Source organism: Arvicanthis niloticus, chromosome 18 (assembly GCF_011762505.2).
Source record: "Arvicanthis niloticus isolate mArvNil1 chromosome 18, mArvNil1.pat.X, whole genome shotgun sequence".
In the NCBI taxonomy this organism is placed as follows: Eukaryota; Metazoa; Chordata; class Mammalia; order Rodentia; family Muridae; genus Arvicanthis; species Arvicanthis niloticus.
In genome coordinates, this window is record NC_047675.1 from 3,201,322 (window position 1) to 3,344,227 (window position 142,906).

General features: G+C 45.5%; 3 protein-coding genes and 1 long non-coding RNA gene across 9 annotated transcripts in view; 3 read left to right on the forward strand and 1 right to left on the reverse strand.

Annotated features, from left to right (window-relative positions):
- Positions 1–39,279: 39,279 nt before the first annotated feature.
- On the forward strand, positions 39,280–77,590 carry Hmgxb4 (HMG-box containing 4). Of its 4 annotated transcripts, XM_034522689.2 has the most exons (11): positions 39,311–39,413; positions 44,224–44,326; positions 44,946–45,094; positions 45,199–45,277; positions 46,039–46,973; positions 66,788–66,869; positions 68,589–68,653; positions 70,014–70,119; positions 70,803–70,972; positions 75,962–76,084; positions 76,459–77,590. In XM_034522689.2, exons 2-11 carry the CDS (start codon positions 44,296–44,298, stop codon positions 76,501–76,503), a joined length of 1,785 nt encoding a protein of 594 aa, XP_034378580.1. In that variant the 5' UTR covers positions 39,311–39,413; positions 44,224–44,295; the 3' UTR covers positions 76,504–77,590. The 4 variants fall into 4 exon arrangements, with proteins under 4 accessions (XP_034378583.1, XP_034378580.1, XP_076771540.1 ...); XM_034522692.2 differs by lacking the exon at positions 44,224–44,326 and having other exon boundaries at positions 39,280–39,413; XM_076915425.1 differs by lacking the exons at positions 39,311–39,413; positions 44,224–44,326 and adding an exon at positions 45,384–45,498 and having other exon boundaries at positions 45,034–45,094.
- Positions 69,353–80,467, reverse strand: LOC143434913 (uncharacterized). 3 transcript variants are annotated; one of them, XR_013104771.1, is made up of 3 exons: positions 80,326–80,467; positions 75,790–75,878; positions 69,353–70,957 (listed from the first exon to the last, which is right to left on the reverse strand). It is a non-coding gene; the product is annotated as an uncharacterized LOC143434913 (long non-coding RNA). The 3 variants fall into 3 exon arrangements; XR_013104769.1 differs by lacking the exon at positions 75,790–75,878 and having other exon boundaries at positions 80,326–80,431; XR_013104770.1 differs by lacking the exon at positions 80,326–80,467 and having other exon boundaries at positions 75,790–75,962.
- Positions 80,468–80,561: 94 nt separating this feature from the next.
- Tom1 (target of myb1 membrane trafficking protein) lies at positions 80,562–116,352 on the forward strand. The gene is made up of 15 exons (XM_034522725.2): positions 80,562–80,702; positions 94,731–94,815; positions 97,118–97,196; positions 98,426–98,575; positions 98,845–98,979; positions 99,071–99,217; positions 101,747–101,863; positions 104,347–104,480; positions 105,412–105,445; positions 105,694–105,787; positions 107,506–107,626; positions 110,710–110,785; positions 113,656–113,715; positions 115,332–115,371; positions 115,490–116,352. Exons 1-15 carry the CDS (start codon positions 80,651–80,653, stop codon positions 115,642–115,644), a joined length of 1,479 nt encoding a protein of 492 aa, XP_034378616.1. The 5' UTR covers positions 80,562–80,650; the 3' UTR covers positions 115,645–116,352.
- A 22,516-nt stretch (positions 116,353–138,868) lies between these two features.
- Hmox1 (heme oxygenase 1) overlaps positions 138,869–142,906 on the forward strand; it is a 6,601-nt gene continuing 2,563 nt past the window's right edge. The window contains exons 1-3 of the mRNA XM_034522346.2: positions 138,869–139,037; positions 141,013–141,133; positions 142,037–142,528. Coding sequence (XP_034378237.1) covers positions 139,015–139,037; positions 141,013–141,133; positions 142,037–142,528 — 636 coding nt within the window. The 5' untranslated portion in view covers positions 138,869–139,014. The remainder of the gene's footprint in view (positions 139,038–141,012; positions 141,134–142,036; positions 142,529–142,906) is intronic.

The following is a 142,906-nucleotide window of genomic DNA, read 5'->3' on the forward strand; positions in this document are numbered from 1 at the left end:
TACCACAGATGCCAAGGTGGCAGCGGGAGACACCTGTATCTTCATAGTCCTCTGCTGTCATCTCACAGCAAACTTCCTAAGGCCATAGTTATGTGTCCACCAGACAGATGTAGAGACTGAGGCTCAAGAGGTGGAACAACATAGCCAAGTTTATGGTGAGACAGGATATAGACATTGTCTTCCACTTAACAGTCCAGCAAGCTGCACACAGAGGTATAGATGGCAAGTTCTGCTCCTCAGTAGCCACTGACTCAGGCAAACTGCCTTAGTCGAGCTGCTAACTCAACCCTGGTGTCTTTGTTTTCACCATGGAAAGACTATAAAGGGGGCTGGGGATATAGCTCAGTGAGGAGTACAAACCCTAAATTTGATATTATCCACTGCATAAACCAGAAGCAGCTGCACAAGCCTGTAATTCCACTAATCAGGAGTTGGAGGCAGGAAGATCAGAAATGCAAGGCCAACCTTAGATAACTGGGCAATTCTAAGGCCAGACTGGGATACATAAGACCCTATCTAAATACATACATAATGCATGCATGCATACATACATACATACATACACACACACACACACACAAGTAAGCACTACCTTTGGTGTTATAAACTGCATTGCCATGTGCTGCATTAAGTTACTTCCTGTGCATTATCTCACATTACAACATTATTTGTCTTTTTGCTTTCTTGTTCGCTGCTTGTCTTCCTGGCTAGAGGGTAGCCCCCGGCAAGGACAATTTGAGCTCTACATCTATGTTCAACAAACTGACAATCATAAATGTTCAGAGGAAAAAAAAACATGTCTACATGTGATACAAAAATGGGGGAAAGGAATACCTAGGCTTAAAAGCCAAGGCAGGGATGGGGACAGGAAGATGGAAGAAAGAAGGGGGTGAGGTAGGTTAATCAAATGGGTAATGGTTCCCTCAGCATGTATAAGATACCTCCACATGAATTATCAGTCAGGGAGATCCTCAAGGGTCCCTGAAAAGAATACAATCTACTGTAGTTACACTTAGTTGCACATCACAACTTGCTGGTAAGATCCTTTTTCTGAAGCTATGACACACTTTGGTTGTAGAACATAGAGACATAAAGCTAGAACTGACCTAGAAGTTTCCTCTGTGCTAACTCGTTTTCACAGTGCCAGAAGATGCTGTGCAGGCCACAGGGGAGAAACAGCACCAGTGAACTTACCCAGCTGTAAACTGCTCATGCTAAACTCACCAACTAGGAAGGATGTGTCCACTTGTGCAATAGTGGCATGACTGTTCCAACTGCTTTCTGATTGGATCTGAGGCTGGCTCCATGAGAGAGAATTCATAGTTGATACTATAAACCTGGTCAAAAGCTCATGGCTAGGATCATAGGTCCTGGGTATCAACGAATGGCCAATGTTATTTTCCTAAATGAATGTGTTGTTAAAATACCTTCTAAATATGTGTGTACATGCCTATGCATTCATGATGCTCTCAGCTTTGATCACTGGGATTTGAGGTTGTTTGTTTGTTTGTTTGTTTTCTTCTGGTTGTTTTTGTTTTGTTTTGCTTTAATTTTTTTGCACAGTCTCATAATTGGTCAACATGCTGAGAACATGAGTGCGAGTGTTCAGCTCTAAATAGGACATTTGAGTCAACTCCTATAAGACTTGGGTATCATGGCCAATGAGAGGACATAAGAAATGTTAAAGCCAGAAGATGGAGCAGAGTACTGGGAAATGTTGTTTTCTGGCATAGTTTGGCCACTGTGTTCATAAACTCATAGCAGATATAAAGTTACTTTCACAAGATCAGGCAAACCAATAACTGAACCATGGGTACTAGATGAGTTCTTGAGGCTCCATTCCCACCTAAGAAGCTATTGGTAATTGATTGATCCTGAGAGGGTTTTACTTCATGAGTGTGGCCACTGCAAGCAGCAGTAATTAGACACCTTGGGTTACAAAATAGGAGATGTGAAGGTGGGAAGGCCATGAGTTGAGAGAGTCCATAAGGAGGGGGAGTGGGGGAATGGATATCATCAAGATATAGTGTATACACATATGAAGATGTCAATAATACATTTAATTTTTTATTTTCCATTTTAGAGTATGCATATAGAAGTCAGGGTACAATTTACAATAGCCTTTCCTATCATAAGGGTCCTGGTGATCAAACTCAGCTCCTTAGGCTTGGCAGTAAGTGCTTTTACTCACTGAGCCCTGCCTCTGGCACTAGAATAAATTTTTTAAAAATGAAGAACAAGAAGGGGAAAGAAGAAGAAGAGGAAAAGACTACAGTAGTTACATGAAGACTTCTGTATATATTTTTTATTGAAAATAATTTTTTCATACAAATAAGTCTGATCACAGCTTCTCTGTCCCCAACTCCTCTTAGGTCCTCTACACACACACACACAGCCCAGCATGAAGAATTTTCATCATTCCCAACAGTACAGGTAACAACTCCACACATAACAGCTGCAGTGCACCGGGGTGGTTTGAGGTGTGCTAGAGCACACATAGCACTGCCTGGTATGCATGAGGCACTTGCAATAACACACACACACACACACACACACACACACACACACAAAAGACATAGGTTATACACAATTACTTCATAAAGAGGCCACAAGAAGTGTCACCAGATTATGATATCTCTGGGGACCCTGGATCCAATCTCCATAAACACATAGGTGACAACAGCTCATTTGGTTGCTATCATGCTCCTTCAGTCTTGGTGCATGTTAATTGTTTCAATAATGAATACATGGAAGAATGTTTAATATACTGCCCGGGGCCTTCACTGACACTCAACAAAAACAAATCCCTTCCCTCTTTACGGCTACATTCAGATATGTTACCAGACTAGTCAAGCTGGAGGGAGCTGCCTTTCCTAACCTAAACTGGCCTAACTCATCCTGCAGAGGGTAACAAAGACAGTAAGTGCTGCTGGGTGATGGCCCAGTGGGTAACGTGCCTGCTGCACAGGCATCAGGACCAGAGTTTGATTCCCCACTGGCACCTGGAAGAGTCAGGCACAGTGCTACATATTTGCAGTCTCAGCAAGACTCCATACTCACTCACCAGCTATTCTCACATAATCAGCAAGCCCTGGGTTCCAATGAGAGACCCTGTCTCAAATAAAAAAACAAATGACAAAAGCCAAAAAGGTGAACAGTTCCTGAGGAACCACACCCCAGATTGACCTCTGGTGTGCACAGGCATATATACCCACTGTCTTAGTTAGGCTTTCTACTGCAGCAAAACATCATGATCAAAAAGCAGGTAGGGGAGGAAAGGGTTTATTTGGTTTATCACCAAAGAACTCAGGACAAGAACTCACACAGGGCAGGAACCTAGAGACAGGAGCTGATGCAGAGGCCATGGAGGGTGCTGCTTACTGGCTTGCATGGGAACATGGCTTGCTCAACTGTTGCGGCCCCAGCTACCACACTTGGGGGCCAAAATGTCTCTGACCGTTCTGTCAATGTTGGACCTGCACTGCCAAAAAGCCTTGGGGACTAACTTGTTAGCCTGCACTGCCCCAGGCTGCTCTGGTCCACTGGTTGGGGTTCAGCAAGAGAGACAGTGAGGATGGACACGAGGAATGGAGACCAGAGAGAGTGTGATTCAATCCTGTTTATTCTTCAGTCTCTCTTCCTAGTCCAAGTCCCACGTCTTGAGTTTCTAGTCCCTAGTTCCTAGTCCCTAGTGCCTCCAAGTTCCAAGTTTCTTCTTCCAAGTGCTAAGTGCCTAATGTCTAATGCCTAATTCTGTTCTTCCTCCAAGTGCCAAGTTCCTAATAACTAATAATTCTTCTTCCGAGTTCTCTAGCCCAAGTGTCTTCTTCCTCAATGCCTCATTCCTACTCCAAGTTGTACTCTAAATTGCACTCTCTAACCTAATTCCTAGTTCCAAGTTGTACTCCAAATTGTTCTCTAAGTTGTACTGAACTCTTCTGTCTGCCTCTTGCCTTTTATATGTCTCACTTCTAAGCCACACCTTTAAGTCTCACCTTTAAGTCATGCCCTTAGGCCTTGTCTCTAAATCTGATCTCTAAGTCACACCCTTAAGTCACACACCTTTAATCTCACATACCCAAGGGAAGATCCTGGGTATCTAAAGCAAGATGTTATCAGAGTGTGCTCAGCTGTTGTAGGCTGATGTAATCAAGTCTCTTGTCAGGGTATATGGATCAAGATGGCTGCAAGGATGATAGCTGCCTTCTGTCGGCTCCCCACACTCAACCTGCTTTCTTATAGAACCCAGGACCATCAGACCATGGACGGCATTACCAATAATGGGATGAACCTTCCCACATTGATCACTAATTGAGAAAATGCCTTATAACTGGATCTCATGGAGGCATTTCCTCAACTGACGCTCCTTCCTCTCTGATGATTGTAGCTTATGTCAAGTTCACACACAAAACCAGCCAGTACACCTACCACACACACACACACACACACGGTGGAGGCAAGGGAGGGGGAGAGAGAGGAAGAGAGAACAGAGAGGGGGAGAGAGAAGAAGAGGAGGAAAGAAAGGAAAGAGAGAGGGAAGGATGGGAGGTAAGGTAAGAAGGGATAGAGGACCCTCAAGAACTACTACAGAAAATGCTGAAAGGCACAGCTCTGGGGACATTTAAGCCAGGGAGGGTTCAAATACAAGAGATAGAGCAGGTTCCCCAATGTCAATTGTTTAATAAATTTATTCACACTTGATCAAATGGGGGAAAGGGAGAAAGCAACTCTAGGCCTTAGAAGCTAAATATTACTGTCTTCTCTCTTAACAAGGATGTGTCCTCCCCACTGTGATGGAGTCTCATAGGCTGAGATGGTTCTGTGGGGAAAGGCACTGCCAAGCCAGACACCAAGCTTTAATGGTGAAGAAAACAGACTCCCAAAAAATTGTTCTCTGCCCTACATGAATAGAGAGAGAGAGAGAGAGAGAGAGAGAGAGAGAGAGAGAGAGAGAGAGAATAAAGAAATGTATGCTTTAAAAAATATTTTTAAAGGCTACAGGGAGGAAAGCAAAGAGGACACTGGTTCTATTCAGGATGTTACTAGAAGTAATTTATAATGTGCCACACGACTCTTATATGGTGCCTGAACCGCTGTTTCCTTCTGCCCACCTACAATGCCACCCACCCTTTTGTCCCCTCTCCCAACTCTTGAGCTGCAGACATGCACTCTTGAAGGGAGCGGAGAATTAAGTTAGAATGGTGTTCCTCTCTTGTCTCACAGTTGGTTGTTATTGGCTCCTGGGCACTTAGGAGGCTAGGGAGAGCTACTGATCATAATTCCCTGTGCCCAGGGCCCACTGTTAAGCAAGGAGCATGTGCAACTGTTATCCTGCTATCTGACAACCTCTCTGGTAGGAACTGGTCACTGAACACTCTACCTACCATCAGTCACAGGTTGGAATGAAGTTCCTAATGCAACTGACTCCTCCTTCCACCTGTGCACTCCTCAGTTGTCCTTGCATTGCCACAGCATTTTGATGGTGGCCTCTAAGGCAGTCTCTAGAAAGGCCGGTGCTCTCTCCAAAGAGAGAGCTACCTGGGTTTGAAAGTTCCAAAGCCCATGGCATCTCAGCTAGTTCTCTGTGCCTACTGCTTGTGACTCAGATGTAATCTCAGCAACTGCTCTCAGACTGCCCTCTGATTCCTTGCTCCCTGCCATGGTGGTTATGGATGCTAAACCTCTGGAATAATGCCTCAAATTATGTGCTCTTTTAAAAATATAACTTGCCTCGGTCATGGTGTTTTGTCATGACCATACAAAGGTAACTAATACATGCACAAATAATAAACCTTTTAAAAATAATAAAACCTAAACAGAAAACACTTAGAGGGCTTGGTGCCCATCAGGACCCCAGGAAGAGGATGGTTGGGAATGATCACATAACCCAAGTTGGCTACCACCACAGTTCAACCTCAACCTCACCCTATCACCCAGACAGAAGATCACAGGACTGGGTGTAGGAAGACGGACTCTGAGGCCCTCAAGTTCCTGTGAGATTCAGTTTCTCCATGAGCAGAAGGAGAGTGAGATGGATAGCCATGGCTTCCCACCACACTCACCTGAGGAGTGCCAGGCCCTGAGGATTCCTACATTGCATAGTTGTGTAACACATAGAATCCCTAGCTAAATATGGTGGCCCTATGAGCCTCCTTAAAGTTCCATTGCAGGCCTGTCAGTGATGGCAGCAAGTCGCAGCCCAGCACTACCCTAGATCGCATGAGGAACATTCTGTCCCTCCCCACAGACCTTATAATGCATGTTATATTGGCAAATTGTCAGGTGCTGTTTGAGCGGAGAGGCTGGCTCTGGAAGCCATGTTACCCATCCCCCATTCTAGGACTAATGTTTGTTTCAGTGTCCTTTGCTAGGGATGGACTTCCCTCCCTAAATCTGTGACAGGAAGGGAAAAGAACATCAAAACAGTCTGAGAGTTAAAAAAAAACATCATGCCCTTTAGAACGGCTAGAAGAGCAACCATTTCCAACAGATGTTGCCATTGTTTATCTCATGATATAAAAGTATCTGTGGTGTGAAAGACAGCCTGGAAGCCCAGACACGAAAAGTCCAGACACAAGAAGCCCAGACCCAGGAAGCCCAGACACCAGGATCCCAGACACCAGAAGCCCAGACACCAAAACCCAAACACTGGAAGCCCAGACACCAGAATCCCATACACAAGAAGCCCAAACAAGGAAAGGAAGTTCTATCTGCCACTGTTTGTTCTTTTGGAAGCCTCGCCTGCGGAGACACTACTCTACCTGAGCCTCTCCACAGGGAGCTGCAGCTAGCTGCGAGTTTCTGCAGAATGTTTAGGGCCCTCAATTAGATGATGTTAACTTCCTGCTGTCACTTGTTCTTTTATTTGAAAGCTCCACCCAAAAGATACTCTGCTCTGGTGGGGGCTCTCTCGCTCTAGAACTCTGACTGCCTAAGCAGGACGTTCATGGTCATTTCTGCGGGAAGTTTTTGAGAATGTGATACACTCTCACATAGATACACACCACAAGCAAAACTCTCTTTCAAACTCTTGCCACTCACTTCAATGTGACCCTTTTCTTTCCTCTTCTTTCCGCTTCCAGATGTGTTCTTCAGATCAAATTCTCTCCAGTGAGCTCTCCCCACCCAACGGACCCCACCCACTTCTTCCTTCTCTTTCTCACTTGATTGGCTCTCTTATCCCCAACTCCTCATCTCATCTTAGCTCTGCTCAAGGGTCCAGAACTATATATATCTAAAAACTCACAAAGAATCCTTGGGCATAGGGAGAGGGAAGAGAGGAAATATGCTAGCTAGGAGCCGAGTTATACTTTTTTCCTATCAGGGTTCCTAAGTCAGCAGGTCCAAGAGGCTCTCACACCAGTACTGACTCTGGAAAAACTAGATGAGCAGCTGCTGGCTTCGAAGGAAGGAGGACGTGGGGGGTGGGGGGGAGCACAGGGTTTGAAGGGAAAGAAGTAGGCTTTGAGGAGAGACATGCTCTGTCTTTCTCACAATCATGGTGCCTTCTTAAGATCTCAAAAGTAGCTCCCCTGGTATTTCATCCACTCTAAGGCTGGTAAGGAAACCATTTGAATAAAAAATGAGGACACGACCACTCCTAGGATTGGTTGAGGAGAAGGACTTTTTTGTTGTTGTTGTTGTTTTTGTTTTTTTGAGACAGGGTTTCTCTGTGTAGCCCTGGCTGTCCTGGAACTCACTCTGTAGACCAGGCTGGCCTCAAACTCAGAAATCTGCCTGCCTCTGCCTCCCAAGTGCTGGGATTAAAGGCGTTCGCCACCACTGCCGGGACGAGAAGGACTTTATTGTACGTATAAGGGAGAGAACATCCAGAGGCATCTGTAAGAGTTCAGATTAAATCCTCAATGAGAAGAGAAAGAGGGTGGAGCAAGCGGACCAAGAGAGGAGCCACCAAGAGGCCAAGAGAGTGCGGGAAACCAAGAAAGAATGAACCAAGAGAATGTGTGGCCAAAGTGACTGAGGGTCTATAGGAACCAGAAGCTAGAAGGGGAGAGAAAACTAAAGGCAAGCCCCTGGGTTGGAGAAGTGTAGAGTAGGGGGCGGGACGAGAAGTGCTGGGAGCAGCCACAGGTACAGAGTGAGACTAGTCTCTGGTTTCTTTGGGACCTGACACCATTATGTAGCTGGTCTCATTTGAAATGTAATTCTCCAGCTAAGGAAACTTACTCAACCCACAAGGACCCTCTCTGAAGCTATAAAAGCAGTAAACAATTGCCAAGAAACTGAAGACTCACTCTTGCGTGAAGCTGACCAACCAACTAGCTGTAAGAAGTTGCCTGTCTCTGCCTCCCCACTACTGGGACTGCAAGCTTTTTAGGTGGAAGCTGGGGATCCAAACTCAGGTCTTCATACTTACATAGCAAGCACAGAACTGTTTCCTTGTCTCGTTTCTTTAACTGTGTCTTCTTTGCCTAACACAATGTCTGGCACAAATTGAACATTAATAGGCTTAAAGAGTAATCTAATGAATAATGAATGAATGAATGATGAATGAATGAATGAATGAATGAAATGAATGGATCAGCATTATACCAATAGCTATCTATCATAGTGACCCCAAAAGACATAGTAGCCTTAACTTCTTAACAAAGAATTCCAATGTGGGATAATAAAAGTTCCGAGCATGCGACCTCTGTCCACGCAGCTCTGCACAGTCTTGATGCCTGCCCATCCAAGCAAGCAGATAACTCACGCTGAGATTTACTTAAAAGGCATTTAACTCAGCTCACACATCTGCCAGCCGAGCCTATTACTTGGAGAAATCTGTTCCATGTATTACCATTTTGATTGCCAGCACTGAGGAACAGTGGTGGGTAAGCAGAAGCTTCTTTCTCCCCTCCTCTCACCATTTGAGTTACTGCCTGCTTTTGTGGAATAAATGGCTATAAATTGAGTTACCAGCACTCTAATGCAAGGAAATATATTCTCGGTGCTCTATGGGCAGCTGACAACATTATGGAAATACACAGTGTATACGTTGAAGTTTATGTGAATGGCGATGAGTCGTGATGGTAGAATTGGAGTGCTGGTGGTAGCCTCAGGCAAAGACACTGTGCTCACCCTTCCAGGAACTGTGATAGTCCTTCACCCCACAGAAGGGAATTTGGGGTATGGAACACTTGGTTCAGGGCAAACAGGTGGTGTTTGGAAGGTGTCTTAGTTAGGGTTTCACTGCTGTGATCAGACACCATGAGCAAGGCAAGTCTTATGAGGACAACATTTAATTGGGGCTGGCTTACAGGGTCAGCGGTTCAGTCCATTATCATCAAGGCAGGAACATGGCAGCATCCAGGCACACATGGTGCAGGAGGAGCTGAAAATTCTATATCTTCATCTGAAGGGTGCTAGCAGAATATTGGCTTCCAGGCAGCTAGGATAAGGGTATTAAAACCCACACCCGCAGTGACACACCTACTCCAACAGGGCCACACCTTCTAATAGGGCCACTCCCTGGGCGGAGCATATACAAACCACAGGAGGGATTGATTGCCAGGAGAGCCAACTTAGACTGTTCAAAAGCTCCTGGAAAGAATAAGCATTGTAGTGGGACAGTGCCTGCTCCCTGGCCCGTGTGACCACCCTGAGGCTTCTAGGTGCTCTGCTCCAAAAGGCGCAGGGAGTCTCCCTGGGTGCTGGTATTTTCTTCAGCTTCACAGTTCCAGAGTGGTCCTTGGTGTGGGAATATAAAAGAGATTTTAATGCAGATCCACAAATAAGGGATAGGGATACAGGAAGGAGAGGACACACCCAAGCGTGGGCATGGGCTCAAGGAAAGTCATGGTTCAGTGTCCTAACAGTATGTCATTCTCCTGGCTTCTAAATTACAGTCTTCAAATTTTGCTAAGGAACTTTTCTTTTTCCTGTTTTTTAGGTAAGTGAGAAGACAGGGTAATCTGAGGATGCTTTAGATAATTAAAATGTGAAATCATAGGTCAAGTAGATCACACAAGGGGAGTAAGACACATGTTATACCATAAATGGAATTTAGTCTAGCTCATTAGATTCACAAGAAATTGCAGGTTTCTAGTTTTTTAAAAAAAGCCATATTTGGTCATATATGTGTAGACATTAAGCTTGGTTCATTGCTATTTTAACATTCTTATTTGAAATCTCTCGATAAAGGGCTATTGTCTCTATTGGTTAATTGTGCTGGAATTCTTGATTCTCAGTGAGCGAGAGACTTGAATCAGAGTCCAGGATGAGAGGCTCCTTTCCTTTCCCATGAATCCTGGGTTTTCCCTGTCTTTTTGTCCTGCCTCTCATAGATGGAGGAGACAGTTTGTTTGTACAATGCTTAGTAATTCAAAGAATGAATTGCTGATGAATGTGAGACATCCAAATAGAAGGACACTGATGCAAAACACCACATTCTCTAAGAGTCTGTGGTGGTCTGAATGAGAATGGCCTCCATTGACTCATATCTGAATGCTTGGTCCCCAGGTTGTGGAACTGTCAGGATTAGGAGTTGAGATTTTGTTGGAGGAGGTGTGTCACTGGTGGTGGGATTTGAGATATCCAAAGTCCACATGTATTAATCATGGTTCTCTAGAGAATATATATATATATATATATATATATATATATGAATGAGATTCATAATTGCTTATAGGTTGTGGTCCAAGTAGTCCAACACTGACTGTCTATCAATGAAAGGTCAAGGAATTCAGTAGTGGTTCACTCCACTACTGGAGTCTCAGCTGGTCTTTAGTATACACTAGAATCCTGAAGGAGTGGGCTGTAATGTCAGTGAAGGAATGGACTTGCTTTCCTCTTTCACATCCTTTAAACAGTCTGGCAGCAGAAGATGTGGCCTCAAACAATCTGGTTTAAAGGTATGTCTTACTACCTCAGAGATTCTGACAAGAAGTGGGTCTTTACATTTCAAATGATTTAATTAAGCAAAAATACCTCACAGGTGTGCCCACCCACTTTTAAATTTTAGTTAATTTCAGATGTAGTCAAGCTGACAACCAAGAATAGCCATCACATTATACAATTCTTAGTTAGCACTCTGCTCCATGGTTATGTTGCAAGATATAGAAGTAATTTTATGGGGGGTTTCTGCCCAATTTTAGCCTGAATTGCTCCCAAATAAAAGACACAGAAACCTAGTATTTTATTTACAAGCTGTTGGCACTGTGCTGGGCAGGTCCTGTTATTTGCAGTTTGAGTCACGTCGGGTTAGCTCTGCTCCATGTGTATCCTCAGAGTGAGCATCTCTTGACCATGTCCTCATGGTCCATCCTGTCTTCTTCTTCTTCCTCTCTCCTTCCCTTGAGGTCCCTACCTGAGACACCCTACTTGATCTCAAGTCCCACCTTCCTTTCTCTCTTGTCCAGTCACAGGCTCTAGCCTTTTATTACCCAATCACAGATATTGGGGAGCATTCTTTACAGCACACTGGTCAATGCCCTTGTCCAGACTGCAACCCAAACTTGGGGCACAGAACTCACCATCTGAATACACAGGACACAAGACCAAGCCCCAAAACAAGATATGAGCCCTGTTTTGGCATGATGCCTGCATGCCTGTCTACTGCCATGCTCCCCAACCCTCTGAACTATAAGCACACTCCCAAATAAACTTTTTCTTCTATAAGTTGTGGTGGTCATGGTGTCTCTTTACAGCAATAAAAAAGGTAACTAAGACAGATTCTATTTGTATGGAATTCTAGAAAAGGTAAAACACAGTGTACAAAGGTGCATTAGTGTGGCCGGGGACCAGAGAAGAACACTGGGGTTGATGGCAACGTTCTACAGTGATTCAGAGCTGATGGCTCTTGAGGCCTACTCCCCCAGCATAGCTGTAGCCATTTTGTTCCATGCCTGACAGCTCTTTCATATTGTTGTTGTAACATGCCTGCCAGTCATTGACACAGAAAAATAACTTTCAGAGCAGGGTCATGCTGCCTGGACACCCTGTTATGTTTTGTATGTTCTGAGGTTTGTTAATCTTAAGAAATTCTACAATGGTAAGCTCCACTTAGAACCAATTACAATAAAGGTCAGTTAGAACTATTCTGTCTAGCTAACCAAAATAGCTTGAGTCAGAGCCGACCACCAGGCAGCACTTCCTGCACCTGTTCATAAGCTCGTTGTGTATTTTTCCTTTATGAGCCACCCCTGGGAAATATTTGCCATCATAGCCTCAGTCCTGAATTCTCAGCTATGACCCCGATCGATCAGTCTTAGGGTTTGTGTACAATAAACTATCCCTGACTGACTGAGATTAGTGTTTGTGTGGTTTATGGGGGCATTCCTGAACCCCAACAGTGGCAATTCTACTACCGTTGCCTGTTTAAGTTGTCAATCACATTGTACATAAATTATAGCCCCCATACACTGACCGAAATGTTGGCAGCTTTGTGTTTTTATCAGCTTTGTTACCTGTTGAGATCCTGCACTCTCGCTCAATGCTTTGCCTCAGCGCTTTTGGGGCTAAGTGCTCTGGTCAAGAGAGAGTGTGGGGCTCTTGGGGCAAGAAACTCGAAGAATAGAGACAAGACAGGGTGTGATCAAGTCTCTCCTTTTGAGGGGAATTCTGAGGTATTTATATACACAAGCAGGAGAACACAGGTGAAAACACTTTACCACATGCACCATACAGCTGAGGTCACTAAACAGCAAAACAAGCTATGTGGGATAAACAATATATTTATCAGAGTGTGCTTCAGCTGTTGTAGGCTTTTGACAACCAAGTCTTTCATCAGGGTATATGGTTCCAGATGGCTGCAAAGTTGATCTAGCCGCTTTCTACTAAAGTCGGCTCCCAACAGGTCCCCCTTTTTAAATTTTTTCAAAAGGGAAGGCTGGGAAAACTTACGGAAACCGTGCCTGTCAGAGTCCCCTACTTCCAGCCTGTAATATCGGACCTGTATGGGTTTACCAAAGCCATCAGTTTGTTGAACAGCATGAACCCGAGAGACAAGAGACTTAATATCTAAACTGTTGATATAAAAGCAACACTCTTTAAGGCAACACACAACTTCCCCTGTTGAAGTAAAAGGTCTATGCCTTGTACCCACAAATTTATACCAATGAAATCCTTGAATTTTGCATCAGCTTAGTAACAATTATACAGATAAAGACAGCCTAATATTAACCACCTCAGTCCCCAAGTCCAGGGAATTGGGGCACCGACTCTTCATTAACTTCTTCAAGCTGAACATGGGCGTTGACTTTTAGAAGAGGAATGAGGGGAAGGGTAAATTGATAAGCATCTGAAGTCTGTCTTAACTGCATCCAGCTGGAAGTCCAGGGCATCAGTGAACATGCAGGTGATAAGATTCATTCACCAAGGCTGTGTATTCTGTAATATACAAATCTCAAAACAAGTTTTAGTATCAAGATAATTATTTTGATTCTCTGAAATCTAGTGTTCTGCAGGCCTACCTCTGTCATGTCTGATCCATATAATTCTGGAAGACATAACTACTACCTTAATGACCTCATCAGAAAACACATAGAAAAACCTTTTTTCCCAAATCAGCCTTTCCTTAAGCCAGTAACCAGAAAAACCTTTACATTGAGTTTTTATCCAGAAAACTATAACTATATAACTCAGAATCACACCCATTTTGAAAGTTAAATCAATTAACATTATCATTCTGCTTAGCTCTCTGCCTAGAGCAGCCTTCTATTTATTCCTCGCATCTTTAAAACCTTTTTCATCTGTTTTTACTCACTTATTTCTTGCCCCATTTTCATTATTATAACCTTTATTTATTTATCTGTTTGGCTCTCTTGACTCAGAGCAGCCTGTAATTTACTCCTTGCATCTTTAAAACCTTTTTCATCTGTTTTTGCTTATTTTTTGCCCCATTTTTGTTACTATGCAATCACCTTTGTTTCACTTCTGAATTCAGCCAGCTCCGTCAGTCGACTGGTTCTCCAGTGCAGGGTGTCTTCCACTGTATCCCGCTTACTGGAGCCCAACGTTGGACGCCACAATGTTGCAGCCCGTGCTTTGCCTCAACGCTTTGGTTGAGCTAAGTGCTCTGGTCAAGAGAGAGTGTGGGGCTCTTGGGGCAAGAAACTCGAAGAATAGAGACAAGACAGGGTGTGATCAAGTCTCTCCTTTTGAAGGGAATTCTGAGGTATTTATATACACAAACAGGAGAACACAGGTGAAAACACTTTACCACGTGCACCATACAGCTGAGGTCACTAAACAGCAAAACAAGCTATGTGGGATAAACAATATACTTATCAGAATGTGCTTCAGCTGTTATAGGCTTTTGACAACCAAGTCTTTCATCAGGTTCCAGATGGCTGCAAAGTTGATCTAGCCGCTTTCTACTAAAGTCGGCTCCCAACAGTTACCAGAGTTGTTAGAGTCAGAATGTGAGCCCTGGCAGCCCACCTAGGCTCAGCCACCTGTCTTTGGTAGGCCAACTTAGCAGACAAGTAATATAGAATAGCAGAGAAAAGAACAGCAGAGAAAGATTTTCCAATGTGGCCATTGGATAGAGGAACAGAGAAATCCTGTGTCTCCTCCCTAGTCCATTTTCAGAGTCCTGACATGAGGTTTAGGTTTAAAAAGAAGGCAAAGGGGCAGGAGAGATGCTGACTCAGCAGTTAAGAGCACTGCTAGTCCTAAATTCAATTCCCAACACCCACATAGTACTCATGACTGCCTATAAAAGGATCTGATGCCCTCTGGTGGCATGCCGGTGTACACGCAACAGAGCTGTCATACAATAGATAGATAGATAGATAGATAGATAGATAGATAGATAGATAATAAACAGATAGATAGATATTTAAAGGTAGTTAGTTAATTAAAAGAAGGCAAGAGGCCAGGCTTTTAATCCCAGCACTCAGGAGGCAAAGGCAAGAGGATCTCTGTGAGTTCTCAGTCAGCTTAGTCTAAAGAGCAAGTTCCAGGAGCCAGAAATACACAGAAAAATCCTGTTTTAAATAAACCAAAAAGAAGAAGATGGCCAGGCAGTGGTGGCGCACGCCTTTAATCCCAGCACTTGGGAGGCAGAGGCAGGCAGATTTCTGAGTGTGAGGCCAGCCTGGTCTACAGAGTGAGTTCTAGGACAAGCCAGGACTACACAGAGAAACCCTGTCTCAAAAAACCAAAGAAGAAGAAGAAGAAGAAGAAGAGGAGGAGGAGGAGGAGGAGGAGGAGGAGGAGGAAGAAGAAGAGGAGGAGGAAGGAGGCAGGAGATGTTGATAACTGCTAGATGTGGATATGGTCCCACACATGATCTTCCCAGCAAGGCGTGATCTGCTAAGTCATCAGAAGTTTGTAACATAGAAAGCCATGAGTCTGTTACTCAGAGAAGCTCTCCCCGCCCCCCAAAAATCCAAATAAATAAATTGGATTTATTCCTAGTTTTGTCAAATAGGGCATGGGATAGGTGGGGTATCTACCAGAGAAGACTACTTAGACATGGGTTTAAGCCAATATAAAGTCTTTATTAGCTGCCCAGCAACTACACTGGGTGTTCAGGACCCACTGTAGCACTGAGCTTCCTCAGGGTGACCTTTTAGATTAAAAAACAAAACACAACAAAACAAAGCAAAAGCCAGATTCCTAGTTGACATACTTAAGGTAACAAGAACAGTTAGCCAGAAGCAGAACTACAGAAGCCAAAAAGCAAGGTTAGTCCATTTAGAAACTTTCCCAGAACTATGGACTTTGATGGATCAGGCAGGCCTTTGTTTAGTTTTGGCAGGTGTGTGCTGAGATTGACAGTGTGAATGGTAGGTACTTTCATCACAGAGTCAGTTGTGTTAAGGTCTGGGATCTACTAAGGTCTGGGGGCCTGTGAGAGTTATAAGAGCAGAATTGGGGGATTGTTGGTGTGTTTGCTTGTTTGTTTGTTTAGTATATGTGCACATGCTTGTAGCGGCCAAAGGACAACCTACAGTGTTAGCTTCAGGAGTACTACCGTCCACCTCCTTTGAAGATTGGCTAGGAGCACGCAAGTCAGTGTTAAGTTTGAAGCTCACCTCTCTGCATATCTCAAAAAAAAAAAAAAAAAAAAAAAAAAAAGACAAAACATACAAAACAGATGTTTAAAGAGAAGAGAATCTGATTTTGTGGCAGGCCAGGAATCTGTGAGAAAGAACTTCAAGAAAGGGACTTCACCTGCCACTGACCTTTGTGCAAGCCAATCAATTGAACTTCAGTCACTATGTGGAGACTGGATGTTGCAGGTGGTGAGCCTAATTACAACTTATCACCTTAAACTATCTGAGCCCACCCAAACAGCCCTTCCTTGCCCTCTGTGTCTAACCCAACATCCTGTTACTAACAGGTAAGCCTTTGAAATGTATTAACTTAAAACTCAGTTTCTGCTAACCCAAAAGGTTAGTGTCACCAGATGGTATCTGAATGTGACAGGTTTCTCTGCCTTGCATCACCACACCTAAGGCTTCTACCAATGAATCCGAATTTATAACTATAATCTTGATTTATAACTTTTTTATTCCATTAATCATAAACATATAGTGAAACTGCTTCTGCATTAGAACATGGAATTTGGGGTAACCTGAATCTGTTCCAGGACATGATCACTCATGTTTGCTTCCAGAACATATTGTCACTTATTCCCTTTGAGGTGAGATCTTTGTTTTCAAAGGCCATCAACATCCTGGTCCACAGCCGGTTGCTCTGATGTATAGGGAACTGAACCTTCTGAAGCTTTTCTTTGTGGGTCAGGTTTAAGTTCCAGATTCCTGCATTCCTGTTGATTGCATTAATTGTATTTATTTATTTATTTATTTATTTATTTATTTATTTATTGTATTTATTTATTTAGAGACAAAGTCTCACTATGTAGCTCTGGCTAACCTGGAGTTCACAAGACGTCTGACTGCCTCTGCCTCCCAAGTGCTGGGATTAAAGGCATTGAAAGATATTGAAAACTTATGAAAAATATAGAAAGTTTTATGACCCCCTAGACTTGAGCAAAAAAATGCAGGTTCACTAGTCCCAAGGAAGCGGAACTGAATGTAAGATTTCAGGCCTTCACTGCCCCGGGATACATTCCAGGAGGAGTACATTATCCCTGAGTCAGAGGACACTTGCTGGATAAACATTCCTCAAGCCTCAGGGAAGAGAACCCACCTGTGGGTGGGGAAGGCCCAAAGCAGGAAGACACATTCCTGACCACAGAGAAAGATGCAAGTCATCTGGATAGTCCCAGGAACTGGCTGACCACAAGATGAATGGTTGGGCAAGGTTACATCCTTACAAAAGATAAGTGTATAAGATGTTTTCCACATGACCTTGACTAAATTTGGGTTGGGACCTTTTAAGACTTTCTACTGTTTTTATGTTATGTTATGAACCACCCCCCCCCCCTTGGTTTGTGGTTTTCTCCTATATAAGCCCTCCTCACCCAGCCATTCTTTGTCAATTCCTCTGCCCCTGCGTGGGATACGAATTTACCATCAGTCGACTGATCCTGAAATATACCTCATACTGTGCATCAAGAATGGTGTCTTGTGAGTTTTTGGGTGGCCTCAAATTTCTGAGGCTTGAGGGAGGTCCTCCCTTGGTGGGTGGGGGGAGGTTTCCTTACAGCATGAGCCACCAATTCTGGCCCACAACATTCTACCTAACTTTGCCAAGGCTGCATGTGAAGACCCCCAAACTCGGGAGACCCTTACTCAAGTCTTGGAAAATCATGGCCACCCAAAAATTGCAAGACACCTACCTGGATGCAATCAGCAGGGGTTTATTAGGGAGAGTTGGCTGGTCAAGGTCAATTCGTTTGCTCATGCAGGACTGAATTGACAAAAGACCAGCAAGCTGTGGGGCTTTTTAAAAGGGAAAATCACAAACCAGGGGAGTAGGGAAAGGGGTGAGGGGTTGTCAAGGATACATAACATAAAAATAGCAGAGAATTCCAGAGGAATGCAACCTAAGTGAATCAGGGTCATATGGAAAACACTCTGTATACCCATTCCTCTCAAAAATGTAGTCTTGTCATGTCACTTGCCCAACTATTTCTGTCTCACCTAGATGACTTGCATCTTTCTCTGTGGTCAGGAATGTGTCTTCCTGCTTTGGGCCTTCCCCACCCACAGGTAGGTTCTCTTCCCTGAGGCTTGAGGAATGTTTATCCAGCAAATGTCCTCTGACTCAGGGATAATGTACTCCTCCTGGAATGTATCCCGGGGCAGTGAAGGCCTGAACTCTTACATTCAGTTCTGCTTTCTGGAACTAGTGAACCTGCATTCTTTTGCTCAGGTCTAGGGGTAAAGAAAAAGCCTGTATATATTTTATAAAATGATCTTTATAATTTTTCACTCTACACATGCACCTCAATAAAACTATCCTTTCCCACCAAACTCTGCCTCCTGATTTCTTCTGGTAGCAGTACTGTGTTGTTAGACCTCCAGATTCAACAGGAAGAGCCTAGAAATGAAGTCCCAACCAAAGCACCTGGGCTTTTAACTTAGAAATGAGCCTCAAAGAGGAGACAAAAGTAACTTCAATGCCCTGGTGGATCATTCACCTCGTGTTCATTTGCTGTTCATTGGCAGATGGCTGAGTTTCATGGGAAAACATTGCAGATGGCTGACCTTCACGGGAAAGACGAAAAGACTCAAGCAGGGAGGACTTCAGGCTGTCCAGGAGGAAGCTGGGGGAAGACACAGACAAACCACAGGAAATCTCACCAGACTGCTCAGACCACAAGAGGCTCAAAAGCCCCAACTTTGAGCAAGCAATATTTTACATACGGATTTGAAAGACTAGTGTTTGTTCCTGGAGATTTCTTTGTGGAAAAAATAATGCAAAATGATAAATGTAAAATTGAATGCAAAAATAAAAGGGGTCCATGCAGGGGAGAGTCTAGGGTTTTTTTGTTTTGTTTTGTTTTGTTTTGTTTTGTTTTTGTTTTGTTTTGTTTTGTTTTGTTTTAATTTTATAGCAAGCAATTCAGGATCAGGAAGCTCGCTGAATTGGGCTAGCTGTGCCCTCTAGTGGCTTCTTAGAGGAAGGACTCAAGGAAATAGAATCCCAGGAACACATTCAAACAGGCTAGTGAGAGCTTTCCAGAAATGGTCTCACTAGCTATGGGCCTGCTTGGGCAACTCCAATTGTGTCAGTTGCTGCCCCACATATCAGCATCCAGACAGTTACTGGATAGTTACTTACTGTACCCTTCCAAGCTTCCATACCTTGTCTATAAATAAACGGTATCTTGATAAATCTAAATGCATACCTACTCCAGAGGGCGCTGAAAGGATGGAGATGGTGCTTCCATGGGTGTATTATAATGTATGGAAACTTACTTGTGCTAACATCTTTTTTTTTTTCTGCTTTTGAATCAACTCTTCTGAAGGAAGAGAGGCTTGCTACTGAGAACTAAAGTTCTCAAGGAGAAAAAAAAAAAGCTGCTGGCCTGCTAGCACACACCTTTAATCCCAGCACTCCCAAGACAAGCAGATCTCTGTGACCAGCTCAGTCTACACAGAAAAGACCCTGTGTGAAAACTGAACAACCAAGAAAAGACATGTTAGAGATGCTACAAGACTGGCTGATTAGAACTCGTGACTGCAGGAGGAGGAGGTTGTAGCAGATGTATAGCCAAACGACCTCGGGCTACTTTCAGTCCCTGTAACATCCATCAGCTTTGCCCACCTCTGCATCTAACCTAACATCCTTCTGACTGTCAGGTAAAATCTTTCAGAATGCATTATGAAACTTTAAGAGACCACTAGCTTCAACCAACCTGAAGGCTAAGCATGTCATCAGATGGTGTAATAATCCACTCGGAATAGTTGTTGGCAACCAGCCTGATTAAGCTAATTAAAAGCTTTAAGTTCATTTTTATTGATAGCCAAACCAAGAGCACGCTCCAGAAAGTCTCTTGGCGCCCAAGTTTAGAAATACAGAGTTTTAAAAGCAAAACCAGGACAATACATTACAGTTAGATGAGGATCAGAGTAACCTTGAAATGTTCGTTTCTGGTACAGCATAGTAGTTGTTTTAGACATAACTTGCTAATTATTTTTGTTAATATATATGGGCATAGTCAAGACCATGGAAATCTCAAATGTGTTGCCAAGGGAGATGTGACCAGTAGGGAAAGGGGGTAGAGGGCTGAGAACTGTCTAAGCAAACACAAAATGGAGTCACAAAATGGCTTTCCTGGTCATTTCAACAGCATCTCAGACCTACTGCACAGTCTCATGTAACCTATTTGTCTGATGTTTTGACCAATATATTTGGTAAATGTTTCAATTCATGACTTCCTTTTGTTCAGTAACTTTAAAAAAGTTTATGTAATTGCTTTCACATTGGAAATTCAGTCAACCTGAATCTGTTCCTAGTCCATGGTCCCTGGTATCTGGCTCAAAATAATCTCTTCTTCGCTTTGAGGTAAGAACTTTGTTTCCATAGATACTATGTTTTTATAAAGTGTAACTGAAGCCCCAGTTACACTGTGCAGAAGGTAGAGGGCTATCTATCTCCTGCAAAGCTCCACAAGCCCTCAAAGAATAAAGAAATTTGTTTCTCCACCGGCCTTCAGTACTCCCCAGCTCATGGGCTCCAGCAAATGATGTGATAATTTTGAGTGGTCTGTAAGAGCAATGGAGCCTTTCTCAGCTCTTGAGTGGGCTTTAACTCAAGAGTTAGGCTGCCAGACACTCGTGGACACATAAAGCTTACACTGAGTTAGTGTCCATCTAATCTTGCCTCACATATTCAAAGAATAAAATTAACATATCACAAGGGGGTCAGGTTTAGTTTTTTTTTTTTTTCGGTTTGTATGTTTGGGGATATTTTTGTTTGTTTTTTAGAGATTTTATTTATTTTATGTATGTGAGTACACTGTTTCGAAGGCATCAGATTTCATTACAGATGGTTGTGAGCCACCATGTGGTTGCTGGGAATTGAACTCAGGACTTCTGGAAGAGCAGACAGTGCTCTTAACCACTGAGCCATCTTTCCAGCCCTGTTTGTTTTGATTTGATTTTTGAGACAAGGTATCTTTGTGTAGCCCTAGCTGTCTTGGAGCTGCTTTGTAGATCAGGCTGGCCCAAATTCAGAGATTCACCTACCTCTGCCTCCTAAGTGCTGAGATTAAAGGAGTGCACCAGTATGTGTGGCTACAGGTGGTAAGTTTTAAAAAGAAATACATTATAGATTCCCAGGTGGGTGCTTCAGAGAAAGAAGGCAGACTTCCTGCACAGGGAGAGCAGCTGCAGAAGTGGATGTCATTGAAGGTCACTGCTGTAGAGTCAATAAGGCATGAGAAGTGCAGTAACAATTCTGGAGTTTTGGTTCTTTTGAAAAGTAGAAATATTATAAGAATATGTTTTTGTTTAATCTCAGGTGTGGGATATGGGGCTGCTCCAGTTTGTCCACAGCAGCTGACTGTGACTTTACACACTGCAGATAGTTTCTACAAGTTGTGTGGCATTCAGAATTCTGGGGATTTTTCAGAGGGTATATAAATGCTAGAGCCCTGATAGGTGGGTTGTTGGCTGTTGGTGGGTTGTTAGTTGGTGGTGATCGCAGTTTGTTAAGAAGTCATGAGCAAAGAAGCAAGAAGAAAAATAAATTAGTAGAAAAAAAAGTCCCTGAAGTTTGGCTACAGGGGAGATGCACTGCTCAGTCCAGTTTTTATTCCTAAGGTTTCCAGATGCCCCTCTATTTCCATCAGATCCTCATAAATAGTTCCCAGGCAGGAGTAAGAATAAGGATAAAATGGGCTCCCCCATCTATGGCATCTCAGGGCTCTGACAGAGACAAAGCTGCCACTGAGGACATTTCTGGCTTTTAGTAGAGAAAAACACTACTAAACACTTCAGTTTCAGGATTCCCCACCCTAACCTGCCCATTCAGCTTCTATTTCCTGTCCTTATTACAGGCTTTAGGAAGAATCATTGCATGAATGAATGACCCAGAGCTTGAATAAATGCCCCATGTTTGAATGAATGACCCAGTGCTTCTTAGTGTTTCATCAACTTGATACAAGCTTGTGTCATCTGGGACGAGAGAACCTCAACTGAGAAAATGCCTACATTAGATTGACTTACAGGCAAGTCTGCACAGCTTTTTTTTTTTATTAATACTGAGGAGGAGGGCCCAGCTCACAGTAGGCAGGACCACCCTTAGGCAGATGGTCCTGGGTTGTATAAGGAAAAACCCTGAGCAAGGCAAAGGGAACATGCCACATGCCAGTAAGCATTGTTCCCCCATGGCCTCTACTTCAGCTCCTGCCTTCAGGTTCCTTCCCTCTGTGAGTTCCTGCTTGGGCTTTCCTCAAAGATGGACTGTGACCAGGACATGTTAATCAAACAAACCCTTTCCTTCCTGAAATGTGAGGCAGACAGGACCAAATCAACATCCTTTTAATTAGGGGGATTAAGGTCAGAGTCTATGCCCTGACAGCCTTGATAAGCCAGACTCAACACTCATCACCAAGCCTAATTTTAAAAGCCAAATTAAATACCCCTCCATCCCCACATATTAAATAAATAAATAAATAAATAAATAAATAAATATGATTTAAGAGAGAGAGAGAGAGAGAGAGAGAGAGAGAGAGAGAGAGAGAGAGAGAGAGAATCCTTTTGCCAAGCATGGTGGTACATGCCTGGAAACCCAGCACTTGAGTGGAGGCAGTAGGGTCAATGTATGTAACAAATTAAGTAGTTCAAGGTCATCCTTAGCTAGGTAACAAATTAAAGGCCAGCCCATGCTACATGAAAACTAGTCTCAAAATAAACACCTCAGGGCTGGAGGGGTATCTCAGTGGTTAAGAGTGCACACTGCTCTTGCAGAAGACAAAAATGTAGTTCCTAAAACGTATGGCAAGTGCCTCTGTCTTAGAGTTTTACTGCTGTGAACAGACACCTTGACCAAAGCAACTCTTATAAGGACAACATTTAATTGGGGCTGGCTTACAAGTTCAGAGGTTCAGTCCATTATCAAGGCAGGAGCATGGCAGACAAGCAGGCATGATGCAGGAGGAGCTGAGAGTTCCATTTCTTGTCCCAAATGCAAACAAGAGAAGACTGAGTTCCAGGCAGCTAGGGCCAATGTCTTAAAGCCACACATCCTCTAACAAGACCACACCCACTCCAACAAGGCCACACCCACTCCAACAAGGCCACACCTCCTAATAGTGTCACTCCTTGAACCAAGCATATTCAAACCACCACAGCGGCACAACCTGTAACTCTAGTTCCAGGAGATCTGTGCCCTCTTCTGGCCTCAAAGGGTATCTGCATTCACACACACACACACACACACACACACACACACACACTTTTTAAATTACTCTTAGATGACCATATTTCAATTGCCAGTAAAAACAACATAAATCCAATGCTTTTATCTACTCTTCAGATCTTATTTACATTTCACCAAGGTCCCAGTAACGTCAATTGTGCCAGAGAGTACACAGGCTCAAGCATGGCCTTCCATGGTTGGATCTTTCCTATCACTTCAGTTTTATATGAATGTATGTACACACTTCAAGACATTGACACTTTTTAAGTATGCAGGCCAGGTACATTGTAGGGTGTGTTTAGTTTGAGGATAATTTGGATTACCCACTTCTGGTAAGATGCCACAGTGGTGGTTCTTCTCACGGCATTATACCAAGAAGAATATGCTATCACTTTACCCTGTTCCTGATGATGTTAATATTGATTATTTGGATAAAGGAACATCTTTTAGGGAGACTGAAAGAATAGCCCAGTAGGTAAGAGCACTTGCTGTTCCCACAGAGAAGAGTTGAATTCAGTTTCGAGAACTAACATGAAGGCTCTAACCACCTGTAACTCCAGTTCCATAAGATACAAAGCCTTCTTCTGGCCTACACTGGTATCTGCATGCACATGATGTATAGAAACTCACACAGTCACACATAAATAAACTAAACAAATATTTTTGTTGAGGGCTGGAGAGTTGGCTCAGTAGTTAAGAGCACTAGTTTCTCTTTCAGAGGTCATGAGTTCAATTCCTAGCAACCACATGGTGGTGGCTCACAACCATCTGTAGTGGGATCTGATGCCCTCTTCTGCTGTGTCTGAAGATGCTACAGTGTACACATACACATTAAATAAATAAATCTTTAAAACAAAAAAAAAATCTTTTTGTTGATCTTCAATCCAGGTGTTATGGCTAATGCCTTTATCAAATACTAGCATTCTGCAAGTTCAGGGCCAATCTGCTCTATATGCATACATACATACATACATACATACATACATACATACATACTGAAGACCCTCAAACTCGGGGGGGGGGGTCTCAACTATTTCTCAGTTGCTGCCCTGTCATTGTGGTTACTAGTTTCTCAGCCCCACCTAGATGACTTGCATTCCTCTCTTCCAGTTCCTGCAACTGGCCAGTCTACATTTTTAGCTTGCTTCAGAGAAAATTTTCTATGTCCTTTAAAGGAAAGCCTGTATATATTATATAAAATGATTTTTATAATTTTTCACTCTACAATAACATAGAGAGTTCTAGACAGGTTAGGACTACACAGTAAAAAAACCTTTAAAAAAAAAAAAAAAAAAAAAAAACATCTTCCAGCCAGGCGGTGGTGGCGCTCGCCTTTAATCCCAGCACTTGGGAAGCAGAGGCAGGCAGATTTCTGAGTTCAAGGCCAGCCTGGTCTACAGAGTGAGTTCCAGGACAGCCAGGGCTACACAGAGAAACCCTGTCTTGAAAAACAAAACAAAACAAAAAACAAATCTTCCAATTGTCACTGTTACACTTCTTTTCTTTTTCAGTTAACATGAATCTTGTTGAGAACCAATGTAAGATTATGTAGCTATCTGTTGCTCTCCAGTGTACATACAGGCCCATTAGTGTGTTTGACCATTCCCACCTGAATATATTAGTGTGATTGACAAAGGGTGCTTGCTTAATCCCATTATTTTTCTCTATTTATTAGTTGCATTTATTCAATAATGGAGCAGTGATACAAGAATATTGGAGTGTCTCAGTTTCAAGGAGGCCTTCCTCTTCTCTAAGGAAGGCTTTAACTCAGGAGTTAGGGTAGTAGGGTTCTGGTTTCCTGAATTTGAAGAATAAAATTCTTGGGCCACAGAAGGTATCTTAGTTGTTGTTCTATTGCTGTAAAGAGGCACCTTGACCACAGCAACTCTTATAAAGGAAGCATTTCACTGGGCAGCTTGCTTACAGTTTCAGAAGACTGGTCCATTTTCGCCAGGGCAAAGAGCACGGTGGCAGGCATAGCAAGCATGGAGCTGGACAAGTAGCTGAGAGCCACATCCAGACCTGAAGTCAAAGCCTACTCCGAGTGACACACTTCCTCCAACAAGACCACACCTCCTGATCCTTTTAATCCCTTCAAATAGTGCCACCCCCTGGTAACTAAGCATTCAAATATACAAGCCTATGGGGCTATTCTTATTCACAGGTGGGCACTTAGGAGGCTGTTGGGAGCCGCAGTGAGCGTGTCAGCATTCGCCATTACAAGATGGCGCGGGCATCCTGTCCTCCCACTAGTAAACAACTGACTGCGCAGGTGCAAAAGGCAAAAAGTGCGCCAAAGTCACTGCCCATCCCGGGGCGTAATATGGGGTGATGAGTGAACAGCCAATCAGAAGTGAACACACCACTCTAGGGTACATATAGCAGTGCCTTTTCTGAGCTTAGGGTCTTTCTACTTCTGCTTATACAAGAAGTAAAACCTCGTTGTAGTAACCACCTGAACACTGCCTCACGTGTCTTTTTCTCGGGCGAAAGGGACACGGAAAGGGCACGGAACATCTGGTGCCGAAACCTGGGAATTTCAAGGCGCAGCGGAGACCCCCCAAGTTTTGGGGTGGGTTAAAAGACTACAGGATTGAGGTACGTCTCTGAGAGGTATGCTTGGGGTAGAAGCCTTCATTGCGAGCGGATATTCACCCATTGCCGGTGCTGCAGTAGTTGGCCTCTTGTTTGTGTTGTTTTCGCTTTTAGCTTATTTGTGTTGTGAGGATCCAGCCCACAGCACAACTATTAGGGCAAGTCAAGAGGTTTCAAGAGAGGTCCGCTATCAGAACCAGAGCGTGTTAGCCGGCATAAGGCCAAAGAGCCTAGGGATTAGGCCAAAGAGCCTGGAGAAAAAGATCAGGCCAAGGAGCCTGGGGATAAGGCCAAAGAGCCTGGACAAAGAAAAAAGTACTAAAAAGAAACAAGGGCTACTGCAGAGCCTGTTAAGGTTAAGGACCCTCCACCGCCTGGTGGAGAGAGAGTGGAGGACAAAAGGACCCCCCCCCCCTTTATGGCAGAATCTTTGAGGAACCAGAGCAAGCAATGCCAGTGATAGAACAGATGATCTTTGAAAATGCCACAGCTGAATGCCATGCAGCCATTGTCCCTTGTAGGAACAAGAGGCTACAAGACTGGCTGAGAGCCTGTTGTGGCCAGGGGAGGGGAGCTATTTGTGTTTATTCCACAGGTGAAGACAATCCAATTTGGGTCCCTACGCGGCTGGTGCAGATTGTGAAGAATGAAGCTAGATTGCAAAATGACGGTTCTGATTCTCCTGATACTGACGTTCGATTTGGCGATAAGTATACCACTATGGGCCATAGTTAGATCTTGGCCTGTTCCCATGCCAGTACATTCAAATTCTGCAGTGCTGCCTTTGTTTACAGCTATTGAGTGTTACTTGGTTGCCCAGTCTTCACAGCGCACCCGCCAGCAGCCTGAGTTATATAATGCTACAAGTTTCCCATTAAATTTTACACTTTGTTTTGTGGCAGCAAAACTTTATAGCATAAAGGTAATCTACTTGATGTTGATTTTAGAGAAAATAGATTGCTTACATCGTTAAAGATTGGTTTTGTTTCTCAAAAATATGGTTATAGTCTAATATTACAAAAGAGGCTTAAAAACATAGTTAAACTGCCAATATTCCATTGGCTACAGTTGGTAGTTCAACCGAGAGTTTGAAATTTTTTGATTTGCCTATGTTTATAGAGAAAAGATACAACACGTGTCTTTTAAAGTTTACTGTTTAAATTTAAGGTTTAAGGTTAAAGTTAAAGTCAAAATCACACAGTTCAGGCCTAGCCAAGCCTCAGAGAACAGGCCGGAGGTAGGTTAAGCGCATTTACATTTGAATTAAGACAATGCAGACTGAGCTCTGCAGCTCAGGTGCCAAAAGCTCCTTTTGTTCTGGGTCTTCACCACCTGGTCCTAGAAATGTGCTTACCTGAATCGTCTTTTGTGTTCATTGTTTCTTGTGAGAAGAGGAATAAATCTAAGACCCAAAGACTTTACAACAGTCTGTGGGCTAAAAGTTATGATTATGCTGGAGACATTAAAATTATGCCTACTTCCCTCCATGAGTATAACTGTACCTGCTGATAAAATATTGTTCAAATTGTTTTAATTTCTTTATATTCAAAGTTGTTAAAAATGAGATGCTTTGGATTCCTCTAATATATGTAACAATTATTAGAGAATAAGGTTGGCTTTTATCCGATATATTCATTGGACTAAAAAAGATTGGTTATTAAATTAACCCAAAATAAAGTTCAAATTTAAGATTTATACAGCCTAACTTGTCTACTCCAGCTGCCATTTCAGTAAATGCTTATAGGATTATTATAGATATAAAAGATGTTTTTATACCATCCCTTTACATTTCTGGTAAAGGTGAGAGGTTTACAGTCAGTAAATTTATTCATAAATTTTAAGAGCCCATGAAGCGATATTTGTTAGAAATAATTGCTTCAGAAAATGGTTAATTGTTTTACTATATATATATATATATATATATATATATATATATATATATTGTTGTTGCTTTAATACAAAAAATTAAGAGGTTAAATCTTTTAGTGTATATTATTCATTGTGTGATACTTTATTAGTGGATTTCTCTAAAGAAGTTTTTTCCGCAAGCCTTTGCTCCAAAAATTTTTTTGCTTTAAAAAATTTCTTGGACTACTTGTTGCTCCAGAAAGGATTCAAAGGCAGTGTCTTTTCAATATTTGAGACAAGTTGGGGCTAGAGAGATGGCTCAGCCGTTAAAGGCTAGACTTAAATTTAAAATATAAAAGCTGAACTCCCAGCAACCACATGGTGGCTCACAACCATTTGTGGTGGGGATCTAACGCCATCTTCTGTCTTGCGAGTGAACATGCAAAAAGAAAATGGTTTACTTTTAATCTTGATTTGCTCTGATTTTTAAAAGTTGTTTAGAGATATTAATTGGCTAAAACCTCATTTTAAGCTTACCATAGGAGGATTTAAACCTCTGTTTGATATTTTCAAAGGGATGCAAGTCCTAATTCCCCTTGACAATTAACTATAAAGGAGAGATAGCTTTGCTGAAAATAAAGTAAGCTGTTAGTTATCAACAGATAAATTATATAGACTATGATAAATTGTTGGCTGTTTGTGTTGTTACTACTCATATGTCCACAACAGCCCTTTGACAAAAGAAAACATTAATATGGATTTGCCTTTCTTCATTTAAAAATAAAGTTTATATGATAAAATCCTAAAAACATTTTAGATAAAAGGTTTATTCTTTATTCCACATAACAATTAAATTGCTTATTAAATTATTAAATTTGGCCTATTACATGACAAACATTTTAGACAAATTTGATAATCATATGTTACAGTTTTTCTCTATACATGCTTTTATATTTCCTAAAATTTACTATGCATGCAGACCATAGAAAAGATGTTTGCTATATTTACTATATTTACAGATGCCTCATCTATTGAGAAGACAGTATATGTAATTAAATCATATGTGTATTTTCTTCAGTTTACCCTGCTTCAACACAATTAAATTATGTGTTGTAGCCACTGTTTAAAATGTTAAAAAAGGTGTATCTGCCTTTGCCTTGTTGAATGATATATTTCATGAAGTATAAAATGTTTCAGCTACACGATCTAATATCTCTAGCCATTTGAATAACACTAAAATTAATAAGGTGTTTAGGAATGCATCTGCAAAACCGGTGTCGGTGTGTGTGGACCCCCCATTTTTCTTTATGTTATCCGACTTTCAAAATAATTCTGATAACTTGTATTGTAAGAATGTTACATGCCTTTTGGCACAATGCTGGAATGGATCATTAGACCTAGCCTTGGTTGTGCACGTGCCTACCTTGTGCCCATCCCAGAAGCTGATCGAGACTTTGGCATTACTGCAGCCATTATCACTGCTATTACCATCTCTACAGCTACAGCTGTGACAGCCGACACAGACATGGTTAATCAAGTTACAGCAGCTACTATTGTTAATCAAATCTCAGAAAAGACCTCTGAGGCTTTGACCATTCTACAGAAAGTGGATGCATACCTGACATCAGACATTCTGTTGGTCAATCAGAGAGTTGATTTGCTCCAAGCCCATGTGGAGCAGCTCACAGATGTGGTTCAAATGAGCTGTGTGTCAGCAACCCCACATCTATGTATTACACCTCTGAGATTTATGAATGATACATTTATTCAAAGCCATAATCTTTCTGCTTATTTACAAGGGAAGTGGACTAGGGAGCTGGACCAGATGCAGCAGCAATTGCAGATCCAGATTTCAAGCCTTAATGGAACACGAGTGGACCCCATTACCCCTGGCGATTTTACTTCTTGGCTTACCTCTGCTTTTTCTTTCTTTCTTAAAGGGTGGGGATAGGCCTGTTTGGTGCAGCCCTATGTTGTGGATTAGTGTTCATGTTATGATTGGACTGCAAGCTCAGAGCCCAACAAAAACGTGACAAGGCCGCTTTCGCCCAAGCACTCGTAGCTGAGCAAGGATCTTCCCCTGAAATTTGGCTATCTAGGCTAAGAAAGTAGCTGATGACTGAGACCCTCAGTCGATGCACCCCAAGGGTTCAGCCCATTGCACTGGGTTGATGAGAGGTCTAAGTCTAGCCACCCCTTGCCTGAATAACTGTGGTACCTGAATATCTAGAGGTGTTGCGAGTGGGTACTCGACAGGGAATGTTCCACGAGTGTGGATAGATTTCCTGAAAGTATGCCTGATTGCACAAAGGTTTGATGCCAAGAAATCTCCCCTGGTGGCGCCCCAGGGTGGAGGCTCCCTTTCCCCATCAAAAGGCATCAAGATGGGTATGGGAAGTAAACCCATTACAATATCTCATTTTGCACAGGGGATCAGGCCTCTGCTTTCCCTCACTGAGTTGGTGCCGTGCTTGATAGGCAATAGGCTGTTCCATCTTAAATATATAGATAGGGGGAGATGTTAGGAGCCGCAGTGAGTGTGTCAACATTCACCATTACAAGATGGCGCGGGCATCCTGTCCTCCCACTAGTAAACAACTGACTGCGCAGGTGCAAAAGGCAAAAAGCGCGCCAAAGTCACTGCCCATCCCGGGGCGTAATATGGGGTGATGAGTGAACAGCAAATCAGAAGTGAACACGCCACTCTAGGGTACATATAGCAGTGCCTTTCCCGGGCTTGGGGTCTTTCTACTTCTGCTTATACAAGAAGTAAAGCCTCACTGTAGTAACCACCTGAACACTGCCTCACGTGTCTTTTTCAAGGGAGAAGGGGACACGGAAAGGGTGTAGAACAGGAGGCTATAAGGAGAAACTCCCATAAAGCAGGAGTGGGTCCCAGGAAATGGGATACCATCAAGTACTAGCACAGGGTCTTTCTTGCACACAGAGAGCTGAGCTGGTCAGTCCAGTTGGCCAAAGCACAAGGTATGCAGGGGCCTCCCCTCCCCTCAGTTTCATTCAGATACTCAGTTCAGTCTCCAGGCAGAGGTGATCATTTATGAGAAGATTTAGCAAGAAAGCAAGTACATTCCTCCTGAGACAGCTTTGAGCTCCCAACACTACTTGGCCTGACTGTCTCCTCAGCATCTTCCTGTCTCACCATCATTGGCTTGTTTAGGAGGCTCAATCACACCCACTTAATTCAGTGCTAGTACAGTAATCCTCCTTAAACAACATTTCCATTCCTGTGGTTGCAGATACCCTGGAACACCCTTAATATGAAAATATTAAGTGGAAAAAAAAAGTATGTGTGCATGTGTGCTATATCCTCAGTCCACTAAATGATTTCATTTTGAAGATTTATTTTTATTATTTTTAATTATATGTATCTCTATCTGAGGAAGCAGGAAGCATTGGATCCCCATGGAGCTGAAGGCACGGGAGATTGTGGGCCACCTGAAGACCCCCCCAAACTCGGGAGACCCTTACTCAAGTCTCGGGAAGTCGCGGCCACCCACAAACTCCAAGACACCGTACCTGGATGCAATCAGCAGAGGTTTATTAGGGAAGAGAGTTGGCAGCCAGCGGTCAAACTGCACACTCGCGCAGGAGTAGAGTTTGACAAAGCCAGTCAGTCTGAGGAGGGTTTTTAAAGGGGTAAACCATAAACAAGGAGAGTGGGAAAGGCAGTGAGGGGTTGTCAAGGATACATAACATAAAAATAGTGGAACATTTCAGAGGAACCCACCCCAAATGATTTAGAGTCATGTGAAAATCACTCTGCACACTCATTCTTCTCAAGAATGAAGTTTCACCATGTCACTGTGCCCTACCTGTCATTACCAAGTATTTAAGGTTAACTATTTCTCACTTGCTCTGGCCATAGCCCCACCTAGATGACTTGTATCTTTTTCTGTGGTCAGAAATGTGTCTTCTTGCTTTGGGCCTTCCCCACCCTGAGGCTTGAGGAATGTTAATCCAGCAAGTGTCCTCTGATTCAGGGATAATATCCTCCACCCTGCGGCATATGTCCCGGGGCAGTGAAGGCCTGAAATCTTACATTCAGTTCCACCTTCTGGAACCTGCATTCTCTTGCTCAGGTTTAGGGTAAAGAAAACACCTGTATATATTTCATAAAATGGTCTTTATAATTTTTCACTCTACACACACACTGTGAACACAGAGATGTGAATTCCCTGGAAGGACATGCTCTTAACCACTGAGCCATGGTCGCAGCCCAGACTAACTACCTTTTTTGGGGGGAGTTGGGGGTGGAGTTTGAGACAGGGTTTCTCTGTGTAGCCCTGGCTGTCCTGGAACTCACTCTGTAGACCAGGCTAACCTCGAACTCAGAAATCATCCTGCCTCTGCCTCCCAAGTGCTGGGATTAAAGGCACGCACCACCACTTCCCAACTAACTACCTTTTAATGTCACAGAATTTGCTACCACAGGCCAAAAGGAAAGCAGTAGGATGGTGTAGGACCTTGAAAGGCAACCTGGTTTCTGGTCAAGCACAGGCTAGAAACCCCCAGAAAGCCCAGATGATCCTGAGGGGCCCCAGGTAGGACTGCAGGTGACCCTAGGGATGGCAGGAATTTTGCCACGCCCCCAGAAGCAAGGCTCCTGACACAAGGCTGCAGCCCTCCATAGATTTGTGTTCTTCAGTCACGTAGGACAACGCCCCCTAGCCCCTCCACAGGTAGAGGGAGTGACTACAGGACACAGAGCCTCAAGACAGATATCCATTTTAATGAGGTACCTAAAGGCCATTAAGCTTTCCTTCCCAGACCCTCCTCCCTGTGAAAGGGATTTAACCTCAGGCCTGCCCTGAGAAAAGGGGTATGGTTTCTCACCTACTTTCTGCCATAACAATAAAAGCCTTAAAACCATGAACTGAGCCAGGCGGTGGTGGCGCACGCCTTTAATCCCAGCACTTGGGAGGCAGAGGCAGGCGGATTTCTGAGTTCGAGGCCAGCCTGGTTTACAGAGTGAGTTCCAGGACAGCCAGGACTACACAGAGAAACCCTGTCTCAAAAAACAAAAAATAAAACCATGAACTGTTTCCCTTTCATCGGGATCCACCATGGGGAACAATGGAATGGAAAAGGTCTTCACCTACAGAACCTCACGCAGAAGACCTGTCTGTGTTCCCAGCCACAGCGACCACCAACCCAGACAAGCTGCCCACTACCAAGCTCTGCCAAGCCAAGCTGACCACTGGGACAAGCCAAGGACTCTCCCTGTGGGGCACAGATGGAGCTTCTCCCCCTCTCTCCCCTTCGGCTGCAGGCCAATCCAACCCATGGGCCCCCATTTCATTCTCAGTTCTTCTGTGCCCAAGAGCCTGAGAACCAGATGGTTTCCGGCCTCCCTTCAGACCTAGGGACCTTCAGGCTAGCTCTGACTCCCCCACCCCCCAACTCAGACTACACTCTCCGACCCCTGGAGTGGGGTCCCAGGACGGCTTCTCACAGCCTGACACCCGACATGACACCCGACACTCACCTGGCATGAGGTGAGTACAGTCAAACTTCCTGCGCCTTTGCCTCCCCCCCCCCCCCCGTTAGCTCTAGTTTCGTGGTGGGGCAGGTGCTGGACCCCCCCCCCTCTGTTGGGAGCCGACTTTTAGCAGGAAGCAGCTCGATCAACTTTGCAGCCATCTGGAACCATATACCCTGACGAAAGACTTGGTTTTCAAAAGCCTATAACAGCTGAAGCACACTCTGATAAGTATATTGTTTATCCCACATAGCTTGTTTTGCTGTTTACTGCCCCCAGCTGCAAGGCACATGTGGTAGTCACGCCTGCAAGGCATTGCAGTTCACGTGCTGTCCACGTGCTATCTACGCCATACATGCTTATAAGGCGCACGTGCTATCCAAGCCTGCAAGGCGCATGGTGCACGTGTTGTCCACGCTATAGATGCCTGTAAGGCTTACGTCATATCCACACCTGCAAGGCACGTGGCAAAAGCCTATAAATACCTCAGAATTCCCATCAATAAACAAGACTTGATCAGACTTTCTGTCTTGTCTCCATTCTTCGAGTCTCTTCCCCTTATCCTCTCTCTCTCTCTCTCTCTCTCTCTCTCTCTCTCTCTCTCTAGACCCTGACCCTCTGACCGGAGCAGCAGCTTGGGCCAAGACACAGTGGCCGCCAAGCCCGCCAAGCGTGGAGCAGAGCAGGCCGCAACATTTTGGCCCACAAAGCCGGGCAGTACGGGCCGAGACACCCCTCCATCCCCTATTTTACCCAACAGGATGGCAGCCCTCTGCTGTCAAGAGCCATAATGAGACAAACTAATAACTAGCAGGTGATCATCCTGAAATGGCCTGCCTTGGATTGTTATATAATCTGCAACAGGTGTGCCCTTATTCAGCAAGGCTGTAAAAAACTCATTTTTTTTGAAAGATTCCTGCTATTAATATGCTTTTCCTATTATTATTAAACAGACATAACAATCACTAAGCAATAGTACACTCCTTTGGAGCAGATCTCTGCAGATCTACAAAGATGTACTGTCATGTAGTGGTGCTATATAGACAAATAGATGACTTCTTAAGTCTTAATGATGATCCTATAAGAATTCCTAAAATTATATCAATGATTATTAAGCTCTTTCATAATGGAACTGCTATTAGGTCCTTTTCTGATAGTCAAAACTGCAATGAGAACTCTGTCAGTCTCCCAAGTGTCACCAGTTAATTACTCTTGGATAGTAACCAGACTTTCTCCTGCTCAGAGCACATTCCAAGAGGTTGTAAAACAATTAACCAAAGGTCATTAAAAGGGAACTCATGATTTATTACAGGTGCTGGGACAGAAGATAAAATATTGCCTGGGTTTATCTGTACAAACCTTCACTAATAACTTATAGTTTTAAACCTTCAGTGAACCTGTGGAGCTAGACAGGTGATGGATGTTTAGCCAGATAATTACTCCTAATGGATATGTATGTAAACATTCTCTGTTGTAAACTTCTATTTCAATTTATGATTTGATTTTTGGTGTGAACTTGTGATGAACTTTGTAACATGTGATCATGTATTCTGCAAGATGTATATGTACTGAGGACAAAGAGATGAGAGGCAGATAGAATAGAGAGATAGAATAGAAATTTTTCCCTTTCCCCAGATAGAGTAGAACTTTCCCTTTCCCTGCTTGGGGTCTTTCTGCTTTTCCCTTTAGATAGCTTTCATAGGAAACTTTTAACAACTTAGTAATAAATGCTATAACCACATCTCTAAGTGTCTTTTCTTCCTGTGACTTCAGACTAGCAGGGTGAAAGTTAGAGCCCAGCAGTTCCTGCTGTGATAGAACAAAGACCACATTGTCTAATCCTCTGCTGTTAGGCTACAGATGTTAATCACCTAAACCAGAAGTCTCACCCTCAGATGGAGCAAGAAATTTTTGGACCTTTTAGAAGTTATCATCAGCATTTACCATCACCAGAAGGCCCTGAGACCCTTAGACGTTAAAGCCATCACCAGAGTCCTACTCTGTGACCCTGCCATTACCCTCTCCAGGCCAGGAGGCCCTCGGCACTCTGCCGTCATACTGCCCACTTGCTATTTATTTCTTTGTGGGTACTTTTTACATAGGAGAAGTGCTCCTAAGAGAAAAATAAAGGAGACTCTGCTATCTTTCTTCTGATGCTTAAAGTCATGAAAACACATCTTGTAGACTGGAGTAATCTCAGCTATGGCCTGATTTATGGAAAAGGCAGGTATTTTGCTCTGCGATGGAATAGTGGAAATTAAAGGGTATTAAATTGGTCTCTGGACCAGTGATCTAAACTCAGCCCTGAGATTTTTGTCTTTAAGGAGCAATGACTGTCCAGCTATAAAGCACTAAATTCATCCCTTGAGGACAAAACATGGCTATTCATCCTCCTGAGGGAGCTCATTGCTACCTACTTGGGGATGAGATCCTTTTCCACATGGCTCTTGTATCCATGCATAGAAGGGAAAGGTGGGGAGGCAGAGCTAGGTACAGGGAGTCACTGCAGATATTCTGAAGGTCATGAGGTAGCTGGGGTGGCTGTGAGGATAAAAAGAGGTGTAATAGAAGCTAAATGGTGTATGCAGCACCTGGAATATACCATTGTGTATTCTGGAAACACCTAGTGAAAGCTGAACCCTCTAAGTAGAGGCTCTGAGCTGTTGCTATTTGAGCAATATATATACAGGCTGTGTGTGCATCCAGGAAACTGAGAGAGCTTTGGCGTTCAGTTCTCTGGATAACTGACTGGTCATGAGCTAGAATTGTCAACCTTCAGTCAGAAGGGCAAGAAAACTAAAGCTGCCTCCCAAAATTCAGGTGTCCAGAGCTTGTGGTCACCATCCAAACCTGCAGACCTTAGTAAGGACAGCAGTCAACACACTATGTTAAATGTTTCCCCACACGTATAGCCTTTTTTTCTGCCTACTTTTATTTTAATGCTGTCTTATGATTACTGTTTGTACAACTAGCTTGTGATGATGCCCCTTGGCCAAAGTTTCAGATTTGAGAAGTTTCTATCACTTCTTTGATTTTTTTTTTCTTTCTCTCTTTTTAATTGATAATAATGATGCTGGCAGGCACTGGCGTGTGCACTGTTTTGTGCACTGGTACGTGCCTGGATGTATATGTGGAAGTCAGAGGATAACATTCAGAAGTCTATTCTTTCCTTACAGTTCCTGGATAGAACTCAGGCCATCGGGTTTGCCTTTACCCACTGAGACATCCTGCTGATCTTTTCTCCAGTCTGTCAGTTTAGACGTAAGAGTTTCTCTCTGTAGGTTGCCCAGGCTGGCCTCAAAGTCCTGGCTCAAGAACTCCTCCTGCCTCAGCATCCCAAGAACCTACAGATATGTACCACCCTACCTAACTCTCTAAACGTCTTTTTTTATATTCTACTTATTTTTATGTCAATGTATGCTTTGCCTACATATAGATTTTTGAGCCACTCGAGTGCATTGTCTTCAGAGGCCAAAAGACAGCATTGGATCCTCCCCTGGAACCAAGAGTACAGCTATTGTGAGCTAGGGGCGGTGCCAGGTCCTCTGGAAGAGCAGCCCACATTCTTAACCACTATAGCTCTCTAATTTTAACAACAATAATAAAATAAAAATTCATTCTCTCTCCTTTCTCAGCTTCTCAGATTGCGTTTATCTTAAGTTCAAAGTTATCCCATAGTCACTGAAACCTCATCTGGGGGCTTTTTCTCTTTATACTTCATTTAGGTAGTGTCTTTGCTGGGTCTTAACGAAATCTCCTCTTTGGCATCTTATTGGCTGTTCATTTTATCCAGGAATCCCAGGCATTCATTTCTAGAAATTGGATTTGTGTCTCTCTATGACTTTTGATACCTTCATTGATGAACAACTAAAATATTTCAAATTGTCATGTATTAAAGTGTGAGATTTGGTAGAGTTTTGATTTATGTCAACCCCAGCCAACAACTACAATCAATATAATGAATGTATTCATTATGTCCCATGAAGTCAAAGGAGAACTCTGTGAGATCAGCTCTTGTCTTCCACCTTCTGTCACCAAATTTGAGAGAGCCATGCTAGGATGCTCACAGCAGCAGTGAAACTCGCCCACCAAAACTCTGAGGAGCATAAGCTTATTCAAAGTGCCTGGCCTCCAGGATTCCACCACTGATTCCCCTTTTGGCAAAGCAGGCCAGGCACCAGCTGGCACCTCATCACAAGAAGCACCCTAGGTCATATTTTAGAGAACAGGCCTTTCCACCCTGACCTGTATTCAGTACTGCTCTTCCTCAACCAACACACTACCACCCACTACAACATGGCTTTATTATTTTCTGCTGCCCCACGCCCAGCCAAAGTAGAATATAAGCTACTGAGGCTTGACTTTACTCTCTTTTTAGTGCCCAGTGCCTGATGTAGGCTGTGCTTTCCTTAAGGACTGTTTCAGTGAATAAATGAACAAATGTCTGTTCAGTGATCTGAGACTAATAGTATTGTGGTCAAGGCTGTAGAGCTGAAGACACAGCTGAAAGGCTAAGTGAATACTACTCTTCCAAAGGACCTGAGCTCAGTTCCCTGCATTCACACTGTACAGTTCACGACGGTCTATAATCCAGCTCCAGGAAATCTGGTATGCTTCCATGAGTATGTGCGTGCGAACACACATACCAACAGTTAAAGATTAGAGCCCATGGTTTTGAGGGAAATAAATGAAAAGAGTTGAAAGGAGGGAATATGATCCAATTATATTAAAAAAAAAAAAAAAAGAATAGTAGTACATACTTTTAATCTCAGTGTTCAGGAGGCAGAGGCAGGAGGATTTCTGTGAGTTTCAGGCAACCCTTGTCTACATAATGAGTTCCAGGACAGCCAGGGCTGTCCCTTTCTCCACCTACCCCATCCCACCCCCAAAAATGCCTACCTCCTGTGACTTTGACAAAGCAAAAAAAGGAAAGAACTTTCCTCCCTAGAGCAGTGCTATTAACAGTACAGATGAAGGCTGGGTCTTTTCAATAACAGGGCACCAGCTTCTGGTTGCCCTGTTGGAATGTGCACTATTCACATGGAAGGCTATTATATACTGACACTATGCTACAAAAATAGGGTTTTTATATTAAACCAGGCTCTGGACATTGTAAATGCTCATTGGCCTAAGTTCTCCTCAACAAATCAGAAGAAACCGTGTTTCCTCCTGTTTCTTTGAGAAAGAGTAACTTTTACTTAGTTCCATTTTGTATGTTTGTAGGGGGCATTCCTGTGGCAGTCAAACTTGCAAGAATCAGTTCTCTCTTTCCACCAAGTAAGCTCCCGGTGTCAAACACATACTCAGAGGTTTGGTATAAAATATTTTAACCTACTGTACCAATTCACCAGTCCTCTTAACACTTAAAAACTGGTGTGAGCGGTGGAAATGGAGTGATTTGGTGAGAAAACAGCATATCTTACAAGTGTATGGTCTTCCACTTCACCGGGGTTACTATCCAGATATAGATACTGAATTACAAATAAATACTGCTATTAATCTTCATCGTTCTGAGTCCAGCAAAGAACAGACTGTCTTGAAATAAACAGCATAATATTCTGCCTTAAATACAGAAGACTTAGCGGGTAAAAAGAGAACAAGAGGGCTACTATTAGGTGACTGGGAAGGACTGAGAATGCAGAGAAGGACCCATGAGTTTGTAAAAGACAATAAAAGGTAATTGTTTTTCTAATTTTAAGTGTGTCTTGGAGTTTTCAGGGTTTGTATGTGTACGTGGTAGTTACGTACATAAAAAATGTAACTGACAGTAAATGTGTAAAATCCAAAGCGAAGCTCCACAGCTTTGGAACGGCTGTTCTAATTGCACAGAAGTTCACGGAGCTGAAAAAGACTTTGGGTTGGGGCAGGTGTTTGGCTACGTTAATCTAATTGCCTGATTTTTTTATTTGCATTTTTTTTGCAGAAAAATTATTTATTTTGTTTAAAAATAATCAATCAGAAGATTTGGGAAATTATTTGTTTATATCGAGAAGAGATTTCTAGACAAAGCTACCTGGCACGGAGTAGTTAGTGAATTCTCAAACGGTACCACGACCGCGCTCAGCAAGCAGGTTTTATTCGATGCGCTCGACGCTCTTTCGCCGGCGCGGTAGCTCCGCTTCAGTAGGAGTCTGTGATCTGGGCTCGACTGAGGCTCCCTGGTTGCTCGCGCTTTTCTCTCCTTCTCCAAGATGGCGGCGGTCGGCGGCACTGAGGCGGGATCCGAGCGAGCCGAGTGAAGGTAGCGGCGAGCGGAGCCCCCACCAGACCCGGCCGGACCCCCACCCCGGGGCGGCAACGGCCCCGCCCGGCCTTGGCCCACCGCTCCGGCCCCCGGACACGGTCCCGGAGGCGCTTCAGGCCCGCCGCGGCCTAGCTCAGAGGCCAAGCCGGGAACTGGAGTAGCGGCTGCAGCCGCCCCGGGGAAGGGGCTGGAGCGGGCCGCAGGAGGAAGGCGGCGGGAGCTGTTCAAACGGGGAAGGCGGGAAAGCTGCGGGGCCGGGAGGGGGCGTGCGGCCGCCCCAGGGACCCGCGGCCCGCGCCGCCCCTCCCCCTGCGCCGCTGTCTGGGCGCTCCGGGGCGCCGAGGCCGACGGGACGCGGGAACACGGGTCGGGCGGCGAGCGGCTGGGGACCCGGGGCGCGGGCTACCTGGGGCTGTCAGGAGGAGAGGTCCCGGGCCGGCGGGCGGGCGGGCGGGCGGGCGGGCTGGGCGCGCGGCGAGCCGGAGAGGATGCGCGGAGCTCCTTTCGCTGCGCAAAGCTTTGTTGAACTAGCGGTTGCCGCAGACCTGCCGAGGTTATCCCAGCGGGGACCCCGGGAACGGTGGTCTTGGGGACTGTATGGATAAACAATCTCGTATTGTGTGTGTTTTTCCGCGTGCGACTCAGTTTGGACATGCCTTCTTAATTGGAGTCTTCTCCATACAGGCCCATTTCCCCCTCCGCAGCCACTACTTAAAGATTCACTTTAGTTTATATCATATAGCAGACAAGGTATGTCTACCACCCGCCCCGCCCTTGTTTGTAGTACTGGCTGATTCTGTTCCCTCATAGCAAAATAAATTTTTAAAAAACTGCATCCAAAGTAAAGCCTATTGATTACGCATGGCTTGTCAAAATTTGGAGCGCTGGACTCTTGGAGCCGTGTGTTATCAGCCAATCTGTGTAGTGGTCGTGGTTCCACTTACTAGCTTTACAACGAGAAGATTCAAGAGAAGATGCAAAGCGCGTTTCTGGCTGTGGAGATCTCTACAAGTTCCGAAGTTGGCAGGGGCTGGAGTGCTGCCTAGGTAGTAGGTCCTTGGAAAAGGGTGTGGCAAGAACTCTTAAGAGATCCGAAAAGGAAGGAAACCCACTGCAACAAGAATTCACCTGTGCTACCCGAGAAGTAGCAACAAACTATCAGAATCTGCCAACAGCTGGATGTCTGTCTTCCTTTGACTACATGGACTGGCAATCTGAGTTCCTAAAAACAGCCTTGGAGGAAATAACTATCTGGAGGAGACAGACCTTCCTCGCCCAGTTTACTGGGTGGATTTTCTTTCTTCTTTTTCAATTCTCCGATCTGTTCTGGGATGATGATACTGTTAGCAATGGCTGGAACTGAGATTACCTCCAAAAAATTAGTTTCTGAAACTTTTTTTATAGTTAACACTTTGAATTTCCAAAATAACAAAATCCTACCTTTGAAGATTTTAACTGTTTTCATATTTACTTGGTTATCCCAAAAGCATGTGCGGAAGGTCGACCTGCAGTTTTACTTTCGAGTGGAATTAACAGCCTGCTTCTTCTTTCTCATACCCTGAAGAAAAGCCTTGGACGAGCCGAGCCAACAGTGTTCACGTTTTCTAAGCATTCGCGTTCTATAATGACATAAACAGTATTAATAAATGAACTTTTCTATACTGTCATGTCTTTGCACACTAAGACAAACACTAACTGTAAGATTAGCCTGCCCCAAGAAGTTGACAAGATCAAATTTTGTAAACTCCAAAATTATGGAATTCAAGAGAATGGGTTTTGGCACCTGTTTTATGTTTGCCAACATTTGATGTAGTTGTTTTCTGATGTGAAAATCAAACTTAATTTTTCATCTTCATTAACCCTCCCAATTTACTTCCTACCCCTGAGCCCTCAATTTAATTTGAGACATGGGGTTCATCTAATTTTGTATAAATGCTCCTGAACTCTGCTTTCTTTCACACTGCTGCTTGACACCTTTTTATCCCTGGTACTGTCTTTTTCTTATGAGTCAGCCACCACTGAACCCTGAGCCACCATTTAGGGCCCATCAGTCTGCCCCAACTGAGAATAGTCCATTGTATTTCTCAGTTTCAGGACTGCCCTACATATTGGATTTGTGTTCAGGGCTCACTCACTTTTCCTACACACATCTGGTCTTTGTTTTAAGAAAGTTCCGGTAATAGCAGGCATAATCTTAATACACAGAGCCAGCACATCCATGTTCACCTACCTTCAGGAGCATTCCCTAATTTTATGTTTCCAACCCTTTTAAAATCTAGTAGTTTCTCATAGCAGTCTGGAAATACCTTCATACCTAGTAAAGAGTTCAGTTAGCTCCCACCCCAATAAGACGTTGCTTAATTCTATTTTGTATTAGTTTTAGTGTTCTCAAGGGGGGAAACCTGTTTATGAGTCTCTGGGCCTGCCTTCACTTACATTTAAAAGTGTATTGGTGTTTGACCAGGGACTGATGACTGTATTATGAGACTAAATAAGGATGTTGGGCTGGGGAGAAGGGGGCCATTATTTCTCAGGAATTCTATGCCAAAATTCATCTGGCATAAAAAGCCTGAAACTTCAGTCTAAAGTTATTTTACTTAGTGTCAGCCTGTGAAGGCCAAGGTGACCTAAATGGCTTTCTAATAAACTCATCATTTTTGAACTAGTGAGGATATTGCCATTGTTTTGTTTGTTCGAGAGATTCTGAATAGCCTTGGGATTCATTATGTAGATCAGGCTGGCCTTGAACTCACAAGATAGCCACTTAACAATCTCTGCCTTCTAAGTGCTAGAATTAAAGGTGTGTGCCACCTGGCAAAAATTGTTGTCTTTAAATGAATATCATTTTCAGTGGCCCACCTTCACTCCTTTTTTAAGTCAACACCAATGGGTTGGAAGTGAAGAACAGTTTTCATGTGAGAAAGTTTAGTAATTAAACACTAGAACAGGAAAAACTGGCCATGTCTATCTTGTCTGCTGACCCTGCATTAGAAAAGCCCTGTGAGCAGCCAGCGTGCCAGCTGCTTAAATAATCTGCTTTGTGTGTATTCCCTTCACTGCTGCTTCCCTTACCTTGAGCAAACTTCTTCATTTCACAGTTTGTATTTCTTAGACTTCAGAAACCATGGCAATGCTTTTCTTTGTATTGTCATCTTTGGCCTACCTGTGCATTGTATTTATGTGGCTTTTAAACAAACAGTATTTGTTGTTTTGTTTTGAGACAGGTCCCACTTTGGAGCCCTGGCTGGCCTGGAACTCATATAGACCAGACTGGGCTGGAACTTAAAGAGAACCACATGCCCCTGCTGCCTCCTGAGTGCTGGGATTAAGGATATTTGCCACCAAGCCTCACTAAATAAAAACTTACTGGTTAAATCATGAAACGTTCCCATTAATCCAGCTCATGTTTTCTTTCCCGTAAAACCTGTGCTTCTGTTTTCTCCACATCTATCTGAAGGGCTTAATAATGTTACAGAACTCTCCTTCAGTAATCCTAAAGCCATTTATAATGATGAAGGTAAAATAAAATTAAATTACCAATTAGACTAACTTCTAAGCACTTGACTGAAAGAACTTTTGAAAATAGTTATTTCAAATATCCTGCAAAGTAGTGAGTTCCAGGCCAGCCAGAGCTGCTACATTACAGTGCAACATAGAACTTTATCACCTTCAAAGTCAATATGGACGTCTAAACTTGAATGCCACAAAAGCTTTAAATCAGTGGTTCTCAGCCTTCCTAATGCTATGACAACCTTTAATACAGTTCCTCCTGTTGCAGTAACCCCCAACTATAAAATTATTTTTTGTTGCTCCTTTATAACTGTAATTTTGCTACTGTTATGACTGAATATCTGAGTTTTCTAATGGTCTTAGGCAACCCCAGTAAAAGGGTTGTTTGATTAAGCCCCCACCCCCTTCCAAAGGAATGGCCTGACCTACAGGTGGAAGGCCACTGCTTTAAACAATAAAATATTTAGAACTATGTAAGGTGATGAACATTTTTTAATCCCAGTGTTCAGGAAGCAGATGTAGGTAGATCTCTGTAAATTCTAGACCACTCTGCTTTATATAGTGAGTTTTAGGCCAGCCGGGGTTATGTAAAGAAACCCTGTTTCAAAAGACAAAATAATTATAGTACTTATAAATTAATGAAAAAAGATCTTAGAATCATAAATTTTATCACCAGTGGATAAATGACAATTTTCCATATTTCTTACAAGCCTTTAAAAAGGGCTTGTTAGCGTTGGAAATTTCCATATAGCCAACACATTTGAGAAGTATGCCCATATTCATGGTTAATTTGAACAAGTTCATAAAGCCCAACAGAATGGCAAGTTTTTATTAATACCTGTATATGTGCTGTTTAACTTGTAAGTTCATCAAGTCTCATCAGTAGGACTTTGTGGTCTTCCACTATTGGTGTACTCTGTCCTCCTCTGCATCTGGCTTTATCTGTACATCCTGTGACTATGACTGAACCCATGCCTCTGACTTAATGTCAGTTTCTACCCTGTCTCAGTGTCACTAGTCCTGTTGGCATTCCAGAAATTCTCATTAATTTTGGAAGTTTTTTTTAATTGGGAAATATTTTATATTTCTTCAAATGTCAACTTTAAGACATGATTTAACTCCAGTTAAGCTTAGTATCCTCCCTGCAAGTTGAACTCCAGTATATGCACAGAGGGAGGAGCTGACAAGACACTCCTGTGTTCCAGTCAGCCCTTGGATACTTGGAATTTCCACCTGGAAGGTTGCTTCTCCACAGTGATTTCACATTACAGGAAGGTTTTCCTTGTTTGTTTCTCAGACCTGGCCCTGTAGACGGGAGGAGCCTGGACACAGTGACACAACACATTCTCAAAGGCCCTGCAGGACCACCATGGCTTATGATGACTCCATGAAGAAAGAAGGTATGACCCCTTACTCAGAAGCATTCCAGAGGGCATAACCTCTTCCGTCCCTGCAGTCCATGGATGTAGAGACCAAGACTGGGCACCACAGCCTAGACCAAGTGATGCTCCAGAGGACTGTGTGAGACACAGCCTCCACATCATCCCCATTCTGGGCCCGTGGACATGAAAACCAGGACAGGGGTTCCTACACAAGAGTCTGAAATAAGAGTCTTAGTTTTTTGGGGTGATCCCCGCAGCACTCAGTCCTTGCCAGCTCCAGTGTACAGGAGTCTGGGACTAGGAATCTTATACTGGACTCCCACAGAGCAGCACAACACATGAATCCTTACCCTTTTCAGCCTTCCCTCGCAAGTCTGTATCCACCTGCCAGATCACTACTAAAAACCATGTCTGAGGACGCACACTGAGCATTTGGATAGAATGGAAGCGTTGTGTTTGCAGGTTTGAGTCTTGTGTTTGCAGCCAGGTCGTCAGAAGTCTTCTTGGCCCTCTGGGTTTAGCCCTGCATTTCAGTGGACGCACTGAGATGTAACTTTAACTTGGAAATGGGACTGTTGGCCTTTTGTTGTTATGTACTTTTGTCATTTCCATCCCTAAATGAACCTGTGCTTCCCAGATTGCTTTGATGGTGATCACAGCTTTGAGGACATAGGACTTGCAGCTGGCCGAAGCCAACGAGAAAAGAAGCGGTCTTACAAAGATTTCTTAAGGGAAGAGGAAGAAGTTGCTGCGCAGGTCAGGAGTTCTTCCAAGAAGAAGTTAAAGGTCAGTTCCAGATGTCTGTCAAAGCCGGGATCCCAGAAGAATGGCTCCAAACCATTCCCTCGCCGTCTTATTACTCGCCAATTCTTCTCCCTCTTTAACCACAGGACAGTGATTTGTTCTTCTTGGGGACGGACACACACAAGAAGAAGAGGAAGCACTCCCCTGATGATTACTACTATGGAGGTAAGCGTGGGAATGGGCTGCAGGTGGGATATGCACATCTCTGGTTCTTGGAGTCGGGTAGGGGAAGGGATCCCAGATATTGCTGACTCAGTGGCCTATTTAACAGGACAGTGGTTCTTGTTCTGAGTGCCGATAAACCAGTGTGAAGGAGGAGAGAGGTGGAGGGCTGGTATTTTGGAGGATTCAGCATAGAAGAACAGTCTTCATTTGTGATACACAAGGTACCAGGTTCCTTCTCCCCCCAACCATTCACTTATCTGTGCCATTGCTACTTAGCATCCATCCCTTTGCCAGACGCAGCCCTTGGGCCCTCTACATATCTGTGGGGCATTTCTCAGCCAGCATATATCTACTCAGAAAACCCATTTTCTTAGCTATGCTCTATGTGTGGCTGATGAGACTAACCTCACTAGAATGAGTTTGTCCTCAGCACAAGAACCAGTGACACTCGGGCTGCAGTCTGATCTAGATTGGAACTACCCTTAATCCCACAACTCTATCCTAAGTATGTTCTCTGTCTCTTGTGAAGACTCAAGGAAGAGAATCAGCTCTAGGGGCAAGAATGGTCTGCAGGGCCAAAGGCTGAGTCTACCAAGCCAAGAAATACATGGGGGTTCTCTCTGAATGTTAGGAACCAAAGTGTCTCCCCCCGAAATCACTCCTGTTAACCTTTTCCTCGTGGCAGTTGGGTTTTGGTGAGAGGGGGCACTTGCTACAAGTTACTTCCTGTCCTATTGATAGTATTTCTCGATTATTTCTAGATATTTCGACTTTGGAATCATCACAGAAGAAAAAGAAGAAATCTAGCCCACAGTCTCCTGACACAGCAATGGACCTGTTGAAAGCTATTACCTCCCCACTGGCAGCAGGCGCCAAGTCCTCTAAGAAGGCAGGGGAGAAATCCTCCAGTTCCTCAAGCCATTCAGAGAGCAGAAAGGAGCACCACAAGAAGAAGGGCAATGGCAGCAGTGGAGAGCTCTCCCTGGATGACAGCAACGCCCACAAACCCAAAAAAATGAAGCCACTCTATGTGAACACAGAGACACTGACTCTTCGTGAGCCTGATGGCTTAAAGATGAAACTTATTCTCTCACCAAAGGAGAAGGGAAGCAGCTCAGTGGAAGAGGAGGCTTTTCAGTACCCTGCCCAACAGGCTTCTCTGAAGAAGCCCTCTAAGAAACTAGCTCGGGACGAGCAAGGTGCTTTACTCCTAGGACACGAGCTACAGAGCCTCCTGAAAACGGCCCGGAAGAAGCACAAGTCATCATCAGACTCACACTCCTCTCCTGGCCCAGAAGGCTGTGGGTCTGATGCCTCCCAGCTTCCAGAACCCCACAGTGCCAATCTTGATATCACAGGGCTTGACCCAATTCTAGTAGAGTCAGAATCGTCCTCAGCTGGGGAGCTAGAGGCCGGGGAGCTGGTGATAGACGACTCTTACAGGGAGATCAAGAAGAAGAAGAAGTCAAAAAAGAGCAAGAAGAAGAAGGACAAGGACAGACACAAGGAGAAGCGGCACTCCCGGACCAAGAGAAGCTCTGCCAGAGAGCATGGCCCTGCTCGGGAGCACGTGCTAATCCCCGGCCCTGCCTCCAGTATCCCCACCCTGCCACCTGCAGCTTTACACACAGACGGACATGGGGAGAAGAAAAAGAAAAGAGAAGAGAAGGACAGAGAGAGAGAGAGGGTAGAAAAGGTAAGGAGAAGGGGTCTTGATGAAACAGGTTCTTCCTGAGGAGGAAGTAGCCTTGAGCCAAGGCAGTGGCAGCCACCATTGAGCTGATGGGATAGCATAGGCTATCCATCACAAGGTATTACCAGTGGCCAGATTTGCCTAGGGAAAAGTGATGGCAATTTAATCATTGCTGGCTTCTTTTAATCAAGCTGTTCTCTTAGCCTGTTGATCAAAGGCTTAAGAACACAATGATTGTTAGAAATTATAGGAAAGGTGCCCCTTGGGTCATCTTGGAGGAGAGTTTCTAAACTAGTAGTAAATAACTGATCAAGTTAATAAAATGAGCTCACAACTTTGTCTTAACTGGTGTGGGTTAAGACATTCCTTCATCTTTTTGTGTTTAATTTACCCTATCGCTGTTTGAGTGCTTACTGTATGATGAGGCACAAAGATCAACAGGGGACAGTTCCTTTTTATGTGGACTTTTATGTGTCTGAATTTTGTGTCAGAAGAAAGCATCAGCCCCCTGGAACTGAAATTACCCATGGTTGTGAGTTGCCATGTGGGTACTGGGAACTGACCCTGTGTCTTCTGTAAGAGCAGCTTGTGTTCTTATGGCTAAGCGTCACTCCAGCCCAAAGACACAGTTCTTGACCTTAGGGAGCTCCCTGTCTATTGGAGAGATGGTAGTAAGAGATCAGTCACCTCTCCACCTGGGAAGGGCTCCAACAGATGTATTTTAGGGTCAGATAAAGACAGGGTGACCCTGTTACCAAATTGGTGCCTATTTTTACTTGAAATTTATAAACTCAGAACTGGGGGTGGTGGCCCATTCAGGACATTCCCAACACTCAGGAATTTGAAGCAGGAGGAGGAAAATTTCAAAACCAGTGTAGGTAAGACTCCATCTTTAGCCGGGCGGTGGTGGCGCACGCCTTTAATCCCAGCACTTGGGAGGCAGAGGCAGGCGGATTTCTGAGTTCGAGGCCAGCCTGGTCTACAGAGTGAGTTCCAGGACAGCCAGGGCTACACAGAGAAACCCTGTCTCGAAAAACCAAAAAAAAAAAAAAAAAAAAAAGGGCTCCATCTTTAAAAAAACAAAAAAAGGAAAAGAAATGTATAAACTGAGAAGTGAAACAAGGAAGTCTTATGAAGGTACTCCATGAATGAATTACTGGAGTCCTAAAGAAAAATTTATGATTTTTTTCTCTCAATAACAGAAAATACAAATAATTTGGTTGCCTAAAACCAGCCATTCCATTCTCTTCCTTTGTTTATATTTCTACAAAATAAAATATATAAAATCTGAAAGAAAAGGTCCTAAGAAAAAGAATAACCAACTATATTTAGGATTTGGGTACCACATGTACTATAAGCCTGGAACCCTAGACTCTAGGAAGCCGAGGCAGGGGAATTAGAATTCATGCCCAGCATCGACTACATAGTAAGACTCTGTTTCAAAAAGAAAAAAACAGAAAAGGCAGATGTGGTAGCAGGTACTTGAAAAACAGAATCAGGAAAATCAGGTTCAAGGCTAGCAAGACTCAGTCTCAAAATTTAAAATAAAATGAAAATAATTTGGAAATAAAAATTTTATCTTGGTTTATAAAGGGCAAGTTGCAAGTTACTTTGTCTACCATACAATGTGCCTTTAAGTGTATGGGTGTGGGTGTAAAAGCTATACCTTGGATACAAGAGTCATTGTAAGTGCAGACTTTTAGATATGGCAGGTTTTCATTTCTTCAATTGCAAATTGTTTCATGAAATCCAGGTGGATACTCTGTGTATGAGTCTATTAATATCAGCCCTGCTTATGACAGGAGTATGATAATACCATAAACAAATCCCAGGGCTGAGCATGGAAGGGCAGGGCGATCAGAAGAAGCTTGAAGAAGAGAACTGAGGTTAACAGAAGACATGGATGCAGAGGTGTTTAAGGAGCACAGGAAGTAAGCACTGACATTCAGCTCCTGGTGTTTCTCCTAGATCCCCGGGTGCCTCAGATCTTTGTGTCACTAGTTCATCTTCCAAGATCCACACCTCTTCAGTGTCCCTCTGTATTCCCAGTCAGACCAAATTCAAAAGTAAATACTTGTTTCTCAGCGTTTTATGAAATTCGTTGGGCAAGAATTAAAGGAATTTATAGTGAGCATCATATGCCCTTGTTTAAAAGTTCTCAGTTGACATTTTGCTTTTTTGTTTTTGGTTTGGTTTGGGATTTTGAAACAGAATCTGGCTGTGTATCTGTAGCTGGCCTTGCACTTGAGATGACCCTTCTACCTCTCAAGAGTGCTGGGATTATAGGTGTGCGCCATCATGGTCAGCTTCAACTTGGGTGTTTATTAATTTGAGTTGAACATTCATTTTTAAGGCTTGCTTGCTCACACTCTCTCTCTCTTTCTCTCTCTCTTTCTCTCTCTCTTTCTCTCTCTCTCTCTCTCTCTCTCTCTCTCTCTCCCCCCCCCCCTCTGTCTTTCTTTTGCTATAATTTATTGAAGTGCACTGCAAGAAGGTGCCTTAATGAGATTATCACCTATGGACTGGACTTTTTGTTTGTTTATTTTCAGATAAAATTTACATAGGGCAAAATGCTCATTTGGTAAATGAGCCATCTGACGATTTTTGACAAACGCACATAGCTGCGTAATCACACCTTTGAGCTAGACATTCCCTTACTCTACATTTCCCTTATCCCACTGTCACACTCCTAGCCTTAGGGTTGACTTTTGCATTTCCCTCTTCTCCATTTTCAGCCTGACAGCCCTTTTTGGTGACTGTCTTTTGTCAATATGTCAGACAAGTGGGTACATAGATGAAATAGTATTGGAGATGTCAAACAGGATCAGACTGTAGAGATCCTCTTAAGTGAAAAATAAGGCACTTAGCCATGGTTTCGAAGGCGTATATTGGTGTGCTCCCAGTGGCGATTTGAAAATGGAAGGACCAAGCCGTACAAGGACTGGTAGAGCACAACAGACCAGTTCACAGGTTAGGATTGTGGTAGTGCACACGGACAGAACCCTGCGAGAAAGGGAAAGATTCAGGAGACTGAAAGAAACAGGAATAAGATCTAACAAGTGAGAATCTGGAAGTAGCTCAAGTATAAAGGGTGAAATAGTCTTATTTTGAATCTAATCACTTATTCAACAGATATTCATAGTGATATATAATGCTTCTTAACCTGACCTAGACATAAAATAATTCCCTATGAAGTGCAAAATGTATCTTTTCCTGAGCTTTTGTATAAAAAATAACTACTGGGACAGAATGGCTCAAAGAGTCAAGAAGGGCACTTCCCACCAAGCCTAACAACCTGAGTTTGCTATCTTGATCCCACACAGTAGGAGAGAACTGACTCCTGCAAGTTGTCCTGTAACCTCTTCACTGTGACACTCTCATGCACGCACACACACACACATACACGCTTAATAAGTAAATATTTTTGGTTTTGGTTTTTATTTAATCAGGAAGGAGGCTGGAGAGATAGCTCAGCTGTTCGCCTCACTTGGATCTCTTGCAGAGAACTTGAGTTTGACTCCTAGCAGTCACATTTGGCTCACACCTGCCTTTAGCTCCAGCACTGGATGATCTGACATCTTCTGGTGACTTTGTGTAACTGCATAGGCACATACATTTAAAGGAAAAAAAAAAAAAAAGTGACGGGAAAAGTTCATCCAGGAATAGTAAGAGTGCTTGGAGCGTACTCCCTCAGTGTGAAATGAGTGGATCCTGACTGCATGAGCACCTGTTAGGAGTGCTAAACCCCCAGTAGCCCACTTCACCTTAGATTCTGAGATGGAGTATAGCAAAAGTCAAGCTGAGAAGGGTAGCTGTTTTGGCAGATAGTAAATTTTATTGAGATTTCTGAGAAACAAGCATCACAATATTTAACATAGGTAAGTGGGCTGAGGATATAGGCTGAGGGGCCAAGACCACTGAGTCTGAATCCTGGTACTTCCCCGGATTAGAAGTGGGATGGAGCCAGCGGTGGCTCAGCTGGTATGGGTGCTTCTGAAGGAACCTGCCAACCTGAGTTCACCTGAGTTGCTGGGTTCCCATGTAGTGGAAGGAGAGAACTGACAGACAGGTTGTCTTCTGACTCCCACATGCACAGCAGGACATGCATGCTCTCCCCTAACAAGTAAGTGTAATTTAAAATTTTTATTTAACAAAAGTTCTGTATGTAAGACAACTTATATAACTTGCCCAGGGTAACATCAGTATTCAGCCTAGGGCTGTTGAGGATTAAATGCATATAAACTCATTTAGGGCCTGCCTCAGACACTGCTGCATGTTTTAGATGTTTTAAAGTGAAACAGCCACCCCTGACAACTGTTAGGTGCCTTAGGAACTACTCTCTCAAGGCCATTTCCAGTCTGAGCAGCTCCTGCATTCCTTTCAGTCCTGCTGGTGTCTGTAAACATATGGGTTTTCTGGGGTTGCTGTGATAAAAAATCAAAACAAGTAAGTGCCACATGTTGCATTCCTAAAACTTCAGGTTCAGGGCCTAGCACCTACACTAAGAACTAGGTACCTTTGGGAATTTTGTTTTTGCTTTAGGTAGCTTTCAATAAATGGTGGTTATTAAAATCATCACCTAGACGGGGATTCTGTATAACCCAGAATTTGGGAGGCTAGTTGAAACTAGAGTAAAAACTAGATGGTATGTGTACGGTGAGTAAAATGTATGAGTGGGAAAGAGGAGGTGCCATGAGCCTGGTTAGCACTTGTCTACTGGAAGGAAGAGGGGAATTATGGCTGACTTTGAGACCTGCTTTCTATGAAGTAGACAAATTGTATAATAATATCTTGCTTTCCACCTAAAGTTAATCCCATTGGGATAGAAGTTTTCCTTTTTAAAACTTTTTATTATAGTCGTGTGTGTGTGTGTGTGTGTGTGTGTGTGTGTGTGTGTGTGTGTGTGTGTGTGTGTGTGTGTAGGGGGTTATAGCATGCTTGGGCGTTGCTTGTTGATTTACTGAAAAAGTAAACTCTATGATACAATTAGACCTAGGACAGTGTTGTGTAAGTTCTCCCTCTGGCTAAACCAAGGCAGAATAACAAGAGTAAATGGTAGGAATTAGTATCTGTTGAGTTCTTGCCTGTGTCAGGCTTCCCAAGGCATTTCATCTATCATTCATCAATCACAATTGATCAGTACTTCATTTGACAAAAGTAGGAAGCTGGGAAGCAGTATGGAGCCTGACTTCAACACAGACCCTTTAACTCTCTGTGCCTATACATAAAGCTTTTATACGTGGCTACTGAGCACCGTGTTAAAGTATTGCTTTCTCTTGTTTTTTGTGCTGAGGAACAAAACCCAAGGCTTTGTGCATATCGGACAAATGTACTACCACTGACATACATCCCCAATCTTTGTTTTTTGTTTTATTTTGTTGGTTGGTTGGCTGGTTGGTTGGTTTTAATATATAGCCCAAGCTGGCCTTGAACTTATGATCCTCCCGCCTCAACCTTCAAAGTGCTACAGGCAAGCACCACTATGTCTGTTCCATAGTTCATATTTAACAAAGCTAAAGGTATTTTTTTTAATCCAGAGAAACAAAATATTAGAGCTAATCCTGGTGGCACATGTCTGTAATTTTGGTACTTAGTCTGAAGCAAGAAAAGCACAAGTTTGAGGCCATACTTAGCTATATAACCAAACCTTCGATGTTGGGAAATTGAGCATCCTGGTGTTACATATTTCTATTCTATTGAGTTCTATTGAGAAGTGTAATGGTTTTTAATTTAAGAATCAAAGTATAAAGAGTTGCAAAAACTAAAATCTACATGAAAACAGCTTTTAAAACTTTAGACACTTAACAGATTAAACACAGACTTTTAAAGATCATTTGTAACACACATATATGTATGTAGGTGCATGTGTTATGGCACACGTGTGGAAGTCAGAGTACAGCTTTCATGAGCTGGTTCTTTCCTTCCACCATGGGTATGGAACTCCAGGTGTCTGACCTGCTGAGACATCTTGCTCCCAGGGGACTGCTTTTATGTATTTAATACCTTGCTTTAGAGGGAACCAAGGTCTTCAGTGGGTTGCTTGGGGGTCGGGGGTGGTGGTGGAAAGGAACTAGGGTTGCTGAGAAGCAAAAAAGTAGGTGTTACAAGTATTTCCAGGAGGTCGAAGGAGTTCATGAGGAGTCCTAGTCAGCAGAAGGGATAAAAGATCCTAGGACCCTCTCCTATCCTACATTATTAAAGTAGATCTGGCACCTAGTCTCTTCACTTACAGAAGTATGGTGAGACTCAGGTGGGATAGTGGTACTCACAGCACTCTCTAGCCTCTTCCACATGCTGCTGAGACTCTGCTGTTCATTGAATGTATTCAATTAATACATTCAGATGTGTTTAGCACTATCTAGAGCCAGGCACTTGCCAGATGCCAAGGACAGAGAAGAGGAGTGAGACAGTGTTGCTCTCCCAGGTTTCAGGTCTAGAGAGAGTTGAAATACTGGAAGAGGTGGATCAGAGCCTTAGTGTGAAGACCTAAGTAACCTCCCGTAGTCTTCCTCTCCCTTCAGTCAGTTTGAGGTCTCAGTCAAGTGAGATCAGACAAGCATCAGATTCCTGTGTGGCCCTGCTGTCCTGTGTTCACAGTCTACCCTGCTGGCCCTTAGTCTAGTACTCTGGCTCTCAGTCTCTTCCTTTCCAGTTCAGCAAAGTAGGTACAACTGTTTTAAGTGTTTTCTTTCTGGTCAGTTGTTGTATTAATTATTAACGCTATTTATGTTACTCCACCATTGTTGGTGCATGTTCCAGATTCCCAAAAGAAACACGCACAAACACACACACACACACATACACACACACACACACACACACACACACACACACACACACACATACACACACACACACGTACACGTACACTCACAACCTTATATTTAGTATGCCTTAAACAGCACAGTGGCTGGGCCACTCAAACTTCCCCATTGCTAACATTTTCCCTCCAATATTCCTGAATTATTACTTACTAAAATCTATATTCCATCTGTGCTATTCTAGACCCAAAGTTGGGGGTGAGGGCCCTTGAGGCCACTCTTCCAGGGCTCTTACATGGTTGTATGCACTCATTTCTCCAGCTCTCAGGCCTGATCCTTCTGCCTCCTAGGCATGGCGGTTCTAAAACCTTCTTCTCTGGGTTCCCTTGCCTAGGAAATCTAAAGTCCGGACTCTGACTCCCTGCCCACCCATTGGCCTCCAGCAACTTTATTTACCAATTAGAGCCAACTAGAGGCAGGGACCCCGAAGCATCTTACATGCAGCTGTGTGAATCCTGTGTAATTTGGGAACCCTCTTAACATAATACAAACACTAAACCAAATCCACAACAGTCAGTGTCAACAACTTTGATATTAGAGACACTGTCCACATCTTTTACTTTCGGGAAACTGAAAGGATTTGACTCCTACGTTTCCTTCCTAACAGAAGAAAGCCAACTCTGCATATGAGCATGCTGTCCATGTGTCCATGTGTTTATGTATTACGTACATGTGCACGAGAGTGTATGCTAGAAGTTGAATCCCTGCATCTCACGTGCTCGGCAAGTACTCTACCACTCTTCAAACCCCAAATTTTAAGATTCATACTACATCTTAAATTACCATCCTGAAGAGTGATTTTCATTGTCTTTTCAGTTCTCTGATCCAAAAAAGTTCAATAGGATTGCTTAATAAGATCAACAAGTTGGTTTTTTAAACTCCGTGTTGTAATTTACTTCATCAAAAGTGGTAACCATTTCTGCCTGTAACACTGTATCCAAGCACATTTAATGAATCTACTTGTTATAAGTATTTTGTTTCTGGTAATTTAGTATTCCAAGTTTTGACAATGTTACCATTTTATAGACCCAGTCTCTGTATCCAGCTCTAATTTTTTGGCCCCCTCTTAAAGCTTGCTTTGTTAGCAACCCCTGGGAGGATTGACTGCCTTTGTGTTTGGATCTCATTGAAGTCATTTTGTTTGAGTGAATGTCATCCTCCTTCCCTGCATTTCTAATTGCCTGTGCTACAGAAAATGTTCAACCCTTCACTTTGAAGTCTGAACTTTTAGATCCACAGATTGGATATTCATCTTATACAGTGGCTAGGCTCGAAGGTCAACATGTTCCTTGGATATTCATCTTATACAGTGGCTAGGCTCGAAGGTCAACATGTTCCTGTCAAAACCCTTTGGGAAGGCTTTATTTTGAAGAGGAACAGACCCCTCCCAACAGAGTATCTCCTGGTATAGCCTGATTTTTCTTTCTAGTGCATATCATGGGCATAGGCTCAGGAACCGTAGTTTTATTTTTAATTACTTTATGTGTATGGGTAGTTTCCTGCCATTCAAGAGTACCACTTGGATTCCTCCTGTGTACAGGGGCCAGACTAAGGTATCAGATACCCTGGAACTGGAGTTACAGATGGTTTTAAGCTTCCATATAGGTGCTAGGAACCTAATCAGGGTCTTCTGGCAGAGCATCCAGTGTTTTTAATGCCTAGCTATCTCTCCAGCCCCACATCCCATAACTCTATGTTTTTAAAAAAAGATTATGTTGCATAATCTCTTTTTCTTTAAACAGAACATCAGAATGCTACTTTGCTAATGAAGGAGACATAAAGGAGCTATCTAGGAAAGGCAGATTTATAAATTTAATCTCCCTGTCACACTTATTCAAATTCTTAAGGTAGATGAGTGACAGGTGAAGTGTCAGGAGACTTGACTCCCCAGTCCTATACATCATGACATCACGTGTGTAAGTGTACTGATACAGCCTGTTCTATCTTGGTCCCTATAAACGCATTTGAAAAGAAGGGTCTTAGTTAAGATACCTTTAGGAATGAGGCCAGAGAAATGCTCAGCAGTTAAGAACATTTACTACTCTGCAGAGGACTTGATTCAGCTCCCAGAAGTGCCTGTAACTCCAGCTACAGGAGAGCACACACTTGTGTCCTCCACAAGGCTTCCCATACACACACACACACACACACACACACACACACACACACACACACACAATTTAAAACAAAAATAAGACTTTTCCTAATTCAGGGCCATAAACCCGTTGCTGAGTAAATTTAAAAAAGCCACAGCTCGGGCTGGTGAGATGGCTCAGGAATTAAGAGCACTGACTGCTCTTCCGGACCAGAGGTTCTGAGTTCAAATCCCAGCAACCACATGGTGGCTCACAACCATCTGTAATGAAATCTGATGCCCTATTATGGGGTGTCTGAAGACAGCTTCAGTGTACTCACATACAATCAGGCGGAGCCACAGCTCCCAGAGCTCCTCTGTAACATCTCTAGACAACATTAGGTCCCTAGAAAGATGCTAGATATGGGACCTTTACTCTTTGCTTCTTACTTAGTATTTATGTTGGTGTACATGCTACTACGTGTGTATCATGTAGTGCCACAAGCCCCTACATGGTTCTCTCTGTTTACAGCATGGACACCAGGGATTGAACTAGGTCATCAGGTTTGACAACCCAGACCTTTGTTATTTATTTTTATTTTTGTTTGTTTATTTACTTTTTGTATGCTTGCTGTTTTTCTTTTTATTGAAAATATTCTTTCATATAATATATCCTGATATGTGTTCCCCTCCATCTACTCCTCCCAGTTCCTCCCCTCCCCCCATCCAGATCCACTCTCTTTTTCTCATTAGGAAACAAGCAGGCTTCTAAGACTTAATGATAAGAAATAACAAAGTAAAATACAATAAGGGAAAAATACTACATTAGAGTTTTACAAGACAGAAGGAGACGCCCAAAAGAAGGCACAAGAACCAGAGACACACTCATTCACGTGCTTAGGAATCCCATAAAAACACTAAACTGGAAATCCTAATACACAGATCTGTGCAGGCCCTCTGCGTGCCACCTCGGTCTTCGAATTCGTATGAGCTTTGATCATGTTGATTTTGAGGGCCTTATCTTTATGGTTCTCCATCCCTTCTGGCTCTTACACTCTCTCTGCCTCCTCTTTTGAGGGGTTCCCTGAGCCCCAAGGGGAGGGATTTGTTAGGGAGATCTCATTTAGGAATAAATGTTCCAAGACCTCTCATTCTTTGTGTAGTGTCTGACTCTGGGTCTCTGTATTCGATCTGCTACAGAAGGAAGCGTCTCTGATGAAGGCACTGATCCATGAGTATAAAAGAATATCATGAGTCACTTTGTCACTATGGTTTCTGATTTTTGTTTTGTTTTTCTTTTCTTTTTTCTTATTATTTAGTTTTACCATAGGCCCCTGGGCTATCTAGTTTCTCCCAACCAGTGTCAAGTATGGGGTTGGTCTCATGGGATCAGATATTGGTTGGTTCCTCTCACAAGCTTCATGCCACTGATGCCCTAGCATGTCTTACAGGCAGGACACCACTGTAGATTAGAGGCTCTGTGGATGGATTGGTATTTACATTGCTTTCTTTGTACCATACAAAATACCTTCCTGTACCAAAGACACTAGAATGTATGGGTGAAGGCTCCATGTAGGCACCAGCTCAACTTCTTCATGTTCAATGAGTTTTGTATGTGTTGTATTCAGCAGTGGGACCCTGTCGGTTTGTAGAGAGCAACCTGTATAGTCTTGGTAACAGCCTGGATCATTTGGGAATCCCTGTTGAGCCTTTGGCCAACAGCTTCACTTGGTAACAAGTGATGGCAAATTGGGACTCTGTTTTCCCCATTATTTGATCATTTAGATCAGGATTGTGTGTGTGTGTGTGTGTGTGTGTGTGTGTGTGTGTGTGTGTGTGTGTGTGTGTGTGTTGGGAAGCTTCTACTGTATTAGGTTTCCATAGTACCACTCAAATTGCCCTGAATTTTAGATGACTCTCCCTTATCCTCCTCTTTTCATCTTCCCCACCTAAGCCTCTCATTCCAGCCCCCACCACCCATCCATCCATCCATAACTATTTATTCTGTTTCCCCTTCCTAATGAGATCTATCTATACCTCAGATCCCTAACCTCTGTGGTTCTGTGGAAGTTTGGTTATCATTGACTTAACAGTAATACCTACATGTAAGTGAATACATACCATATTTGTCTTTGTGCGTCTGGATTACCTCACTCAAAATAATTTGTTTTTTCTATTTCCATCCCTTTTCCTGTGTATTTTGTGATGTCATGTCATATCTTTAATGACTGAGTAATACTCCATCGTATACATTTTCTTTATCGATTGTTTTGTTGAGGGACATCTAGATTGTTTCCTGTTTCTGGCTATTAGCAATGAACGTGGTTGAGCAAGTGCCTCTGTGGTAGGATAAACGTCCTTTGGGTATATTGCTGAGACTTGAGGTAGATCTATTCCTGTCTTCCTGAAGAACCACAGCACTTCTTTCCTTAGTGGCTGTACAAGTTTGCACTCCCACCAGCCATGTATGACTGCTCGTTCCCCTTGCTCCACATCCTCACCAGCATGAGCTGTCACTTGTTTTATTGATCTTAGCCATTGCGACAGGTATCAGATGAAATCTAAAAGTAGTTTTGATTTGCATTTTTCTGATAGCTAAGGATGTTGATTGAACATTTCTTTTTCTTTTTTCTTTTTTTTCTTTTTTTTTTTTTTTTGGTTTTTTTTTTTTTTTTTTTTGGTTTTTCGAGACAGGGTTTCTCTGTGTAGCCCTGGCTGTCCTGATACTCACTCTGTAGACCAGGCTGGCCTCGAACTCAGAAATCCGCCTGCCTCTGCCTCCCAAGTGCTGGGATTAAAGGCGTGCGCCACCACCGCCCGGCTGAACATTTCTTTTAAGTGTTTTTCAGCCATTTGTGTTTCTTCTATTGAGAATTCTTGTTTAGATATATATTCCATTTTTTAATTGAGTTTTCTTGATTTGTTTTTTAGTTCCCTATGTATTTAGGATATTCTCCTTCTATTGGGTGTATACTTGATAAAAATCTTTTCCCTTTCTGAATGCTGCCTCTCTGTCAGAAAGATGGTATCCTTTCCCATATAGAAGCTTCTCAGTTTCATGACTTCCCACTTAATTGTTGACTTTAGTGTTTGTGCTTTCTATTCAGAAGGTTTTTCTGTTTTCAGTACCAGTGCATACAAGGCTATTCCCCCACTTTCTCTTCTATCAGGTTCAGTCTACCCGGTTTTATGTTGAGGTCTCTGATGGATTTGGAGTTTTGTGCGTAGTGGTAAGTATAGATCTGTTGGAGTCTTCTACATGCAGCTGCCAGTTTGACCAAAATTATTTGTTGAAGATGCTATATTTTTTCCAGCTTGTATTTTTGGACTCTATCAGAAATCAGGTATCCAAGGATTAATGTCTGAGTCTTTCTTCAATTTGATTCCATTTTGCCAATACCATACTGTTTTTATCACTTACAGCTTTGTAGTACAACTTGAAATTGGGCATTGTGATGCCTCCCAGTTCTTTTATTATTCAGTATTGTTCTACCTATTCTCTCTGTGTGTGTGTGTGTGTGTGTGTGTGTGTGTGTGTTTCCATATGAAGCTGAAAATTGGCCTTTTGAGATCTGTGAAGAATTGTGTTGGAATTTTGATGGAGATTGCATTGAATGTGTAGATTGCTTTTGGCAGGATGGCCATTTTTACAATATTAATTTTATCAACAAATGAGTATGGGAGATCATCCATCTTTTGATATCTTCATTTTCTTTCTTCAAAGACTTGAAGATTTATCATACAAGTCTTTCATTTGCATTGTTAGAGTTAACCCAAGATATTTTATATTATTTGCTGCTATTGTGAAAGTTGTTGCTTTCCTGATTTCTTTCTCAGTCTATTTCCCATTTTCCTACTCTGTATTAGGAGGGATAGTAATTTTAGTTAATCTTGTATCCAGCCACATTGCTGAAAAAATTTTTTAAATCAGCTCTAGGGGATCCCCAGTAGGATTTTAGGGTTACTTATGTATACTATAGTATCATCTGCTAATAAAGATACTTTGACTTCTTTTTTTCCAATATGTTTCCCTTTGATCTTCTTAGGTTGTCTTCTTGCTGTAGTTAAAACTTTAAGTACTATATTGAATAGATTTGGAGAAAGTGGGCAGCCTTGTCTTGTTCCTGATTTTAGTGGAATTGCTTTGAGTTTTTCTCCATTTCAGTTAATATTGGTTATGGACTTGCAGTAAACCGTCTTTATTTTATTGAGGTACATCCCCTGTATCCCTAATCTCTCCAGGATTTTTATCATGAATGGGGTATTAGGTTTTGTTAAAGGCCTTTTCTGCATCTGTGATATGATCATATGGTTTTTGTCTTTCCAATTCGTTTATATGAAATTTCCAATTTGTTTTATATTGGCTAAAACTATCTGGCCCTGGCTGTTGCTGTTGTTGTTGTTGTTGTTGTTAGAATTGTATTGTTTTGTTTTTTTGAAACAGAGTTTCTCTGTATCCTGGAACCTGCTTTGTAGACCAGACTGGTCATGAAGTCAAACAGGCCTACCTTTCCCTTCCAAGTGCTAGGATTAAAGATCACCACAAACAACAGTTGGGAGATTTTAATGACTACTTCTATTTCACTAGGGGTTATATGTCTATTTAAATTGATTTTCTGATCTTGTTTTAACTTTGTTAAATGGTATATATCAACAAAATTATTCATTTGTGTTAGAATTTTTAATTTGGTGTGGAGTGCATGTTTTTAAAGTATGTCCTTATGATTCTCTAGATTTTCTCAGTGTCTGCTGTTATGCCCCCCCCCCCCCCTGTTTATTTATGATTTTGTTAATTTAGATAGTTCTGACTGTTACTGTGTTTTATGCTGCCATCTGGGTTTGGGAAGATTGTAATTCTAGTCTTCTAGTGGTGGTGGTGGTGGTGGTGGTGGTGGTGGTGGTGGTGGTGGTGGTGGTGGTGTGTTCCTTGATTTGTTTCCTTTCTGGTTCTTAAGAGAGTGTAGTGGTTGTGTGTTGCCTGGTAGGAAATTCTAGTGTGGGATCCACTAGCAATGGGGAGGTAGGGGCTGCAATAGTGGTCTCCTGGAGAGCTAACAATGAGACTGGGGACTGGATGTGAAGAACCTGAGGGATGGGAAGATGTGTAAGTATCTTACCTGTTTCCCTAGTCAGAGGGGCCTGAGCAGTCTCAGGGACTGTTTATATATGTATTTTTGAGACAGAGTTATATGACCTGGAACTCAGTACTAGATCAGGCTGGACTACACTCACTGAATTAAAGCTTTTGTCTCCCAAATACTGAGGACTGTAACATCTCCCAAAGGACCTTTACTATTTAAATGAAACTTTCTAAATCTGGGGCTTCCCTGTTTTGTCCCTCAGTCCTCCCTCACCAGTTCCTACGTTTAGTACAGTTTGTATTAGCTACCTGGATGCCACAGCTTCTATTTTTAAATGTACAGAGGGAATGAAGAGAACTGTTCAGTTACTTCTGCATTGTACCTTAGGTAAGACAGCAGCCATGAGCTGGCACCAGTTCTGTGGAGTACAAGCCTGAGTTCTGTCCATCAGACCTCCCAAGACTCAGTGGTCAGCTGATGGCATTCTCACTGAGGCTTATTCCAGTATTCAGTTTTCTGTAGCTATAGAACCCATACAGTGTCTGTTTTCTCGCCGACATTCCATTTTAATGTTATTCTTTACATTTGATATTTGCCATGGTTTTGTGGTTTTTCTTTTTTATTTTGTTTTGTTTTTGTTTTACTCTTAGTTTCTTTGAGATAGTTTTCCTATGTAGTTTAGACTGGCCTTGAACTAGCAATACTTAAGTGAGCAGTCACCACACCTGGGAAGGAACTTTTCAACTATTTTTGTAGAACAAAATTTTTAAAGTTTTAATCAAAGCATGCCGGAGGCAGAGGCAGGTGGATTACCTAAAAATCCCGGACTGTTGAGGCTTTTTTTTTTTTTTTTTTTTTTTTTTTTTTTGAGTCAACAGCAAGATTGACAAGAAAATGCAGGCATTTACCTTACACATGCATGGCCTCCTCTACCATCGACACCCCACTAATGTGCCTGTTACAGCTGATGAACCCAAACTCAGACTGAGACATATTTTCATCTCTCCAAGTCTATAATATACAGAGGTTTGCACTCAGTATTGTCCATTCAACGATTGTGGAAAATGCTCCATCTCTTACTGAAAGTATTGCAAGGTACTTCACCCTTTTTTTTCTCCATATTTTGCCTTTTTAAGAATGCCACATAACTAGAATCATTTGTAGGTGACCTTTTAATTAAATTAAATTAAAATGTTAATTTGTTTCTTGTGGTTGTCTCTGCTCTAAATAGTGCTCTGTTGTCTGATTGAACCACAGTTCATTTGTTCACCACCTACAGGCTGCCTGGGTTGTTTCCAGGCTTGTGCAATTGAGAATCAAGCTTCTAGAGACATCCATGTGTTGATTTTTATGTAGAGAGACATTCTCAGCTCCAGTAAGTAAACACCAAGAGGCATGAAGGACTGTATAATGAAGTATTTAGGAGAACTTTACTACGTGCCCCTCCCCAGAGTGCACGGTTGCCTCCTTAAGAGGTCGGCCACACCTTGAATCTGTCCTGTACTCTGCCTAATCAGCTAAAGTCCTAGCTCTGTCCTAGTCCCTAGCAGCTGCCTCCAGGCAGGTGAAGCAATAGAATACCAGATCTAGTAACTTTACTATTATGCTAAACAGACCCCTCCCTCTGATTAGAGTCCTCCTCCCCCTCCTGCTGTTCTTGGCTCTTTTGTCCCAGCTTCCTCCTTTGTAGGTGGCCAGTGTTACTAAAGGACTGAAATTGCTAAATCACCTGAAATTGCCTCGGAACTTCTACAGAACCTGGAAAGATTATTTCATACTTCACCAGCTGAGAACTACTGTCCTTCCACATCCTCCGAGCTGCCTGTGTGGCCAGTTGTCTGAATGGTATCTCAGTGTTTAATATGTGCTTCTCTGATGATGTGGATTTTTTTACTGTCTATCTTTCCTGGCAAGGTGTCTTTTAGCTTCTAGCCCAGTTTATATGATTTTCTTGTTGATTTTTAGGGATTCTTTGTGCACTTTGTATAACAATGTCTGATCAGGTAGGTCTTACACAAGTGCTTTTCCTAATCTGTGGGCTCACTCTTCTAACAGTACCATTTGCAGAGCCAGTGAGTCTCTTTTTAAAAGCTGAAGTTGGCCTTGAACTCCTGATCTTTCTGCCTTTGCTGTACAAGTTTGAATTCAAGCATGTACCATATGTCTCCAGATTAATTTTTATTTTAAGGAAGTCTCACTTACAAGTTCTTTCTGCTGGGGTTTAAGCCTTTGGTATCTTACCTAAAATACCCCAGGTCATGGAGATTTTCTGCTGTGTTATCTTTCAGTTCTATGGGGTTTGTGTGCGTGTGTGGGGGGGTACATGTTGCATTTGTTTGTGGGGTGTGTATGTGTGTGACAACTTGCAGGAATTGGTTCTTCCCCCCCTTCACCATGTGGGCCTCAAGATAAAACTCAGGTCCTAAGGTTTGGCAGCAAGTACCTTAACCCCCACCCCTAGCCATCTTGCAGGCCCTTTAGTTTTATGTACACCTCTTTTGAGATAATTATCTTGACGGGTATAAAGTCTGTGTCAAGGTTTTTGTTGTTGTTGTTGTAATGATGACTTTCTCCCCTACCTTGTGACTATCTGGTTGTTCCACTTAAATAGGGTCTCTTCTCTGTGGCGTTCCCTTTGTTCCTTTGTCAGAGGTCACTTGAGCACATGCATTGCTGTATTTCTGGGCTCTCTGCTGTGTGCTTGTGTGTTCTGTGCCAGTCAGTACTGTGGTAAGTGATACCCATGCGGTCGGTACTCTTTTGGAACCATGATAGTTCTTCTGGGTCTTTTACCTTTGTATACAAACTTTGACTCAGTTTGTCATAGCTACTAAGTAACTTGGTAGGTTTGTCTTCCTTTGGTTTTGTTTTGTGGTTTTAAGACCAAGTCTCACTATGTAGCTCTGACTGGCCTGGCTGGAACTCACAGAGATCTGCTTGCCTCTGCCTCCAGAGTGTTTTAAGGGCTCATCTGAGAAAGCAGGCCTTATTCAGGAAAACCTTTCTTTTGGTTGACTTAGATTCAGATCTAATTATGTATGCAAAAATCTCCCTTGTCCTGTAATATAATATACAAGAACCAGTACCCTTCTTATTTAGCACCTTGTTCACAAAAGGACAGATATAAGACATTCTCACCAGGAAGCAGAGTCTTAGAAGACATCTTGGAATTCTTCTTACCACAAAAACATCACTCAGCACTTGCTGAAGTGTGGAACATTTTGACTAACCCCACCTTTGAGTTATGGTATAGTACAAGATATCTTTTTATTCTAGGCCATTGGGCTATCACCTCAAACGTTTATATTTTATTTAAAGAAATTAAAACTCAGGAACATGAAGTCTTTTGTGTACCTGGTGTTTGGTTTGTTTAGATCCTGTTAGTCTCCAAATTCTGCCAGTAGTTGTTTTGGTGTTTCAAGACAGGGGATTTCTGTGTGGCTGTCACTCTGTAGATGTCAATTTGGAGGCCCATCAGCTTCTGCCTCCTCAATGCTGGAATTAAAGGTGTACACTACCACCGACCTTCTAATTCAGCATTATTATGTCAAATATATATATATCTTATTGATAGGTTATTTCTGTGCTAGTAAAATGAGCCAGTTCAAGCCAGATTAGATTATGATAGGTTATTTCTCTGTCATTGGTGAAATGAACTAATTTGAACCAGAATTGGTTATATTAAAGGCAAGTGTTTTGGGAAGCTGCTCTCAGGCAGGCAAGTTCCCTGGCCCCAGGGGGCCAACGCTAAGGGAGGAGTCACCGTGGGGAAAGGTGGGGTGGGGAAGGGAGAAAGAGGCAGGCCCACAGAGGGGGTGAGGGGAGACAGACCAAAATGTCTGGTTTCTATAGGGAGGAAAAGGGTTTCTAGGAAGAGGGTAGCACAGTCCCTGGTCTGGAAAGTTCAGGATTGGGGGCAGGGTATGTAAGGTAAGGACTGAGGGATGCTGGGTGAATCCAGAGGCCAGGTCTGCTTTGGTATGTAAAATATGTACCTCAATCTCTTCTCCCTGAGTCAGACACCAAACAATATGTAGGCAGGTTTTATTAGGAAGCTGCTTTCGGGTGAGTTCACTGGCCCCAAGGATGGAGGCCAGGGAAGCCACCATTGAGGTGGGGGGAGAAAGGGTGTATATGGGAATGGAAGGAGGGAGGGAGGGAGAGAATAGAGTGAGAGAGGGAGAGCCGAAATGGTCTGGATTATCTAGGGAGGAGCCTCTGGGGGAAGGGCAGCCAGCCCCTGGGCTGGAGAATTCAGGGTTGGGGGCAGGGTATGCCAGGTAGGGTCTGAGGAATCCTGGGAGAACCTGGAGGCCAGATCTCCTTTGATATGTGAAATGTTCACCTCAGTCCTGGAGAGCTCGGCGATCCTGCCCTTGGTCTGCTGAGTCCTGAGATTATAAGTGTGAACCACCCCACCCTGGTTTAAATACTTTTATTGCAACATGTAAGAAAAGCTGTCAGTTTTTTGTGTGCTTACTAAAGATCAACCATGTAGCATAGCTGGGTAAGATGAAGGCAAAGTTCCACGTGTTCCTCACAGTTGATGTTCTACTTAAAGGTCTGAGATTCAAGCTACACCATTACCAGTACTACACCATTACCCAGTATAATTATTTGGTGAATACCGGTTTGTTTGCTATTTATAATGAATAAAGTCCACTGTAACAGGGGAATTCAGTATGTGGCTTTGGACATTGACAAATTATGATTAATTTTATGAAGGTACTTTATGTTAAGCTCTAAGTGGCTTTGAGGCAAGGGAGAAAGTATTGTACAGTGTTTAAACAGCATTGTTACAAACCCTATTGCAAGGTCTGTGGTTTGGCCAGATGAGGTGGAAAGTTCTCATATACATATTCTTTCTAATAACTCAGTATTTAGCAATGAGATAGATTATGCAGGAGGGAAAGATTGGGAAATGTACAAACTTGTACAGATTATTTGGGTTGGGGAGGGTTAGGCATGCAGATAGGTGAAGACAGACTCCTGCAAACACTCTTTTAAGTTCAGGTAAGTGTTGATGAGCAAGGCAGTAAAGAAAGCTTTCCTTACTCAAACCACCAGCTCTGTGAAGTGACACAAGGGGTATGGTCTTACTTGGGTTTCAGTCACAAATCTGACCCTCAAGGCAAAGCCCATAGCTTTGAAAGCATGAACTGTTGGTTTGTGTCGGTCATTACACTGACTATAAAAGGGACGCATCATACTTTGAAGCTTCTACATGAAGTAAAGAGGGTTTTGGTTGGTTTTCCCTGTTGTTCTTTCATTTGGTTTTGAGCTTCTCCCAGGTTTCCATTGGTGTTTTGTTGAGAAAAGCCAGATTGAAAACACTGGCCAGTGGTGGCACACACTTAATCCCAGCACTGCAGGGGCAGAGGCAGGTGGAGCCCTCTGAAATTGAAGCCAGCCTGGTCTACACAGAGTTCCAGGACAGTGAGGAATACACAGAGAAACCCTGTCTGGAAAAGCCTACAAAGAAAAGAAAAGGAACTAAAGAAAAAGAAGTCCTGTGATTCTGATTCTTCAGCATGAGACAATTAGTCTCTACCAGAGATGATGGAGACCTTATTTTGTTAGTACTTGATGCTTAAATAGGCAACATGGAATTTTTACATAAGGATGAAGGTATTCATAGATATTTAGTATGTGACTTTTACCTCCAAAGTTAGATCTGATATTAATCTCTGAGTAATAAGTAACATGGATTAAAAATTAAGTTATCCTCTTCAGGGAAGCTGGTTCATAGATGGAAACTCTTCTGTGACTGGAGAATGTTGAAAATATACTCCTTGGGTCCTAATCAATTTTTGCTCTGTTCTATTTTCTTTGTGGCACTAGCCAAAAAAGAAGAACATGTCTGCCTACCAGGTATTCTGTAAGGAGTACCGAGTAACCATTGTGGCTGACCATCCAGGTATAGGTAAGAATGTTTCTGAGCTTCAAGTTTTGTTTGGTTTTTTTTTTTTTTTGTTATTGTTTTAGTTTGTTTTCACTTCTACTCTCTGAAGCAGTGCATTTGATTAATTTGAACACTAGGCAGCTTCCCCCTAAAGCAGCATTAGAATACACACTGAAACCAGCTGCAGTAGCCCATAATCCTAGGAAGGCTGAGGCAGCAACCACCAGTGTAGGTTACAGTGTATGCCCCATCTCAAAACAAACCACAAATGTATTTCCTCAGTTCTACAAATCCTTTAGTTTACTCTGCATATTAAAGACGTGTGTGTGTGTGTGTGTGTGTGTGTGTGTGTGTGTGTGCGTGTGTGTGTGCCAGAGATTGATGATATTAGATACCCCCATCAATTGCTCTCTGCCTCATTTTTATTTATTATTAGTATTTTGTTTGTTTTTGCTTTCTATTATGTATCTCTAGCCATTCTAGGACTAACTCCCTATGTAGATCAGGCTGTTCTTAAACTCACAGAGCCACCTGCTTGGGATTAGGGGTGCACCACTATGCCCAGCTCTACCTTATTTTTTATTGAACTTCATGCATTATTTTGTATACATATGTGCATGCATGTCAGTGGAGATCAGAGGATAACTTGTAGGAATCAGTTCTCCAAAGATTAAACTTAAGTTATTGAGCTTAGTGGTTGAGTGTCTTTACTTTCAGAGACATTTTTGCCTGCCTCATCTTACTCTTTGAGGCAGGGTCTCTCACTTAGCCTAGGCTTATTCTGCTAGGCTAAAGGGCTAGTAAACTCCAGGTTCCTTGTATTTCTGCAGTGCTAAGATTCTAGATGTGCACTACCACAAATGACTTTTAAATTCTTATAAAATTTTACATTTACGGTTTTGGTGAATCTGAATTCAGGTTTCCAGGGTTATTGACAAGTATAACCATAGAGCCATCTTCCTAGTATGCATTTCTTAACCAATAAAAGAGGAAAGTATAAATTAAACAGATATAAGAACCAGGCCCATCCCTGTAACCTCTGGGTTGGGGAGACTAACCTAAAAAGATCACAGGTTTTAGACCAACCTGGACTATATAGCAAGATCTTGTAAAAAAAAAAAAAAAAAAAAAAAAAAAAACAAATAAAAGAGTACATGTATCGCTGCACATAAATATGCAAAGTATGCATTTTATTCCAAGAGCATAGACTTTTCCTTGATTTTTTTGTTTGTTTGTTTTTTTGTTTTTCGGAATAGGGTTTCTCTGTGTAGCCCTGGCTATACCTGGAACTCACTCTGTAGACCAGGCTGGCCTCAAACTCATAACTGCCCGACTAGAGTTTTCCTTGAATTCCCTTGCACATGTACTGTACTATGGGTTCTTGTCTGTGCCACCACTAGATGAGCAGACAGCAGCCTGACCTTACATCGTTCACTTACGTCGGTCTCCTTGAGCTTCTGTACAAAATGGCTCTCGCTCTACAGCGCGCTGTGAAGAATCAGACATTGCCAGGCATGGTGGGGCACACCTTTAATCCCAGCACTTAGAAGGCAGAGGCAGATGGAGCTCTTGAGTTTGAGTCCAGCTAGGGCTATACAGAGAACCCCAGTCTCAGTGGGAATAAAAAGAAGAAATCTGCTCCACTAGTCCTTTTTCTAGTGTCTGCTTCCTCAGACTTCTGTTTTCTTACAGTTCTGTTTTTTTGTTTGTTTGTTTGTTCTTTTAACCCTTTTATATCAGATTTTGGGGAACTTAGTAAAAAATTGGCTGAAGTATGGAAGCAGTTGCCAGAAAAAGACAAACTGGTAAGTGTGTTTTATTACATAGTTTTTATTGTGTTTTATCTGCCAGCCACACAACCCTGGAACAGTGAGAAAGAAGCTGTAGCACAGGTTAGCAGAGGACATGGCCACTGTCGTTGTCAGGCTGTTCTTGCTATAAGGAGACTGACTTTTTCTACTGGTGTCTACTATTTGTCCCCAAGCCAGACTTAAATAAAAATAAAAAAGACCCTGGTTGATTAAAATATTTCTAGAAGAAAATCTAAAGTTACAGTGCCCTACTGCAAGTGCCAGTCAGTCATCGTCGTAGGGACTGAGGAGCGTCACCTTCTAGATAAGAAAAGTGTCGGATTCCTGTAGCCAGACTCTGGGTCTCCATTCTCATCGACCATTTGCAGTATATTCTATGAAGAACTAATAAGACTTCTGGATATGGGTGGCTCATGGTTGTAATTCCAGTGTTTAGTAGATTGAGACATAAAGGTTGAAGATAGGCCAGAGAGAGAGAGAGAGAGAGAGAGAGAGAGAGAGAGAGAGAGAGAGAGAGAGAGAGAGAGAGAGATCTGTCTTAAAAAACAAGAAAAGTAGCAGAGCCAGTGATAGTCAGTGAAGACAATAACAGTTACTTCTGATTCATGTAGTCACATCCCAGTCTGATTAAGTGGTAGTTATAGTGTCTTAGGGTTCCATTGCTATGAAGAAACACTATGACCAAGGCAACTCTTAATAAAGGCAGACATTTAATTGGGGCTGGCTTACAGTTCAGAGGTTTAGTCCATTATCAACATGTCAGAAAGCAGGGCAGCCAGCAGACATGGTGCTAGAGAAGCCAAGGGTCCTGCGTCTTGATCTGAAAGCAGCCAGAAAGAGACTGTCTTCCACACTGGGTGGGGCTTAAGCACTAGAAGACTTCAAAGCCTGCCTACACAGTGACACACTTTCTCCAACAAGGCCACACCCCACAGTAGTGCTACTTCCCATGGGCCAAACATATTCAACCCTCCACATATGGAAACAAGAATTATCATTCTTACTTTGAAGAATGGCTTTTCTAGATAAAATAACTCTTTTCCACCCAGATGATTTTGACGCCTTGCTGTTTTCCATTGCCAGGCAAGCTAGAGGAAGTGGTTAGCCACAGGACATTATTATAATGAGCCAGGTTTTCCGTGTATGACCTACATTTAACCTTAAAGAACTTTAACAGTATTGAGCCTTGACCCTTGGTACTGAAGAGTGCATGCTTGTAGTCCCACATTGAAGATAGCAGCCCGTCAGCCTCGACGCCACGTTCAGACCTAAGATCTAAAGTTACTGTTTGCTTCTTGCTCCCTTTCTGTTTCCTCTTTTGCCTTTGTAATTCTGTGTGGGTAATCTGTTGCAGATCTGGAAGCAAAAGGCTCAATATCTGCAGCACAAACAGAACAAAGCTGAAGCCACAACTGTGAAAAGAAAAGCATCCAGTGCAGAAGGTTCCATGAAAGTCAGAGGTAGCAGACACTTCTCTCCTCGGCTTTGCTAGGAGGTTGGGAGAGCAAACAGCTTGTAATAGAAGTAGGCCTTGATATCTAAGTATTACTGAATATGACAGGCTGCATAAAAGTAGCTCAGATTTAGAAACTATAAGAAGTCACAGATGTTGCTGTAAAGATCCACAAAGTAAGCCAGGGATTGGGCCTTCTGCCTCTGAGTAATGAATGCAGCAAGCGGGAGAATGGCAAGCTCAAGCTAGCCTGAGCAACATAGCACATTGTAGTAGACAAGTGTGGACTACACTGAGACCTTGTCTTTAATAAATAGAGAGGATCCAGAATGTGAGTGTACAACCTTTGTGTGTTACGTGCATTCCCAGTCACACATGCATGTGGGGTTTTTGTTGTTTTTCTTACAACCTTTTAATATATACAGCTAGGGGCTGGAGAAATGGCCCCTATGGTTGAGAGCACTAGCTGTTCTTGCAAAGGACTGGAGTTCAAATCCCAGCCTCTAACTTGCTCACAGCAGGCTATAACTCTAGTTCCTGGGGCTACAGTGCCCTCTTCTGTCCTCTGTGGGCACTGAACACATGTGGATATGTTAGCTAATAATGCCTGGTACGTGGGTTTCAAGAGGGAGAACAGTCATTATTGTGACATTGAAGGCCATAGGCAAATTTTCATCCTCCTCTTCTCAGCTTCTTCTGTGGGAATACTGTCACCCCAAAAGAAGTCCCTACCCACCACAATGCTTTTGCCAGCCTCACCAGCCAAAGCCCCTGAAACGGAGCCCATTGATGTTGCTGCTCATCTCCAGTTGTTGGGAGAGTCCCTCAGCCTCATTGGACACCGCCTGCAGGAGACAGAGGTAAGCACCACACTCATCAGCAGGGTTCCTGTTTCTTAGATATTCAGATCCATGTGTTTATTTAATGACCAACTACTTTATGCAAAATTATGCCATGAAACCCACAGTGTGGTGAAATTTTTCTGAAGATTTGGGAGTCCGCCATCCATTCTCAGAGTTTATAGTTATACCGTCCTGTAGAAACAGTATTGCTAAAAGAAGACAAGATGCCTGTAGCTAGGGTTTAGTCTTTCAAGTTCAGTGGAAGTGCTAGAGAGATAGCTTTGCCGTCAAAATTAAAAGCACTGCTTGCTCTTCCAGAAGACCAGGATTCAAGTGTCAGCACCTACAAGGAAGCTCACAACCAACTGATCTGGTGTCTTCTTCAGGCCTGTTTAGGCACTACATGCATGTGGTGCACAGCACCCATGCATATAAACTTGTTTGTTTTTCAAGATAGAGTTTCTCTTTGTAGCTGCTTTGGCTGTCCTGGAACTTACTCTGTTGAACTCAGATCTGCCTGCCCTGGCCCCTGAGTGCTGAGGTCAGTGCTAAGATGAAAGGCAAGCACCTCCACCACCACCTGGCTTATATAAAATAATTCTTAAAAAAAAAAAAAAAAAATTAAAAATTAAGTGGGGGGCTGGAGAGATGGCTCAGTGGTTAAGAGCAATGACTGCTCTTCCAGAGGCCCTGAGTTCAATTCCCAGCAACCACATGGTGGCTCATAACCATTTATAATGGTATTTGATGTCCCCTTTTAGTGAGTCTGAAGAGAGCAACAGTGTACTCACATACATAAAGTAAATAAATCTTTTTTTAAGACCTACAAATTAATGTAAAAAAATTAAGCAGAAGCTGACATGGCAGCTCAGGCCCCTAATCCCAGAACTCGGGAGGCTGAAGCAGAATTCCTGCAAGTTCAAGATCAGCGATCAGCGTGGTCTACAGACTGAAATGCTGACTCAAACAGACAAACAGACAAACAAACCCAAGTAAATTAAAATGTCATGAAAAGCCTAGTGGACACCCTGGTACTTTTCTAAGAGCAGGATTATTTAGTTCACTTTCTGTAGTTTGAATGGTCAGACAAGATTATATATGGAAAAGAGTTCCCAACTTTCTCTGAAAATCACATCGATCAGAAGCCAGAGGCAGGAGGATGATCTCAAGTCCAAAGTCAGCTGGGGCTATATAGTGAGACGCTACCTTTAAAGAAAGGTGCTAGGGAAAATCTCAAGGAGCTCAACCCTATACAGAACGAAGAACTCGACTACAGGCAACTAAGGACTGCTGAGAGCGAAAGAGGGTCAGCCTGAAAACACACCGGTAACACACAGACTGAGCAGGGTGTATTGATGTGTTTAGAAGAAAAATATACACATGCACCCCCATATGCACAATAACAGTTAATAACTTTTCAAAGGGCCATGAATTTGAGCAAGCAGGGAGGGGAATGTGGGAGGATTTGGTGGGAGGAAATAAATGACATAACTACAGTCTCAAACAATGAAAGATGTATGTTCACCTTAAATCCTAGCACTTGGGAGACAGAGGCAGGCAGATCTCTGAGTTTGAGGCCAGCCTCCATAATTCTAAGGTAGCCAGGCTACATAAAGTAGCCTGAAAACTGAAAAAGAAAAGGAAAGTGGACTGGAATAAGGGCAGAGCTGCTCTCCAGCAGACAGAGATTTAATTCCCAACACCCATGTAGCGGATCATAACTGTCTATAACGCCAGTTCCAGGGGATCCAAACACCCTCTTTAACAAAGCACAAACATGGTACACATTCATAAAAGTCTTTTGGTGTTGTTTAACTAAAATTAAAGAAAAAGGGCTGGAGAGATGGCTCAGTAGTTAAAGAGCACTGACTGCTCTTCCAAAGGTCTTGAGTTCAATTCCCAGCAACCACATGGTGGCTCACAAGCATTTGTAATGGATCCTGTGCTCTCTTCTGGTGTATCTGAAGGCAGTAACAGTGTATTTACATAAAATAAATAAATACATCTTTAAAAAAAAAAAATAAAGGAAAAAAGAAGGTAGACAATAAGTGGAGCTATATTAGGCATTTCGGTTGTACAGTGCTGTGTACCTATATTTCTGAGATTCAATCTCAAAGTGTTCACTTCTAACTCAGTAGTGTGGCAGTTCACTTCTCAAGTTAGAGACATTTCAGCAAAGAAATTACTATATGCTACTGACATTTTTAGGTTAGACAGTCATTGTAGAAGTATAAAAGCTAATGACTTGTTTGTATGCAGAAGCTAAATTACCGTTCAACAGACAAAACGGCAAAAGCCACAGGTGTTGGATCTACATCTGAGTTCTTCGGCTAGTTTCTAAAAAGTCAGAAGGTGTTGAGAAAAACGCCTTTAATCCCAGCACTTGGGAGGCAGAGGCAGGCGGATTTCTGAGTTCAAGGCCAGCCTGGTCTACAGAGTGAGTTCCAGGACAGCCTGGAACCCTGAGAAACCCTGTCTCGAAAAAAACAAAAAAGAAAAAGAAAAAAATTTGTGCATTCTTACACATACTCAGATGCCTGGATAGGTAAAAGTATTTCTGGAATAAACTATCCTGTGATCTTTATTGTATTTTCACATTAAAAGTTGAATATTAAATGGTTTTATGTATCATTCATTGTCCAGATTTTCCAAATAGTTCTATTTTGATTTGGCAAAAAGTTTTGAATTCTTAGGAGATTATTCCAAGAACTTATAGAGTAGAAAAATCTAAATGTCTGTTTACTGTCTTAGGATGCTTATAGTCTAATTGGAAAGACAATTTTATGTGATTAACAGCTTACATATATAAGAGCTGCTTTGAGGGTTTTCATATATACCGTAGGCTCCAGACACTCAGCTACATGCCTAAAACCACAGGCATCACTTATACCTATTCAGGAATAGTAATGTCATGATGGTTGGCCTGGTACCAGAGATAGCTACTAGAACTATAAGCAGAGAGCCCATGCAGCATGGACAGAGATGACATCATGCTATTCCAACAGCATATATGCAGTTTAGAATTGGGAATTGAGTCTGAGTGGTGAGCACACCTGTAACCCCAGAAATTAAGAGGGGAAGGCAGGAGGATCACAAATTTGAAAACAGCAGCAATACATAAGAGAGTAGCAAACCCCTTCTTGCCCCCAAATCCTGAGTAACTGCAACCATGGAAAGGGAAACTGCATTTAAGGGGTGGTTACCATAACCAGAAAGGGAAAGAGTTCACATTCTGTTAGCACTTATCTTTTGTAACAGTCTTTATAAGGTGTTTCATGTGCTAAAAATTCACCCTTTTACAACAATGTAAGATTAGTGGATCTTAATACTCTTCATAGTTTTGGACCCATAACTGTCTCTAAAACATTTTCATTACTCTAGAAAGTAACTTCAAGCCCAGGAAAGTCATTTCTCGGTGTGTGTGTGCCTGTGTGCCTGTGTGCATGTGTGCTTGCGTGCATGTGTGCCTGCGTGCCTGCGTGCCTGCGTGCATGTGTGCCTGCGTGCATGTGTGCCTGCGTGCATGTGTGCCTGCGTGCATGTGTGCATGTGTGCATGTGTGCCTGTGTGCCTGTGTGCCTGCGTGCATGTGTGCATGTGTGCATGTGTGCCTGTGTGCCTGCGTGCCTGCGTGCATGTGTGCCTGTGTGCCTGCGTGCATGTGTGCATGTGTGCATGTGTGCCTGTGTGCCTGCGTGCCTGCGTGCATGTGTGCCTGCGTGCCTGCGTGCATGTGTGCATGTGTGCCTGCGTGCATGTGTGCTTGCGTGCATGTGTGCCTGCGTGCCTGTGTGCATGTGTGCCTGCGTGCATGTGTGCATGTGTGCCTGCGTGCCTGTGTGCATGTGTGCCTGCGTGCATGTGTGCCTGCGTGCCTGCGTGCCTGTACAGTACTTGTAGTCCATAGCCCACACGTGAATGTACAAGAATGAGTGTCCATGGAGGCCAAAGGAGGGCATCGTTGCCCTGAAGCTGGAGTCACAGGTGGTTAAGAGCTACCAGGTGGGTGCTGGACAGTCTTCTAAAAGAGCAGCCTGTGCTCTTAATTCCTGAACCCTCTCTCTAGTCCCATGACTTTTATCTAATACACAGCCTAGTGGATATGTAACTATTAAAATAGTTGAAGTTCATATATGTGTCACCTAACATGCATTCCACACTTTCAGGAATACTGATTTACATAGCTCATTAATGTAGACATTGAATATCTGAGCCTCGTTCTCACAAATTTACAGAATTCTCAGTACCAAAAATAGACCTTAACTGTCCTTCCTCTCCTCGAGCAGCCTCCCGTGCTGCTGTTAGTAATTACAAGACTTAAAGAATAGTGTCACCTAGGCATTGGTGATGCATAGCGCTATAATTCTACTGCTGGGAGCATGACTCAAGAAGATTATTGTGAGTTTCAAAAAAATGTGACTTCTAGGCCAGTGTGATCTAAAAAGTGAGAGAAAGACAAAGCAGTGTGCCAGGGTAGGGAAGCCAAAGGCCTGGTAGAAGGGGTTGGGTAGATAACTGGAGAGAGAAGATGAGAACAGAAGACAGCACATGCCTGTTACCCCTGGAGTCTTGCAACAGGTCTTAAGAAGAGTCTTCCTGCTTAACGGTTAAGGCACAGGTATACAGAACATAAGGTAGGGAGAGAAAGCAAGCATCAAAACCAGATGTCTTGGTGGACACTGAGGTATTTGTAGTTCCTGTTCTAGAACTGCAGGGGAGTTTTTGAGTAGGGCATGTGTAATTAGAGTTCCTTTTGCTTTTCTGAGAACATCTATTTTGGATAGAAAGAGACCAATACACAGCAGCAATGTAGTGTACAAGTGACAGAGACTCACAAATGGTTATTGAGATCTTGCTTGATTACATAGGAGTGAATGTCCAGCCTCCGAGATCCTCTGCTGTCTCCTCACACTGCCGTCTGTTACTGTGTTTTTTGAAAGGACATAAAAGAGAGTTGAACAGAAAGAGCAAATGAGAGTGTGATTCGGTTGTCTACTTTTCTTGCAGGGCATGGTAGCAGTGTCCGGAAGCTTGTCAGTGCTCCTGGATTCCATTATCTGTGCTCTTGGCCCTTTGGCATGCCTGACCACACAACTACCTGAACTGAATGGCTGTCCTAAACAGGTCTTGGTGAGTTTTTTTGTTGTGATGGTGGTGGTAGTTTTTCTTAACTTTTGAAGGCTGGAGCCTTTGGAAGCCAGAAAGCCCTACCTTAATGAGCACTGCCAAGCACTCCTCGTGAGGCGCGTGGCACTATTACATACTGTCCACAGAACGTAACACTGTATTATCAACTGCATGGTACGGGTTCAGTGAAACTAGAAAACATGCCATTTTCCACAACAGTACTTTGGAAAGAGCAGTCCAGCTTAGCCCTTGAGTAGCAGCAGCTGACAGCAGCATGCTGGTATGTCCACTTCTTTCCCATCTCTCCCCTGAACATGACGTATCTCAGGGACTGTAATGAAGTATGCCACAATTGAGCCCTTTTTCCTTGTTTGCAGTCAAACACGCTGGACAACATTGCATACATCATGCCTGGACTGTGACCTCCAAGAAGCCTGGGACAGAAGACTGTCTACTCCTTCACTAGTTTATGTATATATGACTGTTCCAGATCCTCCACTGACCTCTGGGTGTAGGTTTTAAATTTTTATATCTATATATACGTATATAATGTACAGTATATACATAGGATTATAACTACTTTGCTTTTAATAATTTTATGAAATGGCAAAGGTTTAGCTAAAAGGAAACTTTGGCATGAATGTGGGCTTGGAATTTTTTTTTTTTTTTTGTGAAAAAAAAATCTGCCTTAAAAATCAGTGTAATTTGGGGACTAGGGGCTTATTCTGGGTGCCATGTGTATCTCCTTATAGACTGCTAAAATATGATTTTTTTTCCAAGCTTGGGTTTACCTCCAGATCCATCACTGACCATTTGCCTTACCTGTCTTATATCAGAAATGTAGTAAGTCATGGGCGGAGGCCAGCTGACTACAAGCTACAACGTGGAGTAACATCGGGGGAGGTGGAGCTTAGGTTGACTGAATAGGGGATTCATTCCAATTCCTACTAAAGCGGTATCTGTGTCTCCAGTTTTATTGTAACCACGGTACTACAGAGTCATCAGTACCATCTACAGCCTCAGTTGTGTGACTCTTGGCAGAGAAATAAATACCTTGGAGAAACCAAAGCTGTTGGTGCCACCTGTTGAACCTGCTTGTCTGGCCAGCAAGGCTTGGTGTATAAAAACCAAAGCTGCCATCTTTCACTAGCAGCACTGGTTGCCCACCAAATCCTGAGAGATTCTGCTGCTTAGCTGCTTGGTGGTTCTTGGTTCAGCTCTGGTTCCCCTGGTGGGTATTGTGCTCTGCATTCCACACAGAGCTGGATCACAGAAGTCCTTGGTTCTCGGTAGGGTTATCTGTATGTACGTGTGAGTGTATATTTTAATTATGTGTATTTAACTTTTTAGAATTTCTTAGATTTTAATTTATCCTGTAAATTTCTGTATATATAATTTAATAACAAGCCTCCACCAGCAGGAACATGTGGAGCATACAGATTTGTCATTTCTTAATGTCTGTCTAAAAGCTCCAAGTCGTCCATAAAGGTGTTATGACTCAGAAAGGAACTTCATGGCCCTCAATAATGTTAGGAAAGTGAAATAGAAAGGAATGTCACCATTCCTAACTGTCCTTATTCCCAAAGAACCAGACCCGCTTCCCCATTAGAGAGAAGATAGCTGAGCACTCCAGGGTTGTTTGGAAACTTGATGAGAGATTCCCTTCCCTGCCAAAACCAAGCTGAGTTAACCATGCTTTCTTCCTCTGGCCTGGATGGAACAGGGCAGCATCACAGTAAACCTTTGGGGACCATGTTGTCAGCTGGCATACTAGGTAACTCCTTCCTGTAGCCTGACTGCTGTCACAGCTGAGCCTCTCACAGGAGTTCTGGAGGTTATACCTCTGTCTCCGCTCAGAGCAGTTGGGAGATTTACTCTGAGAAATGGGGAAAGGGACAGGAATATATGGGAACTGAAATCAAGCAGAGCAGAAATTCAAATTTGCATTAACATGTCAGAACCTCATTTGAACCTGCAGAAGTTTCCTGTGAGAAACAGGGCCATCAAGGAGAGGCCAGGGAAGACATGTATCGTACAGGAAGCAGTCAGTCCCTCATTGCCCTTGCTGCAGACAGTAGTGAGCTCCCGAGGAGAACCAGCTTTTTCATGTTTGTTTTCCTCTGAAGCCTAGCCCTGTTGTATTTGTATTAAAGATCTGTACACATTTGTATAATAATTGTACCTTGTGATATTTGGTACTATTAGAGGAAAAACTTTGGATTCAGGCCTTCTTGCTGTTTTTATATCATTGTTTTATTTTGTTTTTTAAATAAATCCTAGTGGTTTGATCCAAATCCTATTACAGTTGTATAAAGAAACAAAATTTTGTACTTATATTAAAGATCTCATTTTTAATATTTATAGTCCAGTCTTAGCTGTCTTTTCCCTAATTGGGCTAATCATAGTTGCTGTAAAGTTATAAAACCTATCATTCACTCTACCCTAACATTTCTCTAAAAGGGAGTGGGGGCTGAAGAAATGGCTCACTGGTGAAGAATATTTCCTGCTCTTGAAAAGGACCCAAGTTAGATAGATCCCAACACTCGTTCAACTGAATGTAACTCCAGTTCCAGAGAATCAGTCACCCTCTGTAGCCTCCTTAGGCACCAGCACACAAGTGCATATACCCACACAGAGGTACACACACACACACACACACACACACACACAAACATAATTAAATTAAAAAAAAAAATTTTTAAGACCAAAACAGCTGGGCAGTGGTGGCACACGCCTTTAATCCTAGCACTTAGGAGGCAGAGGTAGGCGGATTTTTGAGTTCAAGGCCAGCCTGCTCTACAGAGTGAGTTCCAGGACAGCCAGGACTACACAGAGAAACCCTGTCTCAAAAAACAAAAACAAAACAAAAAAAAAAACAAACAAAAAAAAAAAAAACAAACAAAAACAGAAAATAAAGGTCAAGTTACCATGTTCCTATCCTGGACCATGCAGCCCTTGGGTCTTAAGTTGCACACACCTTATGTGTAAAGGCGCTCAAATATCATTTGCACATATTATTAAAAAAGAGAATCTGATCGTTGTGGCTCTAATGCTTAGAAAATGAAACCATATACAATATATTATTGGCCTAAATCAAGAAGTATCCACCAATCTTTTGTCAGGGATGCATGAAAATCCTATGCCAAAAACCAGACAGTTCATATCCCAGGAGCTTTCCAGAGTCTTGACTATTGAAAAAAAAAAATGTGATGTCACCTTCTTGTCTGAGTCTACAGCCACATGACCTGAAGTGAGTGTGTGCTAACACTGTGAACACTGACATATGGAAATTTGACCTTTCATGGCTAAGGGAAAAATTAATGGAAATACAAGATGTTAAAAATCATAAGTAGCAAAAAAAAAAAAAAAAAAGAGAGAGAGAGAGAGAGAGACTGCATGTTATGATGTGCCTTTAATTCCAACACCCCAGAGATCTGAGTTTGAGTCCAGCAAAAGGAGACTGTCTAAAACATGGGCTGCAGAGCACTGGCTTTTAGTGTGACAAGGTCCTAGCTATGAGCCCCAGCCCTGCCAAAAAGGAGGAGAAAGTGAGATGGCCCACGACTTGTTTAATCTCAGAGATTAAATCGATTCCCCCAAGTTTTGGTCTGACCTCTCTATGCACCATGGCACACACACTTAGAGAATTAAAAAAAAAATAATTACAAGTTTAAAACAATGCGTTAAAAAGATACAGCAAGAAAGAAACCATCACAGAATGCCTATTGAGTGATTTTCATGTCATCTCAATACTCTGAAAGCATTACATTATGGATATTTACAGCTGAGAGGAACAGATAAAGAAAAAGCACGTTTCCGGTTTGCCAAATTAAGAGCCAAGGCAAATGCCGGGCGGTGGTGGCGCACGCCTTTAATCCCAGCACTTGGGAGGCAGAGGCAGGCGGATTTCTGAGTCCGAGGCCAGCCTGGTCTACAGAGTGAGTTTCAGGACAGCCAGGGCTACACAGAGAAACCCTGTCTCAAAAACAAACAAACAACAACAAAAAAAAAAAGAGCCAAGGCGGATGAGGTGACTTACCCCTCGTAAGCCTTTACCTTAAAGGCATTTGCCACAGTTCATTCTCTGTCTCAAGGGAGCACAAACCCAGGCCCTTGCCTACTCTGCCACAAACGTGGCTCTTGGGACAGGGAGACATCAAATAAAAATTTCGAGTCCGACTTGGGCAAGTAGGCTGTCATCCTCAGGGCTTGGTTCCCAGGACTAAAGGCTAAGACACTAATACCTGTCTGAGTACGCGTAACCTGACCCAGGTCTTTCCTTGGCCAGAGACCCAGTTTCCGGATGTGAAGACTTCTAGGCTCTGCCGCGGCGCGCACTGAAGCTTCAGGGGCGTGGCTTAGAAGCCGGCCCTCCCAGGCCCCGCCCTAGTGTGGCGTCAGCCACCGCCGAGGGGCAGCCCGGTAGGGGCGGGGCCTCGTGGCTGCGCTCCAGAGCCCCGCCTGCCGGCACCTCCCCGCGGACCGGCCAGCGGGTCACGTGACGGGTCGGCGGCGCCGGCGGTTGCTGTCACCTGATTCTGGGAGCTGGTGGCAGCGGCAGCCGCGGCAATGGACTTTCTCCTGGGAAATCCGTTCAGCTCTCCGGTGGGACAGCGGATCGGTGAGTCCTGGGAGCCGCGCGCAGCCCCGCCCCTGTGTGCCGCTCTAGCTTCGGCCCTGCGACCTGTCGGAGTCTACAGTCAGGGGAGGGAGGAGGGAGCCTAGGCGGCGAGGCTGGCGCGGCGCTCTGGGCTCCGCCCACCTACCTGATTGACAAGAGCACCGGCCAATCGCAAGTCTCATATGGGGATTGATGTTTGATGGAACCAATAGGCAGGGGAGGGAGGCGGTCCTGGGCGGGTGTGGCTCAGCCAATGTGTGCGTGCTGGGTTCCAGAGTAGAGGGAGTAAGTTTGGGTTAAAGGGACTGCTGTAGTGAGAAGGCGTTGGGCCGCGCCACCGCCGGGCGCGCGCAGGCTAAGAGCCCCTCCGGAGCTGGCGGCGCCTGGGTCATTCGCCGCGTCACCGGCCCCTCACATTCCGAGACGCCGGGGTGTCTAGGTTCGGCCGCGCCTCTGTCCCCATGGTCGGGAGACTCGGGTTTCTGTGACGTCGTCCCCTTGATGGTCTCGCCCATAGTTAAAGAACCGTGGCCCGGCCTTTCTGGATTTGTTTGATCATTAAATGCATTAATAAGATGTTTCCTGGCACATAGCTAACGCTGTCATTGTTAACGCGATACCACCTACTGGAGTTCATGGGAAGGTGCCGGCTCCCAGCACCTACTCTCGGGCGAGGACCATTTCCCCAGGAATGGGTGTTCTGGGCGTGACACACATCCATCTTACCTGAAGGATTCCGACGGCATTATGAAATTATTTTTGATGGCTTTTCGCCTTTGGTCCAGCCTATGGAGGCTGGATCTGAAAGCCAAGGCTTCCCCGAAGTCACGCCCAGCTCTGTGTTGTAACCACGACTGCAGCTGTTAGTGGCTCTTTTGAGGTTCTCTCATCAGTTCTCTGCAAGGGAGCTCTCGTGCCTGAAGCCCAGGTGCTTCACAAAAGTCCCATCATAAATGGCTGGTTGAGACCTGGAAAGAGAAGGCAGTCCCCTTCACAGATTTCCTATATAAAAAAGGCAAATTAGTCTGGCCTTCAAAGCCAACTTCAAAATTCTGGGACTTTCTGGATAAGCTCATTTGGGTTCATGGTGCCTATCAGTTCAAAGCTCAGCATCTCTTCCTGCCCTGAAAGTTTGCCTGCCTTGGGCAAGAAATCCTTCTGAGTAAGGGTGCTGCTCCGGAGTACTGACTGAATCTCACCGCCGGACCTTGGGGGTTTATGTAAGAACAGGTTGGACTTATCCAAGGCTCAAATGGGCAGGTGTAGGGTTCCCGGTAGTGCTCTGAGCAATCGGCTGGGAGACCACACGTTTTGAAACCTCCCACCAGAAGCAGTGGCTCACGTCTGTGATCCTATACTTAGGAGACTAAGAGTGGAGGATTGCCACAAAGTCCCAGGCTAGCTGGACTCTGAAATTAGCTGCAGGGCAGCATAAGCTGCAGAGTAAGACCCTGTTTCAAACAAAAATACCAGTCTGTTCAGTCCCATGGCCCTTCCCTTTACTGAGAAGGGGTCGAGTTCTACAGAGGGAAGGTGGTGAAGACTGAGGAGCACCCAGAACTCAGTGAATTGAGATGAGATAACAAAGCTGTAAAAGAGCCATGTGTGGTGGGTATGTGCAGCACTCAGGAAGCTGAAGCAGGAAGATTTAGAGTTCGAGTCCAGCCTGGGCTGCCTAGAGGGACTCTATCTTGAACAACAATATCAGTGTTCCATACTCTTCCATGTGTAGATGGAAGCACTGGAGATTAAGCCTTCTTTTGTTTTTGAGACAGGGTCTCTCAGTGTTGACCTGGTTGGTCGGGAACTTCAGGACTCAGTCCTCTCCCATCAGCTTCCAAGTAGAAAAGACCTGACTGGCTGTGATGATTGGTGGCCAGGTTCTAGATGCTTGTGTTCTTATAATCCAGGCCCCTCTTTGCTGCAGGAATTAAGTGGTGTCTTCTCAAATCTGCTGACCTCCTGCCCTAAGAGTGGAGTCTTACAGGATAGGCATCCTAGAGCGTAGCAGTCACTCAGTGGTGCTAATCAGGGCCCAGTGTCACTGGCCTCACAGTTCCTACACCTTGTTACTTGCTGCTCTCACTGCCTGAGTGTCTGCCGCTGTGCAGAGCTGTGCTCATTCCTGGAAGCACTGGGTACCATCACCTCCTCCTCCAGGCCGTTTCCCAACTCCTGATCCAATCTCTGCTCTTTTGTTCTGTCCTCAGTCTGCTTCCTGTAGGCACAAAACAGCTCTCACCTCAAGGGAAATCAGAAATAGTTCATCCTATCCCCAGATCAAATATGAATAGCCGTGAACACAGGTTCACCTCGTCCCAAATAACATGGATCAATGTGGAAATAGTTCATGTTTTTGTAACCACAGAGAACAAAAGCAAGCCATAAATCAGACACTCGGGTTACAGCAAAGCATGAAAATCTATGCTACATGTCTCAGGTGCCAGCTGATGACATTCCTAACTCTTGGATTGGTGGACACTAGTTTTCTATTAACTTATTCCAAAAGGCGTTACCTAGTAGTCACAGAAATGTTAGGTCAGACACAGACATGAGCATTAAGTAGTTACTAAAGGGTCCAAAGCAAGGTAATTTGTCTCAAGATCTGCAACATTCCAACTCTCCACAATCACAAAGTTGTAATCAACTTTCTAACACAACTTTAATCAACTTTAACACAGGTGTAGCTTTCCTGGGAACTTGAGTTTGTTAACTTGAACTCTCTTGCGTGAGAGAGGTTGTAAGAAAGGCAGTCCCTCATCGAGTGCCTGTGCAGTGAGGGTATGGGAAGCAGCTCCTGCCATCTCATGTTCTTTTCCCACCTCCATCACACTGATGTATCACTGTCCCTGCAAGACTGTCCTCAGCCTGGCTTGAGTTGAGATCAGGAGCCAGCCCTTCCTTTCCTGATACCTCAGCACTTAGAAGGAGGTGAAGGGGGGGAGGGGAGAAAAAAAGGAAGGATGTGGCCATTCTTAGGTATGGGAGAGGAGAAAGTTTATTGTAGATTGTAGCTAGAGGCAAAGGCCTCTGGGAGAATCCAAAGTGAATGTGACTAGACTGAGCTGGGCCTTGTGCAGAGCAGGGAGGGAGCAAAGCCAGACCAAGGGGCCTGGAAGGTAAACGGTAGATAAAAAAAAAAAAAAAAAAAAAAAAAAAAAAAAAAAAAAAGCCAGATAGCCAAAATTATTAGATTATACGGGGAAGGGCAGCTGTGGGGAGAGAAGTCTAGGCTAATACCTGGACTAGAGAAGTTTAGGGCAGGGATTGGGGTGTGCCAGACAAGAGGACCCTGCAACAGGTAGGGACTGAGGGGTGCTGGGAGAAGCTGGCTGCCAGGTCCACTTTGATATGTTAAATAGGCACCTCAGGCCTATTTGTTTGTCCCTGGTTTGAGACAAACAGGAGGGAGAGAAGCCTGGCTACTTAGGGTCATACTTAAGACCCAGTGTTCTCTCTTGCCCCTGAACACACCAGTCTACTCAGGTCCTAGTTTGAATTTATATTAGCAGAACCCTGCGAGATTAATCTGTGTTATTAATCTACCACAGATTAGAGCACCCACCTCCAAGTCACTCAGCCAGACTCTAGGAGAGCTCCACAAGGGCAGCAGCAGCTGTGGCCCCGGGGGTCCAGTGGCTTATACCAGGTGGTAGCACACAGTCCTCTTTCAAATGTGTTACGAGGCGTGTCCAAGAACAGATCTCACTGGTGGCAGAGATTCCCATTTTCCATTTCTGGCTGTCAACTGATGCTTAGAAGCCAGCTGCAGATGCCCCATGGAATATGGACAGGTCCTGGGTACCAGTTCCAGGGAGTTAAGACACTGGAGCTCAGGCCCTGAGGCCAGGCCTGGAAGAGGATAAAGAGCCTGGCTTATTAGCATACACCTGTAATCCCAATACTCAGGACACTGGGACAAATCAATTGCCATGAGTTTGAGGCCAGACTGAGCTACGGAGAAAACTTGTATTTTCAAAATGCACACACACACTCACATACACCCACATGTGCACATAAGATAAAGCTGTCCTTAGATTCCCAAAACCTACTCAAGCCTATAGAAAGGAATCAGAAATGAAGGACCAGCATCAGGGTCCTGAAGTTCCTTTGGAGCAGAGGCTAGAAACCCGCAGACGAGGCTGTGTTGTAGCTGTTGGGCTGTCTCAGGAGAGGTACTCTCAGTCCCTGTCTGCTGCTGACTATTGCAGCCCTGTCTCCCATCCCTGTCTATCATGGAACACAGAGGCACCCCACTGCCTCTCCTTCCCAAAGGACTGCTGAACAGCAGCTGAAAGGTAATGGAAGTGGGGAAGTGTCAGCGCTACATGGCAGACAGGCAGTGTGTTATTCCAAGAGGAAGTCAGTGCCAGGCTAGGCAGCCAACCTGGACCTGTCAGAATCTGCCTAGGTAGGGGTCAAGGGAGAAAACTTCAGAGGCCTCTCACATGGCTGTCAGGGTGGACTAGACCAGGCTTATTCTCCAAAGGGCCACACAGTAAATCCTCAAAGCTTTAGAGGCCTCTGGTCTCTGTTGAAATATTCAACAAGGTCATTGTTGCAGAGCAGCCAAAGACAATAGGTAAAAGAATAGGTGTGGCCCTGCTCCAATAAAACTATATTGGCCATGTATTTGAGTTCATGTCATTGCCGTGCATCATTAAACATTATTGTTCTTAGGTGTGGTGCTGCATGCCTCTAATCCCTGTACTCAGGAGGCAGAGGCAGAGGCAGAGGCAGGCTGATCCAGGCCAGCCTGGTCTGCATAGTGAGATCCTATCGCAAAACAGTGTCTATAATAGGGCTCTGCCTTGGCTGGACAAATACTAGTAAAGCCCAAGGTGACCTTGAGTCAGAACACTAGCTCTGTTACTTGGAGTAGGTTATTAACCTCTCTATCTCTGGTTCCTCATCTGTAAAAGGAGGCTAATAATAGCACCTGTCAGGTGGGCTGCTGTGTAGACAGTGTGGCATTTGAAGGACTTGGCTTGTGCTTGCCAGACCAGAGGCGTCCACAGCTGTTAGCCCTGGGGGTTCTTGTAGGTGGTGTCGCTGTTTCTGGGACACACTTAGTGGCAGAGCTAAGGTAACAATGCAGGACTCAGACTGCAGCACAGCTTTTGTTTTGGTCTTTGTGTCATTGAGACTTGAGCAGTCACTGGCTGGGTGGCTGCACATTCACAGGCAGGTCAGGTTTCAGGCAGTGTGGGATGGAGCCAGTTCTCCTGGGGATTGAAGGCTCAGCCTGACTTTAGACTGAGCTGGTGAATAGGTTTTGTTCCCACATGGAACACTGAGAAATAAGAGTTAAGTCCTGAATTTCTGGTCTCGTGGTTTAGTTAGCTCAGGCAGCTAACTAAAACCCTCAATGTGTAGCTAACTTGGGGCTGCCATTCTATAAGGACCCTGGAATTCAGGACACGAACTCTAGCCCTCTGATGAGGTTCTGATCTAGGCCAGTGCTCTCAAACTACCACATTCCTCGGCCGGCTGCCTTCTGACCTTCTGTATCTGTGTGCCTCTGTTAGTACTATTTCCATGGTGCTTTCCTTTAATTGGCTTGTTCTCACTCCTTTAGTCCCATGATGTCATGGCAGCAGGCATCCTTACCCACTGAGCTATCCACCAGCCTGGTGAAGGTAAACTCTAGATGAGGTTAATAATGAAGTAGTAGACTCTGACTAGAGCAGATCACCCTCCATAATGTGGATGATCCTTACTCAATCAGTTGAAGACTTTTCCTGGAAAGATTAACATCCCCAGAGCAAGGAAAATTCTGCTAGCCGACACGTCTGACACTGATTCTCTCTTGGCTTGAGATTTTGGACTTGCCAAGCCTCTGCAGTCATGTGAGTGCATGCCTTAAAGTTAAAATCAATGAGCCCACTGGTATTTGCATTATCATTTATATTCTCTCTCTCTCTCTCTCTCTCTCTCTCTCTCTCTCTCTCTCTGTCTTCATTTCTCTTTTATTTTTATTGTGTATATATGTGTTACATGATATATGAATGCCTATGTGTGTGTACAATTTCATGTGTATTTGTGTGCATGTGTGTGTGGAAGTCAGAGTCAGTGTTGAATGTCTTCCTCAGTTGCTCTTCACCTTTTTTGAGAGTGGCTGTCTCATTGAGCCTGGAGCACTCCATTTTTGCAGACTACCTGTCCAGTAGCTCCTGGTGTATTGCCTCTTCCTCTCCAGTGCTATGGTTATATGTACACACCGAGACACCCAGCCTCTTATGTAGTGCAGGGGATGGGAAACTATGTCTTTATATTCACACAGCAAGCACGTATCCACCAAACTATCTGTTTACCAGTTCCTCTATTTCTCTGAACCCTAACTAACCACAGAGCCCTCTCTACCTCCCGTACCCCAGCTGTCCTCTCATCTTGCTCAATCAGGGGTGGGGTAGAGAATGTCACCAACAGTCAGCCTATGCATGGTCTTGGTCCCTCCTGCCTGAACAGTTTAGGAAACTCTCCTTTGTCTAACCAAAAATTTCTTCAGCAAGGACTTATAGTTACATCAACTTGAAACCTGCGAACTGAGGAAGCAGTATCCTCCTCCTTAAGGTATTTTAAGGTTTCTCTTGTGGCCTGTGGTTTTAAAAAATGACAGGGGAGAGACAGCCAGAGTTTTAAGAAAGGACATTTCAGCAACTTAGGAAACTGATAGAACTTTCCAGGCTGGGTCTGGAAAGAATTGTTCATTTGGAAAGTAGGCTTCATGACAACTTGCTGACTAGAAAGAAAAAAAAGTTGGCTACTCTATATGACTTTAGAGTATTTTTTATGGGAAGACTTGAAATTTTGGACTGGTTTGTGGCTGATATTTTTGTCATGAGTAATATTTATTTTGGTGCTGATGCTGCATTCAGTGGGCACAGCATGCTTAACCTGCACGCTTTCATCTCCTTCACACAACCCTTGGAAAGTGAGTACTTTAGGTACCCTATTCTGCAGATGAGGCCCAGAGGAGCTAAGGCATTCACTCTGGGTCACACAGCCACTGGCTGCTAAAGTCAGGGCCTACACTACAAAGTGTCTATTCACATCCCATGTCTCTAGTTTCCCTCCTCACCACTGTCTCTCAGGACTGAGAGGGACTGACTCACTGGCTTTCTCCGTGAGTCACAGGGTATTCATCTAGAGTGATGTGTGCCCTAGTGGCTCCGGTGTTCCTGCCTCTTCCATACCAATGTCCTCCTCAGAGCAGGGAGCTCTGCTGAGGGCACCAGTAGTGAGGATCTCTACCAGAAGAACAGAGCCTACAGGTACCCGCCCCCCCAGGGACTCCCACCTGTGTTCAAGTAGCTAGGAATGAGTGGAGAAAGACTAGGAAAGCAAAACAGGCAAAACAGTGTGAGCCAGGGAAGGAAGTCTGCCATAGAGCAGGTCAGCATGGGGTTTATGAATGTCATAGAGCTGGTGTCCACAGAACCCTGCTGTCTATTCCGGGCAGATGACTTGAAGCCATTTGTAGATTCCCACACTACACTTGCAGCTGCTGCTGCTGCTGCTGCTGCTGCTGCTGCTGCTGCTTCTTCTTCTTCTTCTTCTTCTTCTTCTTCTTCTTCTTCTTCTTCTTCTTCTTCTTCTTCTCTTCCTCCTCCTCCTCTTCCTCCTCCTCCTCCTCCTCCTCCTCCTCCTCCTCCTTCTTCTCTCTCTCTCTCTCTCTCTCTCTCTCTCTCTCTCTCTCTCTATCTCTATCTCTATCTCTATCTCCTTCTCTGTCCCTCCCTCCCTTCCTTCCTTCCTAGAATGCACAGCTAGTCTGCATTCCGGGGTTCAGTCACTCGGATGCTGCTGCTGGGAAGGATCATGTCCAGAATTGACTCACATCAGGAACAAGGATGTTAGGTTAGAGGGCAGATTAAGGAACCTGGACAGGTGTGGTGGTGGCACACGCCTTTAATCCCAGCACTTGGGAGGGAGAGGGAGATGGATCTTTGTAAATTTGAGGCCAGCCTGGTCTACAGAGTAAGTTCCAGGATAGCCAGGGTTGTTACACAGAGAAACTATTTTGAATAAGAGAGAAAGAAGGAAAAGGAAGGAAGGGAGGGAGGGAGGGAGGGAAGGGGAGAGAGAGAGGAGGAGGAAGAGGAGAAAGAAAGAAAGAAAGAAAGAAAGAAAGAAAGAAAGAAAGAACAAACTTAGAATTTTCTGGCAGATTGGAATTTTATCCAGTAACTACTAGGGATCAAGGAATGCCAGGTGGAGGTGCTTCTAACCACAGTGCTGTACAGGTGACCATGCTGAAAATACAGCAGCAGTATCACCTAGTCACTTAGCAAACAGGTCCTGCAGGCTTCATCCAGTGTAATGAACTGGGAAACTCAGAAGCTGGTGCCCTCAGATCCGCTCTCACCCCAATGGAAGGGACAGACAAAAAAACCCACACTGTACCATGTTCCGAGGAATCTACTAGACAGAGCAGAAAGTTGCATTCTATTCAGAATGCTGGTTCAGGAGCAAGAAGGGAGAACTCAGGGCACCCAGACAGTGATCTGACCTTACTGCTGACCTAGGAACCGAGGTAAGAGACAAGAGCACAGTCCCAGAACAATTGAGCATGTTCACAAGTACAGAGGCCTGAGTGTGGGCCGTCAGGTTATTGCATTGCAGGTAGGAAGCTGAGCTATGTAAGGTTCAGACGCATCACAGCACTTGGGTCCTGACTGCCAAACTCCAGGAAGCCTAGGACACTAGATTCATACTGTAGGTACCACAGCACAGCCACCCTGTAGGAAAGCCAGCCAGCAGAGCCTGATAGTGGAATCCTGAAAGCTTGCCCTGCTTTGAGCCACTAGCAACAGGAAAGCTGACCAATAGAGACTGAACCTTGTACACATGTTTACCTATCAAGAAATTTGGAAAGACGCAGCTTTCCACGGGCTGCCAGCTCAATAATGTTCTTCCCAGGTCTTCCTTGTCATGAGCATGGAGGCCGAGGAGTGAGTGTAACAAACAGTACCAGGGAGATCAACACGGTCCAGGCCGTAGAGCTGAACTGCACACCTGGCAGCCTGGAGACTCAGTGCACTATTGCACAAATACACAAGGGCCCTCTCCTCTCTGCCACATGGAGTGTGGACCTGGGAGGGTTATGAGCTGGACAGGGAGAGGTAGTCTTCAGCAGGCAGAGCAAAGTAGCCAGCACTCTGGGGTAAACACTCTTCAGCATTGGCTAACACAGCAGCTGGGGTGACAGGAGCGGAGGGCCATGGAGCTCTGTGAGTGCTGGTCATTTGATCCTTGTTTTCCGGTGATCTCATGGTCCTGGAGGAGGTCGGTGAGGCGTTGGTTAAGGGTGGGTGTGGTGAGATAAGGGTGGAGTATGGATCAACAGACTAGTTTCCTCCTCTGCATCCTAGCCCTGCAGCTCTTGTGCTGACTCAGCCTCCCTTGCTACATTATCCACCATAAGCCTCCATTGGACTACACACTTGCTGATGGTAGGGCCTTATTAACCTTGCTCCCTGTTGTCTCCCCAGAGTCTGGACATGTTTCAAGGCATTTGGGAGGCATGAAACCATGGCTACAGGTCCATTTGAGCCTAAAATCCAGGTGGGAAGCAAAGGTAGGAGGATCAATACAAGTCTCAGGCTAGCCTTGTGTACAGAGTAAGTCCCAGGCTAGCCCTGCCTACAGAGTTAGCTCCAGGCCAGCCTGTCTACACAATAAGTTCCAGGCCAACCTTATCTATAAGGTAAGTCCAAGGCCAGCCTTGTCTACACAGTAAGTCCCAAACCAGTCCTGTCAACAATAGTAAGTCTCAAGCCAGTACTTTACATATTAAGTCTTAGGATAGCCATATATACAGAGTAAACTCTAGCCCAGCCCTGTCTACAGAAGAAGTCCCAGGTCAGGGGAGTAATAATAAAGCAAGATCCTTCCTTTAAAATAAAATAAAATAAAATAAAATAAAATAAATAAAAATAGTAAGAGGACTTGAGAAGCAGACTTTTGGGAAAGTGAATCTCTGCTTTGCAGCTTACCAACCGTGTAGCTGTGGAAAGTTCAAGCCCTCTGTTCCCCCATAGTTGTAGCCTGTTTTGAGGGGAGTGAGTGTCACTGTTTATATGACATTCTCAGCTCTATGTTCAGTTCAGACTGTGCCCAGTGAGCATGTACGTGAACTGGGCATCTGGCTGTGTGAAGGATGACCCTCCAGGCAGCACCCAGGGATGTGAAAGAAAAAGGGTTCAGGAGGGGACTCGGTATTGACTGTTCCTCTCACTCTGAAGAATTTGGGTCATGACCCTTGGTAGCAGGGATAACTTCTCAACAGAAAAGAGTGCTAGTGAGAATTGCATTGAAGAGAAGGGCATGGGGAAACAGTTCAGGCCTAGGCAGGTGATGGCACTGGTCCAGAGTTAGCCCTGCTAGAGGCCTAGCAGCTTCTGGCCTGTGCAGGTGAGGAGACAGCTGATATGGCAACAGGAAGGCAGCTGGTCATAGCTGTGATGCTGTCTGCACTCCACTGAGCACCCACAGAATGATTGCAAAGGACAGGAGAACAGGGTTCCTCTGAGACCATGAGGGCACATGTCCTGCTAGGGATTCTGGGTCACCACTGAAGATGGACAGGTTGGAGGCAGAGGCAAGCATCCAGCAACTACCCAAAAGCATAACCTTTGGCCAAGGCTCATTCCTTCCTGTTGTCCCAAGATGTTCCTCACAGCCTTCACATGACTTCAGACAGTTGACTGTTGAGAAGCCACACTGCTATGAAGAAGGCAGGCTCAACCTGATCTGACACACAGAGGCATGACCCATAAGTGAACATGCTTGAGTTAGAAGGTAGCAGGCTGGAGCCACTGCCCAGATCAAGTCACTAAGTTGCCTCTGGGCAACACACACCTGCATCAAGCCCAACACAGCTGCTGATCCCAGGACAGCAATCCTTGAGCATTAACAAGCTTGTAATGACAACAGAGACCTGCAGGAGCTAGGAGACAAGAGCCACTGCCCACCAGCCCTTGAAAGTCACTGTCAGCAGCTCGAGGTGGAGAGTCAGTTATGCTCTGGGAAGCTGGGAAAGGTTTTTATTCCCTTCTTAAAATAGCACATTACTTCCATGTTTAAAAACAAAACATGGCGATCCTGTTCTCAAGTTCCACACTTACATGACACATCTCAGGGCAAGTCAGAAGAGAGTCTGGGATTCTACAGCTTCTCAAATGATCTTCTTACCTTTGTCACCTCCTCCTCTTTTTCTTTCTTTTCCTGTTTAGGACACAGTCCTGTCTGCTTGTCACCCACATCTCCATCTCTGTTGGCATGCTTGCAAGACTAATTAGACTATTCCTGCACCTGCCCCGTGCCACAGCCTTCCTCCCCAGTCACTGGCCTTCCCACATGATTGTAGCCCCTTCTGAAACATCAGTTCTCTTCCCAGGAGAAGAAGGTGCTCAGTTACCAGGGTTTGCTGATGGCCATCAGCAGCACCAGTGAGAGGGCTGAGAGGCCCTTGGGTGCCTGGGATTGGGAAGGGCAGAGTACACAACCTGAGGAAGATCAGGAGGATGCTTTGGAATGCCCCGACCCCAGTGAGAGCAAGGTAGCAAGGCAGGCATGAGAAGTTTGTTGCAAAAAACCAGCCACCCCTCACCATAGGATGCTGGTGTTTTGTTTTGTTATGAATTTTGGTTGGTTGTTTTTTTGGGGTTGGTTTGAGATAGGATCCAACCATGTAGGTCTGGATGGACTTGTTATGGTAACTAGGCTCACCTCTAACTCACAAAGTTCAGCCTGCCTCCCTCCCAAGTGCTGTGTGCTGTCCATTTTAAGGTACTGACCCCGCTATCTGGGTTTCCTCATTGAGATGTAAATGGTAGTATACGCCTCTTGAGGTGACAATTAAATCTCATGTTTATTATCGCTAGCTAATTACACTGGTGATTATATAATGTATAGCTTAAGAGGTTAAAATAGTACAGAAGGGCGTGTCGGCCAGGCAAAGACTAGGGAACCCTGGAAGGTTGTGAGGCTCAGGAAGAAAATGGCCATTCTCAGGAGCATGAGGAATGGGAGGGGTGGACACTGGGAGAGAGAATGAACACAGTGCCAACTTGTGAAGAGGGATTGTCAGGGCACTGGTACTATTAGACACAGGTTTGAGCTCAAGGATGACTCAACACTGGCCATCGGGCTAAGGGCAGCCTGCAGAGGAGCAGGTTTTCATGGTTAAGCAGTCCCTACCCCCAGACACTCTGTGTCAAGTCATAACCTGCTCAAGGGGACTCTTGGCCTCAACGTGAGGAGTGGTGACCGAAGTCACACTCATTAGATATTTGTGGAAAGAACATGCCTTGTCTTCCAGCCCTTCTAAAGGGATACCTTCTTGGCCTCCTCCCCTGGCCATAAGCCAGTGGCATGGCATCTGCCCTTCTGTCTCAGCCTCCCGTCATGTGTTTGGGACACACTGGAACCTGTCTGGCTGCAGGAGGCAAGGGTGGACCTGAAGGCATGCTAGTTAGAGAGCCAGCTGCCTGACTAGCCCAGCAGGGGCATTGCAGCAAGTTGGAAGAGTCAGAGCCCCGCCCAGTCACATGGAGACCACCCCCATCCTCTTCTAGTCCTGCTAAAAGTGTGCTGTGTTGTGAGGCGTGCTCCGCACACCATGGAGCAAGAACTGTATCTGTCTACCAGGCATCTCAGTGCTTTCTTGGGCCTGGCTTACAAAGAGCTGTGTAATGGTCAGCCATCAATACCACCCAGCTATAAAGACTGTCTTCCTTGTGTGACAAGTGACACTAGCAGCCAAACTGGTATGTATGTACATGACATCTTCAGCCAGAGTCTGAAAGCCAGAGGACGACACCAAGGATCTTACTCTGTGCATATGAAGTGTTACCCTGTCACACTGCTTACATGTGGTAAAAATACATATGTTTGCCATGCCAGCCAGGACATGACAAGAGGTAGAACAAAGTTGAGTGTTATGTGTGAACAGTAGACATGGCAGTGTGTGTGTAGGGGGGTTGGTGAAGGGCTCATGTTTTCTGAACCTAGATTCATCCTTCACATAACACCCACCGATGTCCTTGGAGGTGGGGTCTTATTATGTAAGATTGGATTTGGATTTTGTGCATAGCACCAAATCAAATGGCCTTGACCTCTCAGTCTCCCTGCCCCTGCCCTCTAAGTACTGGGATTACATGTGTGTGCCACCATGCTTGCCTCCCCATTACAAGTCTTGAGAATTTTGTAGCTGGTTTCTAGCTCAGATATCTTACCCTAAGTATCACCCAGCATGAAAGTGATTCCAGAGCCTTGTGACTGGACCAGGTGATGACACAGTTGAAGATGGTCCTTTATGTTTATGACTTGTGTTCATATAAAGGGAAGAATTGGGCTGGGAAGGTAGCTCAGTGGTAGAGCATTTGCCTGCCATGCACAACACCCTGCCTCCAAGCCCCAGTACCAGAAAAGGAAAACAATAATCCCAGCATTTACTGTACAGCCATTCTGAGAGAGTGCCACTTGTACACTGGCCACCCTCGAGGCTGATCTTTCATTGACACAACCTATGGAAAGAAGCAGTGCCTCAGGAGGGCATGGAAGGCCAAGTCCCATAAAGAAGAAATCGATTGCAGTGGGGGCCTGTAAGAAATGAGAGCCTGGGACAGGGAAAGAGATAGTTGCTCCCCATTGAATACTTGGAACTTTTATGTTTGAACCAGGTGACTACTTCCAAGCCAAAGGCTAATAGGAAGTAAAGAGGAACATAACCTACCCAGATAAAAGTACCCTGTCATAAACAAGCTCTCTGAGGCCAGGCCTGACTCGGTTCTTAGCCTCATTTATCCTCTTAGCCAGTTTCCTTATCTACAAAAGGGCAAGGACACTTCTGGCCTCATATGGCTGGCAGGATCCAGTGACAAGTGGGACAGCATCGAAGCCTAGGTGCCCAGAAAGCATTTGTGACCTTCTGCTTTATCTGTTTCCTTCCTCCTCACTCCACTGTCTGAGTCTAACCATCCAGGACTCCCCGTACCTTTGTAACTCACAATCTCTTCACAGAGAAAGCTACAGATGGCTCCTTGCAGAGCGAGGACTGGGCCCTCAACATGGAGATCTGTGACATCATCAACGAGACCGAGGAAGGGTAAGGGCCCATGAGTTGAGGGGTGGGGATGCAGGCTGTGACAGCCAACTATAACAGTACACACCAGCATGATTCCTATCTATGTCCCACAAGATGATCTCCATAACTGCCCACTGTTGTAGCTACAGAGTCTAACCCTGCTGTACAGTAGTAGCTTGACTCCATCATAGACAGCAGCATGGCACTTTAAACATCTTTGGACCATGATCCAATATAGTGCCTTCATTGAGTGGATGAAAAGCTCAGAGTTGTAAAGTTCAAAAACACTGTAAGACAGTTGGTGGTGGTGCATGCCTTTAATCCCAGTACCCAGGAAGCAGGGGCAGGGAGAGTTCAAGGCCCACCTGATCACATCAAGAGTTCTAGGACAACCAGGGCTACACAGAGAAACCCTGTCTCTAAAAAAGACACAGTGTGTGTGCAGCTGGCCACTAGGGTCACTAACTGTGACCCACACAGTGTCTCTGAACGGCAGGCCAGATGTCATACAGATCCAGAGCTCTACCTGGGACAAAACCAGCTAGAGACTCATGGTGCCCTTCTGGATGCTGAAAGCTGGCATCTTAGGGCAGCTTTTCTCTGAGAGCAAGAATATACTTTCAGTTCCTTAAGATTAAGAATCAGGCCGGGCGGTGGTGGCACACGCCTTTAATCCCAGCACTTGGGAGGCAGAGGCAGGTGAATTTCTGAGTTTGAGGCCAGCCTGGTCTACAGAGTGAGTTCCAGCACAGCCAGGACTACACAGAGAAACCCTATCTCAAAAAAGCAAAAAAAAAGATTAAGAATCAGCAGGGCCATCAAGGAGTTCCCAGGGGGCAGCCGTGAATCAGAGCAGAGCTGTGGACCAGAGTGGATGCCTGCAGGTGACCAGCTATGAAGTCCTAGTGTTTGCTCAGAAAGCTGATTCCAGCCGAAGCACATGGTATGGGACAAGTGTTGGAGTCCTGTCTTCCTCTGTGGGATGGGACCATGGACAAGTCACATTACCTCTCAGGGACTGTTTCCTCAAAAGATCTCTGTTAAATCCTGCCAAAACTCTAGTCTAAGTCCTTGAGTGGGGCAGAAGGTAGAATGAGGTGGATGTGGGTGGCTGTGGCAGGCAGGGAGGGCAGCTGGATGAGGCCTCTGCTCTGGTTAATCAGAACATCCTCCCAGTTAAGTACAGATTGGCACAGAGGGGCAGGAGGCAGCGAGTGCAGCCTGAACTTTGGGGAGACTGTGGGTATCTTATGCTAGGAGAAGATGGTAACTCCAGGCCCCAACCAAGTCCCCCTCAGCTCTGCTGTGTGATTCATTCCTACACATCTTCATCTGGACTCATAGTGAGAGCAAGGTGTGAGTGGACAGATGGCAGGACCACAAGGAAAAATCCTACTGAGCCTCTGCTAGGACCAGTAAGTCACTGCAGTAGCTTTGGAGACTGTTCTGTCTCCATGGTGATCTTGGGAAGGACAGAGTTCATTTGAGCACTTTAAATGTTCCAGACACTGCCCACAGCATGGAGGAGCCAGGAGCCATAGGCAATGACAGGCATGACCCTTGGCCACAGCAGTCTCACCTAAATCTCTATGTCTTTGGCAGAATCATACCATTGCCATATACTTTGTCTGTGTCTGTGCAGTACATAGTCTACTGCCAGTGCTGTCCCCTTTTCTCCAGGCCACCTCAGTCCCTTTCACACACTAAAGGGTTCCACAGGCCAGTCAGCTTTTCATAACTGTAACAATGCCCTTGAGATGATTTTTATCTCAGTTTTGGTTTGGTTTGGTTTGGTTTGGTTTTTTGTTTATGGAGCTGAAGCAGAAGTTTTTATCATCTTAGTCTTAGGTTGCACACCATGAGGAGTGTGTGATGAGCTCACTCACCACATGGCCAGGGAACAAAAGACTGACAGGGACCATGGTTCCATGGTACCCATCAAAGTCACATCTGTAATGATGAAAAGACCACCCAGCAGCCAGCTCTTCTCCTGACCCCACCCCAACCCAGGGCCTGTACATGCTAGACAAGCAGTGCCATTGAACTAGAGCCTCAACCTAAGCCCCTCCACAAGGGTCTCAGTGGTGCCACTGTGATGGTGGAAATAGTTTTTAAATACATGGGTCTTTAGGGGACATGACACTACTGACACCAAGAACTGAAGCCAGCTGCCACTGGAACTGCCCAGGGAAAGACAGGGAGCTGTCTGAGGTGCTCTGAGTACAGGCTGTGCTCACTCTCCTGATCCTGGGCCCTAGGCCTTTTGTGCTGGGGAAGAGGTTTCTATGCCTAAGTCCATCCTTCTTTTTGTCTTTTTTGCCAGCCCCAAAGATGCCTTCCGAGCAGTGAAGAAGCGAATTGTGGGGAATAAGAATTTCCATGAGGTCATGCTGGCCCTTACGGTGAATATTCTGCTACCTGTCTCATCTATCTATCCCTTCATGATCTCTTCCATGGCTGGACCGTGGTCTGCTGAAAGCTGCTTTTCCTTAGTTAGGTCCAGCGGGAATCCCATCCATGCTTGGGTTTCTCACCTGAAGACTCAGAAGAAAAGGACCGTGAGGAAATGTTTTTCCATCCACACTATTGTTGAAGGTGGATGCAAGGGAACTGGAAAGGAATTTCCATTCTTTTTTTTTTTTTTTGGTTTTTCAAGACAGGGTTTCTCTGTGTAGTCCTGGCTGTCCTGGAACTCACTCTGTAGACCAGGCTGGCCTCGAACTCAGAAATCCGCCTGCCTCTGCCTCCCAAGTGCTGGGATTAAAGGCGTGCGCCACCACCGCCCAGCAGGAATTTCCATCCTTAACATGGGCAGTAGATACACTGGGACCACTTCCCTCTAAAACTGTACCCTAAAGAATGAACACAAAACAAATGCCTATGTCTAAGAACAGTGTTGACATCAGCACTAAGACAGGCCACCATGGGACCATCAGACATCCTATCTTCAGGACAACCTGGCTGGAAAGTGGGCAGAACACCCTATCCCATCCTCTACATGGTAGTGCTTCAATGCAAATAGTCCTGCTTCCCTGAAAAGCACAAGCAGCTTCTGCTAGGCCATGGGAAGAGGAGGTCAGTGCTTGGTCCTTGGGTCATGACGTTACCTACCTAAGTTGTATCTGACTTCCTGAACCTCTAAGCTTCCATACTAGTGTTTCACAACCTGTGGGTCGCAACCCCTTTGGGGGTCAAATGGCTCTTTTACAGGGGTCACATATCAGATATCCTGTGTATCAGATATTTACATCAAGTTTCATAACAGTAGCAAAATTACAGTTATGAAGTAGCAACAAAAAATAATTTTATGGTTGAGGTGTTAACATCACATGAGGAACTGTGTCAAAGGGTCACAGCATTAAGAAGGTTGACAACTACTGCTCTAGACAGTGTGAGCTAGAAACCAGGATTAAGTTATAGTAGGCCCTGGCCTAGTAGGGAGGGAGTCCTGTCTGCCCCATCATGTCCCAGTCCTCTAGGAGGCAAGCCCCCAAATCCAGCACTGTTTCCATTCTTATGTCCTAGGGGCTCCCTTCTAGAAGCCTCCTGTCTTCTGCTGGGCTTCCCTCTAGGAGAGAAAAGGCCACTTCACTTCCCTGATGTGGCATTCTCTGGGTACTTTGACCTACAGGTCTTGGAAACATGTGTTAAGAACTGCGGGCACCGCTTCCATGTACTGGTGGCCAGCCAGGACTTTGTAGAGAATGTGCTGGTGAGGACCATCCTGCCGAAGAACAATCCACCCACCATTGTGCATGACAAGGTGTTGAACCTCATCCAGGTGTGCTCTTTGGCAGGGTAGGGTGTCTCAGTGGCCTCAAGGGGTAGGGGAATGCCGGGGCTATTCTTCCAGTCTGCTAAGTGAACTGCTTACATGTGCAGCAGGACTTATCACTGCGTGCTAAGCCTGGTGCACAGGGTTAGAGGACCAGGCAACAGGAGGAAGAGGAGGGAAGCACTCTGTCCTCTGTCTAGGTGCCAGGGTCGGGCAGGCTCACAGAAAAGAAGGTGAGCAGTGGTTACCGGCCATGTCCCCTTGTCCCCTCTCAGTCTTGGGCTGACGCGTTCCGCAGCTCGCCTGATTTGACAGGTGTTGTTGCTGTCTACGAGGACCTGCGAAGGAAGGGCCTGGAATTTCCCATGACTGACCTGGACATGCTGTCGCCCATCCACACACCCCAGAGAGTAAGGAGAATTTTGGATGGGGTGGGAGTTGTCCTGGGGGGCCGCAGTGCCTTTCCAGGAGGCCTCACTCACCCTGTTTTTTGCCCCCTAGACTGTATTCAACTCAGAGACACCATCGGGACAGAACTCTGTGGGCTCCAACTCCAGTCAGCGCAGAGACCCGAGTCAGCATGTTACCCCTCTGCCCACTCCAGCTGTTCTCCCGGGTGATTCACCCATCACACCGACTCCTGAGCAGGTAAACAGACAAGAGTGTAGCAGAACCATAGGGTCCAGGAAGGTGTTAGAGATGGCCCCTAGCATCGTGGAAACTCCTTGTCCTCTCAGCAGCCCATAGATGTGTGCTGTTCATCCTTCGTTCCGGATACGGCTCAGACAGGCAAATGTACCAACTCAGAATCACACAGCTCATCAGAATCTGCTGGGATTCAAGTTCCAGTCTCTCTAACTCCTGGAGTGCAGTCCACTACTGCTGTCATTTTCCAAAGTCTTCCCTCCATGGAGCCCTCTGTGCGCCACCATGGAGAGGAAATGGCCAACAGGCAGGTGTTCCCTTCCACTTGGGCCTTTCCACTCATCTGTGTGCTGATAGGCTCACATAGAGTTTCATCTGAATTGAGATTTGAGTTGAAGACAACCTTAAAAGATCTGTATGCTTGCTGGGGTTGCTGGCATGCCTTTAATCCCAGCTCTTGGGAGGTAGAGGTGAGTGGATGTGTGTGAGTTCAGAGCCTCTGATGTACGTGGAGACTTTCGGGCTGGGCTGTGAAACCCTGTCCTAGAAAGAAGGTGGGAGGGAGAGAGAGATCTACATCTTCAGAAATGAGAAACCTCGCTTGTACCGTTGCCTTCCACAACCTCTCATGAGGAAACACAGAAACCTAATGAGGTTCTGGGGAAGTTTCCCTAGTCAGTGGCTAGTTCTAGACCAGACCAGGTGGCTGTAATATAAATTATTGGTCATTTGAGATAAGGTACTGGGCTGGGCTTGAGGCCTTCACAGACCTTAGACCGTCACCAGTGAAATACATAGACTTAGCTGCTAAGTGTGCTGGAGGTAGATTCACTAACGTGATACAAATGACAGACACTTAATTCCAAAGAACTGTTCCCTGACCACTTGCGTGCAGTGCACAGTCTCAGCCCCACAAAGAGAAACTTCGTGCTGTCTTATACCAAGTTGTGAAACCATGCACCACAGCAAGCATGACTAGAAAAGGCTGGCTCACTGAGCACATAGGTAAAGCCTAGAAAATTGTAAAATTGCCAGGCGGTGGTGGCGGACGCCTATAATCCCAGCACTTGGGAGGCAGAGACAGGCGGATTTCTGAGTTCGAGGCCAGCCTGGTCTACAGAGTGAGTTCCAGGACAGCCAGGGCTACACAGAGAAACCCTGTCTCAAAAAACAAAAAAAAAAAAAAAAAAAAAAAAGAAAGAAAGAAAGAAAAAAAGAAAATTGTAAAATTACTGTGAAATACAAAACAATTATCTACTTTGTTTCTGATTTCAACTAGTTTTTCTAAAGTCTGTATATTAAAACTGATTAGTGCTAGAAGGTTCTTGCTAAGTAAAACTGAGTATTTTTGTTTGATTTCATAGCCCCTTTCGCCTCCTGGGGCATGTTAGGATGCTGTGGTGTGGTAATGTAGGCTCCTCTGTGGTTAGATCCCTTTGGGTTTGGATGACAAGCTGGTGATGAGCAAGCGTGTCCACTCACACCAAGAATTATTAAACAAGTCATTCTGCCTGATACTGTGGGGTGTGCTGTTAGTCAGTTTCAGTGGATATGGTATTTGTCTCTGCATGCCTGTTTCTTCATCCTTGAGCTCCATAAAGGTGGCAGAGCCTACCTGTGATGACATGTGTTCAGTGCTTGGTGCTTTCTAACTAGTCAGTAAGTGGTAGCTGCTGTCACAGTCATGAATTCAAAATCTGAAGTTTATTGCCACTCAGGTACACAATTTAGAACATACCATTATTTCCCCAAATATATTCTTCTAGCCATTAGATTCATGAGCCATCCCATCATAAGAGGATTCTTCAGCCAGGTACATCTGGGGGCACCTTCGTCTGCGTCTCAATATTCAAAGTGAACACAGTGTCCATGAGCATATAAAGTCCCTCAGAGTTCACAAAAGACACTGCACATTGACCCTCACAACCTCATCTGTTTGAGGACACTGACCACCTTCATTGTTATGTGTCTCCAGGCCTGGAACCTTGGCTCCCTTTGATCACTGATACAAGTACTGGATCCGAGTTTCATGTTCACATGGGTAGCAGGCCTGGCACTTACTTTTGGATAGGCCTGAGCTCTAAAGAATCCCAATTCTCTTAGGGGAGGAAAAGACAGAGACAGAGCCTACTCTGTCTTCCCAGGCATAAGGGGACTGCAACCTGCCTTCCTACTTCTTAGGAGAACTGCCATCCCTCGGGCCTCATTAACTGCCATCTTGGTCCTAAGAGATGCTGGCACTCTTCCAACCACCCTCACTGGCTTATTCCCCTCTGATTGTCACACTGCTTTCAGCCTGCCTCTGTTCCTGGCTCCTGGTTGGGAAATGGCAGCGGTTGGTAGCACCTCTGTGGGGGGCTGTGTAGTGGGAGGAACCTCCTGTGGGCTTTTGAGTACAGAGTCATCCACAAGAGTCAGCAGGGAAGCTATGTGGAGAAAGTGTTGGCTGGGTAGTTCCTGGGCTGCATGACTGTGGAGGAGGCATGGGCTCTAGACTCTGGCTTTTCTCCCCCTTACAATGGTGCATTTCAGATTGGGAAGCTGCGCAGTGAGCTGGAGATGGTGAGCGGAAACGTGCGAGTGATGTCAGAGATGCTGACAGAGCTGGTGCCTACCCAGGTAGAGCCTGCAGACCTGGAGCTACTACAGGTGAGCAAAGCCTGCTGCAGGTTCAGCCAGTGACCTTGTGTGCATCCATACCTTTTTCTTCCTTGCAGTCTACATTGCAGTCTTTTGTTTTTTGCTGGGAGCTCTGAGGCAATAGGAAACAATACAACCAGGAACCTTGGGTTTGCATCAGACAGGAATTCATATCTTAATTCTGCTGCTTTCTGACTTGAACAAAACAGCCCCTCATTTTCTCCATCTCTTTGGCTGTTTTGATACAAACGGGACATGAGAGTTAAATGAGATAGTACATGTGAAACATCTACTCCTCCACCCAGTACTGATGAGCACAGACAGCACTGGGAAAAGCCAGAAGGGCTGGTTCCCACTCTTCACAGTGTTGATGGTAGCAAGCAGGAGGGACAAAGCAATGTGGGCTTTAAGAGGAGTGAGCATCCGGTCTTGGGGAGCTGAGGCTGGTGGGAATTGCTAGATTTTGATCCCGGGTGTCATATGATACTCACCTGATCCTGTCTGTATATGTGGTGGGGCCCAGGACTGAGGAGGGTTAGGCAGCCTTCCAGTTGGGGACACTAAAGAAGGCAGTGAGAAAGTCGGGAACCAACAAAGCCAGAGTCTCCAGAATGTGTGGAGACAGAATGCTTTGTGTGCAGAATGCTCTGTGTACTGTCTGTATCGTTCTCCCACCAACCCTCAGAAAGCAGTTTGGAAGGCAGGTCTTTATGCCCTTGTGACTGCTCAGAGATTCTTATATTTGGGGTGGGGGAATAAATAAAATAGGAGTGTCTTAGCTGAGTGGACTCTTGAGTGTGAGAACAAGATGAAGAAAGGAGGTTGATTAAGAGTTGTCCCAAGCCATATGTCCCAAGCCAAGACCATGCAGATATGAGCAGTCTGGGATACTCAGAAGTCTGGAGCCAGCTGTCAAGGGGACATAGAGTCAGTGTCCATAAGATGAGTACTCTTTGTGTCAAGCTCAATATAGGTGCTTGATATACATTCATTCATAGCCCTAAACAAACCCATTCTCCAGATCAGAAAACTAAGGCAAAGAAAGGCCTGTAACACGCTTAGGGTCATTGTGGCTGGTAGGTAGCAAATCCAGGATTTGTGACTTGGACCAACGACTTCAGTCTAGGCTCTTCTTCTGTCCAGAGGGACCCATGAGGAAGCAGAAGCTAATGTCAGTTATACTTCATCACAGGAGGAAGAGAAGGGGACCCCAGGGATGTTGAAAGTCACCCTGAGCAGATGAAGAAACCCTAGGAGGCCTGGGTGGGGTGGGTGGGGAACAAGGTCCACGGGAAGCCAGAGATTGTGCAGTGCCTCATCTCTGACCCTACAAGAGAAAGTGTGCTGGCATCTCCACGCCAGGTGCCAGGGAAAACGTGACCAGTCTTCTTACAGTTGCCTGTTGACCAAAGGAGGTTATTTTACTTACTTATTTTTGAGTCAAGGTCTCATGATGCAGCCTAGCCTGGTCTTGCATGTTCTCCATCCCCATGTCTCAGCCCCTGACTGCTAGCGTCGCAAGTGCATAGCATCACACCCAACCTCTCATAGCATCACACCCAACCTCTTAATTTTTTTATTTTTTTTCCAAAACAAGTTTAACTGTGATTAAATCCAATCAGTAACATGGCGACTAAATAGAGTGTAGGATCCAGAAAAAAAACAAAAAGACATTAGCAAAAAGGTTTTGACAAATGTCTAACTGGGTGAAGGCACATGAGAACCTCTGTGCCATACTGCAGCTCTTCAGTAAATCTGAAAATTGTTCCAAAATAAGTTTATCAAAAGAGAAAAAAGCCAGTCCATGAGAATAGTGAGGCAAAAACTCCAAATCCAGATGTGTGTCGGAGAAGTTACAACTTGTTCACACCACGGCCCCATCTTCAGGCCCGTCATCCTCCTCACCCGCCTTTGTTTTTCCCTTAGGTGTGCATATGTCTGTGGTGTCTATGGTGTGTGTATGAGTGAGACATGTCAGTACTACAACTTGCATATAGAAGTCAGAGAACAACCTTAGGGAGCCAGCTCTCTCCTTCTACGCTGTTTGAGGCAGTGTCTCTCTGCGCTACTTTACCACATGGGCCAGACTAGTTGGTCCAAGAGGCTGAGGCTTTTCTCAGTAAGCAAACATGGTGGCCAAAACTTGACTCTGCAGTCTGCATGTTGTCCCATTGAAACAGCAGAATCATTATCATGGTGCATTCCAGTACTTTAAATGTTAGTGTGAAGCCTAACGCTTCCAGCTACTGCAGAAGCTGTGGGTCATGTGAGGCCAGGAGCTCCACAGCAGCCTAGGCGACAGTAAGAGCTCGCCTCACAACTCAAGACTGTAATTATACTGCAGCACCTAAGCAGTAATCTTGAAAACAGACTTGTGGAGCCCCAAAAGCTGTTCTGTGGTGCCATGAAGACCCCTCCTCCAGTACTGACTACCGTTCATGGGGAGCAGCCTTGTCCTGCTGGTGGCCTCAGTGCCTCACTTCTCCCTGTAGGAACTCAACCGAACCTGCCGTGCTATGCAGCAGCGGATCCTGGAGCTCATCCCTCGTATCTCCAATGAGCAGCTGACGGAGGAACTGCTCATGATCAATGACAACCTCAACAACGTGTTTCTGCGCCATGAACGGTAATCCTACCACACCTTCACCTGGGCCATGGCCTGGGCTCCTCCACAGTCATTTTCCCTGTGCCTTTTTCAGACATCAGCCAGCTACCAAAGCTTCCAGCTCTGCCCATCACTGAGCCTCTTGGGTAGTAGGTAGTCATAAAAGCAGGAAGCAAAGTGCCGTGCTTCTAGAAACGGGTTATTACCTAGCCACCTCCCACTCCCTGTGTCTCTTATGTGTTCCTCACTTGCTGTGTGATCAGTTGCAAGGGGCTGGCCCCTGAGGGCCACAGCTGGCCAGTTTTTTTCTGTTCATTATTAGCCCAAGAGGATGCAGGTCCTCCTCCTTGCCATCTGAGGTACACTGTGTAGTAGTCCCCCAGTACCCTAGCATCAGGCCCCTAATTCACCAGTTTGTTCCAGTGCCAGCCAACTGCTACTAGTCTCAACTCAGTCATCACCTCAGCTGGTAGGCAGGTGCCCAGAGACATTAGAACAGAAGATGAATTCAGAAGTGATGGTCTTTATGCCAGACCAGAATTCCAACAGGCTGGACACTAAAGTCCTCTCCACCCACCTCCCTAGCCCCTGGCCCCTAAGTGAGGGTTAGAGACAAGTGGCCACCTTAGAGAACCATCCACACATTCTCAAGTGTAGAATAGGTAACTAGACAAAGCAGTGCTCTACTTGCTGAGTGTCCCTTTCTTTTGTGTTCCTGTCACCTTGTTTCTTGCTGACCATTGCAAGGTGGTCGGTCCTATAAGTGATCATATACTCCCCAGCCCCGTGCAAGTGAATAGGGGCTTTGCTAATGATGGCATGGCAACAGCAAGTATGTGCTGCATCTGTGAGGCTAGACCAGTTATCTCCTCATCCTGGTACTGATCTGGGGTCCTCTGGGGACCTGTAGTATCCAACTGTTCTTTTGACTGGGGTATTCTCTGTCTCATAGGTTTGAGCGCTTCCGAACAGGCCAGACTGCCAAGGTAAGAGGCATCTCTTTTGGACTATATCATGCTGTATTGAGAGGAAGTGAGAGGAAGTTCTCACCCTCTCCGTGGTGCCTTCCTTGGGCTCCTAGGGAAGTCTCTGACTTCTTACACCACTCCCCCTTTAAGGGGAATAAGCTGTGCTGCCACCTCTCAGGGCCTTCCCAGCTCCCATTCAGACATGGGGCCTGGAGGCAGATCACTGCCACCTGAAAGGATCTTCTAGGCATCTCTGCTCACCTTAGGCCTCCAGTGAAGCTGAGCTCGCTGCTGACCTGATTGACATGGGCCCTGACCCTGCAGCCACAAGCAACCTCTCATCCCAGCTGGCAGGAATGAGTAAGTATGCTGGGGGCTCCAGCCAAGGGTATGTTACAATGTGTGGGTAGCCTCAAAGTTCTGGGGGTGTTTTCCTGTGCTCGTCAGCAGCAGATCATTGGTCCATATCTTACTTTGCTGGGATCCCAAGCCAAATCTTTTCTGCAGGGTTGGGCAAAGCTTGTGAGAATGCCCTGGGAGTACTAATGCCCCTGAGCCCCTGGAATAATATAAATCCCACTGTGCTGTGGCCATTCCTCTGCCCTGATTCCCCACCCCCTCCCTCCACCCCACCTGAACAACCTGGGGACCATCAGACAGTCTACTGCTCAGCTCCTACTTGAAGAAGGAAAGAAGGAATGGGCCCCTATTCAAGATTGGAAGGGTGGAGCAAGAAACTGCCAGAAAGGAGCTTCTATCAGGGCCGAGCCAGAAGACACTCTGTTCTGGTGACACTGCAGGATAGAACTCAGGACCGTGGCCATGCTAGACAATCTTCTGCCTTTGAGCTAAACTTTAGCTTGGTTCCTGTTGGTGCTTTGTTCTGAGAAAAGTAGATATTTTAGGTTTTATTTGATTTTGCTGGCTTTTGATCCAGGTTCTTGCTAAGTGCTTAGTAGCCTGTCTAGGTAGGCCTCAGACTTCCTCCATCCTCTCGCCTCAGTCTCTCAAAAGCTGAGATTACAGATGGATATACTTGGCTATACTCTTGGTTTTTGTTTTTGTATTTGTTTGTTTGTTTGTTTTGTTTTTTTCAAGACAGGGTTTCTCTGTATAGCCCTGCCTGTCCTGGAACTCACTCTGTAGACCAGGCTGGCCTCAAACTCAGAAATCCACCTGCCTCTGCCTCCCAAGTGCTGGGATTAAAGGCGTGTGCCACCACTGCCCAGCGGCTATACTCTTGATAAATATTAATAGTCATTATCCTTTTTGTTGTTCCCAGGCTGCTACTGCTGTTGTTGTTATGTTGTTGTTTACCTTGGTGTTTTACCTTGTGCTGGGACCACTGAACTATATCCCAACCCTTTAATTTTGAAACAGGGCCTCACAAATTTCCCCAAACTATTCTTCAATGTGCTCAGTAACCTAGGCTATCTCAGTCTCCCCTGGAGCTGGGATTACAGGCTGACACCACAGGGTCTGCTTAGGATGGGGTTTAGTATCATTGACTGCCTGCTCCATGCCAAACCCCAGAAATGCATTCTGCTCCCACTTCGAATGACTGACACCACACTTGTGACAGTCAAATCTGATCACTGTTCTGCTGCCCAGGCTCTTCCATTAGCTCAGTGGTTCTCAACCTCCCTAATGCTTTAATACAGTTCCTCATGCTGTGGTGACCCCCCAACCATAAAATTATTCTCATTGCTACTTCATAACTATAATTCTGCTACTGTTATGAATCATAATGTAAATATCTGATATGCAACCCTGTGAAAGGGTCATTCGACCCCCAAAGGGGTCTCAGACCACAGCTTGAGAACCAACTCTTCCAACAGGCAGTGTTTGCCTGTTTTCTAATCCTCACCACAGTGAGAGGAGGTGATTATGGTACTGTCTTGGAAGTGAGCACACTCAGCAGAAAAGAAGTGCTTCCAACACAGGCAGTAGGCAGCTTCCCATCCAAGTCCCACCCCTAACCCCTAATGCTCTTCAAGCAAACAGCTCTAGTCCCAGATGGGACATGGAAACAGCAAGTGGAACAGTAGGCCTCTTGCCTGGCCTTTCTATCTCTGCAGATCTTGGCTCCAGCAGTGTGAGAGCTGGCCTGCAGTCTCTGGAGACCTCAGGTCATCTGGAAGATGACTTTGACATGTTTGCTCTGACTCGGGGCAGCTCACTGGCTGACCAACGGAAAGGGTGAGTTACCTGTTCCATCCTGCTCTCCTGCAGATGAGGGCTCTCTGTTGGCAAGAGCATCTCTTGGGATCCCTGAATCTGGAATGGAAATGGGCAGGGAAGGAGAAAAGATACACAGTCCCTAAGTTCAGTCCAGCATCGCCTGGATAACTCTGTGGTCCAGGGACAGGAAGGAATACCAGCATCTGACCAGAACCAGAACCAAGCCTCTAAAGGGCTAGAAGGTTGGGAGCCTCTGACCACTTCTACATAACATTTTGTCTGGCTGATCCACCATCTTACATACTGTGCAGCCAGTACCAAGCCCTCAGGGGCCAGGAAAGCCCCTAAGAAAGCCTTAGTGAGCTCTAGGTCTTGCCCGTTGTCTCATAGCCATCCTTCATCCCCAGAGGAGACTCTGGCTGCACTTTGAGTATGCCTTTTCCTGTGAGTTGTCCATTTTCAGAGACGGGCTGTTATCAGCCAGACCCTATAATGGAGCAGGTCTCCAAAGGCACTCCCTGCTCTTACAAATCTTACACTAGCTCCACATGGGCTCATCAGAGGAAATAGCTTAGCTAATATTTTTCATCCCTTTGCTTATAACCCTGTTGGCTGGGCTATGGGCAGGTATGGTTCTTACAGCCAAGGAAAGTTGTAGATTAAAAAAGCCTCCTAGCTGCTCCCACTTGGAGTCTTAGTGCCTATTCTTTCTTTGGCAACTTGGTCATTGGACAGCAGACACTGGCCAGAGAGGATTCCCTGTTGACACTACAGATTCAGGTACAATCTGACAGTCTGCAGCCAGCAGGTTCTACACTGAGCTGTAAACCAGCTTTGTCTTTACCCTAAGCAGTCTGTACTCCCCAGCCCAGAGGCCTCAGGACTAGCAGCTTAAAATAGCCATGGTGTTAAGGGTGGTGCCGAGGCTGCTATGCATATGAAAGCTAATGGGTCTAGTGGGACCCACACTCAGGAGGGTGGTGTTTCCACATAGGCCCCAGTGTACAAAACAACTGGGCACACTGAAGAGTCCGCAGTGTTTAACGGCTCTGACAGCAACAGCATGGCTGGGGTGCACTGCTTCACCAACATACCTCCACAGGGGAAGCACACATGCAGCCTGCCCTTCAGGCACACACACGTAGTGGTGTGCATGGTCATTATTGTGTGGAGGAGCAGGTAGCACTTCAGAGGGCTCAAGGCCAGACTGGGGTTCAAGAGGCACTTTAGGTTCTAGGAACAGGAAGTGCAAAGGCTCAGAGGCAAAGTAGCTGCGAGCTAAGCTCTAGCCCTTCACAGGGCACATGTCTGTGTAAAGGGAGCAGACGCTGAGAGAATCCCACCACAGTTCTTCCCTTTGGCTGGCATCGCTTCCCTGCGCCCCCTTAGGCCTTTGGTTTTCCTGTACCAGTCACTGTGCCTTGGTCCCCACCCTACAGAATGCACCCACAGAGACAGGAGTGGGCCCTAGCTCTGAAGTCCCTTGTTCCTTTGTCCCCATGTCTGCCTAGCTTACCTTCATGCTGTAATAGACCCTCCCATTCTGGTCACCTGGCTGATTTTTTTTACCCAGATAGTTTCCTTGCCCTCTCAGCCTCTCCATTCCATGCTAGCCCGCAGCTGGCTCTGCCAGGCCTCACAGGAAATCCAGCTTCTTGTCAACACTGCTGTTTTCATTTCAGCTGCTACCAAATCCGATACCACAGCCTCTCCAACAAGGCCTTTCTACTTGGAGTACAAAGGAAGACAATAAAGGCCTGGGCATCCTGGGTCAGGATGCTCGTCCCTTCCAGCCTCCCTACTGTCCTTAGGAGCCAGTTATTCTTCCTCAGTGATGTCTGCACAGCAGCCTCTTCAGAAGCACTTAGAGAAGTACTGTCCCAAGTGTCCTAAGACCCAGCCCTGCCCAGCAACCAACAGGGACAACCTGGAGAGAGACTCTTTTCTACCCAAGCATGAGATGGCCAACCCCTAGCCCAGGGTCTGTAGTCCACAAAGGTCAAGTTAGGCTTTCCAAAGGAACATACTAGGCCTTTCAAGTAGTTAAGTCTCCACTGCCAGACTGAGAACAGGGAAGTAGCAGTCAGGAGTAATAGGAAAATGGACACAGTTTCTAGCATGGGTGCCTTCTTAGTGGCTGTCCTGGCTCGGACTTAGAGACGCTGAGCCCCATAGTGCAGATTTTAGTGTGGTTGGGGTTCTTAGTCGAAGAGCCTCCTAACAACAGCCTACACAGCCCCCAGAAAAGGACATGAGCACTACACAAGCTCACTGTGATAAGGCAGAGGACTGGCGCCCAAGGAAAGGAAGTCCTCTCCACGCTTAACAGTGCCTGTCTTCCCCTTGGGATAGAAACCCAGTGGCTGCCTTCATCACTTCCAGGCTCAGCCTCCCTCCCACTTCAGGATGACCTCTCACTCCCCTGAGGCTGTTCTCAGTCGCACCACACAGTTCTTCCCTGTCCTCATCTGCCAGCAGCCAGCAGTCCTCCCAGCCTTGGCCTTCCACCTGCCTGGCTGGCTGGCCTCCCTTTGGGGATATTTAAAAGAGATGTGACCAGTCCATCAAAGAGGTAGGAAGTGTCTTCCTCAGGCAAGCAAATGTCAGATGGGCTCTCAGCAGCTTGCACACTCATTTTTGGCAGTAGAAGGAACTCCCCTATTCAAATGCATCCTTACACAGAACCACAGTTGATGAAATTCAGACGGAAACTGCTTAAAAGGAAACCTAAAAGATTACCTATGAGCACGGGGGTCACAATCTATTTCCTAGTCCCTCAACTTGGTCTGTTGTGGTCACAGCCATGTGTGAGCTTATTCCTGGTCTTTGGTCACATGCTGTCTCTAGATTCTCATGCTTTGTTGATGCATGTCATTATGGGGCACACATCTGAACATAATCTTCAATAGTAAAACATGGAGCCTCTTCTTCCTGTCCCAGGCTTGGAGAGAAGGAGCCTCAGACCAGGCCATGCTATGACTTGAGCCATTTCTGCCCAGGCCAAGCCAAGTCAGGCTCACCTGACATCCTCAGTCCTCACGCTACCTGTCAGGCCTGGTGTGGTCAAGCAGCATCTAATGCCATACTGCTCTGTATTTCAGGGTCAAATATGAAGCTCCCCAAACCACAGATGGTCTGGCTGGGGCCCTGGATGCCCGGCAACAGAGCACCGGAGCGGTAAGCAGAAAGGTCCTGTTTTAACCAGAGCCTTCCAAAAAGAAGGGACTTACAGCACTGGCTGAGTACAGTTCTTTTCCATTTGGCTCTCTCTTGGCCCTTTGTGGCTAGTGTAATTATTCCCCAGTAGAGAGCCAAGGAGGCACTCACCCAACAAGTGATCCAATTCTGCTTCAGGGACTGGTGTCCAGTGTGGTCCTGGGTTCACATCTCACTTCATCACCTGCCAGCTATGGGTCATCAGTTCATCATCTTTACCTGGAACTCCTAACAGCAGTGGACATGCATAGCAGCCTGGGGGAGGGCAGCACTCTGCAATTGTTCCCCATCACTGCCTCTCCAGACACCTTTCACTAACAGGAGTATGGGTATAGGGGAGCAAAGAAAAGCCTAAAACAACAGTCAGAATTCCCACACACTCTTTTAAGTCCAGTTAATTTCTTGACTGTGTGTTGAGTGGCAGCCACATGCCCAGAACCGAGCCCTCTGTGGCTATCCTCCCCAGTGGCAAGATTCCAAGCATAATCCATATTGAGTCAAGCCACTGTGAGTGAGACAGCTAGAAACAGCACATGGCTCTCAGAAGCTAGAGGAGGGCAAGGAGCACACAGAGGAAGAGGAGGAGGAAGAAGAGGATGAAGAGGAAGAGAATGGTGGCAGATGGAGTCTGAGGCCATGTGGGCCGGAGAAGTGGGAAGAGGTCTAGGAGGTGGCAAGGACCATGGACACTGTCCTCGTTGAGGTAGAAGCCATTTGAAAGCCTTGAGCACAGAGGTCCTGCTCACATGGAGCAGGATCTGGTGACCCCAGGACCTCTCCATCTGAGCTCCTGTAGCTCCTAGCTCTTTTCTTGGGGTCCTTTTCCGAGCAGAACAAGCACAGAACACTTTTGGGCAGACAGGCTTCATGGAGTACAAGGACCTCCATTGGGTGCCTTGAAACACACCTGCTCCAGCCCTCTTCTCTCTGCATGCTTTGTGAGCCGTCCCCTCCTGAGCCTGTTGTCTGTGTTGGCTCTGTGCTAAGCCCTCACATTCCTTTTTTGGGAATTACCACACCGTTCACTCCTGCTACTGCCACACAGAGATAGAGGTGTCTTCCCAGGACTAGCAGCATCTGAGAGGATGGCCAGTGTGGAGTTTCCAGGTCCACACAGCACCTTGCAGTAGCCCACAGTGGACAACACACTCACAGCTGCCCTTGCTGACAAGCATGACTGCATCACTCCCCATCCTTTATTTGGGCAGCCACCTGGTGGATATGATTTCTGAAGACCAGGCCAGCACCCACTCCTAAGGGCTTGAGTCTGACAAAGGCACATAACCTACTGACTGTGGGATGGTATTGCAAAACCAAAATCCAGACTGGAGCTGGGGCAGTGCCTTGTCCAAAGCTCAACAGAACTTACAGCCTGTGTGATGGACATCATTACAACAGGTTCTCTTCCTTCGCTCCTTGGTGCTGCCGTCGGCTAGGCCTGCACTAGTCATGAGCATAGGCGTGGTCTGCCATGGACCTTGGGGGACTCCTGGCATCTTACATAGTGTTCTTGTACTTGTCTTCCGCACATGGCGAGTGGACAGAGGTCAGTACAGGATGGGCAGGAGCCCCACCGCCCACATGCACTGGGACCTAGAAAGCTTCCTCTTTGCTGACGTTAACTATGGAGCTGCTGGACAAAGCAGCCTTTCTAAAACCTAGCTGCCCCTCAGAAGCCCTCCATAGTCACCAGGCTGCCTGACAATTGCTGCTCTTCAGCCTAGAATGTGTGGGCCACCTTTTGGGGACCCATAGGAATGACAAGGAGTGTTTTGTTTTGTTTTGTTTTGTTTTGTTTTGTTTAATTTGCTCTCCACATTGCCCCAGCCTGGCAGCTTCCGAGCATACTCCTCAGTCATACCACACACTCCCTCCCTGTCTACTTCATCCAGCAGACGGGTGCCAGCCCCACCCCTCCAGCCCTGGTCTTCCACCTGCCTGGCTGGCTGACGTCCCTTTGGAGACATTTAAAAGGGCTGTGACCAGTCAATCAGAAAGGTAGGGCATGTCATCATGATTCTCCCATAGTGAGGCACCCTGGGTAGCTTAGGTGATAAGCTTGGATAAACTGGCTTGGTCAGAGACTCTACCTCTCCTTCTGTTCAAAAGCTGTCAAACAGAAGCTTAAGAGTTCTCAGCATTCCTCTATCCAGGCTCTCTGCTGGCCTTACCGCCTTCTGACAGCACTCTGGATGACAGTCATGTTGCCAGGTGAGGAAGACAAGTACAAGAATATTATGTAAGATGCTAGGAATCCCCCCAAGGTCCATAACAGACCATGTCTGTGCACATGCCAGATTGATATTGTTGAAACTGTTACAGAGGAAGCCCCCAGCCCCTGTTCCTTTTAGGAGCCACCATGTGAGAGCCCATGTGTTTGAGCCCAGAGTCAAATACTCCCATCTAGAAAGCTGCTGTGACCACCAGCTTGGACTTTCTGGAACACTTGGAACCTCCCTCCTCTTAAATTCCTCCTTCTGCCATTAGCTGAGTCTCCCTGTTTGCTCTGAGCACCTGTGACCAAGCTTGTCCTTGTCCTGGACCATGGCTTAAATCCCTTCTCCAGTTGGAACACCTCCCCCACAGTTCCCATTGTGGGAAGCAGACATACATTTTCTCCATGTGGGGAATGTCTCCTGTTTACCCCTTGCCCTGCTCCAGCTGCTAGGCAGAGTGGTCCCAGGCAGCTGGAAGAGGCAACCCCAGGATCTGCACTGCAGTAGGACATAGAATAAACTCACATCAGGCTGGCTGAGTGGCTGAGGAAGTGCTCAGCTTCCTTCCTATCACTCACCCACTCGCTCTCTGCCTTACTGCTGCCTTCCTTCCAGATCCCCGCCACCCAGGCCCGCATCATGGAGGACATTGAGCAGTGGTTGTCCACCGATGTGGTAAGTTGGGGCTCACGCCTTTCCTGCCAAGCAGGGATCCATTTGTCTTGTAGAAGGGCCTTGTAAATGACTGGAGGAGAGGCAAGTATTACTGTCTTTATCTAGTCACCCACCGTCCTCTCCCATGCAACGGCCTCCCTGTCCCTGTCAGTCAGCACTCGGGAGATGGCATTGGTTATGGAGCAGAGGTGGGTACTAAACTCCCCACAGTAGGCCCCCAGAGGGAGGGATCATCATTGTCCCATTCCCTATCAAAAAGGCTGGTAGCTGCAAGGAGCCCAGCTCACAGCCACCAACTTTCTAAAGGGACAGAAATCCTGAGCCCGACCTCCAGCCCCAAGCCCTGCTTCTTTTCAAAGAACAGAAGTAACAGGAGTCAGAATCAGTTCTGGTATCAGGGCCTCTCCTCTAGCTTCTGCCACCACTTCTGTGGGCACTAAAGACCCAGGGAGAGCTTGAGCATTTCCGTTTCCAAAGGCCCTCCTCACTGAGCTGAGGCAGGCGTCTCATGCCACCTGTGGCCACACACAGCCAGATGGGAGTGGCCGTAGCTTTACCTCCAGCCAGACAAACAGAACACAGCTTCAACCCAGGCAGCTGCTGCATGAGGTGTCAGCCTTCCAGCCATGAACCCTAGAGGAAAAGAAAGCTGGGCACCATACCTGGCTTGGCATTCTGTGCTTAGCTTCCCGTATCCATCATCTTAGCCTCGCCTGTACTGTTTCTCTTCCCTTTTTCCCTTTTTCCCTTTTCCCCCTTTTCCCTTTTTCCTTTTTCCTTTTTTCCCTTTTTCCCCTTTCCCTTCGCTTCCCTTCCCTTCCTGTCTTCCTTTCTTTGATTTTTTTTTTTTTTTTTTGACATAGGGTCTCTCTATCTAGTACTAGCTGTCTAGCTTGCTTTATAAACCAGGCTTGCCTTGAAACTCACAGAGATTTTCCTGCCTCTGCCTCACAAGTGCTGGGATTAAAGACCTGCGCCACCATGCCCAGCCATCCTCGCTGTTTCTTGACATTTAACTTTAAAAAAAAAAATTTATTTAAAAAAAAAAAAAAAAAAATCCAGTTCCTTGGAACTAGAGTCACAATTCATTATGAACTGCCGTATGGTAAGAGAACCCAGGTCCTACCCAGGTCCTCTGCAACAGCAACAAGAGCCCTAACCACTGATCGAGATCTCCAGTCTGTGAGTGAGCGTGTGCCTGTGTGGGCTCACGAGCAGTACCCAAGAAGCCAAAGAGAGCACTGGGTCCCCTGATCCTAGTGTGTAGGCTGTTGGGAGCTGCCTGATATGTGTGCTAGAAACTGAACTCGAGTTCTCTGTGAGAATTAATTAGCATGAACCATTAACTGCCGAGCCATTTCTTCAGACCCAGTGTCCCTTGTTCAAAGGACAAAAAAAAAAAAAAAATCATGGCTCAGAAGTTGGAACACCTGGGTCCTGAAGCAGGAGGGTGTAAGCCGAGGCCTGTGTTCTGACACCAGGGTCAGCTTAAGCACACCCAACACTGGCCCTGATCCCAAGGGCTTGCTTGCCCTTGCCAACCCTACTGGATGGCCAGCTGTACATGTGCCTGGCAGTAATAACTTTTATTTCTTTCCTTCCATCTGCATTCTCAGGGGAACAGTGCTGAGGAGCCCTCTGGTGTCACCAGTGAAGGTAACCGTTCACTCCATCTGCCTTCTTCTTCCCTGAAAGTAGTCCTGTCTCTCCCCGCCCCACTTTCCTCCCTCCCTCTCTCCGAGCTCTAGCCTATAAGACTACTCTTTCCCTCCAGAATTTGACAAATTCCTGGAAGAACGAGCCAAAGCTGCTGATCGGCTTCCCAACCTGGCCAGCCCTTCAGCCGAGGGGCCCTCCAGACCCTCTCCTGGAACAGCCCCTCGGAGGAAGACCCAGGAAAAGGACGATGACATGCTGTTTGCCTTATGAATGCAGGGTCTGGCATCCTGCAGCCCAGGGCCTGACACTCTCATACCTGCTGGGGCCCTTCCCTCCCTTGGTGTTAAGGCTGCTTGGGGGTGTTTTGTTACCCCACTTCTCTTCTCCGAAGCCTGGGCAGCAGTGGGATGAACTGAAGGAACAAGTCAGCCCTCTCCTGGGATCCTGACTGGTCCTGCCTTCTTCCCATCCTGCTAACGACTCTGACTTTACTGAGCTCTAGGGCCCCAGACAAGCTGACCTGATATGACCTAATTGACCTGGTGTAAGGCTGCTTCCATGAAATTCCCCTGGTCCCTTACCCAGAGAAGCCCACAGAAGCCCTCCAGAATCTACACTACCAGTCTAGGCAATAGAGGAGACATTACCGCAGCCTCGCCTATCCCATCCCCCTGCAGAGTGGAGCCTGAAGAAGGCTTTAGTGGCTGTTGGGATGGGCTATGGGGGCCCCTGCTGAGCTGCCCACTGTCCTGGTACGAAGCTGCACCCAGTGAGAAAAGACCTCACTGCCCAGGTATCAAGATGAGTCCTCGGGGATTCTGGGTACCCAGAGCACCTCCCCCCAGTTCGTCCACTGCCTTTCCCCTATCCTTGCTCTGTTCCTCCAGCAGGGCTCCACCCACCTGGGGCTCATCTGTTGACTGGTCCTCAGGTACAGGGAGAGGTGCCTTTGTGTCCCCAAATAAAAGTAGAAAACCACTTGCCAGCATGGTCTCCTCTGGTAGAAAGCAAGTTGATGTCACTGGGGGACAGGGCATTTGCTTTGAGCTAAAGGCCATCTGAGTGGTGGGCATCTGCAGGCCACTCACAGCACAGGAGGGCAGAGCACAGAGTCATACTCACAGTTAGAATCCCTGCTTCACCACACACATCCAGCCTCCCTCTGCTCTCCACAGAGAGCCATCTGTCTGGGTTCCTTCATATTCCACTACCCCTAGCAGCTGGCTTTTGCCCATCCTACAATAGTGGCATGTTGGTCATGAGAGGGAGCCTAGTATTGGTGGACAATGTTGGCATATTGGGGCAGGAAGCCACAGGGAGTGTGCTGGTGCCAGCCATGGCCCAGGTAACTGCACTGTCAGCACTGCATGCTGGTGACTGGAACTCATGGCTGCCTCGGCACACAGCTCTGGGTACTGGGCCATGCAAAGTACTTGTAGGCGGCCAGACCTTCGCTGGGTCAGCCCTCAAGAGGCCTTGTTTCTAGCTGAAGGTACCTGCTGACCCAGCCCTTAGCACCAAGTGGACAGAAGGCTAGAGACACTGTCTTCTTCAAAGTCAGAAAGCAGTGATCAGCCACAGGATCTGGTACCTGTACTCTAAGACCTGGCCCAGCTCTCTAGGGACACTTAGGTAAAGGAAGCAGATTAGGGACAGCCTGCATGAGCTTGGGATATTCCAGCTTCACACAGGAGAAGGGCTGAGAGTACATGTCCAAGCCTGTACATGTACAGTCTACTCCTGGCCTGGTCCCATAGCATCCATGGTAAGGCTATCCTTTACATGTGGATAAGCAGGGCCTTGTCCGATCAGCAAGTCATGGAGAAGAAGGACACCCCCACACTCCCCTGACTACCACTTACTTGCTTCCTTTATTCTCTCCATATCTGAAGCCCTTTAGGGAAATTGACTATAAATTATCAATGGCAAGGCTGCTACTTTCCTGTGTAAGCTAGAAAGTCTAGGGAAGTTCCTATGACCACTCCAGAAGCCTAGGGCCCTACCAATAGCTACACTACCAGTTGTGTGTTACCAGGAGTTGATATGACTGATAGTTGTATGACAGACATGGTACACAGTGCAGGTGATATGAATATGGATGTGATAAAATGTGCCTGCCTGAGGAGTTGTAGAAAGGAAGGGGCATTAAAGACTGGATCTGAGATCCAGGGGCCACTGGGCTAACTGCAAAGCTGGGATTAAGTGATCAGTTTCCCAGACTCCCACCAAGACAGAGCAGAGCTTCTGAGCTCTCACTCTGGAGACCAAGCAGGCAGCAGAAGGGAGGGAAGGCTGGTGGGAAACTAGACACTGGGTGCAGATCTCAGTAGTCGGCTTAGAGCTCTGGTTCCTCAGCTCAGCCTGTGCTGTTGCTTCCCAGCTTCCAGTGTGTCCATTCAGGACAACTGCTGGAGACCTAGGGGGCAGCACCAGTCTCCTTCCTGCCTTGGATGCCTGTGCAAAGATGCCCACAACTGACTGCTGGGATCCAAGCAGGGACTGCCCAGGGCAGCACTTCATGAAGCCTTCCAAGATAGCTGAAAGACTATCCTGCTCTGTGGGCCTGGCTTCTGAGCCAGTGTCCCACTATGACCACAAGATGGCAGTAGTGCTGCATTCGAGGGCGCTCTCCTTCCACCTTTTCCCTCCAAGCATTGCCACAGGCATGGGCACGTGCACGCGCGCGCACACACACACACACACACACACACACACACACACACACACACACACACACACACCCCCATCCCTACCCTCACTTCAGCTCTGACTCTACCTGACTCTTGGGCTGTATAGAAAAGACACACCAGAGCTAGCAACAGGCTATGACTCTTTTGGATAGGTAGCTCCCATCTCCTGGTGTGGTGTGCACGCTAGCAAGCTCCTCTGCCACGTATACAGGTGAACTGTTGCTACGTGCAGGAAGTCAAGACTGCACCATGGCACCAAGTACAGCCCAGCACAGTTCTCAGATCCCAGCTTCTTGTGTTGTTCCCTTCTCCAGAAACACACCCCTGTCCTTTTTTTTTTTTTTTTTTTTAATTGGTTGTGGTTTTTTGGTTGGTTAGGTTTCTGTTTCTTTTTGAGATAGAGTTTCTCTGTGTAGCCCTGGCTGTTCTGAAACTTCTCTGTAAACCAGGCTGGCCTCAAACTCAGAGATTCACTTGTCCCTGCATCCCGAGTGCTGGGATTAAAGGCATGTGCCACCACTGCCCAGCTTATTTTTTGTGTTTTGTTTTTGTTTGGTTTTGAGCAAGCAAGCTTCCTAACCTCTCTCCTCAAACCTTGAGCGCTGTAGTCTCATTATCATCCCCACACCTGCTTCTTCATTCTACTGCTTCTTGCTCCATCCAGTCTCCATCAGTCAGTTGCTGTCCCTATCTGATGTTTTCCAGGCCATTGTCTGCTGGACCCCATGACCCTGTCCAAACACCAGTTTTCCCTCAACTCAAGCTCCTGAAGTCCCCTCACTGCCGGTGGCCACTTTGCCACTCACTTTACAAAGCTTTGGGACAGGAAGGGAAGAGGGAGGCATGCTTCACTGTAGGCAGATAGAGTGACATCCACAGCCTACTGTCTGGGAGTCCTGGGATTTGTCCCTGGAGGAAGCCTCCCCACCTCCAGCATCAGAAAGCTACACAGAAGTCCTTGGTTCATACCAGTCCCCTGCACAGTTCCCCTGCACAGTTCCCCCGCTAAGGGCCACAGCTGGCCAAACAACACACACTTGTTCACACCGAAAACTGGAAGTCTAAGATCTAGGTGTGGCAGGGATGTTCTTGGTTTTCAGATGGCCATCTTCACCCTGTGTTGCCACAACTGGCCGACATATCTTCACCCTGACTTCCTCAGAGCAGTTATATTGGATTAGCCCCTCGTCTAATGACCACACTTGCAGTCTAATGACTGCACCTTAGTCATCTCTTTAGAGTTGCTCTCTCGAAAACCAGTCACACTGTGAGATCCTAAGGACTCTAATATGCATTTGGAAAGACAGATCCTGCTCGTAGCTACCACACACAGATGCCTTCCGCTGTACAGAGCAGTGGTAGACTGCCTCCACCAGTCCTCATGGAGATTTGCAATGACTGGCAGATCATACTTAGCCCATCTCCAGAGACATGGGAACCCACCAAGAACCAGCCATGAGGTAAGAGCAGAACAGGCGAGAGAAAGGACTCAGATCCAGGGAGTCTGACTGGGGCTCCTACTTGTTCCCTAGAACTCCCCACCCATTTAAAAGCTACACCTAGCAGTGAGCAAGCAGACTTCACTGCCATCCATCTGGAGCCCCATCCTCTCCTACCTGGCTTAGCCTGTCTGTACTCCACCCCTGCCAGAGGCCACCCTGCCTCACAATGCCCACAGTTGCATGTGACAAAGGACAAGGGTTCAATTCCCAGCATCCACATGGTAGCTTATAATTGTCTCTAGCTCCAGTTCCAGGGAACCTGGAGCTTTCTTTGTGCCTCTGAGGGTACATGGTACCCAGACATAATACAAACAAAACATATACATATAAAATATTTTTTTAAAAAAAAAGATTAACATCAGTAAAAAAGGTGACAAAGACTGGAAACACTTCCCTGGCTAGGCTTCATAAATGAGTTGAGCATGCTCAGGCCCATGTGCTGAGGAGCCTTTCTGGATCACATGTCTTAACTTGCTCACTAGTCCTGGCTGTCCTGGTACTCGCTCAGTATAGACCACGCTGGGCTCAAACTCAAACGTATGCCTGCCTCTGCCTCCCGTGTCCTAGAATTAAAGGTGTGTACCACATGCCTGGCTGTTTGTCCTTTCTTAATAAATGGTCTCTTTTTATTTCTAACTATGTGTCCCTGGTGCAATCTTTGGTGATGGGTACACAAAAATCAAGAGTCAGGCAACCTCTGAACTCAGATTTCTACCTAAACCACTCTCTCTCAACCTGGCTTTGGGAAGAGGCAGCTCCCACCCAGACTGAGTACCAGGGCTACATGGAGGATGGGAACATCACTTTGTGGGTGCATAGATATTCATATGTGTGTATTTGTCTTCATGATACTTTGCAATATGTTGAGCAGTTCCTATTTCTCCCTTTTGCACGTTAGTAATCAGTATTATCCATCAAAGACACTCTAACTGGCCAGCCTCCATCTGTGCAGCCCAGCCTCCATCTGTGCAGCCCTGATGGTTGAGGCAGACCCCCTGACCCAAAGGGACAGGAGTTGAGGATAACCAGACTCACTGGGCCACAGGCTCTGAAACACTTCTGCCAACCTTGGCCTCAGCCTCATGGACATGTTCATTCATGAAACCCTGATCCTGCTCTGTCCTTGAAGGCTTTGCTCCTGGCTTTGCAAAGTGCTGAGCTGGTACCTTTCAGTTCTTGCTTTACTGCCGTTGTCTCTGCTATCCCCTCCTTGCACCCATGTCTTTTTTTTTTTTTTTTTTTTTTTGGTTTTTCGAGACAGGGTTTCTCTGTATAGCCTTGGCTATCCTGGAACTCACTCGGTAGACCAGGCTGGCCTCGAACTCAGAAATCTGCCTGCCTCTGCCTCCCAAGTGCTGGGATTAAAGGCGTGCGCCACCACGGCCCGGCTGCACGCATGTCTTGACCCCTTCCTCAGTCACTGTTGTGCCAGGAGCCTGATCCACCAGCTAGCAAGAGCAAGCACCCGCGCTTTGTCAAAGAGCAAAGACCTAGAGGAGACAGACTGGAGCTGAGGATCGGTGATGTGTTCCGCCCCTCCTCTTCTATCCGGCTCCTCTTTACTCAGCCTTGGTCCATTTGGCGTGCCGTCATCATACACACATGCTGTGCACAGGCACACCGTCCCACACCCTCCATCCAGCAGGAGTCCTCTTGGCATAGGCTGAGGTGCTACATGAGCACAAGAAGGCATTTGCCGGGCGGTGGTGGCGCACGCCTTTAATCCCAGCACTTGGGAGGCAGAGGCTGGCGGATTTCTGAGTTCAAGGCCAGCCTGGTCTACAGAGTGAGTTCCAGGACAGAGAAACCCTATCTCAAAAAAAAAAAAAAAAAAAAAAAAAGGAGGAGGAGGTATTCATGAGATCTGAGGTTAAACTTTCAAGGTTTGACATTTTAAAGATTACATCTTAAAATGCCAAAGGGGTGGTAGTGCATACCTTTAATCCCAGCACTAGGGAGGCAGAGGCAGTTGGATCTCTGTGAATTTGATGCCAGCCTTGTCTACAAAGCAGCCAGGGCTACACAGGGAAACTGTCTTGAAAAACAAAAAGCAAATAACAAAAAATGATTTATTATTTCTATTTATGTGTATGCATGTGTACCTTTGTGAGTTCATGTGTACTTTCAGCTCCTAAAACTGGCTTTGCAGGTGTTGGTGAGCCACTGGTGGGTGCTGGGAGCCGAACCTGGATCTTCTGTAAGAGCAAAAGATACCTTTAAGCCATCTCTCCATCCTAGAAGCTGAATTTTTTTAAAGTTTATTTTTTATGTGTATGGGTGGGTTTGCCTGAGGAGTTCCGTGCACGTGCACTGCTTGCATACAGTGGCCTTGGAGACCAGAAGTGAGCATCTGTTCTTCTGGGACTAGGTTACACATGGTTGTGAGCTGCCATGTGGATGCCTAGCATCCAACCCTGGTCCTCTTGACGGAGCCAGTGCTCTTATCAGTTGAGCTATCTCTCCTGCCCCTGTATTTTTTTTAACAGTGTTAAAATAATAATAGTAATAATTGCAAGTACACACACACAATCTGAGAGTGTGCACATGTGCCACAAGTGAGCATGTGAGGTCAGAAAAGGTTCTCTCTGTCCACCATGTGAGTCCAGAGACTTTCTTTTTTTTTCTTTTAAGACATTACTCATGTAGCAACGGCTAGCCTCAAATGATTGTGTAGCTAACACTGATCTAAACTCTTGATCCTTTCTCCTCTAACTCCTAAGCTTGTTCACAGACATGTACTACCCTTTTAGGCAGAGGCTAGACCCTTTCCTGCATAAGGGACAAGAAAGTGAGTGGCATGGTCTGAGCTGTAACAAAGCATGCAAAAGGCTAGAAAATGGTGAGCCACGTCCAGGAAGTCACTAGAAAACACGGAACCAAGTCGGCTCAAGGTGTGAATCATGCTGTGGGATCTTTAAGCTCACAGAGGGAAGAGCTGAAGCTCTTGCCAGGAAAGGGGCAATGACCACACTACCCCGGGAGAGCGCCATTGAGCTAAGACCAGACAAATCGTCTCAAGGCTCCGAAGCTGATGGATGGGAAAGGAAACCAAAGCCATCCAACAGGACCTCTGGAAGAGCAGCCAGTTCTCTTAACCACTGAGCCATCTCTCCGGCCCCATCCAAAAGAACCTAAGGTGCCAGGCTGCTCTGCTTTCCAGTAGCTTACGGTCAACCTTCCCAGTGGCCCCAGATGTTCTGCCTACAGATATTTGACAAGAGTGGCACTTTGTGGAACTGGAAAAGAAGTGACATTTTATGCCTGAGTCAGCACAGCACAGAACAGGAAGGATGGAAGCTTCTGGGCTCCATGGTGAGAATAGAAGTGCCCCACCCCCAGACTTCCACTCCTCCTGGAGTTCTCTGGACGATCATCTGCTGTTAGGGTTTGCAGAACAAAGCACAGAACCTGGGCACTGCCCTTCTCAAGATGGGGCTTCCACATAGCCAGAATGCTCTTAAAAATCTTTTATTGGTACATATTCATTTTAATTTTTTAAAATATTTATTTATTTATTTATTTATTTATTTAAGTGTTCTGTCTTCAGGCACACCGGAAGAGGGCATCAGATCGCATTACAGATGTTGCGAGCCACCATGTGGTTGCTGGGGATTAAACTCAGGACCTCTAGAAGAGCAGTCAGTGCTCTGAGCCATCTCTTGGGTCCCTTATTTTAATTTTTGAATTAAGTGTGTGTGTGTATACATTTGTGCATGTGACCATAGTGCATGTTTGAAGAGGGCATTGGATCTCCTGGAGCTAAAGTTACACATTGTTGTGAGCCACCTGATGCAGGATCAGTATACTGGGGACCAAACTGCGCCCTCTGGGAGTACAGGGTGATTTCTTATAATAGCTGAGCTATCTCTTCAACCTCTGGATGAGTTTTGTTTAATGTTAAAATTACATTTATGGGCTGGTGAGATGGCTCAGTGGTTGAGAGCACTGACTGCTCTTCCGGAGGTCAAGAGTTCAAATCCCAGCAACCACATGGTGGCTCACAACCATCTGTAATGAGATCTGATGCCCTCTTATGGGGTGTCTGAAGACAGCGACAGTGTACTTACACATAATAAATAAATAAATAAATAAATAAATAAATAGTTTTTAAAAAATAAAATTACATTTATTTGTCTGTCTGTTTACATGTTATGTGTGCATGCCTATTACATGTGTGTATGTGTGCATGCCTGCTAGGGGAGGCCAGAGGACAGTTGTTGCCTCTCTCCTTCCATTACGTGAATCCCAAGTCCTCAGGCTTGGCGACAGGAACTTTTATAAACTGAGCCATCTCACTGACCCTGACCATGTTTAAAATAACTAGCATCCTCAAACCTCAACAAAATCAAATCCTTCACCCAAGATAAAGACTCAATTTCTGGCCTGGCCAAAGCTCCTGGGTCTGTCCCCAGAAACACCCAGAATACAGGCTGTTTTCACAACACATACACACACACACACACACACACACACATCCTCAGAGTCCTGTGGTCTGACTACTGACTATATAACCTCTGTACAAGGTGTTTGCTGTTCCCTGTAGAACATGCCCCTCCCACAAATTATCTCACCTGTTCTTCAGTGTGTCACCTCCTCCAGTCAAGTCGTTCCTGACGTCCTAACCAGTCATCCACCTGCCATGAAATTCTCTGTGATTATAACAAGATGAACAGATCATAAGACAGCTTACTCCACTTTAGGTATGGCTAACTCTGTGTCACCATCCCGGGATCTAGTGTCCATTCGGAAAGCTGGAAAAGAAATAAAGGCTACTGAAATGACAGAAGGCTGGGGCTGGGGCTTGGAAGAGGAGTGCTTGCCTTGCTTGCAGACAGGAGAGGCAAGGCCCTTGGTTCAATCCCCAACACCATAGACAGGCAAAGAGCTAACTCAGTGCAGACCTGTCCCACCTCTTCTCTGTTCTCAGTCCTGCCATCTATGTTCACAACAGCGTCAAACCTGCCTCTGTTCCCTGCCCCAGGGGCTGTCCTGCCATCACCCTCCTGTGCTGTGATCCAGAGATGGCTGCTGGGAATGTACCCACAGAAGAGTCACTGTCCTTGACCTCACAGACACAGGGACAGTCGGGAAACAAGTGAGTGGGATTGGCAAATAGACAGATAGAAACCGAGGGTTCCTGTCCCCACGAAGGCCAGATGAGCTGCTGACCTTCTGGATATTGGCCCTGGTGACCTTCCTGCCCTCCTGGGCAGCAAAAGCACAGGATGATATGGGCCCCATGATGTACTGGCCTCTAGGGAACATCAGGTGACAGAGCAGCATGTGCTAAAGAAGAGGTGAGGTGGCCAGAGTCATTAGTAACTGAAGCCACCACCACTTCAGGACCCACACCCATGGGCACAGCCAACTAGAGAACATAAGGTCCAGGCTAGTCCAGAGCCTGCCCCGCCCCCTTCCTTTGCAACACAGGGTTTCTCCATTAGCCCTGGCTGCCCTGTAGATAAGATTGGCCTCAAACTCAGAGAGATCTGCCTGTCTCTGCTTCCTGAGAGCTGGTATTAAAGGTGTGTGTCACCGCGAACTGACTTGGTTTTTGTTTTGTTATGTTTCGTTCTTTAGTTCAATCTACAGTATATCGTCTATGAAAGATTTCTAATTTTTTATTAGAGACTGTAAATGGAGACTAGGGATGTAGCCCTGGCTTTGATAGAGACCGGAAGATCAGAAACTCAAGGCCATTGGCTATCCAGGAAGCTCAAGGCCAGCTGGGCTACATGAGACCTTGGCAAGAATCTGTTGACTCTGAACTCCAGCTAATTTTTTGAGAGAGGCAGGTGAGCTCCTCGGGGTGTAGGAAATAAATCGGTCTGGTTTACAGTGTGGTGTACATTTACAGTTCATCAAAGAGTACAGACGTAGGGGGCACTAGAGCCCAGGCATCCCCAACAGCAGGAAGCTACTTGCTTTGGTTAGAGTTGAAAAGTTACAGTCTGGTATACAACTGAGTCCTCTGGGAGGAAGGTAGAGAACTGGGGACCCAGGAAGATGGGGGAATTCAGGTGGGAACTATGCTGGATGACGAGCAGAGAGACTGTCACTCACCCTCTGGAATGTCATTTTATGGGGAAAGGGTAAGAATTTTTTGTGATTTGAAACTATAAAAATCACTGTTTTGAGGGCAGTGGAGGTGCGTGCCTTTAATCCCAGCACTTGGGAGGCAGTCAGAAGGATCTCTATGAGTTCAAAGCCAGCCTGGTCTACAGAGTAAGTTCCAGGATAGCCAGGGCTACCTGGAGAAAGCGTGTCTCAAAAAAAAAAAAAAAAACAAAAAAAAAACAAAAAACAAAAACCAAAAAAACAAAATACAAAACAAAACAACAACAACAACAAAAACCATACTGTTTTGTGTTAACTTGCTGCCAGGCAATTTGCCTTTTCTTTCTCTCTTTTTTTGTTTTTTTTTTTAATCTGTTTTAATTTTTGGTTTGTTTTTAATTTTTGTATAGCCTTAGCTGTCCTGGAACTCCTCTGTACACCAGATTGGCCTGAACTCAGGGTTCTGATTGCCTCTGCCTCTCAAGTCCCAGACATTTTTTGCCTTTTCTTTAGGCTGACATCTGACTTGCAAAGTTGAAAAACTCTGCTTCGGTTTTGTTGCTGAGTTTCCAACCCTCACTTAGGAATTGAGGATCATTGTTTTTCATAAGGCCCAGCACACCAACACCTGTCAGTCACATATCGGGTTCTCCCTGTGGGCCCCTGAGTTCTAATCTAACATCCTGGTATCACCAGTGTGTTTGATGAGCAACCAGCTTCCCAAGGCCACACAGTAAGTACTATGTTTCAGACCCTGGACTAAGGACTGAATTACATATGTTAAATACCAAAGCAGACCTGAGTTCTCCTAGGTTACCTCAGTCTCTACCTGGCAAACCAAGCCCTCTACCCTGAACTTCCCAGTCATAGGACTGGGCTGCTCTTCCCCAAGAGGCAGCCCTATAGAATCCAGACATTTTGGGATCTGTCTCTTTTTCCTTCTCTCTTTCTCTTCCGCCTCCCCCATCTCCCTTCCCATGGCAACTTCACTTCCTTGGCCTCCTTCCTTGGGGCCAATAAACTTGCCCACCTGAGAGCAGTTTCCCAATGAACCTGTGTTTATATATATTTTAATCTGGCTTGAATTGACTTATTGCACCAACAGAGAAATAACTTAGCAGTAAGTGAATCATTTGGGAACAGAAAGATCTAGAGTCTCTATGGGGGCATTAAGGTGGGCTCACCTGTTCAAGGAAGCCAGCAGAGGCCCTTAGGAAAGAGGCAGGGACAGCCCCAGCCCTCCTCCCCCCCAGTCACAATAATCAATGCTACACAGTCCCCACCTCTAACCACCATCACATGACAGCAGTCACATCACTTGCGATTGATCCTGACCCTGGCTCTGCCCCCAGCTTTATGAGCCTGATGACCCACCTGTAAACATGGTGCTTATGACAGCAAGAACCCCCCACTCCTGACATGGCTGCCTGCCCATGGAAGCTGAACCATGTCTGGGGAAGGGAGGACAGCTGGAGTAGTGAGGCTGAGGGCTGAGGAAAAAAGAGGAAGCACAGAGAGAACGGATGACACAGCACTGGATGGGGGACTCCAGGAAACAGCACAGTTTGGTTTTGAACACACTTGTGTCTGTGTCTGTCAGGGGCGGGCTGCAGAGGGCTTGGGGCTCTGGGCTGCTAAAGCCACTGCTGTCCCCAAGCAAGGCCTTGGTTTCCAGTTATGGCACCATAGAAGAAAGAAGATGGGCCAACAGATGGCTCCCAGGGTAAAGGTACTTGCCATTGAGCGTGACATAACGTTAGTCCCCAGAACTCACATGGAAAAGAAGAACCAACTCCAGCAAGCTGTCCTCTGACCTCCACATGCATGCCATTTTGCCACACAACAAATAAACAAATGTACAATAAGACGAGGAACCGAGCAATGGTGGCATGTGCCTGTAGTCCCAGCACTCCAGAGGCAGAGGCAGGCGGATTTCTGAGTTCTGTTTGGTGGACAGAGGGAGTTCCAGGACAGCTGGGACTAGAGAAACCCTGCCTGGGAGGGAGGGGGGTGAAAATGGCGAACAAAAACCAAACCAAAACAATGAAAAAATGAAGAGGAAAGGAAGTCTTGTGCTTTCTGTTTTGTTTAATGGATGCTAGTGTTCTGCCTGCATGTATGTCTGTGTGAGGTGTCAGATCCCCTGGAACTGGAGTCACAGTCAGTTGTGAACTGCCATGTGGGTGCTGGAACTTGAACATGAATCCTATGGAAGAGCAGCCAGGGCTCTTAACTGCTGAGCCATCTCTGCAGCACAGGAAGTCCTGTTTAACCCCATGGTTTATTGTGAATAGACACAAAGCCAGGCCTAGGGTTGTTTTTCCTTCTTGGGCATGATTTATCTGGTTGAGACAATATCCTGCAGTGTGTGCCTAACTCACTGCCTCCGCCTCCGGCTCCAGCAGCCTTCACTTCTTTGTCCCCACAATCTTTTACTCTCTGCTCAGTGACCTGGCCTTATTCTCTATGTTAATCTCCATCTTCTGAAAAAAAGAGGCTTCTCTAGTGAGAACTGAGAGATGAACTGAAGATAAGAAGTTAAGAGGCAGGCTGGGTGTGGTGCACATGCCTTCAATCCTAGCACTCCCAAGGAAGGTGCTCTGACCCATGAGCCAACTCCTCCTGAACCCCACCAGGTATCACTTTCACAACTAGTGGGTCTGAAATGTGTTTTGTTTGAGGTTTTTCCTTTTTGCTCAACCAGAGATGGAGCATGGACTTTGCGCATGCTTAAAATTTTTATGTCAAAGACAAGGTTAGGATTAAGTGGAAGGAGAACAGTCTTTGTTGAGCAGTTTTGTTTTAACTTTTACTTTACACAAAGCAATTTATTAACAGAAAACAATTTGAGAAGTCCTGTTCAGCCACAATGGACCCACCCCCTTCCTTTCAGAGGGGATGGGGTGACATCTTTAATCTGCCACATCTTCATCCCTGAGCGAGCAAGAGCTCTGAGGGCTGATGGGGCTCCAGGTAGTAATCCCGATTCCTCTGTCTGACGTACGGGCAGCGATACCCAGGTCCTTGAACCTGGGCAGCCACATGGCCACATGTAGGGAGGACTCATCTAGGTTAGTCTTTATTTTCATTCCACCAATCATTTGCCAGATGGTCTTCTTTCCAGAAATCCGTAACATGGACAAAGGTATCACCAAATACATTCTCTCCCTTCCTGAGAGAAGGGAGCTTCCTGAGGTCTGAGGCTAACGGGTTGTTCTCTCCCCTTTTCAAGGTGCCATTTCTGAATGCTATTTCCAGACTCCTCCCTGTGAAGTAGGGTTTTCTTTTTAATGGTTTATTTATTTTTATTTTCTGTACAGTGGTGATTTGACTGCACACATGTTTGTGTGAGGTGTCAGATCCCCTGGAACAGGACTTACAGACAGTTGTGAGCTGCCACATGGGTGCTGGGAATTGAACTTGTGTCCTCTGGAAGAGCAGCCAGTGCTCTCAACTGCTGAGCCATCTCTCCAGCTCCTGAGCAGGGTTTTAGTCTACTTGTTTTTCCAGACAGTTTCTCTTTATGGTCCTTCCTAGCTGTCCTGGTCACTTTGTAGACCAGGTTGGCTTTGAACTCAAAGATTTGCTTGCCTCTTCCTCTGGGTACTGGGATTAAAGGCATGTGCTACCATGACAGGCTGTTAACAGACCCTGTTGAACTCTCAGTGGTGACAGCAGCTGGTTCCCACCCTCCTGAAGCTGTAGGCAGGGTCCCCCAGTTCACTTTTCCCACACAAGTTTCCAGGGCTCAAAGAGGGGAGAGGAGGAGCAGGGGCCGGGGTGCAAAGTGAGTAAACTATTCCCACGAGCAGCAACCAGAGCCGCCCCGCCCAAGATCTGCAGGCAGTCTTAAGAAATCCATTAGGAACCTCGAGCTGTGCCTTTTCTGCTGAGTCAAGGTCCGGGGCTGTGTGATGCTGAGTCACGGTTCTGGGCTGTGTGATGCTGAGTCACGGTCCCGAGGTCTGTTTTCGCTGAGTCATGGTTCCCGTTGCTCCGGATTGAACCCTAGGGGCGGAGTCCTGGCAAGAAGGAGAGCGGACGTGCTGGCTAAACACGTCCTCTCTGTGTGCCTGGGGACAAGGAGTTCAGGCTCGGATCCAGCTCTTAAAGACAGAGAACTATAGAGGGACATCAAGCAGATAGCTAGCTGTATAGACAATATTGTGTGTATACAGAATCTTTAAAAAGAACTGTAAGAGGATCAGCTTGAAGCTACCGGAAACCTTGCCTTTAAATTAATAAATTAGTTTGAAACAGCCATCTCCAAGTGTGCCTTTTCTGTATTGTAAAAAATGTCTTAAATTAGCCGGGCAGTGGTGGCGTTCGCCTTTAATCCCAGCACTTAGGAGGCAGAGGCAGTTGGATTTCTGAGTTCCAGGCCAGCCTGGTCTACAGAGTGAGTTCCAGGACAACCAGATCTATACAGAGAAACCCTGTCTCAACCTCCCCACCCCACCCCCTAAAAATGTTTTAAGTGTGTGTGTGTGTGTGTGTGTGTGTGTGTGTGTGTGTGTGTGTGTGTGTGTGTGTGTGTTGGGGGCACTTGAATGAAGGTCAGAGGATGACTTTGTGGAGTTTTCAAGAGTTCCAGGAATTGCCCTCAGGTGGTCAGGCTTTCGATACAAGCACTTAACCCCAGTGAGCCATCTTCCCAGCCCCTTGGCACAAAGATTATTTTGTGCTAAAGGCTTAAAAAGAAATAGCCTCTCACGATGTAGTTCTTGCAGGCCTGGAACTCAGTCATCTCTGCCTCCTGTGCACTGGGATTAAAGACACCACCACTAATAAATGAATAAAAAGCTTAGTTGGGAAAAAAAAAAAAAAAAACAAGGCAGGGCATGTTGGCTTACACCTGTATAGTCGTAGTGCTTGAGAGTCTAAGTCAGAAGGCAAGTTAGCAAGTTCAAGGCTAGGCTTGGGTTAGAGAGTGAGAACTAAGCCAGCCAGGACTACAAAGCAAGACTCTTCTTCAAAAACAAGAAAAACAAACCACAAAAGAGCAACTAAGACAGGGAATCCAGCTTCCATGTGACAGAAAGCACTCACAGGCCGGACGAGGAAGGGGGAGCCCAGGATACTTACTCTCTATTATCTGTGAGTTCTGCAACATGGACACTTCCTTCCTGATGATCCTTCTCTTCTTGTGATGGATTCCCTTACCTCTTAGCCTAGCTCGGCATAATCATGCCTGGCTCCAAGTGGTTCTTGTCTCTGCTTCCTTGAGTGCTCCTGTGTCACGAATTCACGTTACTCACATGTGTATACTCTCTCCCTGTTCATGTTACATATACCCACAGACTTTCTCCCTGCTAGTCAATCCCAGACCCTGCTGAAAGCTGTGCGGAGGACACATGGTCTCCACTTACAATATAAGGAACACTATCAGTTGACTCTCCTGTTGTTTGCAGTTGTATAGGAGTTCAAAGAAACTGTCTGTCACCTGGGCATGACTTAGTAGAAAATTTAAGTGGTCTGCAGTTTACTCTCTGGAGAGAGGCAGGGTCAAGGGGGAGCACAAATAAATGACACAAAACTCTACCTCTAGAAAGGTGTACAGAAAGTCCTTGGTGGTGGTGTTTGTTTGTTTGTTTGTTTGTTTTGTTTTGTTTTGTTTTCTTGCTGCTTTTCTGGACATTTGAAATCACTTCCCAAGAAAGGTTTACTTTTCTCTGTGTGGAATAGAAGTATGACAGGCCCGCAGACCTTAACACAACTGAATCCATAATGGAAGTAGCATTCAGGCCATGAAACTCAAGAGTGTAGATAACAAGCACCACCAGCCAAAACAAAAACAAAGACCTAATCCACCAAAGTCCATAGGTTTGAGAAAGTCTCAAAATGTACTAACCTTGCTTTTGAGCTTCCATACCTCTGCTTCTGGCTAACTGTTCTTGTTAACTTTAGTGTTTGGTCTTTGTGCTTAAAAGCTCAGCCTGAGAAAGGTTATCCTGGGATTCTGAACACCAGTGTAGTCACTGACCAGCTAATAAAGACTTTTTATTGGCTTAGACCAATGTCATAGTTTTCTCTGGTAGATCCCCCACAACAGAAGGTGGTACGCACCTGAAGGGCAGAGGCAACTCTCTGGAGTCAGTTCTCTCTGTCCATGTTTGCATGGGTTCCAGAGAGCAAACTCGGGAATTGGTATGGCTCTTTACCCACTGAGCCATCTTGTCAGGTAAACACAAGAAAAGAGACACAAGGAAGGAAGCTAATATAACTGTGGTGGAGGACAAAGCTGTGCTGCATACTAGTGACTGCCCCACCCTCGTGCAGAAAGAACCCTTTGGAAATTCTACATAGAGCAGCACTGGGCTGAGAGGGTGAAAGAGGAACTGGCTCTCTCTGGCCACATGTCATAATGGACACTTCCTTCGTTCTTCCCCTGAGCCACTCCCACTTCTGAGTTTCTTACAGATCTTAACTGACCCAGCCCTCCCCACATGCCCTTTAGTGGATGCTGTTTTTAATTCGCATTTTGTCAAATGAGGAAATAGAGGCTCAGGGGGTTCAAGTTGGGATCCCGCTTTGAGTGGCAAACCATTGCTTGAAGTCCATTTCATTAGTCACTGTACATTGCCCTAGGAGGCCCTCCTTCAGTACAGCTAAGTAGAGCCAGGACTTTGGACCTGATAGCCAGATTCCATATGGCAACACGGTCTTTGTGGTCTGGATATGCAAACACCAGACCTCCAGCCTGTCTGATGCTGACAGAAGCCGCATGATGTTTGAAAAGGGTGTGGCTCTATCTATGCCCATAACTGTTGAGGCCCAGTGTGTTGCTGTGAGTAGACAGCAGGACAGGCACATCTGACTCCAAATTTTAGGTGAGTGTGTGGCCTTCTGCTAGGAGTTGAGCCTCACATTCCAAGCCTCCTACACTAAGTATGCAGACAATGCCTATGTGGGACCAGCAAGCTCTGGCTTAGAAAGGTGATGATGCCCGCATCTTCTTGCTGTCCAATATTGGGTTGCTCACAGCTGAATGGGGTAGGGTGTCTGGGACACATGAACCTGGAAGGCAGGCCCCATAAGATGATTGACAGGAAAGTGCAGGAAAGCCTCAGCTGAGTCTGTAGCTTCATGGAAGTATAACTGAGCTGTAACAAATGTTACATATTTACCTGGTGAGTTCAGAGCCATATTCTATGAAATCATCCAGCCACTAAGGTTCTGAGCATAGTCATCACTCCTAAAGGTTATCCCACCTTGGTGAGCCCTGCCCTCTGCCAGGTGACACCCCATCTGATTAAGTTACTTGGCATTTTCTAGATTTTTATGTTGGTTTATTTGTATGTTACATATGTGTTATCTTATGCTTATTATATGTATGTCATACATGTTCTTATCTAAATGGAATTATAGAGCAAGTTCCCCACCCCCTTCAGGGAAACTTTTGACAAAGGGTCTCTCTTTGTAGTCCTGGCTATCCTGGAACATGTTGTGTGTTCAAGGCCAGCCTGACTCTGGTTCCAGAGTGCTGGGTGAAAGGCATCACATCTTTTTGTATGTATCCAACATAGCCATCTTGAAGACTTGGGTGTTGATGCATGAGTCAGTAGTGCTTTCTGTTTATAGTATTATCCAGTCACCCACTGAGGAACATATGGGTTATCTCACTTTGAGACTATTAAGATGCCACGAACATCCCTGGACAGTCTCCATAATCTGAATTCCTGTTTGGGCGGCAGGTATATGTTAGTGCTTGAAGAAACTCTATCAGAGTGGTTTGGTCTAGAAACTGTTTCCCTTTGCCTCTTAGGCTCCCTGGCTGGAAATAAAACAACAACAAAATCAGATGAGGCTGTGTCTGGTGAAGCATGGCTTTAACCCTAGCACTCAGAAGGCAGAGGATCTAGGTTTGATTCTCAGGACCCACATGTCAGTTTACAATCATCTGTAACTCCAGTTCTAGGGGATCTAATACCCTCTTCTAGCCTCCGTGGAAATCAGCTATTAATGTGGTACACAGACATAAATGTAAGTAAAACACCCAAACACCTCAGATAAAATAATTAAAATTAAATAAAATTAAATTAAATTAAATTAAAAGTCTCCGTAGGGTCTTTCTCTGGGTTTGGAAAGATCTAACATTTCTATCCACTATGATAATACAGCACATGAGAGAGGTAAGGTGTGAGGGAGGGCACAGAGTTTTTTGGGGGCTTCTTATCTTCACTTCAAAATAATTTTGTGCTAACAGAGTATATTATGGCAACATTATAATCATCTGCAATGAAAGAGAGTTGTATTTAGCACTTAGGAGTTATCCGTCTTTTATTTTCTCTCTTTCTTTCTTTCTTTCTTTCTTTCTTTCTTTCTTTCTTTCTTTCTTCCTTTCTTTCTTTCTTCCTTTGAACTATGTCTGTAGACCAGGCTGGCCTCGAACTCCTGGAGATCCACCTGCCTCTGCCTCTTAGTGCTGAGATTAAAGATGTCTGCTTCCACTGCCCAACATCACCTTCTTTAAGCCCTTCTAATAAGTGTGGAGTAACCTCACTGTGGTTTGAAAGAGTGTTCTTTCTCATCTTAGTGGGTATGTGGTGGTAATCTTTATGTCTTTGGGGAATTGGTGGTTTCTCCTGCTTCCATCTCCCAAGTGCTGGTTTACAAGCATGCACCTACAGGAGTCTCTGTGCAGAAGTACTCTAAGGAAGGCTAGCAAAGGCTGAGGAGAAGAGTCTTCCTGATTCAGGGTTGGTAGGTTCCCCTGTGAGTCTGCCACGATTGGTATGGGGGAAGGAATGGAGTGGGGACCCTCTCTTTGCAAAAGAGGAGGCCTGGGCCAGGCGTGCCAGGATAAAGGCACTTTACCTGAGGAGCAGCCAGGAGCAGTTGACAGATGTTGACCAGGGTTCGCCAGCTCCTTCTGATACTGTCCTCTGAAGTCATTGGGCAGGAGGAAGAGAAAATGGGGATGAGGAGGGGTTCCACCTCTCTGACCCAGTTGTCCAGCTGGTGTCTGTGGGAGAGATTGCCATGGGACTACCAGGGGCAGCTGTCATTTGTGCTGTCTTCCTGCTTTGGGCAGCTATTTTATTAGGAATTCTCCTTCTCTGTCCTACATGTATGGCAGTACAGATCTGTCTGCCTGTCAGAGGGGTTCTATCTTACTCAATGGATTCTTCTGTCATTGGGATTCCATGTCTCAGTATCAGCTATTGTGTGTTTTCTCAGCTTTGGACTGTCTGCCCTGCTGACACAGTGTATATGTAGGGAGTCCTCTGCCTTCCAGGATTAGGGACATGTCCCCCTCCTGGTCTGTCTCAGGCATAGTGTAGTCAGTAGGCTTGCTGTCTATGAAGATCCCTGCCTGAAGACACCCACACAAATTCTCTTACTGTCATCTAACTAGGACAAAAGGCACAAAGAGCTCCACCCCTGCCCTGGATTCCAGCCCCCACTGGAGCTGGACTTTGTTTTTCCACTGCGGCTGGAATGCTGAGTTGTGATTTCCTGCCCTGAAGCTGCTTTTATGCTGTGTCACGGTTGGGAGGGGTGATTGGCAGACAAAGGGAAGACAGATTTTGCTGAGTCACCCTCTGTTTCCTCTGCCTTCCTCTGTGAATAGTTGGTAAAAGGGGACAGCTTTAACTTCAGGCAGAAGGAAGTGAAAGTTCTAGAAAGGTACAGAAGCTTCTTGTTTGGTTTTAAATTGTTTGTAAAGCCCTATCTGAAACACTTGGAACTGGCCACACACACACACACAGAGAGAGTTACAGAAGCTGTGTAATGAAAAGCTTTGGAGTTATGACTTAGTCCTTGACTCCTCTCTTAGGCCTGTCCTATTCTGAAATACACCATGAGGGCCTGTGAGATGGGCTCAGGGGTGTGGGTAGGGTTGGGCACTTTCTAGCTTCCTGAGGCTGCCTGTGCATCTCAGCTTGTGGCTGTGTCCCCCATCTTTAGAGGAGGCAGGATAGCAATCTTCCTGTCCTCTTCTGCCACTCTCTTTCCTCATCAACTGTGTCTGAACCCATCATGCACTTTGTGATGGTCCTGGATCCTGAGGGATGGTCCAGGACAGTGTCACATCTGCAGAACCCTCTGACCACCTTCAGAATCTCTTTCTGGTCCTGATGTCAGGGTGTGGTAGGGTATTCAGCCAACCACTACAGGAGGAAGAAGGGTGTGAATTGGGTCTTTCTGAAGGAGTCCAGAAGCCAAGTCATCATGTGCACAGAGGCAGGGACAGAGGCTGAGAGGGGACCAGAACAGCCTGGCATGGCTGCTTCGGTCTCCAAGTCCTGTGTAACTTATCTTCTAGCTACATCTGGGGCTCCCAGAGAACAAGCCAGACACCAGGAGGCAGAAACTCAAGATCAGCAAGCGTGTCTCTGAGAGGTGCACAGCCTGGGTCAGTCTTTGGGTGCTCCAGCTTCCCATGTGAAAAGGGGGACTCATGTTTCGAGTTTAATTTTCTGGGGACCTTGGAATGGCAGGTTTTAGATCTACAGACTTCTCATTATCCCCCCTAAAGTCCTGGACCCTCTGTGAAAGAGCGTGGGATCGGGTGACTTGGGGGTCTGACTTTCTATTACCAGGACTAGATTCTGGTTCTGCCATCAATATTGCTGTGTGACAAGAAAATTCTATGGCTTCCCTATTCCTCATTAGAATCAAATAGACAGAATAGAGATGCCAGTTGCAGTTGTACAGATCTTGTGGGCTGCTGTCAGGGTTGGGAGAGCTTTGGCACACAGCAAGTGTTCCACAAAGTTTGGCTGGGATTGCACTTTTCGATCATAGCTTGATTTCAGCCCTTTCTGGCACCTTAGTTGCATGAAAGCCAAATGGCTGCATCCCCATTCCCAAGGGGAGCCCCAGTTCAGCCACTCATCCTGGCAGTTATTATTAACTGGCAGCAACCTGCCAGGCATGGGCACAGCCCTGGGGATTTACAAAGCAAAATGAACAGGTCCCTGCTCATCTGCTTTCCAAGTGTCACCCTGGGGAAGACGGTCCTTTCCAGAAGACCTGTTTCCAGAGAAGCACCTGTTTGTTGGCAGTGGCCATAGCCGCTTTTCCTGCCCACACCATTTGAAGGCCAAAGATATGCCACCTGCTTTCCAGGAAATGTGAAAGTCCTCCTGGTACAGTGAATTCACATCCTTATCTTAAGCTTCAGTTTCCTGGTTCATAAACCCAGCTAATACCCGTACTTCTTTGATGGAGTTCCTGAGAATGTGAAGTGAGTTGTCTGCTTGCTGGGGGTCTTCAGTTACTGTGAGCTGCTATTCCCTTGTCACTGTTTCCCGTCACAGAGTGATGACAGTTCTCTTTACCATGTGCCACAAATTTTTGGGTACATGCAGGTGAGACTTGGCCATCCCATTGTCCCCTGTGAGGACTCAACCCTTGATGGGCAGTTGCTGACCTCCATTCTCATTCTGTCAGAGCCGAGGACTTACAACCACTATTTCATGTTAGCCTGAAAAACAGAGTCGTGGTACCGCAGGTCTTTAATCCCAGCACTTGGGAGGCAGAGGCAGGCAGATCTCAGATTTTGAGCCTTGCCTGATTTCCTGAGGGTAGCCTGGTCTACAAAGTGAGTTCCAGGACAGCCAGGGCTACACAGAGAAACCCTGTTTCAGGGAAAAAGAAAAAAAGAAAAAAAAAGAAAGAAACTATAATGTCCAAAATTAACCTGTAAATCCTACCTGCCCAGGAATACCAGAGGTAATTACCTGAATGCTGGGAGTTGTAGTTCATGGGAAAGTACAGGACCCATAGGTTTGTCCTTATAAACCCCTGGAACATGAGGCTCAAGGCCATTTTCAGCTGGGAAATCCCAGAGAACGCACCTGGCCAAAGTCCAACCCTTGGTTAGTATTTAATATTTAAAGCTTGCTTCTAATTTGGCCCAAAATCTTGGAGTTGGTTTTTCTGGAGAATCTCAGGATTAACAAAACAAAGAAACAACAACAACAACAAAAAAAAATGAAATCTTTGTTGACATCAATTCATTTTTGGGCTGGAGAGATGGCCTGTGGTTGACAGTACTTGCTGCTCTTACAGAGGACCTGAATTCAGTTCTGAGCACCCACATAGGCAGCTCACTAACCTGTAACTCCCAGTTCTAGAGGGTCCAATGCCCTTTTCTGGCCTTCTCAGGCACCTGTATCCATGTGGCATGAATGCATACATACATATACTTGAGCCTACACACACACATAAAATAATGGTTTTTTTCATTGTTGTTGTTGTTTTTTTCCAGATAGGGTCTCTCTGTGTAGCCTTGGCTGTCCTGGAATTCACTCTGTAGACCACGCTGGCCCTAAACTCACAGAGATCTGCCTGCCTCTGCCTCCTGGATGCTAGAATTAAAGGCACGTGCCATCACTACTGAGCAAATAGCAAATACTTTTTAAAGAAGTATTTTAAGAAGTAAATACTTTAACAACAACAAAAAAGGACAACTAGAACTACGGAGGCTTTGAAGAACCACCCAACTATGTTTGTATAATCTCTGTCCTGTATTGAAAGGTCCTGTATTCAGTTCACCAGGAATTCAGAAGGTGATTGTCCAAGCCCTACCCTGCTAAGCTTCAGTGGGTATCTGCGGTGATAGGTGTGTCAGAGCGATGTGTCCTGACTTCTCAGTGGCCCTAGGCATCAGGAAGTCAAGGTGTGGACCAGGTTGTAGGAGAGCCTTGAGGCCGCAACCAGACACCACTCTGGTGCTGCGCTCCATGAGATCCTGGACAGAACACATCATCTTCCAGCAGATTCCCAACCTGTAAAACTGGAGCCATCTATCCCCCACCGTGATATATAGGGATGAACCGTGGAAAAGTTAGTCTAACAGGAGTTAGCAAACCAAGCAGGACTGTGTACATAAAGGATTGAGAAAACCAGCTCTCCTTAGAATTCTGGGAAGGCAGATTCAGACTTGGGCCTCGGGTGGGTCAATCCCTGGGTTTGCCCACCAGCATCTCAGTCTAGGATTGTCTTCTAGTTCTGGAACCTTCCAGATTCCTGAGGGGTACTCCTGACTTCCTGTCACTGAGTAGAGTAGAGGGTTCTTGAAACGACCCAAATTTAGCCAAGAGACAACTCACTCAGATTTCTTTTTTTTTTTTCTTTAAAAAAAAAAAAAAAAAAAAAAGACTTGCCAGAGTCATATGATTTATCCCCCTACAGGCCAGGCCAAGCCGCCCGGGGGCGGGATGTTGCAATAGCAGCGAGAACGCCGGCTCAGCTGGACGGCCACCACGTGACCCACGTACTTAAAGGGCTGGCGCGAGCAGCTGCTGGCTCACCAACGCGAGTCGCCTCCAGAGTTTCCGCATACAACCAGTGAGTGGAGCCTGCCGGAGCAGAGCCGTCGCGAGCGTAGCCGAGAGCCGGAATCGAGCAGAGCCAGCCTGAACCAGCTCAGTCCAGCGATGGAGCGCCCACAGCCCGACAGGTAAGCGGCTGTGTGGGGAAGGGGACTGTGACGATCAGCGTCCCTTTTCATGCCTGGGAATGCAGGCTGCGGGACCAAGGGACGAGTTACCGCCCAGTCTACCTGTAGCCACGGGCAGCTGGAGGGAGAAAATGTGATTCACCCCTCTGACACGCTGGAGGTGACGGAATGGGAGTGTCTTGTAGTATCCAGGTTTGAGGGATGGTGAACACTGCTGAGTCCTGGATCCTGGACCCACCATTCTAGGGGGTGGGGGCGTGGGGAGCTTGGCTCGGAGCTTGGCGCGGAGTGGTCACTTATCAATTTCCAACCTCAGACAATTTGTAAGGTGCAGGGAGGCAGCTGTAGCAGAACTCCAGGGTGTTGAGGCTGGGTGCTTTTTGTTTGGGGAGGGGGGGGGAAAGGAGGGAGTTTTTGTTTGTTTCGTTTTTGAGACAGGGTCTATGAAACTCTGGAACTCCCTATGTAGATCAGGTTGGCCTTGAACCCAGCCAGTTGGCTTCCCTTTGTTTCCAGAGTGCAGAGACTGAACGTGCTCCACCAGGCTTGGCTTCTCCTTCTTCTCTTCTTCCTCCTCTTCCTCTTCTTTCTCTTCCTCCTCCTCCAACTTTTCCTCCACATCCTTCTCCCCTTCTTTGTTTGAGTTTTTGAGACAGGGTTCCTCTTTGTAGCCCTGGATGTCTTGGAATTCACTCTGTAGTTCAGGCGGGCCTAGAACTCCGAGATCTACCTGCCTCTGCCTCCCTAGTGCTGGCATGTACCACTCCACCCAGCTCTCTCTCTCTCGCTCTTTTTTTATAAAGCCAATCTTATTTTTATATTTTTATTTAAAGTGTCTGGTTACATTTTATTTATTGAGCATGTAGAGTGGCCATATAAGTGACACATTAAACATGTGGAGGTCAGAGGAGGACTTGAAGAGTGTCACTTTTCAATCTACCATGTGAGTTCCAAGAAAGATTAGCTTATCAGGCACAGTGGCAAGTGCTTTTCCTGGCTGAGCCACATTACACTGTCTAATACACACACACACACACACACACACACACACACACACACACACGATTTTTAGCAGTAAGGATTGAACTTAGGACTTCAGACTTTCTAGGCAAGCACTCAACCACTAAGGTATCAGCACCTTTTTGATTTAAAGACAGTGCTTTACTAAGTTGTCCGGGCTGGTCTGGAACTCTCAAATCATCCTGCTGCAGAACTTCTCTGAGTAAAGCTGGATTACAGAGACTATTTAATGCAGACACTTTGAGTGTGAGTGTGTGTGTGTGTGTGTGTGTGTGTGTGTGTGTAAGAGAGAGAGATTTGGATTTGGTGGGGGTTTTTTTTTGTTGTTGTTGTTTGTTTGTTTTTAGACTCTTCCTATATAGCCCTGTGCTGAAATTCATTCACTATGTAGATAGACCAGGCTAGCCTCAAACTAAGAGGTCTGCCTTCCTCTGCTTCCTGAATGCTGGAATTAAAGGTGTGTACCATCTCACCCTGCTGGTTGTAAAATCTGTAACTGAATTTTTTTAAGAAATGTCTTCAGATTGGATCTAAAAGCTCACCAAAATATCTACCCTTAGCCAGGCTGTGGTGGTGCGCGTCTTTAATCTCAGTACTCAGGAGGCAGAGGCAGGCCGATCTCCGAGTTCGAGGCCAGCCTGATCTGCAGAGTGAGTTCCAGGACAGCCAGGGCCACACGGAGAAACCCTGTCTTGTAAAACAAACAAACAAACAAACAAAAAAACCCTACGTTTGGTCAGGCCATACCATGCCTTCCCTTCATTGGGACTAACTAAAATAGGAATTCTCCCTGTGGTCTGGGAGCTATATCACATAGTATTTAATGACTGACATCTGTTTGCATGGTTAACTGTTTGCATGGTTAAGACCGTTGCTTGGCCTACTGGAGCTATTCTGCAGGTCTAATCATTCATAGGCATCCCCTGATCCCCTGCTGATCTCTCTTCCTCCACAGCATGCCCCAGGATTTGTCTGAGGCCTTGAAGGAAGCCACCAAGGAGGTACACATCCAAGCAGAGAATGCTGAGTTCATGAAGAACTTTCAGAAGGGTCAGGTGTCCAGAGAAGGCTTTAAGGTATGTGACATGTAGGTTAACCAGAGCACTGGGGTATAGCAGGTATGCCCAGTGCTTAAGCCAATAGTTTAATGGGGAGGTTAGAGCCAGGAATGATGAGGGCCTGTCCAAGGAAGTCATATTACTAACGCTGACACTGTAGCTCAGAGAGGAAAGGATGTTATCTGGTGGACGAGCCAGTGCAGGAGGATGGTTAAGTGAACACGAATTCTATGTTGGTCACTTTACATTCTTATCTCAGCCTTGAGGAGTACAGAAGGGGACGGCACAGAGGTTAAGAGGCCATCCTGCGAGCTTTAGGTGGAAAAGACCAAAAGCGAACAAAGATAGCCCAATTTCAGAGCCCGTGCTCTTAACCTGGTTAACCCAGGACCTCGTGCGTGCTGGTCTACAACTGACCCACAATCCAAGCTCTTGGGTTATCGGACAGGGTCTCACCACATAGCTCAGGAACTCAATTGCTCCTGTGTCAGCCTCCTATTTGGACCACAGGCATGTACCACTGCACACAAATCTCCTGATCCAGTTTCAACTTGTCTCTGAAGGCAAGGAGAAGTTTGCCTTGCAACTTCTCTGAAGGCAAGGAGAAGTTTGCCTTGCAACTGTGGGGGCCTTGCAGTGTCCGGCCCCCACAGTGAGACTGGCTACCTCATTTAACCTCCTGAGCCATCTTGCCTGAGAAATAGGGTTTCGGCAGTGGGCTTAAATGTCCAGTATATACAATAGACTCTGATTTGGTTGTTTCCTACCAGTTGTGGAATTGATGCCAGTAGCAAGCATGAGACACAGGGTTGAGAACACTGCGACTGTGGGTGGGGAGTGGAGGGTGGTGGGGACAGGGCCCTTCTTTCCAGAAGGCAGTCATGTAGGGTCTTGTAGAGACAAGTTGACTCTATTTTTCAGCTGGTGATGGCTTCCTTGTACCATATCTACACGGCCCTGGAAGAGGAGATAGAACGCAACAAGCAGAACCCAGTCTATGCCCCACTCTACTTCCCTGAGGAGCTGCACCGCAGGGCTGCCCTGGAGCAGGATATGGCCTTCTGGTATGGGCCCCACTGGCAGGAAACCATCCCTTACACGCCGGCCACACAGCACTACGTAAAGCGTCTCCATGAGGTGGGGTGCACTCATCCTGAGCTGCTGGTGGCCCATGCATATACCCGCTACCTGGGTGACCTCTCAGGGGGTCAAGTCCTGAAGAAGATTGCACAGAAGGCCATGGCCTTGCCCAGCTCTGGGGAGGGCCTGGCCTTTTTCACCTTCCCGAACATCGACAGCCCCACCAAGTTCAAACAGCTCTATCGTGCTCGCATGAACACTCTGGAGATGACACCTGAGGTCAAGCACAGGGTGACAGAAGAAGCTAAGACCGCCTTCCTGCTCAACATTGAGGTGAGCCCCACTGTTCCTTCAAGCCATACCCAGTTAATTGGAGGGAGGGTCCTGAAGTCACAGGCCAGGGTCCTGCTTTGCTGCTTACTGGCTGGGTGATTGTGGGCAAATCTCTTAGTCCTCAGTTTCTATATCTCCAAAACAGGGATAATAATAGCATCCATCTTCAAGGTGTGACGGGCAAGCAGGTTGATCCAGTTCAGTCCCTGTGGGAGGACTGATATAGGGTAAAGCTCCCTGATGGCATTGCTCTCTTGTGCTGTGGGATGTGACCCTCAGGGGGACTGTACCCTGTGATAGTGGTGCAGCTGGACCTGGGGTGCTTGTGCACTTGTACCTAGCCAGGTTGGCACTGGAAGGGTTTCAGAGGCTGAAATG

Excerpts from the sequence above, each read along its gene's own strand:
- Hmgxb4 (XM_034522689.2), top strand. The coding sequence starts at position 44,296 with ATGGCTTATGATGACTCCATGAAGAAAGAAG. Across the intron at positions 66,870-68,588 it reads GGCTGACCATCCAGGTATAG|ATTTTGGGGAACTTAGTAAA; the intron begins GTAAGAATGTTT and ends CTTTTATATCAG. Across the intron at positions 70,973-75,961 it reads ACCGCCTGCAGGAGACAGAG|GGCATGGTAGCAGTGTCCGG; the intron begins GTAAGCACCACA and ends CTTTTCTTGCAG.
- Tom1 (XM_034522725.2), top strand. The coding sequence starts at position 80,651 with ATGGACTTTCTCCTGGGAAATCCGTTCAGCTCTCCGGTGGGACAGCGG. Across the intron at positions 97,197-98,425 it reads AGGTCATGCTGGCCCTTACG|GTCTTGGAAACATGTGTTAA; the intron begins GTGAATATTCTG and ends TTTGACCTACAG. Across the intron at positions 113,716-115,331 it reads AGTGGTTGTCCACCGATGTG|GGGAACAGTGCTGAGGAGCC; the intron begins GTAAGTTGGGGC and ends CTGCATTCTCAG.